The following is a 144,179-nucleotide window of genomic DNA, read 5'->3' on the forward strand; positions in this document are numbered from 1 at the left end:
CTGGATGATTTGGGTTGTATACATATTTGCTAATGGTTCTTGGATTATCAAGAAGGTAAATCTGGTCATGCTTAAAGGCAAGAAGTTTGGCTCATTGTACTCAATTTATGTCTCTTCTGTGAAAGAGAATTCTATTTGTGTAGTTGAGCTACGGCTGCTGTCTACAGAGTTGTGGCATAGCCGGCTAGGACATATGAGTCAGAAGGGAATGAAAATCTTACAACATTCTGGTTATATCCCTGCGTTAGATTACTCTAACTTCTCTTTATGTAAGCATTGCATCTATGGAGAACAAACTAGGTTGACATCAGCACCTTTAGACAAGATCTCATTCATAGCGAACTTGTGTGGACCTATGATAGTCAAGTCTTTAGGGGGAACATTATACTTTCTGACATTCATAGATGACTCTACTAGAAAGGTGTGGGTTTATCTCTTGAAGTAAAAGAGTGACATATTTAGTGTCTTTCAGAAGTTCTTAGCCTTGGTAGAGAACCAATCGGGTAGAAAGCTTAAAGCTTTGCGAAGTGACAATGGAGGCGAGTACATCTCCTCCGAGTTCAAGGATTTTTACAATAAACAAGGCATTAGAAGATAGTTTACCATGCCTTACACACCCACCCAAAATGGTGTGGCTAAGAGGAGGATGAACAGAACCATTCAAGAACGAGTCACTTCTGTGTTGTCTACGGCCAACTTACCTCAAGAATTTTGGGGAGAAGCTGTGACAATGACTGCTTATTTGATCAATCAGTCACCTAGTACACCATTGAAGTACAAGGTTCCATAGGAGATGTGGACAGGAAAACAACCCAATTATGACAGATTATGTGTATTTGGGTGTGAGACATTCTCACATGTGTCAAAAGCGCTTAAACAAAAGCTAAACCCCAAATCACACAAGTGCATCTTCATTGGATATGGTGTGGACGGAGAGATGGGATATCGTCTCTAGCACCCAAAATCTAAGAAGGTTATACGCATCTCACATGTGATATTTAATGAGTCTAGGATGCCTAGATAGCCAGTAGAAGACATTGAGTATCGCAGAGTACGGTTTGAGGATGTTGCCTCACCACCGATTACACAGAATGTTGGACGTGCTAGTGATGCACCTTCCACTAGTACACACACACATGTTGCTCTAGAGAGAGTAGAATCCAGCAGTCGTCCACTTCAGAGATCTACTTGTACATCTCGTGCACCTTAGTGTTTAGAGCCATGATTGGACTATTTGCTAGCCATTGACTGTGGTTAGCCCACTTGCTACAAAGAGGCCATTCAAATGGACGATAGCGTGAAGTGGGAAGAGGCTATGCAATTTGAGTTTAACTCAATCTTAGCAAATGAAACTTGGTAATTAAAAGAGTTACCAGTAGGTAAACAGGCATTGCCATGCAAATGGGTGTACAAGAAGAAGTATGGCACAGATGATCCTGAGCCTAAGTATAAGGCTAGATCGGTTGCTAAAGGGTTTGAGCAAACGAAAGGCGTGGATTTTGATGAAATATTTTCTCCAGTGATCAAGACGACTACAATGCTTCTTGTGCTTGATCTAGTAGCCATCGAGGACATGGACTTGGTCCAAATGGATGTGAAGACAACGGTTCTTCATGGGGATCTTGAAGAGGATGTCTACATGAAACAGCCAAAAGATTTTGCGATAAAGCCTAAGAATCCAACACGGATAGAACTGGTGTGCAGACTCAAGAAAACTTCGTATGGTTTAAAGCAAGGCTCGAGAAATGGTACATCAAGTTTGATAAGTACATTCAGTCCCAGGGTTACGTACGGAGCCAAGAGGATCTCTGCTTGTACACAAGGAGGTTGAACAATGGTTCCCTCATCATTATGACTTTGTACATGGATTATATGCTCATAGCCGGGAAGTCAAAAGATGAGATTGCACTTCTCAAGGATGACTTAAGCAAACAGTCTGCTATGAAATATTTGGGTGATGCACATCACTTTCTAGGTATGCTTATCAAGAGAGATCGCAAGCGTGGTATACTTGAACTTTTGCAGGAAGAGTATGTTCACAAGGTCTTGCAACGTTTTAATATTCAAGGGGGGAAAGCATTGACTACCCCAATGGCTGCATACAGAAAACTTAGCAAGCATGATTGTCCCAAATCGGATGTTGAAAAGGCAGAGATGGCAAAGGTATCGTATTCTTCGGCAATTGACAGTCTCATGTTCTCCATGGTTAGCACACGACCAGACATTCCATATGCAGTGAGAGTAGTTCCAATAAGGAAGTTGTGTTGTTATCTTGTCTAGTGGGAGACCTTGGTATACACTAGACTCTAGTGCTACATTGCGATAGTCAGAGTACGATTGTGTTAGCAAAGAATCTCGTGTTTCACTCCAAGTCGAAACACATGAAGGTCAGGTATCATGTGGTACACGATATTTTGGCTAGCAAACGCATTGAGTTAGTCAAAGTTCACACGGATGAAAACCCAGCAAATGCTCTAACAAAGAGCTTAGCCTCAGAGCGGGTTCGCACATTGCATAGAGATGATGGGCATAGGGTGAAGCTGCAGCTACACTTCACATTTTTATATTTGTACATACTAACCCCTACATTCTTTAGCCACTTGGGCCACATCGGCCTACAAGTGGGAGATTGTTAGGTTTGGTGGCCAATGGCCCATGGGCGGTTTAGTCGGGCGCCTGCCCACTTACATTTCTCTTGCACTCACCGATCCTTCCTCACAGAAAACATAGGTCTCCTCTTCTTCTCTCTTCTCCATTTCCACACACACACACACACACACACACACACGCTCTTGCTCGTGTACTTCAACTCGTATCAGAGCTTGAGGATTGGAGAGCTCCATTGGAGCTCAGCAGGGAAGGAGGCTGGAAAGCAGCAAAAACTTCAGCAGGTTTTTGCATATTTGTTTTGGTCTATCGAAAGGTTTTTGCTTAGGCCGATTGCCGAAACTCCTAATTGATTTTTTGTGCTGCTCAACTTTGCAAAAGAGATAGGCAGCAAATTTGCAGATCAAATTCCTCCTGGTCAGAATCAACATTTTAGTTCAATTTCCTCATATCATAACCATTTTTGCGTGCTCTTCAACTTTGCAGAAGGAAATTTCTTCAAATTTTGCACGGTTTGGGAGTTATTTACTTCAAACAGCAGGGTGGTCTACTTTTGTAGGTTCTTTTGCATACAGGTCATTTGCATTGCACGGGTTTTTGGGCGTGTGTATATGTACGCATACACAGACGTACACTTGCTAATTAATATGCACATGATGTATGCGTATGGCCAAAAACAGAACCTAGGACGACCTTCTTTGTATTCTATGATGTATGGGTGGCTCCCTGTAAAGTCAAACGTTTCTAGTAAGATAGTTGGTGCTTGAGGCACTATCTACGTTCGGGTTTATTGTAAGATCGTCTTTTTGTGAAGTAATTTTGGTCGTTCACTTAATGTGAGCATTGCAAAAAAACAAAAACCTAGGAAGGTAAATTAACAATAGTCTACTTAAATGGAAGAAGGATTCTTGTTGTTTTCTCTCTCTCTCTCTCTCTCTCTCTCTCTCTCTCTCTCTCTCTCTCTCTCTCTCTCTCTCTCTCTCTCTCTCTCTCTCTCTCTCTCTCTCTCTCTCTCTCTCAACGGTGGTTGGACATGATTCCGGTGTGCTGGCTTGGTGGTCAAGGGGTGTGCTGTGGTAGGGCTATCTCCTTGGTGGCAACCTTAATCCAATCTTAGTTCCCTTTTTTTTAACGGTTGCAGGGTGGCACCCTCTATAATGCTTAATGTGTAACACTGGGTAACTATGGCTATAATGGTTGAGAGGGGGCAATGGGAGTCTCTCAATGAAATGCAAGGGCAAAGCAGCAAACTCAAGATATTGGAGCAACATGGATAAGGATCATACACCTCAATGCAAGTGTGAGCTATCGTAAAATCTTACTTGATAGACACGAGGGCTCTCTCTCTATCTTTCTCTCAAATCGTTACATCATTATTATTATTCTATATGGTTGATACTTGAGCACAATGTGTTGTCTTTGTGTATCTATAATGCTAAGCACATTATTTAGGCCGACACAATAAGGGCAGTTAAAAGATGATGGTCCAATAAGAGTATCCAAACATGTGGCCATTTAGGCCCTTGGCTTATGGGCACCATAGTTGCCAAGCTAGAGTGCAATTGTCAATAGTTTGCACATCATTGATGTGTAGCTAGCATAATCAACCTATCTTCCCCTCTATTTTCCAACTGGCTGCAACATAACCATCAACAGCCATGCACTCTTGGCAGTCGACTAGACGTCACGTTACTAAGGCATTTTTACGCTACTTGTCGTGCTAAGTTGGCCCAGCAACACAGCAATCATTGCCCTTGAAGTAGTACAAAGAAATTTCTCTCCTATTGTGTATAATGTATACAGGTAAAAAATTTGAGTTTGTTTTACTTTAGGTTTCAAAAGCTATGTAAATAATGATAGTGTAGTGTTCCTCTCCCTCATCTCTCCATTTGCGTTTCTCGTAGAGCACAATAGTAGCGGCTTTGTCAACATGTTTTTTTCTCTATTTGTCAACAAAGCCATGAGATGGAATCTCTATGTTGTTTACTAACATGATATTGCCACATGCACTAAAGTAATGGGAAAATGTATGTTCGAGTGGTTGTTTGTTGACATATGCAAAGTAGAAATTTGGGTATTGCACAATGGTTCACATCTAATCATGGTCAGGGACAGATCACAGCTAAGCCAAAGGTGAGCATCTTCAATGTGGTTCTTTCTTATTTCTTAAGTACATCATGCAGCCTATTGATTGTGGTTCATGCTGCTCTTCTTGCTCTCTCTCTCTCTCCATCCCACATCTTGTGTATGCTTGTAGGTTGGAGATAATTGCATTATGTGTACCTGTAACACCAATGCAAAGGAAGATCAAGGCCACATGGGTGGAAGGGGCCGAAGATTGATGTGATTTTTGAGGGCTTGCAAGATCAAGGGTTGGTGAATGAAGTGAAAACAAGATGTGGCTAAGGTGGTGTGGAAAGCTAGGGTCCTAGCTAGGCAGAGGACTGCAGCCTACTACAACCAAAAGCAAGGATCCATGAGGCTTGTCATCAAAAGCAAGATGGAGGGACCAAACCATTGAGAGATGTCTGTAACGACAAGCTAATGGCCATATGAACTATAATGTAAGGGTAGATGTGGTGATGGAGCTCATACAACAGTGAGCAGTAAAGAGGCTGAAGCCAAAAGTGATGGGACAAACCAACCAGTAGGCTAGCTTGGAGTGCTATTGGGGAGCATGGGCAAAGGTTGAACTGGCGGACAAGGGTTGTCAGATGCATGCACTGCATAGGCAGTGTAACAAAGAGAGAATTTCTAGCATATAGCCGATTGCGCAAGGCATACTCTCCCTCTTCCCCTCCCTCTCCTACCATACAAGTTGGGAGCTTGCACACAATATATAGCTTTATTTACATGACTTTAATCACTATGTGAAAATCACATAAATAGCTTTAAGGATCGAGCCTAAGCCTTTTTTTTTAAGTACATAAATTACATGATATGTGCATCAAGTCATTGGGATGACATACTTTCAATCTGAGGGGTCATTTCTTAGACTACATCATTTGGGAGTATGCATAAGACAAGCAAGGAAAAACCTCAAGGATGTTTTTACCTTGATTGTGTAATATCGGTTTAGGGAATGTTGGCTAAAGAGCTATGCCACTTGGCATTGGTTGATTAGAGGGGGAATGGTAAAAAGTAGAAGAGGTGGTCTAAATTGAGCGAGCGTCATGCAAAAAACAACACTATTGTGCATCTATACTACACGAATGCATTTGGCATAAGGAGACAGAAGGAGCACTGCTGCCAAAAGATTTGCAAGGTTGTGGGTTTCAAGAGTGGCATCCTGATACCAAAGCATGGTAAAGAAGCTCTTGGCTATTTTTAGCAGATGCAACTATTTTTAGCAGATGCAAAGATCCTATGCCATCACCTATGCTTGCTCCTTGGATGCAAAGTAATGCATCTTCTATTTTCCCAAGTGCCATCACCTATGCTTGCTCCTTGGATGCAAAGTAATGCATCTTCTATCTTTTGTGCCCTTCACAATATTAACTTGGGTACCATATGAATATGAAGGAAATTTGGGTTGGTCTCCATCAATATATGTAATAGGAGATGTTAATTGAGGTATCGATGTAAAGAATTCTACCATTGGGTTGTTTTTGGCATTAATCTAAAGAGACCATGAGAGAAGGTATGAAAGATGAAGAGATCATGCCAAAGAGGAGAAGTTTAGAAGGGATTGTAGACACAAAGATGGTGATCAAAGGACTCTCAAAGAGCATGATGAGTGTAAGGATGGATACAATGGGTGTGGATATGCTGGTTTGAAATAAGTCAAGTGGAGGAAATCTCCGTGTGAAATTTGCCTACACCATGAAGCATGGTAGTGGTAGAAGGTATGAAAGATGAAGAGACAATGCCAAAGAGAAGAAATATACAATCATAGACACAAGGATGGTGATCAAAGGACTCTCAAAAAGCATGATTAGTATAGGGATGGATACAATGGATGTGGATATGCTGGTCTGAAATAAGTCAAGCGGAGGCAATCTCCGTTTGAATTTTGCATGCATCATGAAGCGTGGTAGTGGGCCAGTCACATTGAGGAATGCTCAATAAAACTATCCAAATTAGAGGAATTTGGTGAGTGCCATCTACTCCATATCAATATCCACTACACAAGCAAACATGGAAGAGAATGAGTCTTTCTTCTCTGAGCTCACTTAAAGAAAGTGCTTAGAACAAGGATTTATACCAAGGTAGTAGGATACATGTTGATACTTACTTAGCCAACACATTGATCAGTATGTATATCAAGCCTGGTGTACTTGATAACACATCTCATCCAGCACATTAGTCAATATGTATATCAAGCGTGGTGTACTTGTCTAAGTGCAACAGGTCCGTGACAAGCTGTTGTGCTTGGCAATGCTTGAATGTATGCCAAATGTGGTGCACTTCAAAAGCATCTTGAGAAGGTTACTGTTTGAAAATGTGTCTCTTGGAATGCATTGATTGTGGGGTACCCACAACAGGAGCAAGGACAAAAATCTCAAGGATGTTTTTAGCGGATGCAAAGTGATGACCTTTGTCCATATGAAATCACCCACACGTGCATCTTGAAGGCATCCAGGGCCATGTAGCTTTGGGCTATTTTTAGTAGATGCAAAGAGAGGGCATCTCTCCAAATGCAATTACCTACATGTGCGGCTTGAAGGCATCTGGCATCATGCAAGATGTTGGTATCAGCAAAAGAGTTTAGGATGATATTGTTAGTTAAGGGCTATTAACAGAAAACGTCATGCTTGGCACTGCCTTGGTCAACATGTATGCCAAAGGTGGTGTACTTCATAAATCACAAAAAGTGCTTGCTCTCTAGAATGTATTCTATTGGAATGCAGTGATCGTGGGATATGCCCAACAGAGGCAGGGCTAGGAAGCTATGCACTATTTTCAGTAGCTTCAAAGAGAGGATAGCTATCCAAATGCAATCACATACACTTTTATCTTGAAGGCATGTGGCATTATGCAAGATGCTGATATGGGCAAAAGAATTCACGATGATATTGTTAGATAGGGGATGTAGAAAAGAGGCATTTTACTTAGCACTGCCTTGGTTGACATGTATGCCAGATGTGGTGTACTTCATCAAGCACTCTTTGTATGTGCATAGACACTTACACACACACACACACACACACTCTCAATTCTCTCCATGCAGTAGTGGTTTTGTTTTCACAAGGCAAAGGAATATCCACTACACAAGCAAACATGGAGAGGAAGAGATGAGTCTTTCTTTTCTGAGCTCACTTAAATATTGTGCTAAGAACAAGGATTTGTACAAAGGCAGCATGATACATGCTGATATTTGTGATAGTGGGCTACTTGAAAATAACACATACTTAGCCAACATGTTAGTCAGTATGTAGTATGTCAAACCTGGTGTACTTGTCCGACTTCCACACCGTCTTGACGAGCTTTGGGTTGTTTTTAGTAGATGCAACATGAGGGCCTTTCTCCAAACACTATCACCTACACGTGCATCTTAAAGGCATGTGGCTCTATGCAAGATGCTATTGAAAAGAGAAATCGTGCTTGGCATTGCCATGGTCGATATGTATGCCAAATGTGGTGCACTTCAAAAAGCACAAAAAGGCTAGAGGAGCTTAATTTTCGGTATGGTGTGCATTGATTGTGGGATACGGATAACAGGAGCAGCAGGGCCTGAATGCTCTAGGCAAATTTCAGCAAATGCAAGGTGACATCCTCTATCCAAATTCAGTCACCTATGCATGTATCTTGAAGGCATGTGACTCTACGCAAGATGCCGATATGGGCTTAAAATTTCATTCTGATATTGTTAGTGAGGGGTTGTTGTCGTGCTTGGCAATGCCTTTGTCGATATGTATGCCAAATATGGTGCACTTCAAAAAGCACAAAAAGTGCTTGAAAAGCTTCCTATTTGGAATGTCGTCTCTTGGAGTCCATTGACTGCGAGATATGCACAATAAGAGCAAGGCCAGAAAGCTCCAAGCTGTTTTCAGCAGATGCAAAGCAAGGGATTTTCTCCAGGTGCAATCACATACGCATGCATCTTGACGGCATGTGGCTCTATGCAAGATACTGATATGGGCATAAATATTCAAGCTGATGTTGTTAGTCAAGGAATGTTTAAAAAAGATGTCGTGCTTGGCAATGCCTTGGTTGACATGTTCGTTATGTGGTGCCCTTAAGAGAGCACCAAAAGTGTTTGAGCAGCTTGCTGTCCAAAGTGTTGACTCTTGGAATGCACTGATTGCAAAATTTGCCCCACAAGGGCAGGGCCAGAAAGCTCTAGTCTATTTCTAGCAGATGCAAAGTGAGGGCCTCTCTCCAGATGCAATCACCTATGCATGCATCTTGAAGGGGCACAAAAATTTACAATTATATTGTTAGTCAGAGGCTCTTGAAAAACAAGGTCGTGCTTGGCACTACCTTGGTCGATATGTATGCCAAATGTGGTACGCTTCAGAAAGCCCAATAAGTGATTGAGGAGCTTCTTGTCCGGAATGTCGTCTCTTGGAACGCACTGATTATGGGATACGCGCAACAAGAGCACGGACAAAAAGATCTAGGGTGTTTTTCACAGATGCAAGTGAGTGTATCTCTCCAAATTCAGTCAACTATGCTTCCGCCTTGAAGTCATGGAGCATTACGCAAGATGATGACGTTTGTGATGGGATGGGATGTCCCAAATACTACAAGTTTGTGTGTGCGCACATGTGCGCCCACAGATGGACACTATGGTAGATTCAAGAGACTAAGAACATCAAAAGTAGTGCATGTAATGGTAGGCATGATAGCAAAAGTGAACGTGACAGTTGACATGTTTGCACAAGTCGGAGAATGGATGATGATGGCAAAACGTATACTGGTGGGAAGGTGGCAGAACAATGTACAAAAGATCTAAGAACGGATCCATCCAAGATTGTGCGTTGATACACACGACCAATACCAAAGTTGAATCTTTTACTCAAACCACCTTCCTTGAACAATAAATAATCGTAAATCAAAGAGAAAATTTGAACCTATTTAATCTCTATGGTAGATCAATTTTATGCTTTAACTTTTAATATGGAAACGAAATTAAAATGTCCATAGTTCCTAGGGAGATGTTTGGAAATTGTGCCAAAGGAACAACTACTGCTTTTTGTCGTCCTAGTAAAGGATATTAAAACACCCTTGAATCACTCAATAATTAAAGAAGATTTGCTTATGTGCTAAAATTTATTCATTCCTTAAAGGATTGTTCAAGAAAAGTGTGTTTATGCTTATAATTATTCCACTTGAGAACTTGAAATTGCCTTTTGAGATAGAAAGGAAAAGGAAAAGTTTGAGAAATATAGTTTGAATATATAAAATATCTCAAATTCCAACATTCTCTTTAAAAGATCATAGAAAGCAACTGTGCATGATAAGCCAATGATTTTTCCTAAGGCTATTACAAAGAGGAAAAGTTAGCCACCCCCTTCCAGTCGGGTGATGTCAATTGTTCACTTTACCTTCTTTCAGTTTTTAAAAAGATTATGATAGTTTTAGTACTACCCTTTTAAAGATTAAAAAGTTAACGGCGGAGAGAAAATTGCATAGAGCAATAAAGCTAATAAAAATTGACAAAGCCATAGCTAACCGGTCACACAAAACGAAGTAGGCGGAATGGTAAAAGTCTCAAAAAAGATTGCCCTTTTGTCGAAACGACTAACCACCTCTTGATCTAGAGCGATTGAACTATTTTCAACACTCCCCAAAAAATTGAGAAAGCAATTCAATTATTTAAAGTCTTGAGAAAGTCTACCTTAGAATTGGAAACAAATCGAATCTACAAATTTTGTAAAATGTAATTTTTTCGTTGACAATTTATTTGACCTAACTATAGCAATTTTTTTAAGTTTTTTATAAATAAAGTTCTAATCAAGGCAAAAAGGCAAAGTAACACTATGGTCTTGCCTTTGGGTAGGGGAAAAAAAACTGTTTTTGGGCTTTAATTTTGACACCAAGTAATGAAACAGCTCAAGGTTTTAGTTATTTTACTGGAAATTATAACTGCATGCCCAAGTTGTATTTATGAAAATGAATGTGAAAAGAAGTTATAGTAACCAAGAAGTTTACACTACAAAACCCCTTGATCGAGAAGTTACGGTCTTTTAGGATGGTTATGATCTTGATGTTCTCGTTGTAATGGGTACGAGCTCCTTGTAAAAACCATGCAATGTGCTTTCTAACCCCTTGTAATTCTTGTCGATATGGACTCCATGGCTCACGTTGAGCATGGTGGTCTTGTATGGGTTGGCTTTTGCTAGTTTAAATTAAAGGAAAATACCCCTCTAATTTGTGGAAATTTCCCAAATACCCCTCAACTTTCAAAAATTCCCAAAACACATTGTATCTATTTGGTTGGATTCTTCAAGATTTTCCTAATCTTACCAATTGAGATCCATTTTTGAGTGTTTAGGATGTAATCTGGTACAAATTACCTCGCAAAAAAAATTCAAATATTTCTAAAAATAATGAAACAATTCATCTCCAAAGCGTACATTCTAGTTTTAGCATCTTGTGTGACAGATCAATCTTCTTATAAAAAGCTACAAAATTTTATATTTTTCAAGAGATTTACTCTCACAACCAGGGGTATTTTGGGAACTTTGGAAAATTTGAAGGGCATTTTGGGAATGTATGACGAAATAGTGGGGATATTTTGGGAATTTCCACAAATTAGAGGTGTATTTTGGTAGTTTTCTTTTAAATTTACTCTCTCCATTTGGAGAGAATACTGCTAAGAAAAAAAGAAGAAGTTTTAGTAATCAAGAAGTTCCGACCATACAATTTGTTTGTAATGGCCCTATTCTGCCTTGGCCTTAGTGGCTCTTTTGTGGACACCCTTAGCGTGCCTCTTTCCTACCCCCCATGGGATTATTATTATAATTCATACCTTTTAATTCATTGATGCTTCCATTAAAAAACAAGGTGAAGAGTCGCAAAGGCCTACTAAAGGTAAGACCCGTCATCAAGGAGATGGTGAGAGTTATGGGGAGCGGGTATGAATGAGTACTTACAATCACTTATCATTTTTTTGTATTTTAATATAGAATTTTATTGTCCATTATAAACCTAATTACAAATGGCGTATATATTATGGAGGGCCCCACTTAAACAACAAATTGAAAGGCTCACATTGGCATTTTTAAAACAAAATAAAATGAAAGGGAAGTAAAATAAATAAAGGGACCCATTACCAAATTAAAACAAAAACAAATTTTAATGTTTTTATAGGAAAAATTTGAAGGGCATTTTGGGAATTTATGACAAAATAGTGGGGGTATTTTGAGAATTTCCATAAATTAGAGGGGTATTTTGGTAGTTTTCCTTTAAATTAACTCTCTCCATTGGGAGACAATACTCTCAAGAAAAAAAGAAGAAGTTCTGACCGTACAATTGGTTTGTAGTGGCCTTATTATGCCTTGGCCTTAGTGGCTCTTTTGTGAAAACCCTAAGTGGGCCTCTTTCCTGCCCTTGATGGGAATTATTATGATAATTTATACCTTTTATTTCATTGAAAAGCAAGGTGAAGAGTCACAAAGGCCTGCTAAAGGTAAGATTCGTCATCAAGGAGGATGATGAGAGTTATGCGAAGCGGGTATGAATGAGTGCTTACAATCACATATCATTTGTTTGTATTCTTATATAGAATTTTATTGTCCATTATAAACATAATTACAAATGGCTTATATGTTATGGAGGGCCCCACTTAAACAACAAATTGAAAGGCTCACATTGGCACTTCTAAAACAAAATAAAATGAAAAGGAATGAAAATAAATAAAGAGATCCATTACCAAATTAAAACAAAAACAAATTTTAATGTTTTTATAGGAAAATGTAGGTCTTCTAAGCATAAGATAGGTATAAAATAAGGTATTCAAGGGATCCATTACCAAATTAAAACAAAAACAAATTTTAATGTTTTTATAGGAAAATGTAGGTCTTCTAGACATAAGATAAGGTAAAATTAAATAACAAATATTGATAATTCTCATATTTTATGAAAAAAATTATATGCAATAAAAACATTAAAGGGTCCATTGCCAAATTAAAAGAAACAAAAATTTTAACGTTTTCATAAAAAAAGTAGACATAGGATATAATGAAATAATTTTTTTGGTAATTATCATATTTTGTGAAAAATTTATATGTAAGAAAAACAAAAAGATAAAAAGAAGCTTAAATTTTTAAACAAAAAGATATTGTAATTTTTTTTATAAGAAAGATAGATTTAATAAGCATAAAAATTAATAAAACAATTTAGTGGGATCAATTTTTTTGAAATCCTTAAATGAAAGGACCCTTTATCCATTCCTCACATCATGGGATCAAACTTGCTCTTTATACTCTCATTAGATCAAATCTTCGTAGATCCCACTTCAACTTAGCAATTCAAACTCGGCACATCTCAAATAAGCATTATGCAATGAGCGACCTCGACCTCACAACCTCACGACCTCACCAAGTGAAAGAAAAATATTTGGGTTGAGCCACTCCACGTGCGAGCTCTTCGTTGTGCACAACGTGAGTGCAAATATTTAAAAAAAGACAATCTTCTTCTCTTAACTCTATGACGTAATCTCTCATGCCAACCCTCAGGTCACTCTCTCGCCTCCAACTGACTGGTTGTCCACCATTTTTTATCTCCCTCTAACTTTGCTTGCTATTTCCTCCCTTCGACAAAGTGATATCTCACTCAGATTCTCACTAAAATTGTGTCCACATATTCTTATCTTTTATTCTCTACTTTTTCAAGCATGCCCAAAAAGTGAATGTAGTCTTAAGAGAATAGCATTTGAAAGGCTAAGACTTTTGAAGCTCTTAGGGACACTTGTCTACCAAAGAAATTTGAACGACCTTAGTCCTTGGGGTACTAAGGCCTTTAGGAGAAAAACAAGCGATAAAATCACAAGGCCTGCCAGGCATGATAAAAATTTCTTTTTGACATGCAATTTTTCAAGCCCCCTTTCATATGCTTTGTGTAATGCAATCAACTTATATAATTTTTCATATATAACGTTAACTTAAAGATATAAATACAAAAAATGACAGGCAATTTTGAGATTGTTTTGATAGGAAAAATAGCCTTGACAAAAAAAAATAGGCGTCAATTTTACGCCTTGATCTGAGGCTAGATCCCACTTTAAAATCACTACATCTTTAAGATTTTAAAAAAAAACATAAGCACATAAAATTGAATTAAAAAAGCACCCTTAAGCTCTACACCCTAAGCTTTAGATCCCTATGTTGTACACCCCACTTTAAAAATTCTACATTTTTAAGCTCTAGAGCTTTTTTTACAAATGTAAAATTATAGATCCGTAGGTTGTAAATCCCACTTTAAAAGCTTTAAAGTTCTAAAACTTAAAACTCTAGCATCTCGGGGTGACCCTCCCCCTACTTGGGATCCATGTAACATTTTCAATATCTTTAATTCAAAGTTTTACCTTCTAATTAAAAAAAAACTCTACGTTCTCATTGGATCAATGGAGACTTTACTTTAAAAGTTCTACATCTTTAAGTTCTAAACTTAGCTTTAAAATCTCTAAAAATAAAAATAAAAATCTTTAAAGGTTAAAGCCCTAAAATGATAAATTCCTTCCATAAAGTTTTAAGTAACAAAAATGACAAATTTAGTCTATTAAAGGGGTGAACCAAATTCTCAAAATGAAAAGGTGGGTAAAAGAAGTTCTCATATTTCAAAATGAAAAGGTGACTCTTGGGATTTGGGAAACCTCTAAGGTTTTATCACTTAAGATGTAAGGCGGTTTTATCACTTAAGATGTAAAGCTGTCAACATTGCATGCTTCCAAAGGCAGTGGGCAACCCAAAATCTTTTCCTTGATATACGAGAGCTCATTTCATATTTCAAAACTCATGATATGTCCATCATTAGATTTATATAATTCATTTCAATGAGTGTCCACTATTTTATTTCAACCAATCAACATTTTTGACTTATCAAAAAATACTTAAAAATATAACTCAATTTTTTTCCTATTTTAGTCAGCAAAAAGAGAAGGCAACGCTATAGCCTTGCCCTTTGGGCAAGCCAAAAAAAAAAGGTTATAAAGAGGCAAGAATAGCTAGAGCAGGGCTTTGGATGAAGAGGGACACAAAGTTCAAATTTGTAAAAGTTACTTGTGAAAGTTGAGACTTGTCACATTCTTAAGCTGGTGGTGGATAACATTTGCTTGTGAAGTGAATGTATCTGAATGTTTAAAGTTTAGTCCCTTTCAAGATTGTTCTCTTCAAGACATGAACTCCGTAGGCAGTGTTGCTTGAAACTTCCCTCCCCCTCATGCACCCGTGGTCCTCTCGATTTGCTTTATTGGCTTAAAAAGATTGGCAATTTTTGCATTCTTTTGTTTCTAAGCCTAGCTACATATTTCATTATATGCGCCCACCTTTTAGGAAAGTGATTCTAGGATACATCGGCTATCAGGAAGCGAGCCCACAAAGTATAAACTTGACTCGGCTTGTTGAGCAGGGCTTGTTACCATTTATTTTTTTGGTTTGATTTAATTAATCCACTCACTATTATAAGTAAATAACAGCCAGAAGGGGGGGGGGGGGGGGGGTGTTGTGGGGTTTAAGTTCTAGGGTTTAATATTCAAGTTTTTTCATGCTCTTCCTCTCTCCGTCACTTTCTCCACATACATATACGCATGCATGCATAGTATCTCTCTTCTTGCCTTATTGTCTCTCAAAACCGGTATGGTGTATACAATATGAAAATAGTCATGCGAAGAAAAAATGAAAGTATATAAAAATACACTTAAATATTTTTTTTCATACACGTGAAAATATGTACGTCTAAACATACATGTGTATGTTTAATGTTTGCACATGCATACATATGCATATATTTCCATGTGTATATATAGTGCATAATAAATGCATGAATATCTAAATACAATTCAAGTGTACATATAAACATGACAACATGTATACATGCATAACTTTGTAGTATGTGTGTGTGTGTAAGTGTGTTTGTGTGCATGCATAGGTATGTACAAACACATAAAAACTTGCCTTTTGTCAAGTTTCAAGAGAAAAATGAAAATCACCTCTCTCTCTCTCTCACTCACTCTCTCTCTCTCTCTCACACACACACACACATATTTTGTGTGTGTGTGTGTGAGAGAGAGAGAGAGAGAGAAAGAGAGAGAGATTTTGTGTTGTGTTGTGTATGGTATATTTATCTATATATAAGCCTTCTCCACATGCACTAGGTGTAGAGAGCTTGTCAATCACATGGGCATAGAAATATGCACATGCATGCGGGCCTATATATATTTGATATCTAGCCTATATGTTGATTTGATGGCAGGCAACAAGAGAATGTCCACTCGATGCTACTCTAGAATTCTCCATTGAACCATTTTGACAAGGTTAATAAATAATGCTTGAACCCCTAGACAAGGCCCAAGTAGGATTGGGGGCACCACATAATCTAGGCCACAAATTATGGAGGGAGAGAGAGAGAGAGAGAGAGAGAGAGAGAGAGAGAGAGAGGGAGGGAGAGAGGTCGATCAATTCTGCTACTACTAGGGCACGGTTTGGTGGATATTTGTTGGCTCATGCGCTCTCTATCAAGTGCTTCATCACTTTAGACATTCCCTCATCAAAAATAGCACGACAAGAGGTGGGTGGTCGAGCCTATTTTTAGATAATGTGCAAAAATTGCTTATGTAAGGAGTAAGAATCAAAGGTTATCCAAGAGGAGGATGTTATGGATACATTCCTTGCAAAATTTGAATATCTCAATGAGCAATATTATTCTCTTGAGGATTCACTCTCTATATTAAAAAAAAAAGGGCATGCCATAGGAGAGAAAATTTGGCATAGATCCGTATTTATGACTTGTATACAGTAGATGCTGGATAAAGACCATTATTCTTGTGGTTGGACATGGCAAACCACTCATAACTAATTTTACTCTCGCTCACTTATCCTTTATCGAAAGATATATAAGAAACAAGGACCTAAGCTTGTTGTTATTGCTCCAACTCACCTCTAAGGGCCCTTCTACTTTGCTCTCTTCCTCACTCTCACTTCCACTCTTCCTCTCACGAGTAGTATCGCAGTGATGATAGCTCAAGCATTGGAAAAGAGAGATGCAAGCAGCAAATGAGCTCCAAAAAAATGTAGGCCTATTTTTAGAAAATTTTTCTCCTTGTACAAAAGTATTTATGAGGAAATTTTCTGCAAACCCACCCATGTGTTGTGGTCTACAACTTTTGAGACACAAACCTTTTAGAAATTTGTGCAATTTTGCACACATTACATGTAGGTTCTAGGTTACATAGTTGCTTTTTTTTAGCTTGTGGTGGCGAGTTTGTCTCCAAAATCTTTTAGGATCATTGTGGCCCTGAGTCCCTAAAAGAATGTTGAGAACTCCTTAAGATCCTCAACAAATTGGTGCAGCACTAAGAATGAATTGCACTAAACAAGAAAAAGTGTGTTGTAGATTGTCCAATTTTGAGTCGCCTAAGCGATAAGTACTACAATTCATCTCACTAATCAACAAGGCTACACATGAGAAGGGTCATGAAGAGATTTGGTACATAAAGACGCAATCTTTTAAGCATATAAGAGTTTTAGGATGTGAAGCATGTTGTCACATATCAAAGAGGTGCGCAATAAGCTTTACCTTAATGTGAGAAAGTACAAGTTTCTTGGCTATGGTGAGTCTGTAGAAAAAAGGGATACTATCCTTGTTATCCAGAAGCCAAGAAGAGTGTGGTAAGTAATGAAGTTACATCAATGAATGTGAGATACATAAAAAGGCTATTCGTACTGATCTGACACATAGAGTGATGCTTGAGCGGTGATACAAGAAGATGGGATTGCTTCATAAACAATAAGGTCAAGAGATGCAAACTCAAAATCCTCATGTTATGCAAGGTAATGGAGTGTAACAGCCAAGACAGAATCCACAACCTATTTTATGGAGGCGTACAAGGGTGTCACATCCTCCTGAGAGATCTGTTCTATATCTTTTTTATGTCATGTTGATGATTGTTGTAGTGCAAAATGAGATGTATTTCCAATATGCCAAAGGTTTCAATTAGTAAAGGGTGTTGATTTTGATCACATTTTTTCTCTAGTCGAAAAAATGAGCTCTTCTAAGTGTGTTTTTTCTTTGGTTGCAAAAGTTTACATGAAGCTTGTCCAAATGGATGCTAAGATACCTTCTTATATCATGAACTTCAAGAAGAGATCTATAGGTAGTAGTCAGAGGCATTGTAGAGTAGTTTGACACATTCCATGAAGTCACAAGGTTATAGCAAGAGCATCATGGACCACTTTGTCTATACCAAAAATGCTATAAATAGAAACCTTTTGATTTTGTTCCTTTTTATAGATGATATTCTTATAAATTTTGAAGTCAAAATTGCATGATAACTTTGTTATGAAAGATTTGGGAGAAGCTCGTTATACTATTGGCATGCGTATTACAAGAGACGAGAGTAGTAGGAATTCATTGCATGCATCAAAAACTAAGTATCTCAATAGAGCACTCAATCATTCTAAAGGGTGAAGGAAATTAGTAATGCATTTGCCTCCGTATGTGAATTGGTAGCATGATTTGTTCCCTGTCCACAAATTGATTTTATAATGGGAGTTTCTAGTAGTCCAATCATTCACTAAGACAACATATAGCATTTAAGAAAATATTCCCTTTCAAAAATCTAGGTTGGCACATTCTTATTGAAGTTATCTTAGTACCATCAATGTCACAACAACGGCCATTTCGGTGTTTAAGCCAAAATTCCTCCAAAGATATATGCACTAATGGCATCTCCCATAATGGGGTCCTCTCAAATGTGAAACATACAACAAAGTGAGATGCATAATTAAGAGGGGGGCTTTGAGTATATACTAATAAGGCAAAGATGATACTAATGTAATTGGCTTTACAAATGTAGACTATGCAAGGAATGTGGACAAGGGAAAATTTACTTTGGGCTATGTCTTTACATTCACTTGTCGTGTAGTTTCATGAAGTGTATTACTCAATACACCATAGATGTTGAGTATGTTGTAGTGTCAAAACCTAGTAAGGAAGCAAATGACATACTCATCTTGTTGTAGCTTCAATGCTGCATTGTATCCAGAGTGCTATCTAGTTGGCATGAAATCCGGTGTTTCATGCAAACAGAAGGGACATTGATGTGACTTTTCACCATGAAGCGCTTGAGGGTTAGTGCATCCATCTTGTGAAGATTTAGAAAGATGAAAACCCTCTTCTCTTTGAGTGGTTTGAAAATTTTTGAGTGCTTATGGACATTAGGTAGAGGAAGTCTCCCTCTACGTTCATTGTGCATATTTTAAAGGCACTTTGGTCTTTGAGTTTGGAAGTTGGTGTATAAAGGCCATTGCTCTTTTGGGGCTGTCATTTGTTCTTTATCAAAATATACACAAGCAATAATTACCTAGTACGTGCTCTTCTTCCCCGCTCTCTCTCTCACTCTTGGTACCACTCCTATTCTTACAATATAAATGACCCTCTTTTAAAATGTGTATAATTTGCAATGGAAAACTGCTTTAAATCTCTATCTCATATTTAATGTTTGCAAAGGTTGCCATTACATGAACTATTGTAACCTTTGAAGATCTATTTTTGCTCTATAATAAAGTAGTTAGATGAACAATGTCAAAAATTTATAGTGTATGTTACTTGCCCTAAAAGATGATGGACTTCCATTTGTTTCTAGGCCTTAAGTGGTCCTTACACACAAAAAGGATTAAACATCAAATACCCTAAAAGATTATGCACTTCTCATTGTTTCTAGGCCTTAAATGGTCCTTGCACATGAAAAGAACTAAAAAACAAATACCATAGCCAATGGCCTGCATAGGTTGTGAATTGAACTCAGCTGGCCGCGTGGAGGTCACATCCTCTAAGCTAACCATCCCACCTTGCTGAACTTGTTGTCAACAACCCAATGCCTTCAATATTAAAAAAGACTCCCTCAATCCCCGCCCTCCCCAATGTGTTCCTTCGGTTTTGTGTGCCACCTCCCCCATGGGTCCCTTTCATGCTTCATCACGTGGTGATTCAAACATCTACTTTCAACATGTTGGCCCACATGTTTTGTTTAGCTCTCTCACTAACTCACCATCATTGTCGTCTTCCTTCCATTTTAAAAAGGGTATCTCTTTAGATACCACCCTTTAATGAAACCCAAAAAAACATGGTATAGTTGAACAGCTCTAAATCTCCTATATTGAACCATAAGATGCTAACCCCAGCTTATATGCATCAAAAGTTTCCTTACAATCATTCCAAGCATACAAAAACTATACATTACTACCTAGTATGTCTCTCAAATTTTAGAAAACATTTTCTCTTTACATGGACCTCTAATGGTAATTGCATGTATTTCACTAGCAATGTTGGCAGCTTACGTATTTATATCAATCTCTATTTGTAAGTCAAGATAGGAACAAACTGGTGAGTAGTTACAATGCTCTTCCCATTCACGGATAGATACACTAAGATTGGAGGAGTTGTGACTAGGAACAAAAAGAGCTTACAAAGGGAGTTACAACTTGGGCTTTTACAAACTTGGCTTGCATAACTAGGTAGGTTGCCAAAACTTCAAGCAGCAGCAACATTCTGGATAAGCGCATGGATATAGTTGATGAAGGGTGTGGCATCTTCTATCTTCCTGGCTAGTTGTTGCGCTTCTTCAAAAAGTTCTTCACAGCCCAGACTCAAGTAGAGTCTATAAGTCCTCAAAGTTTCCCAATGTACCAGTCCTGATATACGTAAAGGGAGCATGGACAGTAGCATCCATCATATTTCCAGGTCTCTCGTGATGGAGCAATAGCTTCTGGAAGTTTGCATCTCGAACCTAGGGAAAAAAATTAGCAAACAGAGTTCTCAGGCAGGGTGCTTGTAAGCCCCAAAGTAAATCCAGTAATTTCTATGTCTCCAAATGGCCCACAGTACTACAGACCTTATCTTATTTCATGCTTCAAACAAAAAAAACCAACGTAATCACCTAGTAAACTGGTAACCAGAGAGAATAGTTGAGACATGAATAATTGGGGAAGGGTTTCAAGTTCCTTCTTGCATCTGTCACACACTCCTGAGGAGATATGGGCTTTGGCAATTTTTTCACCTGTCCAAATGGCCTTATGCAAGATCATCCAGAGCAGCACTGACTTCTTGAGGGTGAAAATAGGACTTCATAGTTTTTTAGATTTAAAGTTTCGTCGCTGCTTAGAATAATTGACATTCCATTTTTGGTTCAGTCTCAAGTAGGGGGGGGGGGGGGGGGGGGGGGGGAGAGAGAGGGGAGAGCAGGGAAACGAGGTGCTTAAGCTTATACGCCCCTCTCCATAACAAACCTTCTATCCTGAAGTGTTAGTTGAGGTGAACAATCCACAAGAGGTCTATAGGAAATCCAAGGATCCTTTCTAACAAAGGGCCAGTGTCCCACGTCATGAGGTCGTACTAGGCTGATATTTCATCTATTGAAAAGAACCGTTGATTGTACCAATCCGAGAGATCATTCCAACATGAAATGCCTTTCTTGATTAGTTTCATTATGGCAGGATAGAGGTTCTCTGAGGAGGGGGGCATATAGCCGAGAAGCCACCATATGGAATCCCTCAATACACAATAAAACCATTCCTTTCCTTGAAGGTTAAGCGCGATCTTATCCTTATGCATGCACCAGGCTTTAAAAATGGATTGAAAAAGATCAGACCCCTAGATTTTAATCTCATTGGAGCTAAATAGCAATGTAGAGAGAGGCACATTCACTTTTAGTTCTTTCAATTGGCATTTAGACAGGTGACAAAGCAAGAGGGATGCACATTCCTTCTCCGGAAAGGTGAGAGCTCTTATTAAAAGTTTGATAGCTACCTAATCGGCTTTGAGTGGCAGGTTGATGATGCCTAGACCCCCTTGGTCCTTAGGAAGAATGACCACCTCCCACTTGACTTTGGCTGCTTTGTTTCCCTGAATATCCCCACACCACAAGAATCTTGCATATACTTTTGTGACGCTCTGAAATTGAGTGTCAGAAGGCCTCCAGCGGCTGAGGAAGTATAACAAGTATGCTGAAAGAAAGTGGTTAATAACCAGGATTCTCCCAGATAATGAGTCTTGGAGGCCTGTCCATCTCTAGATTTTTTGAGAGAATTGTTGAAGAGCCCACTCCCACCATCTTTGTTGGAGAGAGACATTGAACCCCATGGGAATACCAAGAAGTTTGAAGATTGTACCTTCTGGAATGACTTTATAGTCCCGATTAATCAACCAATGCGGGGGGGGGGGGGGAGACAAGAGAGTTTTTATACCTGTTTTAGAGTGGTTTATATGAGACCGTGATGTGCAGCAGAAGGTATCTAGTACCTTGCAAAATTCTTCAATTGATAGAGGATCATTGGCCACAACAGCATTAGTGTCATCAACGAATTGAGAGAGACATTGTTGTTTACTTGAGGGAAGCATGATGCCTTTTATAAGACCCTCTTCCATTTTACTTTTAACAAGGCAGTTAAGGCCATCGACCGCAATCGTGTAGAGGAGGGGGGCAATGGGGCAACCCTGCCTTACAGATCTTTCAAGGGGGAAGGGCTCACATAAGCATCCGTTGATACAGATTTTGGCTCTAGCATTACCAAACAACGTGTTGATGATGAACTAGATAAGGTTGGGACCAAAACCCATGTAATGAAGATATTTTAGTATAAAGTCCCACTCTACCCTATAAGCCTTGTCGAAATCAATTTTGAAGAATATAAAATCTTGTAAGGATTCCTTTGCCCATTCTATGCCTTCTCAGAGAGAAATGATTGCCTCGAGAATTCTTCTTCCTTTGATGAAGCCTTTTTGTTCCGTGTTCAGCCATTCGGCCAGAACATGTGTTATTCTGAGATCTATGACTTTAGCAAATATCTTGTAGGCCAAAGTGAGCATTGTGAGAGGATGCCAATTTGTGATAATCTCCTTAGGGCCACGTTTGTGGAGAAGTTTGAGAATCCCTATGTTGATTGTGATGGGAAGAGCATTATACTTAAGAGGTTCTTCCCATATTGCAAGGAGGAAGGGGGCAAGGGTACCTTTGAAAGTATGAAAAGAATCGTGGGGGAGGCCATCTATACTAGGGGCTTTGTTGTGCTTAAGGGAGTCAATGGCCCTCTCAATATCTGCTATAGAGAGGGGTTGGTCAGTGAGGTTGCTTGCTGAAGAGGGTATTACCTTGTGCCTAGCAGCCCACACTAGGTTCTGGCATTCAATTTTCCTAGGGTGGGAAGGGGTAATTGGAAGAGAGTTTGGAAATGGGCTTTGGCTAGTTGTAGATTATCCTCTAGGAGGAAGCCACGGAGGTACCATCTGAGAGAAAAGGAATGAAGTCTCCGGTAGACTTTTTCCTGAGGATTTTTAAACATTTCTTTAGACGGGTGATCAATCTTACCAGCCTACCATTCCCTAAAGAAAGGTTTGACGTGTTGAAGTTCCAGTTTTTCTTCCTCTCGAATGTCTATTCGAAGGGCTGAGATTTGGCTCTGTGTCTCAACGCAGGGGTTTGGCGTAGCCTCTAGAGAAGCCAGAATAGAGTAGCTGATTTTCCTTCTCCTCTATTTGATGGCTACAACCTTCTTTCTAAATGCAATATGACATTTTTTAGTTTCTTGCACTGCTTTGGATCAGGCTTTGGTCAGAGAAGGGAATCTTGAGAAGGCCCCTTCCCAAATGGATTTTATTGAGTCTTGTACCAAAGGGAGCTGAAATAAGGAGACATCCGTATGAAACCATTGGTTCCTCACCTTAGAAGATTTGTCGCGTATGGTACACACCAGAGGATAGTGGTCAGAGATACAAGAGGTGGCTGACGGAGAAGCTTGGATTCAACAGAAGGATGCAACATTTGAAAGGGAAGCATACATTCGATCCAAACGAACTTTTCTAGCAAGATTCCAGAGAGTGTGGGCTTTGAATGAGCTGTTGCCAAATGGATGCTTTCTTGGATATAGACCCAGCAGCATAAACAGAGATAAAATAGCACTTGAAAGGGGCGGGCGCATAAATAGCACACCAGTGTTCTCCTTAAAGGGTAGGCTTGGTTGGAGGGAGCCAGTCGGGTGGCACACCTAGAGAGGCCCCCCCCAGAGCCCCTAGAGTGGGATGAAATAAACCATTTGTGATTTTGAGAAACTTTCTCCAGCATAGCTTGGAGGCTCGCACCTTCAATCTTATCTTGAAGTGCTATCAAATCAGAGGCTTTTGAAGATCTGGAGGAGTGGCGGGACAATCCTGTTTAATGTTGTCCATTTGATTGACCCGAGTTTCCAGAATGGAATCGACTTCGTCTTTGTAGGAAGAAAGCTTGGAGTCTTCCACCATCAAGTCCTCCCAATCATTGAGGGGAGCAAGCACTACATACCTATTCAGAAGGGGTTTTAATGTTCTGTTGGGTTCGCCTTTTTTCGTGGGGAGGGAGAGTTTGGAAGAGGCAAGGGACTTCAATGGCTGCTTGCAATTTTCATTCTGTTTCTTGGGTTGCGTGTAGGATGAGGACGGGGGTTCAAGGAGTCTGGTTTGGGATTGGGGCCTTTTTGTTTTCTTGATGAGCTTGTTTTTTGGGGTGACTAGCAATGAAAGGGTCCTTCTTCGTTGAGGGGGGTTACTTGATAGGGCAGTCTTTGATGAAGTGGCCTTTCTGAGCACAATGGAAACAAGCCGAGGGAAGATATTGGTAGAATAGGGGTTGCTCAAATTGTTCCCCATAATCCTTGCATGTATCCATGGTAGAGGGTTAGAAATATCCATTTCAATGAGGGCTTGAGGATGCCAAGAGGGGTTATACTCCCTTAGGGGAATCCACCTAGCACTCTACCTAATCGAGAACCAATGACCTTGAGATGATCCCTCTATTCTAGGGCGAGATTTGGAAACTCCACCCATACCGAAAAGTGAAGCAAAGAATATTTCTCTGGGCAGAAGTGTTTATGCCACTTAAAGACACAGTGGTGTGGCCCCTCAACCAAGACCCAATACTGAGAGCATGAAAAGCCATTTTAGAACTTTTGAAAACAAACAGACAATGATTTTTTGGTAAGCACTACACACTTTCGATTTCAATGCCAAGAGGAAGCTAGTTATTCTTAATCCACTGTTTTAGGGTGTCAAAAGGGGGGCGAGGGCCAGCTAGAATGCCAATAAGAGCTTTCGTTTCACGTAGCTTTCCCTGAGTTTTAATCTGAGCAGCAGGAAGGACTACTCGGGGCTTACCTCCTTCAGTGCCGCCTTGGCTTGATGGAGGATAACCAGGGCCTTCTCCATGGAGAAGATCTTCGGGCAGCCGTGGTCGTCAAGATGGGCGGGAATTGACCCAGTAGTTTCCTGACGCAAGGTTTCAAGGGCTTGGGCAGGGGCAGTGTATTTCCCATAGAGGATGGAGTCATGGAATGACTTTGCAACAAGAAGGCGCTCCGCTTGGTCAGGAGGGAGCTTGCCTTGATGCCAGGAGAAGGATGAACATGGGCGAGAGGAGTGACTTCTTCTCTTGGCCCAAGGGGGAGGGACAGGGTACCTGGCTTTGCACAAGAGAGAGGGGTGAGGGGACATTCCAGGCGGGTGGGACGAGAGCAGTCATGGCGGGGGAGGGAGAGGTGCGGCACCCCCCTCGAGCGAGCTGAATTCTCAACCCTCAGAGCGCCATCGCTTCAGAGAAAACTTCTGCGGAGCAACCCCCTTATTCTTTTATCCATATTTTTTTTATATAGCATTTATAAAGTCCTTCCAATCCATCTTATCTCTTACAATGTCCCCCTTTTCCCTCAACACCATCCCCCCCGCCCCCCCCCCCCCCCCCCCCCCCCCGCCCCCCGCCAACAACACACGCAATTAGTGTGTACCCTATCCTTGTCCTTACCATTAAATATAAAGGAGGAAGTTATTGAAGGTCTACACTTCACTGATATGCTCAATATGTACATGTTCAAAAGACCCCCCCTCCCTTACCCTTATGTGGTACAACTAGTTTCCCATGATCCATCCCGTGGGTTATTATTTTGACTAGATTGTATCAAACTTTTTACTCCACTTGGAGATTTGGGACAAAAAAGAGATTTGATGATGTAAGGTGGTCTCTATATTGATGCAAGAGGCAAACTCTAGGGAAAATAAGGCTAAATGGCATGCTATTGAACAAGTATTTTCTGTTCTCAAAAGAGAGAATTAATGTTGCCGCCTCCAATGCTCTTTAGGTGCATCCATGGCCACCAGCAATTGCATGGGCTATTGGGACTACAAGAAGGAGTGTGTGTGAGAGAGAGAGTTGTTGGATAGCTTGAGGGAGAGAGGGAAATATTGAGAGAAAGTGATAGAAGTACCAAATTGGCCAATGGAAGGAATCAGGGAGAAAGAGCGTATGTGTGATTGTGCTAGCTCCATATGGATTCTCAATCAAGGGGAGAGAGACCATGCCCATCTATTTCCATGTAAGAGGGAGAGAGACCATGCCCATCTATTTCCATGTAAGAGGGAGAGAAATGTGATCCTACTTGACCATTCTAAGATCAATTTTTTATTTGTAATTGATAGAATTCGAGCCAAGGTGCTCTTTGGTAGTTTTGACATGGCCATAAATTCTTATTTTTTTAGCTAGATGTTTTTTACCATCTTTATGCTCATCATAGGCTTCCTACAAGCTTTGGCTTAGTGAAGCCCAATCAAAAGTCCTTTAAGCATGGGAAAAAGAGACGGTTCCCTTGTTTTGATGTGCATCGGTGCCTAACGCAAGTGACCTCTTCCCCTTGATGAGTTCTTGTTCCTTATCTCTTCTCCTTGCAAGGCATACCCTTATCGGTCCATGTACATGATAGAGTTACATGCATTGGAAAATATTTGTACTCCTATGGCGTGTGTTTTGCCTTCAGCATAAAATATTAAGAATTTACACCTATGTGATGTAGCTTCAAACAATAACACCCTCTACCCAAAAGAAGCATATATACATGTCCACACCTAACTTACGCATGCCATTGACATATGGCAACGATTTGGTTGGATGATGAAAACCTAGGAATAGATACCTAATGGCTACCACTAATATTTTGGATTGCATGCTCCCCCCCAATTGATCAAAATTGAATTGAGTTATCTGGGCTGATATTGAGGATTGAAATGGAGAGGACATGGATCCATTGCCACTCCCTTTAAGGTCAAAGATGAGTTGTACCGGAGTCATTTTCTAGACATTCTTCAGGATGGGTTTATTGCTCAACCACAATATAATAACAATATTCATATGTCTTTGAATCGAGTTATTAGGATTGACATTTTGAGGATTGAGATGAACTGGGGACATGGATCCAATTGAGACTTGCTTTAGGTTCAAAGATGTGACCATACCGTCCTAATTTTCTACACATTCTTGGGGATGGGTTTATTGCTCAACTATAATATATATATATATGGATATGCATCTCTATTGGCATGTGAGTTTCCATTAGATGAATTCACATTTCTTCTCACAAGTTAAGAATAGAGCCATGCAGATGGCCAAACACTTCAGTACATGACATAATATGTGAGCTTTGTGGCTATGAGCCTAAGAGAGAAGAGCATTACATATGCAGATGTACAACATACTATGATACATGGGGGGAGGTATCGTTGGGCTTTGAATGTCTAGGTTGTGTCATGGAGTATGCCTCTTGGAATCTTCCTTTTAGAAGTCCACTAATACTCTTTTGGGATGAGAGAAAATTCCATCTTGAAGAACCTATATAAAGAGAAATGCAAGTGTCTAGAGGGGTGTTAAGTATGGAGCTTGATTTACCCTTGTAATTTTCTGTGGTAAAAGCGCACATTTGTAAGGCCCCCATTATGAGGAGAAGCCATCGTGCGTGAAGGAAAATCACTCACTGGAAACCAAAATTTTCACAGACAAGAATTAGGGGCAACTTTAGAGGCCTTGGGGGCGGAGGCCCCTGAGACTTTTTTTTCGCCGGAATATTCCTTTTCGCCGAAATATTATGGCCGGACGGCGGCCGGAAAGTGGTTGAAAAACAACCGGTCTGTTGGCCGGTGGCCTGTAGTCAACGACCGATGGCCGGTGGTCGGAAGTCAATGGCCGGTGGCCGGTGGCCGAATTCAAAAGCGGACTTGTCTTCTCAAGGGCGGCCACACATGGGCGGATTGGAGGGTCCGATTTGGTCTTATTCGCACAAGGGCGGCTACACATGGCTGTCTCTCATAAGAGAGGGCAGCCCTTTTGGCCTATAAAAGGAGGCCATTTCTACACACATTTCATAGTGTGAAGCTGATGCAACAAGGTGAGTGTGAGGTGGTGAGAGTGAAGCAATGCGGGAGCTCTATTAAGGGTTTAATCCCTTTGTAAACTACTTTTTTCTTTTGAAGTGCTAAAGCCATTGAGTGGCTGCTTTCCCGTGGACGTAGCCCACATTGGGTGAACCACGTATATCGTGTGTACTCTCTCTCTCTCTCTACTCTATAATCTCTTGTGTGTGAAATCTATCTCTCTCCATTAAGTAATCTACTCAAAAATCTATTTAGCTACGCCTTATTTCCTAACAACTGGTATTAGAGCAAGGTTTGCTCGTAGTTAAATTATCTCAAGGAAAGGATTCCTTGAATTGAGTGGGAGTTATGGCGGAGGAAGGGAAGCTCAAGATTGAGAAGTTCAACGGCAAAAACTACCAACATTGGAAGATGCAGATTGAAGACTATCTCTATCAGAAGGACCTCTATTTGCCACTGGGCGGTCTTGCGAAGAAGCCCACAACAATGGCAGATGAAGCATGGATTGTCCTTGATCGAAAGGCACTGGGAACAATCCGGTTAAGCTTGGCGTCAACCGTGGCCTTCAATGTTTCGGAGATGAAGACCACGGAGGACTTGATGAAGTCACTTGATGACTTCTACGAAAAACCATCGGCATCCAATAAGGTATTTCTTATGAAGCGCTTGTTCAATCTAAAGATGGCAGAGAATGGTTCAGTTGCAGAACACCTAAATGACTTTAACACAAACATAAGTCAACTTCGATCGGTGAAAATCAATTTTGATGACGAAGTGCGAGCTCTCCTTATACTATCATCTCTATCGGATAGTTGGGACAGCCTTCTGATGGTTGTAAGTAATTCTATTTCTGGCACAAATACTCTTAAGTTTGATGATGTTGTGGGTGTTCTCCTAAGCGAGGAAATACGAAGGAGAAGCACATGAGAATCATCAAGTGCTGCACTGTCAGTGGAAACAAGAGGAAGGCCTAAGGAGAGGTTCAAAAACCAAAAGGGTCGTGATCGCTCAAGGTGGAGCAAGTCACGCACAAAGTCAGTTCTTGAATGTTGGAACTGCGGCAAGAAGGGCCACGTCAAGAAGGATTGCTGGTCCAAGAAGAAGAAGGAGACAGAGTCTCAAGAAAACAAGCCAACATCGGAGGCCAATGTGGCAGGTAAAGTAGAGCAAGATGCTCTAATTCTCTCATTAGACAATGTGTCTAATTCCTGGATAGTAGATTCCGGGGCTTCATTCCATGCGACACCACACAAGCAACATTTCCAAGACTACACCAAAGGTAATTTTGGGTATGTATAATTGGGAGATGATGAAGCTTGTGAGATTGTCGGCAAAGGTACAGTTTCTGTCAAAATTGCTAACGGAAATGAATGGAAGCTTAAAGATGTTAGGCATGTTCCTTCTCTTCGCAAAAATTTGATCTCTATAGGACAATTAGACGATGAAGGTCACAACATTGCATTCGAAAACAAACGGTGAAAGATCTCAAAGGGATCTTTGGTGGTTGCCAAGGGAGAAAAAGTCAGTACACTTTACTTGTGTACTGTTAGCACGCAACCTTCAACTTGTGCAACAACTACAGAAGTTGACAGTGCGGTGTGGCACTACCGACTTGGGCATATGAGTGCCAAAGGAATGCAAATCCTTCAAACAAAGAAGCTTCTACCAGGTTTGAAAGAAGTGGACCTAGAGTTCTGTGAAGATTGTGTTTATGGTAAACAAAAGAGGGTAAAATTTCAAAAATCAGGAAATGAAAGAAAAAATAAAAAAACTTTGAGTTGGTTCATTCTGATGTTTGGGGTCCTGCAAGTACACCATCACTTGTGGCTCATTTGTACTATGTAACATTCATAGACGATGCGACTAGAAAAACATGGGTTTATGTCATGAAGAATAAATCCGATGTATTTTTCCATATTTCAAAGGTGGAAAGCCTTTGTGGAGAAATGAAACAGGTACCAAGGTTAAATGCCTCAGATCCGACAATGGAGGCGAATATTGCAGCCAAGCTTTTGAAAGCTTTTGTGCTAGCAACGGCATTCGGAGGCAAAGGACAACCCCAAGGGACACCTCAACAAAATGGGATTTCGGAAAGGATGAACAGGACAATCATGGAACGAGCACAAAGTGCATGCGGCTACATGCAGGCCTACCCTTGAGCTTTGGGCGGAAGCTGAAGTACGTCTGTGTACTTAATCAATCGGTCACCCTCAAGGCGGATGGATGGGGGTGAGTTCCAGAAGAGGCATGGACAGGCAAACCGGTGAATTATGCATTCTCAAAGTGTTTGGGTGTGAGGCTTTCATGCACATAGATAGAAGCCTAAGATCAAAGCTAGATGTCAAAGACGAAAAATGTTAATTCATTGGTGCTATGGAGAGAGGGGAGAATTTGGGTATCGCCTATGGAATCCTGAAGAAGTAAAATCTTAGGAGTAGGAGTGTGAAGTAATTTTTAATGAACAAAATTGTACAAAGATTACTTGGAAAGAAAACAAACAAAAGAAACAGGTGATGAGTACATGGAGCTTGAGGACGGTGAGTGAAAGAACTCAAGGACTGCAAACGGTGACATGTGCAACAGAGCGTCAACCAAATGAGGAGCACAACCTATTCCCCGAAGATCTACAAGAGCAAGTAGAACTCCAGAAAGGTTTGTTCCTTCCTTCAACCATCTCTTGATCTCAGATTCTGGGTGAGAGCCGGAATCATACGAAGAAGCTATGCAACATGAATCCAAAGAAGAATGGACGAGAGAGCATGCAAGAGTGAGATGGACTCACTACAACATCGCAACCAAACATGGGAGTTGGTTGAGTTGCCTAAAGGTAACGGGCACTTCAAAACAAATGGGTGTACAAGCTGGAAGGAGAAGAAGGTGGGTGGGAGAAAAGGTACAAGTCTAGGCTTGTGGTAAAAGTTTTTTCTTCAAAATAAGGTATTGACATCAATGAAATATATTTTCTCCTGTTGAAAAAATGAACTCAATTAGGCTTGTCTTAAGCCTTGTGGATGCTCATGATCTAAACTCGAGCAAATGGATGAAATAGGCGCGGTTCCCTCACAGGTGACAGAGGAGGAGGAGGAAAACTACATGCTTCAACCAAAGGGGAGATGAAGTAAAAGGTAAGGAGAGAAAATGGTTTGCAGATTAAAGAAGAGCTTGAGGAAGTGTAATTAAAGGAAGCATCAAGACAATGGTACTTGAAGTTTGATCGATGGATGTTGGATCATGATTCACAAGATGCAACTCGGATCACTGCGTCTACACGAAGAATTTGGGAAGATGGGAAATTCATCATGCTAATGTTGTATGTTGATGACATGTTGATTGCAAGTGCTAACATGCAGGACATCAAAGACCTAAAAGAGGAGCTGTCCAAATCTTTTTTCAATGAAAGATTTAGGTGCTGCAAAGAGGATACCTGGTATGTAAAATATCAAGGGACAGGACGAAGAGAAGACAATAAATCTATCTCAAGAAGATTCATCAATAGAAGGTACTAGTATGAGGAGTTTGTAATGCAAAATGCAAAACCAGTTTCTAACAACCTTTGGCTGTTCATTTTAAACTAACTAAGGATATGGTGTCCCCGAGTACACAAGAGGAGATAGCCTATATGTCTAAAGTTCCATATGCGGCTGTCGGCGTCAGCGCTGCAATGTGTATGTATGGTCTGGACAAGCCAGACATTGCACAGTGCAGGGAGTTGTGAGTAGTGTTCATTGGACAACCCAGTGTTAAAGAGCATTGTGCAAGCTGTGAAGTGGATACTTAGGTAGGTATCTAAAAGAGACAACAACAAAGCTTTGTATTTTGGAGGAACTAATATTTTTCTAGAAGGGTATGCTGATGCAAATATGGCAAGTGACAAAGATACTCGAAGGAGCACTACTGGCTATGTGTTCACGGTTGGAGGCACAACAGTAAGCTGGGCTTCAAAGCTACAGAAAGTGGTTTCACTTTCTACCACGGAAGCAGAGTATGTAGCAATGACGGAGGCAAGCAAAGAAATTCTGTGGCTTCACAGATTCTTAGAAGAACTTGGATTCAAACAAGACAATTGTGTCTTGTACAGTGATAGCCAAAGCGCTATCCATCTTGCGAAGAACTCAACCTTTCATTCAAGGACAAAGCACATTGAGGTGAGATATCACTTCATACGCACTCTTTTGGAAGAGGGACAGCTAAAGCTAGGAAAGGTGCATACAAGTGAAAATCCTGCAGACATGTTTACAAAGGTGGTCAACAAGGAGAAGTTGAGCTTTTGCTCATCTTCAATCGGCATTCAAGAATAAGAAGCCAGATTGGAAAGCAGTCATAGGTTTGGTTTGGAGATCAGTCTCCCAAGTGGGAGATTGTTAATATGGAGCCATGATATACCCTGAATTTTCTTTGGTAAAACGCACATTTGTAAGGCCTCCCATTATGAAGAAGCCATCGGCATGAGGAATATCACCTCACTGTGAAACCAAAATTTTCACGGACAAGAATCAGGGACAACTTTAGAGGCCTCGGGGCGGAGGCCCCCGAGACTTTTTTTTTCGTCAGAATGTTCCTTTTCGCCGGAATATTATGGCCGGACGGCGGCCGGAAAGTGGTTGAAAAACAACCGGTCGGTTGGCCGGTGGCCGGTGGTCGGAAGTCAATGGCCGGTGGCCGGTGGCCGAATTCAAAAGCGGATTTGTCTTCTCAAGGGCGGCCACACATGGGCGGATTGGAGGGTCCGATTTGGACTTATTCGCACAAGGGCGGCTACACATGGCTGTCTCTCATAAGAGAGGGCAGCTCTTTTGGCCTATAAAAGGAGGCTATTTCTACACACATTTCATAGAGTGAAGTTGATGCAACAAGGTGAGTGTGAGGTGGTGAGAGTGAAGCAAGGCGGGAGCTCTATTAAGGGTTTAATCCCTTTGTAAACTACTTCTTCTTTTGAAGTGCTAAAGCCATTGTGTGGCTGCTTTCCCGTGAACGTAGCCCACATTGGGTGTACAACGTATATCGTGTGTACTCTCTCTCTCTCTCTCTCTCTACTCTATAATCTCTTGTGTGTGAAATCTATCTCTCTCCATTAAGTAATCTACTCAAAAATCTATTTAGCTACGCCTTATTTCCTAACAAGGGGTACCCATAATGAGCCCACAAAACTTGACAAAGACTTTCCTTTATATCTCTATCATCTTGAAGAACCCATATAAAGAGAAATCCAAGTGTCTAGAGTGGTACCCATAATGAGCCCACAAAACTTGACAAAGACTTTCCTTTATATCTCTATCATCTATGGTACTCATGCCATTTGAGCACTCGATAGCACTGATAAGGTTTGAGTCTTTTTTAGCATTAAGAGATTCAATGAACACTTGATTAGGAGTGTCCCTCCTTTTAGCCAATAGAGACCAATTTAAGTGCTAGCTAATTCTTACCTTCTTGGACTTTGATTTGCTTGTCCACATTGTGCAGTGAGTCTATGTATGCATAGTCCAAGCAACGAAGGACATACTCCATGCCACTTCCATACTCCTCTTTGTTCTCTGCACTTTTCGCCTTCCCTCTTGGCCAAAGAGGTTATTGCTTGGACAACAACCTCCCCCTGCCTATAGAGGGCCAAACTTTCAACATGCCCTTCTATTGATGGACTCATGAATTTTTTGACCTTATACAATAGAAAAAATGCCTCAAGAAGGGAATATGGGTGCCAAATCCTATCATAAATTTAAAAGACCCTAAATTCTAGTAGGAAAGAATTAGACTTAACTACCTTCTTTTGGCTTCCTAGAAATCTTTCATAGATGCTATGTTTGTCACCACCTTGCCATGATGTCGTGAATCGTTAGAGGGCACATCTTTAGGACTATCATGTTCTTGCACACATTGCCATTGGCAATCATCAAGGAGTAGAACTTACAATGGCCATTCATTCAAATCCACATCTTTGCTTTCCCTTAAAAAGCATGGACAATGCCAACAACAATAAGAAAAAAAGTGTCTCTAGGGGCATTTAGCAAACCTCACTTTTTTGGAAAACATTTCTAGCTATCAGAATGCTCTTGCAATCTAGAAGGACCTGTGTGAAATGTGAAGAAAGGTTGAATTCACAAACGCATAACAAATCAAACTTGGTAAGCTTTCAAACACACATGGCATATAGCTACACACTATAAAAAAGATTGTAATCTAGAAGGACCTGCGTGAAATGTGAAGAAAGGTTGAATTCACAAACGCATAACAAATCAAACTTGGTTAGCTTTCAAACACACATGGCATATAGCTACACACTATCAAAGAGAGTGTGGTACTCGATAGTCTCTAGTGGTTAAACAATTTGTCTCTTGTTAATAGCACAAAGGATTCTTCGAGAAATTTGTGGGCCATGTTATGAAAGGAGAACTCCCTTGTTTGACTATGTGGTTGTAACTCACATGAGGGCTCAACGTCCACAAGCTTGTCCATGGAAGTTCGTGAATCTGCCCCACTAAGCTATGCACACATTGGCATAAGAGCATACATGTGACATGGCGATAATGCAAAAGAACAAGGAAACTTGAAGTAAATAAATCTAGTGTGAAATCACTCTTAATGTCTCTCGTAGCAAGTCTTGGGATTGCTTCTCTAGGTCTCTCGTCACACGTCTTGAGTTCAAGTCTGACCTTGGCCATTGGTTCCCACTTGAGTACGTCTTGAGTTCAAACCTCGTCTGTTCAAAAACTCCCTTTTCTTCTCTCCTCTCTCTCTCTCTCTCTCTGACTCTATAAGGAGTCTAGTCTAGTCAGGCGTCTTTCTTGTGCCACGGGTTCCAGACTCCCATCAAAGCTAACCTACCAAGAGAGCTTTCTGTTATACAAAATTTCTTACTGGAGAGGGAGACAGACAGACAGAGAGAGAGAGAGAGAGAGAGAGAGAGAGAGAGAGAGAGAGGGGGAGAGCGCGCGTGTGTGTGTGAGAGAGAGAAAGAGAGACTCGTTGGGAGAGTAGCCCAAGTCGCCTACCTGTAGTTTGCAGCCTGCTGCCCACATTTTCGTAAGTGGAGAAAACAGAGGAGGAAGAGAAGAACCTCATGTGTGCGAGATAGTGGGTGTCCTTGCACGCAGGCTTGATGAGAGCTCGCTTGCCATGCCCTGCATAACGCTGCGGCCTGGCCGAGTGTTTTTTTTTGGTGCTCGTAAAGCATTGGCTAAGACTTCTCTGCTCCCTCCACTCGTGCTAAGCCAAGCATGCGCTCTGACATCTGACACAGAAACCCTCACTCACACACACACACACACACACACACGCACACACTAATATTCCCAAGCTCCCTGTCCCAATGCAGGATGGAAGCCTGAGGCCTGTAGGTCAATGTAGGCTTGCCTGCTTCTTCCATGTCCAATTAGCTCCCCACTCCTAGCTACCCTTGGCTAATAATACGCCACACACATATACACAAAGCTTTGTAGATCTTCCTAACTGATCAATGTGTGGTGGCCTTGCCTGTCTACACTTTAGGTCCTCTCACACATACCTTGCTCGCACCAGTTCATCTTTAAGAGCGTTCGGCTCTCTCTGCACATAGCAACCCCCTAGAGCAAAAGCTTATTTCTGCACCGCACCATGCACGCACGCACGGCTTGCTCCCTTTGGCTACTCTTGCTCTGTCTCTTGCCATGGAGCTGCCATGGGAGCGTCAACTCCGAAGTGAACTCCCTCATCAGCTTCAAGGATGAGCTCAGAGAGGCGCGCTTCTTGTCTGATTGGACGGCAAATGCAGAATCGCCATGTGGATGGACAGGTGTGGAGTGCACTCAAGGCAAAGTGACCTCCCTATCACTGCCCATGATGAATTTAGAAGGCAACATTTCAGTCCAACTATGGGATTTGGTAAATTTGCAGCATCTGGACCTCAGCTCCAACAGATTCTCAGGTGAAATTCCTTCCCAAATTGCAAAGGTGGCCCAGCTGAAGGAGCTTATACTACATAACAATCTCTTGTCAGGTACTCTACCTCCTGAGTTTGGCTCTCTTCCTCGTTTGCTGATCTTAGACCTTGGGTTTAATCATTTTATGGGTACCATTCCTTCTACACTTGGGAATTTGGCCTCTATTACCTATCTTTACCTGAATGCAAATGCCCTGCTGGGCTCCATACCACCTCAGTTGGGTAAGCTCAAAAACCTTCTTTCTCTGGACCTCTCCACCAACAAGCTCTCGGGCCACTTGCCTCCTGAGCTCGGCAGCCTCTCAAGCTTGCAGTACGTGGATCTTAGCAATAATGCTCTAACAGGCCCCCTTCCCCCTGAAATAGGCCAACTCAAGAGCCTTGTTGATCTCTCACTTGGCAAAAATGCCTTCAGTGGGCCTCTACCGACAGAGATAGGCAACATGGTTAACCTCACAAACCTCTACATGGCGTCGTGCCAGATCTCAGGCGCTTTGCCAGCAGAAGTCGGACGTTTGCAGTCATTGAGCAAGATAGACCTTACCCAGAATTTGCTAACAGGGCCCATTCCAGAGTCTATTGGTGATCTTCAAAGCCTTACCTCCATAATCATGCCCTACAACCGCCTCAATGGCTCCATCCCTGAGTTACTTGGCAAATGCAACAGGCTGAGATTTATTGAGCTTTCTTTCAACCAACTTTCAGGAGGGCTCCCTGACGCCATGGCAGAGATGGAGTTTGTAACCTTCTTGTCGCTAGAGGGCAATCTCTTAAGTGGCCCTCTCCCGTCGTGGCTCGGACAGTGGCAACATGTGGTTTCTCTCCTTTTAGCTACGAATCTCTTCACAGGGGGCATTCCTAAGGAATTAGGCAATTGCTCCTCTTTGTCTACCCTCAGTCTCAATGGGAATCGTCTGTCGGGCTCCTTACCGGCTGAAATTTGCAAGGCACCCCGCCTTTCTCAGCTGTTTTTGAACAAAAACCTCTTCAATGGGAGTATAGATGAGACATTTCAAAATTGCTCGGTGTTGACAGACCTAGAGCTCAATGGGAATCAGCTCTCTGGGGGGATACCAGGGTACTTTGCTCAGTTGGATTTGCTAGTTGCACTTAGCATTGATGGCAACAATTTTTCTGGGCCTATACCAGAGAGGATATGGGAATCCAAGTCTCTTATGGAGATTTCTGCCCGAAGCAATTATCTCACGAGCATTCTTTCGCCTGGTGTTGGAAATTTAAAGATTTTGCGCCAGCTCTCTCTGGACAACAATCGTCTAGAGGGTCCCCTCCCAGCTGAGCTTGGCTTGCTTGAGAATCTGACTACTATTACTCTGGGCTTCAATGCATTTAGTGGAAAAATCCCTCCCGAGTTGGGAACGTGTGTGCAGCTTGCTACACTTGAGTTGGGCAACAACCACCTAAGTGGAGAGATACCCTTGGAAATTGGACGCCTGCCTGTGCTTGATTGTCTTGTCTTGTCGCACAACCAGCTTTCTGGGCATATCCCAGAGAGAATATGCTCTGTTTTTAAGGAGTTCAATATGCCTGATTCCATGTTTACCCAACATTTTGGTGTGCTGGACCTCTCCTACAACAACTTCATCGGCAGCATACCTCCCGGTATTGGGAAATGCTCTGTTCTTGTCAATCTCCTACTTCAAGGCAATCAGCTTAACGGTTCGATCCCTGAAGAATTATCTGGGCTGTATAACCTCACAACACTCGATCTTTCAAGCAATGCCTTGACAGGTAGCATCCCTCCCCAATTAGGGGATCTGAGCAGGTTGCAAGGGCTCAATCTGGGCCACAACAATCTGAATGGTGAAATCCCTTCCGAGCTCGGGAAGGTGTCAAGCTTGGTCAAGCTAAATGTCACTCATAATGAGCTTTCAGGTCCTCTTCCACCATCACTGGGACAGCTCTCTGGGTTGACTCACATAGATGCTAGCTATAATCAGCTCGGCGGCGAAATTCCAATAGAGTATTCACAGATGTTTTCCATCGTTGGCTTTTACCTCGGCAACAATCTGCTCACAGGGGGCATCTCCGCGTTGCTTTCAGAGAGCGTGGATTGGCATCAGGTGCAAGCTCTGGATTTGAGCTGTAATTTCTTCAGTGAGACAATCCCGAAGAGCTTGGGCAATCTTTCTAGCTTGTCTTACCTCAACCTTCGTGGCAACAAGTTTACAGGGTCTATCCCTGTGGAGCTTAGCAGCCTCACGCAGTTGTCATACCTTGATCTGTCTGACAATCTTCTATCAGGCGAAATTCCACCTAAGATATGTGACCTTGAAGTGCTTTCTTTCTTGAATTTTTCCAGGAACGACTTACAAGGGAGGGTACCAGACTCCGGTAAGTGTGGTAACTTTTCTGCAAGTTCATATCTCATGAATGATGCCCTCTGTGGTCATATGTTGCCCATACAATGTGCATCAATGGATGGGCATGTGACTTTATTGCTTAAGCCTGGGGCAGTCTTGGCCATTACAGCCGGTGTTCTTATTGCTTGCTTTTGCATCATCGTCACATTTTTGAGAAGAAAGATGCTCAAGCAAGCTGCTCCAACCAAGGATGTGGAAGATGACAAGCTCGACCATCTGGCTTTTGAGAAAAATGCTCTGTATTTTCCAGAGAAAGTGAGAGAGCCTTTGAGCATCAACGTTGCTATGTTTGAAAGGCCTTTGCTCCGGCTCACCTTAGCTGACCTCTTGAAGGCAACTAATAATTTCAGCAAAACCAACATCATAGGGGACGGTGGCTTTGGGACAGTATACAAGGCGGAGCTCCCCGATGGAAAGATAGTGGCAGTGAAGAAGTTGGGCCTGTCAAGGGCTCAAGGGCAGAGAGAGTTCTTAGCAGAGATGGAAACCTTGGGCAAAGTGAAGCACAGAAACCTTGTTCCACTGTTGGGCTACTGTTCTTTTGGTGAAGAAAAGCTTTTAGTATATGATTACATGCCCAATGGTAGTTTGGACATTTGGCTTAGGAACAGGGCGGATGCCCTTGAGGTTTTGGATTGGGAAAAGCGGTTCAAGATAGCTTCTGGTGTTGCTCGGGGTCTTGCATTTTTACATCATGCTCTCATCCCTCATATTATTCACAGAGATATGAAGGCAAGCAACATACTTTTGGATGAGAATTTTGAACCAAGGGTCGCAGATTTTGGGCTGGCGAGGCTCATCAGTGCATGTGAGACACATGTGAGTACTGGTATAGCGGGCACATTTGGGTATATACCTCCAGAATATGGCCAGTGTTGGAGGTGCAGTACAAAGGGGGATGTCTATAGTTACGGTGTCATATTGATGGAACTACTAACAGGAAGGGAGCCGACGGGTGTCGAATTCAAGGATGTTGAGGGTGGAAATCTTGTGGGGTGGGTTAAGCACATGGTGAAGATAGAGCAAGCTGCTGAGGCCCTTGATGCCGTAAATTGTGATGGGTCATGGAAAGGGAGGCTTGTGAAACTCTTGCAACTTGCTTGCTTGTGCACTGCAGAGGACCCTGCAAAGCGACCGACCATGCAGCTGGTTTTGAAGCTACTCAAAGAACTGGAAGCTTGACCGTACTCTTTCAATTAAAAGTACAAGGCATGTAGCCACCCTGTAAATAGGTCTCTGCAGTTTGAAATTTTGGTTCCCTTGCCTGTGATTTTGTGTTTTTCTCGAGTCTTTGTGGGTGTCGTAGTATTGCTGCTTCTGTTATCCATGCATTGATACCTTGCCAACATTGGGCTCTTGAATGGCTACTTGCTTCCTTTATACGTGAAATTTGTTCATAATTATCAGATCTAGCTTACCATCTCTTAGCCTTTGGTCCTAGAGTGCAGTACAAATCAACAACCATCAGGCTCGCAAATATGCTTATAACCTGAGGTTTTTGAAGTCCCATAATAACTTAGGTTCTTGAATTGTGAATGTTTGCATTTGTATCCATTCTTAGAGCGGCCCATTGTGAAGGAGTTGAAAGGAAAGTATGTTGTAGCTCGGTTGGTTGAGCCTTTGTGGGTTCGAGCCTCATGCCTTGTGCTCAATGGGTGTTACCAAATTCTTCCAATGGGGAAGTTGCTCCCATGGAATGTTCCTTTCTGGGTGTGGCAAGTCCACTTGTAAATACACAGCTATGTACAAGGTTCTCTGTATTGATGTGCAGGGGAAAATTTTGTTGACAATATTGCCATTGTCGGGCTCTAGTGCTCGAAAAAAACATTTGGAAAAATTACCACAATACCCCTCTAATTTGTGGAAATTCCCAAGATACCTTTCAAATTTCAAAATTACCAAACTACCCTAATTTGTGGAAATTCCCAAAATACCCTGATTTGAATTCCCACCAGTATATTTTGTTAAAAATTCCCATAATGCCCTTCAAATTTTCCAAAATTCCCAAAATACCCTTGGTTGTGAGTAAATTTATCCAAAAATTTAAAAAAATTATAGCTTTTCATAAGAAAAGATTGATTGCCTATGAATACAAGATACTAAAACTAGAATTTGAGTAGGTTATGTATGCTTTGGAGATGAATTGCTTCATTATGATTGCCTATGAATACAAGATACTAAAACTAGAATTTGAGCTGGTTATGTAGGCTTTGGAGATGAATTGCTTCATTATTTTTAGACAATCGTTTTTTTTTGGGAGGTAATTTGTGACAAATCGTTTTTTTTTGGGAGGTAATTTGTGACAAATTACAGGCTACTAAGCACTAAAAAACAGATATACATTGTCAAAAAAGAATGAAGATTAGGATTTTTGGGAGGTAATTTGTGACAAATTACATGCTAAGCACTAAAAAACAGATATACATTGTCAAAAAAGAATGAAGATTAGGAAATCGTACACAATCCAGCTAAATATATAAAAGGGTATTTTGGGAATTTTTGAAATTTGAGAGGTATTTTGGGAATTTCCACAAATTAAAGGGGTATTTTGGTAATTTTCCCAAAAACTTGGCAAACCTACATATGTGAAACAACAGAGGTAAATTGACACACCTAATTACACTAATTTTTTCAACATTTTGTAGGCCTACGTTGTTTAGCACCAATGTCAAGCCATAAAATAGTTAAAAGTCCACTTGTAAACAGTTATGTACAAGGTTCTCCGTACTACCTTCCCCATGCTGATGCGTAGGGGAAAAGGAAAAGTGTTGACAAATATTGCCATTGTCAGCCATAAAATGGTAAAAAGCAACTTTTTTCCTTACGTTCTGTAACTGACCATGTGTTAGCAGGGGTAAATATCAACTATAGTATTTGCCTGCAAGGTGAAATTCACAAGCTCTACATAGGACTTGAGCAACATTTGCCCCCCGCCCCCCCCCCCCCCCCACCCAAAACCTTTCATAGTAGGCTTGATGCAACAGCTTATGCCAGTTGGAGCTGTGTACATTTGTTCATGACATGGAATCAACTGAACTGTAAACTTCTACTTAACCGTTGGCTTCTTGCACATCAAGACATTCATGGATGCAGCCAAGAGAGTAGGCATTGATTTCCAGTCCTTGGACTCTAATTTCTCTTAATGCAAGACATCCAAAGCACCTCTACACACCTTGGATAACCAACCACCCTAAAACCCTTTCTAGATGCCTTAGATAACCAACCTTTTTAAAACCCTTTGGTATTACAGTCCTTGGACTCCTAAAATTTCTCTTAATGCAAGACATCCAAAGCACCTCTTACTGCCTTAGATAACCAACCACCCTAACACCCTTTGGTAAAGCAAGTTATACCTTTATGAGTTCATATGGAGTGTTGCTTTGACCCTAGTAAAGCTGTGCTATATTCTAAAGAACACCTCAAAACTATATAAGGACCAGAGAGGGGAGCTTGCAAACTCTCTCTCTCTCTCAAGGTCTGTCATGATTTTTCCTACAATATTATAACTTGCCCCTCTTGATCTTTGAGGTCTCTTGGGGTTGTTCTTACAGCATTAGAGATCCTCTCCTCTCTTAGGATGGTTTTCTATGACGTTAAAATTCTCTTCTTCTTCTTCTTCTTCTTCTTCTTCTTCTCTCACACACACACACACACACACACACAATTTCTCTCTAGGGACAGCTTCAGACCATGGTCATTCGTGTACAAAAAGGTTTGACCTTATTGGAGCCAATGATCAAATTATATTTACCAATCAACAAGGCTCCCTGGCTGTTCATATACTCTTGGCACAAAATAAAGCGGATCCTTTGTTGCAAATCACCCAATGATGTAAGTAAGTCAGGCTTGATCAAGGCACTCAGAAAGTGTGAAGGCAGTTGCTTTAACAAACATGAAGCGCAAACATATCCAATCTTTAGCCCTTACTGACCGATGCTCGAGAGGTTTAGCCTGATCAGAAACATGCAAAGAACGACCATTTCACATGTAAAAAAACTGAGGATCCATGATTGGGTGGCAGTTGATGTGGAAGCTGGAAACCAGGCGGCTGAGCATACTCAAAACCGGGATTTACTGGTGTAGAAAGCAACGGTCCTGAGAAGGACTGTGAGGGAGGATTTCCCCAAGGACTATATCCAGGCGGCGGTAAAACACCGCTTGGAGACAATGCTACTTGTGTGACTCCATACAAGGAATTGGGCACCTGTCCACTAACCATAGGTGCATTTGACATAATCCCTGCAACTTCCCCAGTTTGTTGTGTCAAATCTCCAATTGTAGTGTTGGTAACACCAGCTGATGGCATGAGTCCCGACGGCTGTGGACCTAACAGTGATGGCTGCATGTTAAGTACTCCAGCATCTTGAATTGTATAGTCTCTGCTACGATCACAGTTTGCCTGGCCCACAAAACCAGAGTAAAGTTGAGTTTTGCAATTCCACAGCATTAGCTAAAAACATGACGCTCCGACTTCTACAACAGACCTTCACGCTCAAATCAGTGTGACGAGAATATGCAAGATGGAGCTTACAAAAGCCGCCATCATAAATGCAGTGGCCCTCCAATGCCTCCTTGGCAGAAACAGCAGCTGCAACATCTATGCTTGAGAAAGTACAAGCCATTTAGCATTACATACACCACATGTTTGTGAACAAATACCAGTAAAAAAGCCAAATGCAAATATCCCAACACCTTGGAATTGAATCAATGCTTGTAATCCAGTATTTTTTTCAAACATAGCGATTTTCTGAACAAAGCCAAAGGCCGAAAATATCTGCGAAGAGCAGAGTGTACCCAAACAAAACAGAAGTTTACAGTTAGGCAAAAGCCAAGCACCCAGGAATTATGGACAAATTACAACTCTGATAACATCTTTTGAGTAATTCTGAGTTGTGCTTCATAAGAATGTCAAGCACTATGTTCACTGCCTACCTGGTGCAGCACCTCAATAGTCACATCATACTGCATATTCTCAATGGACGCATGTAGCACATTGCTTTCTGGCTCTTTTCTTTTCCCATCTGCTCCTACAGCAAACTAAAAATAGGAATGTAATCTCAGTAAGGCTACATAATGCTGGACACACATCACATGCACTTGAAAGAACAACAATGTCACCTGTCCAGTGGCATCAACGGCCGATGGAGCAACAGGTAGATTAAGGTTTGTGTAATCCCTGCACCGTGGCACATTGGAACGAATTTTCTTTAGAAAAGTTCTACCTGACATACTACAAGATACATGGCCTTCTAGCCATATGCACACCCAAGAAGCAGTCCATCAGCACACACAAGTTACCTGCTTCGATGACTCTCATACTTAACAGTTAAATCCAAATGGGCTGAGAAAGAGATGTGTAGGTGGCAAATGCCCACATGGTCAGGCAACAAATACCTGAAAAGAAATAAACATAGAGATTACAAAAGAAAAACATGGTCAAATAATTTTTAATTGACTCCTTGTGTGTGTGTGTGCGTGCATGCGGGCGTGCGATCATTACTTTGTACATATTATGGCACGCACGTACATGACCTATGAACACTGAACAGACATAGTGTTAGCAGGGTTGTCCGGTGCTAGTGACATATGATGTTAGTATGGGACGGAATGAACTAAGCTGAAGCTAGTACAACACGTACAAGCGGAAAAAAAAAAAACATGATACAAAGAAGAAAAGCACTCTGCATTTTTTTTCAGTTCGAAGTCTAGAATTTACAAAAATTAATCTCTGCACACACACACACACATCAACTTTACAAGGTATACACTCATGGTAGTCATCCACAAGACAATATAACCATCAGCTCCATCACAATTTGTATTGACTATGACACGCTAACGTCGTCGATGCCCAATAGTGGGTGAAGAACTATGTACCAATATAAGCTCCCACACCCACACGAGCATACATCAATACACATATCCGTGTACTGAGTTTCTATCATAACTCTAGAAATGCAGCGAACACTCAGCCAAAATGAAGCCTAGCACTAAAAGAAGCACTAGATAGGAAAAATTAGCTCACAAATAAGCAGTTGATAGGGACAGAAGTGTCACAAAAGTGATGACATGGCACTAGGACCTGCCGGCCAGAGTCAGAGAAGAGAGGAAGAGAGATTGCACATTGATAATGTGGCAAACTTCAGCACAAAATGTGGTGCAAATTACAGCTGCTGTCATGGCAGCCCTTCCGCATTGAAAAGCAGGAGAAGAGGTGCCAGTTTTTAGCAATTGCTTTTAAAAACCTAGCGTCAGCTTTTATATCCGTGCTTTTCACCAAAGCCTTTAAATATAAGCCTTGGGAGTCAACTCTGGCGGCAGATCAGAGCATGATTTGTTATAGGCTTGGACACTCCAAGCGAGAAATCAATAACAACACACGAACAAAAACTGCAAAATCACTGAACTTGACTAGAGAGAGGGGGAGAGTCGACATGGTGTCACAAATTGATGACGTGGCAGTGCCCGGACACACACCCAGATGACGTGGCAGCTGTACGGAATTCCGTAATTCACGCTGGCAGTACTGATGGCCGGATTATGCGCTGACTGACTGACATGGCAGCGTATGGACGCCCGGATTTTCCGCTGACTGACAGTACAGATTTCTGCAGGCTACGCTGTTTTGTTGATGTGGCAGTCCGTACGGATTTCCGCAATTGCCGCTGAGCACCTGCGGGTCAGTTGTACTTTGCTCAAAGATTAATATAAAAGAAATAAAAGGGGCGCCGGTCTTTGGGGCTAGTATCTCTTGCCACGGAACTATGCCGGGCCGTGTCGACTCTCTTTTGATCTGTGAAGTATTTTGAAGTGAATCTCTGCTGTGTCGGGTAGAATCTTGACTTGGGGTGTCCAAGTTTGTTACAGATATCAGAGCACGGCCGATTTTTCTTCTACCGGGAAATCTGATCCCTTTTTTTTTCACGCGGCACTTACGGATTCCGAAAAAAATCATTCGACCTCTTCTGCAACCGCTGAGGCGGGAGGAGACAACTCTACTTAGCACAAGATGAGTACGGGCCACCTCGGCCTACACAGTATGAACTTTTGGAGATGCAACGTCGACAATAGTATGTTTTATGCAAAGAAGAAGCACTTCTACAGAGCCAACCAATACGCCTTCCTCAAAGATAAGAGCAAGAAGACAAAAGAATTTAAAAAAGGTGGACAATTGATAAAATTTGAATCCTTTTCTAGATTCCGAGATGCTCTGAGGGCTTTGGCCTTCATCCAGCAGTTTGACATAGCCTTCTCTGGAGGGCATTACTCAAAGCACTCCAAGATTAGGAGGGCTGCATCTTTTCTAAAAGGAAATGCTCGAACATGGTGGTCACTCTTCTTCTGAGGAAAGAAGCTCCGGTGGTTGAAATTCAAACGGCTCTTTATTTCTTCTTGGCTGACCTGGGAGTACGAACGGGATGTAAGAACCGCTTGGAACCATCTTTGGATGACCAAGGGAGATTCTTTGGACGCATATTGCGAGAGGCTTTGACACTCTTTTCCACCAACCTCTTCATTTAAGAAGGTCACCTTTAAGGAACAAATTGAGCGGTTTTGCTGTGGACTCCCTACCGAGATCCGAGATTACTGCCTCGAACAAAAGTCGGATCCTATTCAAGAATTAAAGGGTCATGCGAAATGGGGTTTCTCGATACATTCGGGGAATTTGACTTACCCCACCGATGAGATCTTGACTCAAAGGACCAAACAGACCTCCAACAATGAAAGTAGAAAGAAAAAGAGTTCTTAGGAAAAGAAGGATACACAACCCCGACTGACTCTTAGAGAAAGGGCTAACTATCTCAAAGAGGGGAAGTGTTTTGATTGCGGGGAACAAGGCCACATCTCCGCAAAGTGCCCCAAAAAGGCACAGTAAGGACCGACTAAAGACAGGCTAGAGAGTTCTAGAGTAGCAGAGGAATGTGGCAGAAAAGGAAAGATGAAAGCAAGACTGGTACCAGATTGCATGGGAACCGACCCAAGCCAGATAGATGGAAGTACAGAACTTTGTCGAGCTTCGAGCTAAGTGAAAGATCAGGAATCCCTTACCTTTTTCGATGGAGAAGCCAAGGCCAACTTCATTTCACCTGAATTGGCGGCGCGGGTCGAGAGTACGCTTGACAGGATGAGGCCACCAGCAGAGGCAGTTCTAGCGGCTCCTGGACGGGATATAGCCATTACTCCTGGACGGGATATAGCCATTACGCCTGTCATTGGCAAACTTCGTTTGCATTGTCAAGGGTATTTAGGGCACGAGGACTTTTACATCATGCCTTTGAAAGGGTGTGACGTCCTCCTGGGAGTCCCTTGGTACCATAAGAACAACGTCGTGGTCGACTATCGGGCTAAGAAAGCGACTTTGACAAATGAAAAGGGCAAAAAATTATACTTGATGTAAAACTGAAGGACGAGTCTGTCCCTATTGATCGGCTTCGGCCATTCCAAATTAATGAAATCCAGTCTTTTTGTTTCCTCAATCTATTTGAAAGAGTTCAATGATGAACACAGAACGAACATGTCTGAACTTGACAAAGAACACCAAGATATTCTCCACACACATGTTGATTGGTTCTTTGAAGGCCTGCCAAGCGAGTTACTGTCATCTCGCCCTGAGGATCATACTAATACTAATGATCTGATTCTTGGAAGCACACCACCGAACCAGCCAGCTTACCGTGTTAGCCAAGCCCAGTATGAAGAGATCATGAACCAAGTGAAAGACCTGCTTGAAAAGGGTCTTATCCAATCGAGTACTTCACCCTACTGCTCTCCGGTTTTGTTGGTATTAAAGAAAGACGGATCTTGGAGAATGTGCATTGATTATAGAGCTCTCAATAAAATCACTATCAAGAACAAATTTCCGATTCCAAGGATCGATAATATTCTTGACCGACTTCAGGGATCCTCTTGTTTAAGCAGGATTGATTTAAAAACCGGATATCATCAGATCAGAATCGCTCCAAGAGATCTCTACAAGACAGCCTTTCAGACAAGTTTCGGTTTATATGAATTTTTGGTGATGCCTTTTGGACTTATGAATGCTCTAGCAATTTTCAATCGAATGATGGATAGGATTTTCCGAGAGCATCGATCTTTTGTAGACACTTTCTTTAATGATATTATAGTTTTCTCCAAGGATGAATCAGAACATCGACGCCATCTGCTACAGGTCTCTCAAGCATTGCGTGATCACAAATTAGTTATCAATGCTAAAAAGAGTGAACTTTTCTTGCTGGGGATACACTTTCTGGGACACATCGTCTCAACAGCTGGAGTACAGATGGACCCGGCCAAGATTGAGACTATCCGCGATTGGCCAGATTTGGAGAATGTTCATGAAGTTAGAAGCTTCTTGGGCTTGTGTTCTTACTACCAGCGGTTCATTCGGAAGTTTGTAGAGGTAGCTTCCCCTTTGCACACATTGACTCATAAATGACTCCCTTTCTCATGGGGACCGACGGAGGTGACTGCCTTTCAGACACTTAAAGAAAAACTCACTACTGAACCAGTGTTGGCTTTGCCAGACTTGCAAAAGTCATTAGAAGTATATGTGATGCTTGTGGTTGTAGTCTGAGAGAAGGCCATGTGATTGCCTATTTAAGCCGACTGTTTTCGAGGCCAGAATTGACAGCACAGATTTATGCACAGATTTATGAGAAAGAGCTATTGGCAGTGATCCATGCTCTTACTCAGTGGCGACATTACCCAATTTCACGGTCTTTACTGATCATCAAAGTTTACACTGCAGCTTTCGGAAAAGCAATGCGGTGGGCTAACATCTTGTCACAATTTCACTTCCAGATTGTCCATGCTCAGGAACAGAAAAACTTGGTGGCAGATGCATTGTCTCGGAAGCCCCTAGTCTTGGCTATTTCCGCGATTCATCATAGAAGCTTCGAGGATATGGTTGATCAGTACACCACCGATCTGAATTTTTCCAATGTATTCACTCGAATACGGAATGGGGAGGTAGTGGCGGGATATTCCATACGGAATGGCTACTTGATGAAAAAAATGATGTGTGCGTCACACAGCCGTTGAGGAAAAAGGTTTTGATTGAGTGCCATTGTCCACCTTTTACGGGTCACCGCGGCATCGACACCACCTTGAAAGGTGTAGAGCGTTATTTCTTTGGCCGAGACTCAAGAAGGATGTGAATGACTTTGTTCGCAGTTAGTTAGTATGCCAAGAGGTCAAGTTTGACAAGCATAAGGCACAAGAATTACTACAGCCTTTACCCATTCCCACCCGCTCCTGGGAAAGTATTGCAATGGATTTCATTTTTGATCTCCCGAAGACACAGGGCGAGCACGATGGCATTTGGACTATCATCGATAGATTTAGCAAGCAAGCTCACTTCATTCCAGTGAAGAAAACAGTCAAGCCGGATCATTTAGTGAGACTGTTCATTGCACAAATTTTTCGATTACATGGCAAGTCTGAGACGATAGTCTCAGTCAAAGATCCCCGATTCACGAGTTTGTTTTGGAGGGCTAGTTGGGAGAACATTGGCACACGGTTGCAGTTCTCGTCATCATTCCACCCGTAGACAGATGGGCAATCTAAGATTGCAAATTCAGTTATTCTAGATTTATTGAAGTCTTACATCTCTGATCAGAAGACTTAATGGGAAAAATATTTGCCTTTGGTGGAATTTGCCTACAACAACACGGTTCACTCTTCAATGGGGAATGCGCCATTTGAGATAATTGAAGGTGCTTCGAAGGTTCCACCCTTTCTTAGCACTAAAGACAAGATTATTGAAGCCGACCAGTACACGAGGGACTTGGACACTGCTTTGCCAAGGTCCGGGAGGCTTTAGCGAAATCTCAAGAACGACATAAGAAGCCAACACATCCATGTCAACGAGATTTGAAATTAAAGAAAGACGATTGGGTGCTCTTACGTTTTGAGAAGGCAAGCCTAAGAAAACAGAAGGGAAAGAAGCGGCTTTCTCCAAAGCTTAGCATGAGGTATTATGGCCCTTTCCAGATAAATGATGTCTCCTTTCGACTCAAGCTGCCCAATACTTGGAAGATTCACAATGCATTCCATGTGAATCTATTGAAGCCTTTTAGAGGTGATGTGCTAGTTGATGGGGAGCCTGACGAGCAACCCGAAGTGGAGGAAAGCCACGAGATACTCGTTCCAGAATAGATTTTGACACACAAGGAAAGAAAGATGAAAGGTAAAGTGATTCAACGATTCTTGGTTAAATTCAAGAACTATCCTGCATTGGATGCGAAGTGGATGGAGGAGGAAGACCTAGCAGATACTCCTCAGATTTTGGAACTTTACCTTGAAGCATTCGGTTTAGTATAGTCTACTCCGACAGAACCCCGAATTCAGCAAGGGTGAATCTAGTGCTGCGGGTTTGCACAAGAGGGGAGTTACAGTCATGATTGTGACTATGTTGCAGTATTACATCTACTCCTAGTTGCGGATACGCGAAGTGCCATGCTAAGGAGGACCCCTACGCTTGGATGGTTGTGACCCTTCGCCCAAAAGACGTGCCTCTTCGCCAAAAGCCACACTCCTTCGACGATTGGTCACACCCCTTTGCTCTACGGGTGCGACTCTGCCCAATGGTTGCAGCTCTTTGCCGAAAGGATGTGTCTTTACATCTTAAGTCATGTCTCTTCACCGGGAGACGTGTCTTTTCATTTGTGTCTCTTCGTCTCCTATATAAGGAGCCTACTGTACTCAGTTTCAAGCAATCAAACAAAGAGTCTTTTGAGTCTTGTTTCTGAGTTCAGTTAAAGTTTCTTCAGTCTCAATCATGAGTTTAAGTCCTTAATTAAGGATTAGCACCTAGAATCCTTACAATGGTATCAGAGCAAAAAACATTCTGGGACCCAAAGGTTATGAGCCTCTCACCCTTGCCGCTACACTCTACCCTCTCCCGGCGTTGTATGGAAGCAGCAGAAAGATGGTACACACCCATACGACAGCATGAGGTAATCTAAATTTACTTCTGTTCTAATGCTATAAATTAAACAAAAGACAAGGGGCAGCAGCATGGCCATGTGGGGACGTATTGGTCGTGCTCGTGTTTCTGTATGGGGCTCTATGAAGGGATGTGCCTTTTCGAGCTTCAAGTTTATACACTTTCATCTGAGTACCCATTTATAAGATCGTACCCCTTTGTATGAAAAGCCCTTCCTTCCCGAGGCTACCCCTTGTGCACCCCCTTCGCTGCCTTTGCGCACCCCTTTCCCTGCTGCTTATGTTGGGCTGAAACGTCATGCTGGCTGCTCACGTTTCGCTGGGTTTTTTTTTAATGCACCAACAAGCAGGGTGGTCTCGTACGGTCACGTACGTTTTGTCCACGTACAAAGACGTACGGTACTCATCGAACTAGAAAATTTTATGTCGTACGACATGGTTACGTACGTTCAAAAATAAAAACACGCAATTCTTAACCCTAGATTTTACACTTAGGACAAATAGACAATTGATTATCACATTGGACAAGAATGCAACTTGCAAGTGCCAAGTGCCAACACTCAAGAGTTGAGAATCAAGACAATGAGACACAATGGGTATGAACTGCGATTCGCATTACATTTATAATAATTAAAAAAGCTAAGTTGAGATTTGATAATCGAGATGATACAAAAAAGTAAGCCTTTTAAGCCTCAATCGTGCAAAAAGTGGAAGTAGGGTCAAAAAAGATATGAGAGACACTAAAGTCTAAGAGCTTTCTCCGCTCTCATCATCATCATCATCTTCCTCTTGTGAGCTATGCTGATCGATGTCATCTTCATCCTCACATGAATCGGATTGTGGAGATTTCCCTCCTCGTCATGTAAATTCCTTGCAGTCAAAAGCGCAATCAACGTTTTTTAAGCCAATCAAACGGACTTTATAAAAAAAAAAACAAAAAAAAACAGGCTGGACAGAATGGACGGGATGGGACGAGCCGTACGACGGACGAGAACAACCCTGCTCATGCATACCATTTGTACCAGATTGGGCAATCATAAGTAGACCACTCTCGCTGACGAGAGTGGGGCCTTCGGAGGAGGGTTTTACGACGTCTCTGGTGTCGTATTCTCTTCTCTCTCTATCTCTCAGTCTCATACACTTGCACGCACAGTGTGCATTCACTTTGTTTGTGATCATAGCATTCTCTCATTAAGAACGAAAGGCTCTCCCTTCCATAAGAACAAAAGGAACCTTGAGCACAGTTCGGAGCACTCATCTTGAGCAAAGCGCAAACATTCATTCCGCTGCACCTTACATTGGTATCAGAGCTTTGGCAGTGTTCTGTATCATTCAAGGAAAGAACCACAAGAATTTTTTTTGCTTGATGCAGTCGCACAAACTTGTGTCGTGTCGATTCCTAATCGTGTTTTTGAAGAGTGACAGGAATCCCAAGAAAGAAGGGCTTGTCCAGCCTCCCCTTGTGTCTCTTTTCACTTATTAAGAGCGGACCGTGCACTTAGCGGCCGGCCAATCGACGTGAGGTGGGAAAAAGCAACCTTGGTGTGAGCGCAAGGCCGCCAAGGGGTGTGCCCGCAGAAGGGAGTAGAACTCGGGTGAAGAGAAGATCCTTCTCAAACGCGGTTTGCAAGCAAAAGAAAACGTCAAGAACCTCAAGAACCCAAGAACCCAAGACCCCAAGTTCCTCGTGAACTTAAGAACCCAAGACCACAAGAACCCACGACTTCAGTGGATGGTCATCACTCGAAGCGGAATGGATACTTCACTTGGAGGTGGTGAGCATGAGAGAGGCGAAGAAGAATTTTCCCCACCATGAGGTTTTTCCGACCCTCCCCCTTTCCCATCTACGACAAGGATTGCACTAACTCCTATGGAGGAGTTGGAGTCATAGTTACCGGGGAACGCGTTCCGCAGGCCCTAGAAGGCCGGAACGCCGTTCCCTCCCCCTCTGCCAAGCTGGAACGCCCCGGAACATTTTGTCGTTCCGAGTGACCACCTGATACCGGAACGGCCGGCCGGAAGGGCCTCGGAACGGCCCGGAACGGCCCGGAACGGCCAACTCTCAAAAATGGGAAGAAATAGGCAGTTTTTTGCAAATTTGCAATGAACATTAGGTGTTTTTTTAGTGTGCAAGGACTCAAAAATTAAAATGCACCCCCTCACACCCATTCCCTTCTCAAGCATTATTTGGGTGTTTTTTATGCCTCCCGTTCCGCGCCGTTCCCGTTCCGGACCCCTAGCCGTTCTCCCGTTCCGCGAGGGTCCCCGTCGCCGTTCCCGTTCCGCGTTCTGGGTAACTCTGGTTGGAGTTGATGTTTATCGAAAGGAACTTAGAATGCGAAGCAAGAAATGCAAAAAGAATAGCAGAAATGAATTGCAGACACGCAGAAATAAAAGCAAAAATAAATCGCAGGCACGCAGAAGACAAAGCAGAAAGAGAAGCAGAAAGAGAGGCAAGACAAGAACAGCGCGACCAACACATGCAAGAGTTCTTGCGACTCTTTTCTCAAGTGCCGGCACAGATGCAAGAGACTCAGGAGACAGAGACTCTCTCAGTCTCTTCTTCTCCCAACCATGACACACAAGATTTCCATGATTGTGTGAAGCATGATGATGAATTGAATGACAATGATTTGCATGATGATTTGGATGATTATGAGAAGCATGATGATTTGATTGACAATGATAAGCATGATGATTTGCATGATCAAGATCTCATTTCGCACAAGCATGATGATTTGCATGATCAAGATGTGATTTCCCACAAGCATGAAGAATTGCAGGAAGATGATGTGATTGTTCACAAGGATGATGTGTTAGTTGATATTGTCTCTAGTGAAGCTAACCTCATTGTAGATTTGATCAGTCACGAAGGATCGATCTTGGCTCTCGAGCCTAGGTCCAAAGAACCCCTTCAGGAAGAACCGATCTTGACTCTCGAGCCTAGGTCCAAAGAACCCTCACAGGAAGTATTATGTGTTCGCATGATTCATACGCACGCATTGTTCGAGTGTTTCATTCGTGATCGTTTCCTATATTTTAGTCAACGTCTTTATGTGATCCCTTTTCCTAGGCATGACATATTGTATGTTGAGCACGTTTCACTCATGAATGAGCACGAATGTATGCGGATTGTTCATGAAAAGCTGAAAAGTATGCATTCAAGGAAGTCACATTCCATGTCTCTTCTGTGGCACGACACAGTTGTAGAAAGAGCACATGAAAGTATGAGCACCACGCATGCGCATTTCCGTTGTGAATTGCCAAAGTTGATTGCTCTAGATCAAAAGAGAAAGATTCGATCTCATTGTTTGCGTGTGTGTGTGCTAAACAGTTTGGCACTCCGTCTATTGGTTCATCTACATTGCATGCATAGTCTTTGAGGAAGACAAGATTTTTTCCACTCACTTTACATGGAATAGGTATGTTCATGGTTTTGTGTTGGAAGTGGGTTCAGGAATTTTCAGCCATGGAGATTCTTGAAAAAGAAAGAAGCATGACTCTTGACAAAGTTGAAGCATCGAAGGAGCCACAAAAGACTTTGTGTCGCTTTCGGCGTGGCCCAAAGAAGCAAGCGTTGCAGACCTTTATGAAGTTCAAGTACCGCACGACCAACACATCAGAGTGGGCCGGCGAAGAGTCCCTTCCAGGATTCTGGGTGCTATTGGCGATCTCCCTCGATGCCATACAGTTCGGTACCAGTACCTCACTTTGAAAAGGAGGAGATGTCACGTGACACATCCAACCCTATGTGTCTGTGGACAAGCTACAACACGACAAGGGTTCAGTCAGTCCTGTCAGTCTAGATTAGAAGTGATCTGGCACTTTTGTGAGTCTATTCGTAGACCGTGCATGCCCAGTCACTTAGTGTAGATGCATATCCTCTGGTTGCACACAGTATGATCATCAGTATTCCCATCAGAATCCATCAGATTCCATCAAGGGAATTTTCCAGTGCATTTAGCCTATTTTACCTATTTTTGACATTTTTCACTTGTTATTTTTAAGTAACTTTTGTTGGAAAGTAGGTATAGCATTTTTGCTAAGTTTGTATATAAGCAAACTAGAGCTAGCACTATTTGGCAGAAGAGGCAACAGGAGCCAAGCTCAGCAGGCCACTTCTCAGCAAGACTAAGCCTTGGTGGTTCCCTCCAAGCAGCAGATCCCCCCCATTGCCTAGCGTTTTCAACAAGAACCATCGCCAGCCATCCTCAGCATTGGCGTTTTTGCATCAGCAGGTCATCGCCAGAAGACCACAGCAGATAGCGTTTTTGCATCAGATCTCCCAGCAGCATCCCATAATTGCTAGCGTTTTGAAGAAGCAAACAACCTGGCGTTTTTGTCATCAGCATATGCAGCGTTTTCCATAGCGATTTTCAGCATTAGAAGACCTGCAAGATCAGGCCAAAGAAGTAGCAGATTCATCCCGGATAGACCTCAATTTTCAGCCCTAAACCTGCAGATTTTCAGCGTCAAAGACCCACAGAAAACAGGCCCAAAACCAACGTTTTTGGCTCAGTCACTGATTTCAGCCCATAGCGTTTTTGGACAGCAGTAGGAAGATTGCAGATTTCAGCCCTTAGGTCGACTTCGTCATCACCGTCGTCATCGTCGACATAGCCTAGACTTGCATCAGTCTCATGCATACCATTTGTACCAGATTGTGTAATCATAAGTAGACCACTCTCGCCGACGAGAGTGGGGCCTTCAGAGGAGGGTTTTACAACGTCTCTGGTGTCGTATTCTCTTCTCTCTCTATCTCTCAGTCTCATACACTTGCACGCACAGTGTCCATTCACTTTGTTTGTGATCATAGCATTCTCTCATTAAGAACGGAAGGCTCTCCCTTCCATAAGAACAAAAGGAACCTTGAGCACAGTTCGGAGCACTCATCTTGAGCAAAGCGCAAACATTCATTCCACTGCACCTAACAACGATGCAATGCCTCTTCTGGAACAATGGAATTCCCCAGGCAGATGCGAGAGATGGTCCTTCAAACAATGCCAAGACTCCAAAGCTAATAGGCTGATCTGGATGGCACCTTCCTTTGTTGTCATAGGCCGTTAACAAATCCTGATACTCGCAATCAACATGTTCATGTTTCCAATGCATGTCTTCAATGATGGGATCTGTCATGTCAAAGGTATGACTACAAACAACATGCTAGGAATTCTTTATGTCGAGGTGGTCCAACGTGCACACCAAGTCCACTACCCTCTCGCAAGCGCACCGCAACCGTAACCTCCGGTACACAGTGTTCGCATTTCCTAAGCTCAAGGCGTACGGTCCTACGTGCAATGGCAGGTCCTGCAGTTCCCTCAGTGAGAGAGGCGTACTTGGGTAAAATGCTACAACACACTCAAATACGAGAGAGAGAAAAAAATTCCAAAGATTAGCGGATTAGTGCAAAAATCTTCAAATCTCTCACACCACTATCAGGTGAATTGAAATGGTGAAGATCTAGTTTTACACTTCAACTTCTTTCCTTGCGTTAGGGAATGCTTTGTGCTTCAACGAATGTTCCTTTTACTTTCCCCTGAAGAGAGGCAATAGAGATGTGTAAAGGGAGAGAGAAAGAGAGAGAGAATGTCACAAAGTGATGACGTGGCGGACAACAAAAACCCTAATTTTTGCCAAAAACCCTAAAATTCCTGCAAACCCTAAATTTTGCCAAAAACCCTAATTTCTGGAAATCGCGGAGGCGGATTATTAAAAAAAAATTAATTTTTTTGTTTTGGAAAATGATGAGCGACGCGAATTTTGCTTTTGCTTTTTTTTTTTAAAAAAAAAAAAGAGAAAAGACTCTAAGAGAGAGAGAGAACTGATGCTTTTGATTTTAAAAGCTTTTGGGGCTCTGCTTTTGGGCATCCTTTGTAACCTTTAAATTAGTGGTGAGGGCCTCACTTCTCAGAGGATCTGGACGCAGAGTCTGAGAGTGAAACCCTAACCGCTCTCTTGTACTTTGATGATTGATTAATACAAAAAGAAATACCGAAAGGGGCGCCAGTCTTTGGGGCCAATATCTCTAGGCACGGAACTCCGCCGGGCCAGTGCAAATCTATTGTGATCTGTGAATTGTTTTGAAGTGGTTATTTGGTGCTGTCGCGGTTGATTCTTGACTTGGAGTGTCCAAGTCTGTTACAGTGGTATCAGAGCACGGCCGATTTCTCTTCTACGGGAAATCCGATCCCCGAATTTTTTTTCCACAACACCTATGGCTTCAGGCAATGATCAGTCGACTCCCTCTGCATCTGGAGATGCGGGCTGGGATCACAACGAAGATTCAGGCAGAGAGTATGGCCTGCCTTGGCCTACTTAGGCGGAGCAGCGAGAGATAGAGCGTCGCCAGTTGATCAGCGATGCAACAATGATGATGCTCAATTTTGCCAAGGACCCGAAGATGGCAAAATATATGAACCAGACCTCTTTGGAAGAGGTACAGATGGAGTGGCAGAGAACCACAACACCACTCCCGAAACCCGCTCTCAAGAAACCTTCTGCCTCCAAGAAATATACGGAGAAGGAACTGGAGAACGTGGTTGATGCACGGATTGCTCAGCTTTTTGACACGCAAAAGAAAGCCAAAAAGCACGGCAAAAAGCAGAAGAAAGGCACTGATTTCCCGGGATATTTAGGTCGTCGGTCGACATTTGACAAGGCAAAGAAATTGAAGAAGCGCGTCAAGTTTGAAGACCTACCCAGTTCTTCTTCTTCTTCTTCTGACAGTTCTTCTAGCTCCTCGGATTCGAGCGAAGAAGACAGAAAAGGTAAAAAGCGAAGCAAGAAGCAACGCTTTGGAAAGGGCAAGAGAAAGGCAAAGAAGGCTAAATCTCGCCCAGAGACTCACAGTTCTACTGAGGACTCGTCTACAGACAGCTCAGATTCCGATGACGGAAAGTTTTATGCGAACAAGAAGAATTTTTACAAAGCCAACCAGTATGACTTTCTCGAAGATAAAAGCAAGAAAGTCCGAGAGTTTAAGGAAGGTGGCTACTCGATCAAGTTTGATACTTTTCAGGATACTCAGATGCTTCGAAGGCTTTGTCTTTTATACAGCAGTTTGACATCGCTTTCGCGGGAGGACGCTATTCAGAGCACTCCAAGATTCGGAGAGCTGCCTCTTACTTTAAGGGGAATGCTCGTACTTGGTGGTCCACGCTTCTATTAAGCAAGACTGTGCCAGTTACACGGCTGAAATTCAAGAGGCTTTTTATTTCTTCTTGGTTGACTCAAGAGTTTGAGCGAGATATACGAGCTGCTTGGAACCATCTCCGGATGACCAAGAGCGATACAGTGAATTCTTATTGTGAAAGATTCTGGAGCTCTTCATTCAAGAAGATCTCGTTCAGAGAACAGATTGAGCGGTTTACCTTGGGTCTACCTACAGAGATCCGAGATCACTGCTTGGAACAGAAGTCAGCTTCTATTCAGGAGTTGATGAGTCATGCGAAGCGGGGCTTTGCCATTCACTCTGGCAGTCTGACCTACCCCACAGATGAGGCCATGACACAACGAGCCGAACAGACTTCTGGGAATGAAAGTAGAATGAAAAAGAGCAACCCAAAGAAAAAAAAGGATGCACGACCCAAGCTTACTCCTGAGGAGAGAGCTCGCTTCATCAGAGAGGGGAAGTGCTTTGGATGCGGGGAACATGGACATATTTCCGCAAAGTGCCCTGATAAGGCACAGAAAGAACAGAATGATAAAGACGACGACAGGTCTGAGAGTTCGAGAGCAACTGAGGAATGTGGCAGAAAAGGCAGATAGAAAAGCAGAACTGGTACCACATGGCGTGGGACCTGCACCGAATCTAATGAATGAAAGTACAAACTTTGCCGCTTTCGGGGCAAAGCGAAGGATCAGGAAGCTCTTTTGAAGGAGCCAAGGCCAACTTCTTTTCACTTGGAATTGGCGGCTCGATTTGGAACTACGCCCGACAGACTGACGCCACAGGCGGAGGTAGTTCGACTAGCACCCGGATGGGATGTTGCCATTACACCGAGCATTGGCAAACTTCGTTTGCAATGACAGGGGTGTTCAGGGCACGTGAGTGACGTTCTACTCGGGATCCCTTGGTACCACAAGAACTACGCCGTGGTTGACTACCGGGCCGAGAAAGCGACTTTGATAAATGAAGGGCTTAGAGATTGTACTTGATGAACTTCAGTTTTCTTACTCATTCTTTTGGGAGAACTGAACGATGGATAAAGGTTGAATATGTTTTGACCTGAAGAAAAGAACGCCAAGATTTTTTTTTTTCTCCACGCTCATGCCGATTGCTTTTGAGAGGGCTTGAAGATCATACCATTGATCTGATATCTGGAAGCACGCCACCGAATCGGCCACCTTATCGTGTGAGCCGAGTACAGAATGAAAAGATTATGAACTCAGTGAAAGACCTCTTGGAAAAGGGTCTTGTCCAGCCTAGTACTTCACCGTATTGCTCTCCAGTGTTGTTGGTTTTGAAGAAAGACGGATCTTGGAGAATGTGCATCGATTATAGCACTCTCAACGAAATCACCATCAAGAACAGATTTCCGATTCCTAGGATCGATGATATACTCGACAGGTTACAGGGATCCTCGTGCTTTAGCACGATTGACTTGAAGAGTGGATATCATCAGATCAGGATAGCGCCAGGAGATGTCTACAAGACAGCTTTTCGGACGACTTTTGGGTTATTTGAGTTTTTGGTGATGCCTTTTGGCTTAACCAATGCTCCTGCGACATTTAACCGGATGATGGATAGGATTTTTCGAGAGTACAGGCTATTTTTTTTTTGGCACTTTCTTTGACGACATCATTGTTTTCTCCAAGAATGAGGCAGAACACAGAGATCATCTGCTTCAAGTCTTTTAGGCATTACGAGATCACACGCTAGTGATTAATGCAAAGAAAAGTGAATTTTTCCTACCATGGATACACTTTTTGGGACACATTGTGTCAGCAGCAGGAGTGCAAATGGACCCGGCCAAGATAGAGACTATCCGTGATTGGCCCGATTTGAGGAATGTCCATGAAGTTAGAAGCTTCTTGGGACTGTGTTCGTACTACAGGCGGTTCATACGAAAGTTTGCAGAGGTTGCTTCCCCTTTGCATACCTTGACACAGAAAGGAGTACCTTTTTCGTGGGGACCCACAGAGGTGACTGCCTTTCAGACATTGAAAGAGAAATTCACTACAGGACCAGATTTGACTTTGCCGGACTTGCAGAAGTCATTTGAAGTATTTTGTGATGCTTGTGGTCGTAGTCTGGGTGCGGTCTTGATGCAAGAAGGCCATGTCATAGCTTACGAGAGTCGTTTGTTCTCTAGGCCAGAGATGACAGCACAGATTTATGAGAAAGAGCTTTTGGCGGTTATCCATGCTCTTACTCAGTGGCGGCATTTTACCTAATCGGAGCGGATTTTACTGTCTTTACAGACCATCAGAGTTTGCGCTACTTCTTGTCACAGAAGCAGCTTTCGGAAAAGGAGATGCGGTGGGTGAACATCTTGTCACAGTTCCACTTCCAGATTGTCCATGTGCAGGGTCAGAAGAATGTGGTGGCAGATGCTTTGTCTCGGAAACCGTTGGTTCTGGCTATTTCCGCGATACATCATAGGAGCTTCGAGGATATGGTCGATTAGTGTGCCACAGATACAGATTTTGCAGATATTTTCACACGGATACAGGATGGGGAGACAGTAGCTGGATACTCCCTTCGGGAAGGCTACTTGATGAAAAAGACTATGTTGTGCGTTACACAGCCGTTGAGGGAAAAGGTTATGACTGATTGCCACTGTCCACCTTTTACGGGTCACCGCGGCATTGCTACCACCATGAAAGGGGTAGAGAGAGATTTCTTTTGGCGGAGACTGAAGAAGGATGTGGAAGAGTTTGTACGCAATTGCTTGGTATGCCAGAAGGTCAAGTTTGACAGGCATAAGGCACAGGGATTGTTACAGCCTTTACCCATACCCACCCGCCCCTGGGAAAATATTGAAATGGATTTCATTTTTTTTTATCTCCCGCGAATACAGAATGATCACAATGATTTTCCGATTACATGGCACGTCTGAGACGATTGTCTCCGACACAGACCCCAGATTTATGAGTTTGTTTTGGAAGGCAATTTGGAAGAACATTGGCACGCGGTTGCAGTTCTCGTCATCGTTCCACTTGCAGACTGACGGGCAATCTGAGATTGCCAATTCAGTGATTTTAGATTTATTGAAGTCTTCTATCTCGCATCAGAAGACTCAATGGGAAAAGAACTTACCTTTGGTGGAATTTGCCTATAGTAACACGATACACTCTTCGACGGGGAAGACGTCATGTGAGATTGTTGAAACTGCTGCGAAGGTTCCATCCTTCCTGAGCACGAAAGATTAGAAATTTGAAGCGGATGAATATTTGCGATATTTGGATACGGCTTTTGCCAAGGTTCGCGAGACTTTGCAGAAGTCTCAAGAACGATAGAAAAAGGCAGCGGATCGCCATCGTCGCGACTGGAAACTGAAGGAGGATGATTGGGTGCTCTTACTTTTGAGAAGGCACGCCTAAGAAAGAAACAGGGAAAGGAGAGGCTTTTTCCAAAGCTTAGTATGTGATACTACGGACCTTTCCAGATTACTGACAAGATAAATGATGTCTCCTTTCGATTGAAACTGCCAGATACTTGGAGGATTCACAATGCATTGCATGTGAGTCTCTTGAACCCTGTTAAGGGTGATGTGCCTGATGATGGGGAGCCTGATGAGCAACCCAAAGTGGAAGAAAACGAGGAGATCCTTGTTCCTGGACAGATTTTGGCACATAATGATACGAAGAAAGGTAAAGTCTGAAGGCGGTTCTTGGTTAAGTTCAAGAACTTTCCTGCATTTGATGCGAAGTGGATGGAGGAGGAGGACCTAGCAGATACTCCTCGGATTGTGAAACTTTACCTCGATGTTTTGGTTTAGCATAGTCTACTCCAAACGGAACCCAGAAACTCAGCTTGGCCGAAGATCTCGTGCAGTGGGATGCACAAGAGGGGAGTTACTCTTCTTTGTCAACAGATGCCTCGATTTTGATACTAAAGTCACTGATGTCTCTTTGAGCTTCAGGGATACTGAGAGCTGACAGTATTCTACTAGATGACTTTATGAAATGGAATTCCTGATTATGATACTGATTTGTTCTTGACTTCTTGTGAGTGCAAGAACTGATAGCCGAAATGACTGCAGCATTTTGGTCTGATTGATCTCGAATAGACATGGTTGCAATAGGGGTTAGTCAATCGGACATCGATGAGGTCCGGATTGGACCTAGAAGTGATTGCTAGCTACATTGCCGATAAATCATGGTCTAAGATCCGAATGAATGTTGAATGTCATGTGATGTCCTGTGATGTCGTGTGATGTGACTGTCGATTTTTGTACATGTGCTAGATGTGTGTTCCTAGTACGTAGGTACTAGCAGTCAGTGTCTGCTAAGACGGTTTATGGCTTTTGTCGGTTTTGAGGCGTAATCGCGGTCGATTACAATGCTTTCAAGAGGGGGGTATGTCACAAAGTGATGACGTGGCGGACAGCAGAAACCCTAATTTCTGCCAGAAACCCTAAAATTCCTGCAAACCCTAAATTTTGCCAAAAACCCTAATTTTTGGAAATCGCGGAGGCGGCTTTTTTTTTTTTTTTTTAAATAAAAAAATTTTGGAAAATGATGAGCGACGCGAATTTTGCTTTTGCTTTTTTTTTTAAATAAAAAAAAGAGAAAAGACTCTCTAAGAGAGAGAGAGAACTGATGCTTTTGATTTTAAAAGCTTTTGGGGCTCTGCTTTTGGGCATCCTTTGTAACCTTTAAATTAGTGGTGAGGGCCTCACTTCTCAGAGGATCTGAACGCAGAGTCTGAGAGTGAAACCCTAACCGCTCTCTTGTACTTTGATGATTGATTAATACAAAAAGAAATACCGAAAGGGGCGCCAGTCTTTGGGGCCAATATCTCTAGGCACGGAACTCCGCCGGGCCAGTGCAAATCTATTGTGATCTGTGAATTGTTTTGAAGTGGTTATTTGGTGCTGTCGCGGTTGATTCTTGACTTGGAGTGTCCAAGTCTGTTACAGAGAAGAGGAGCGACTCCTGATGGGGCCCCAACCAACCCTCTCAAGGGCCCCCCACACTGTTGCCGATGGTATGTGCTTCAGATCGCGTAAATGGAATGTATACACAATGCAATACCTCAATGCAGACTCTACTCACTCGAATGATGACAATCACCTTGGTAACTCCTCTAGACAAAGCACCTCCGGGGCTGATTTGATGCACCTTGGGATCCTTCTTGATGTGGGATTGTGGATGGCCACCAAGGGTAGATTTGGGGCTGACTTGCGCTCCCAATGTGAGAGGAATGAAGGGCTGAAAGCTGGCTGCAAAAACGCAGCAGATCTCTCGCGTAAAGCAGGGCTGAAAACGCAGAACTCGATGACGGCAATGATGGGCAGTAATGTGAGCACTCAATGCCAGTGAGGAAATGGCCGAGGTGAGGCTTGATGGGTGTTGAACTTTGAAGTACTGGACCGCAACAGGAATAAGCAGCGTTAGCAGATCTTGCACCGCCTCGCCGGCGATGGGCTGAAAACTGAAAACGCTGGCCGGTGTTTTCAGCTTGCAAGAGCAGCCAGCGTTTTCAGATCCATGCCCTAGCGCTACTTCTTGGCAGCAGAGCAAGCCAGCGTTTTCAATTTTCAGCAGAGCAGCAACTGCCTCTGCAACTTACTTGAAAATGGGAGCTCTCCTACTCCCTTTGTAGGTAAGGTATAGGCCTTATAAATTTTTTAGGCCTGGGTAGGGCAAGTGTCCACCAGGTTTTCCAACAAATAAATCAATAAATTGATTTATTTAAAAATTGGTCCAGGTGTCTAGATTTCGATAAAACTGTTGTACATTTGCCGACCCAAGAATCCGATCGACGCGGGGAATGGCTTGTTGGATTCCTCTAACCTAGAACTACATGCAAGTCATGCCAGATGCCCACCGTAGTGTAATAACATCTGTCAAAACGCGTATACAAACCATTTATGCAAGAGGGTTCCAAAACTGGAAAACCTAATCCGATGGAATTGTCCGGACATGCAGGTCATGCGAGCAGGCTCACAAAATTGCCAGTACTAATCCTCCTAGGATTCTAGACATCCCTATCTAGGAAGAAGGGGAAAACTGGCTCTAAAAGTCGATGAAGCATGTCCACGTGGCACACAGAGCCATGTGCACATGACACTGCATTTACACACGCTGGTCCCCACACACAATCATGCACTCTCCCATTTTCGTTCCACACCCACATAGATTCGTCTATGCTTCCTTCGGTGCTATGCATAGTCACAAGGGACGAGTCCCAAGGAGTGGGGACGGGGGGCGGGGCTCAAATGGATTGTGTAAAAAAGAGGGTGGGACGGCAAGTGGGGACGGGAAGCCCAAAAATGGGCATCCCCTGTGACTATGGTGCTATGCCCCTTGCTCCCAGTAGCACCTCATGGGGATGGAGGGAGACTCGGATGAGACCCCCTAAACTGACCCCGTAGAGTCCATCATTCGATTCTTTCTTTTGCAGAAGGAGAAAATAGGTAAGTAGGTGCGCAGACATTGAAATTTATTTCAATATTTGTCAAGTGTCCATGTCTTCAATAGGTATGTGTATAGATGAAACTTCAAATTGAGAGAGGATTGTGCTCACCTGGGAATACTTCTGCCATCTAAAGCTGACCTTGCTGAAGAAGCAGTATCAACATCACTAAATTGCACAAGAGCCTGCAAAAAGTGTTGAATTGACATGAACAAATCACAATTTATAGATAAGTGCACAATAAAAGAGAATAGGAGATACAAGAAACATAAACAACCTGAAATCCTGCTGTCTTTTCAAATGTTGCGATCTTTTGAACAAAGCCAAAAGCAGAGAATACCTGCACCAAAGCAAGTCACCTTACAGCGCATGTATGCATGAGATAGTAAAACATATAAAACAACTTGAAACACTCTTGCAATGCAAGGTGATTATGAATCAAACTTTGAAATTATCTCTGGAAAATCAATTGTGACAAAAAAACATCAAAATCAAGTCAAAATACTCCCTATGCTCAAGGTAGAAAGGCCCAACAGAGCAAAAGCTAAATCAAGTATGAGACAGGCAGGCTTTCTGTAGTTCAATAAGAGCAGAAGTCTAGCCAGATACAGTCAAAAAGAGTGTCAACAATACTGTTAACAACAAAAGAAATCGCCCTAATACATAAAATCACACAATACAAGGAAAGAAGCTAGAAACAAAAAAAGGGTCAGCAAAGCACTACAAATTTATACTAACTCCAATGATCGACAGGACTAAACAAAAAAGTAAGCAAGAGTGTGATACGAATGGTCCAAATAACGCAAGGCTTCCATCAGACTTACAGTCAGGAGGGCTTTTTGCAAAGATATCCACCTGAAGCTATTAATAAAAAGAATTACTCTCATCATGAAGAAAGGGTTGAGAGAAGGAAAAGGTTGAGAAGAGAGTTTAAGCAGAAAGGGAATGAAACAAACACACATGCGCTTCCTTCCATGGAGGAGTCTGCCAATCGAAGATGTGTCCGAAACATGGACCTGCTGATGCATGCAGCGGATTGTTAAACAAAAGCCAAACATGATATACAGTCATTGCTTAAATAACTGAAAAGCACAAGACAAACCCAGTTAAAAAGCTTCCAGCTGCAATTAATATGTTTTGATGTACAATCAGATGGATACCACTCAAGGTCTCATTTCAAAGACACAATCATCTTGTAGCCTCTATGTTTACTACAGAACATATCAAAACAACTTCATCAATGACTTACCAAGTGCAGAACATCAATGCTAACATCACCCGCCTCTACACCCTCAAATGTCACCAACAGAACATTGCTGGGGACATCTCCAGAACTTTTATTATTGACAATCTCTTGCCTGTTCGAGTATTGCACGTATACTGTCTTGCTTCTGATTTGAGCTGGTTCAGAAGAGGATGCATAATAAGAAACCATTGATATAGCCTGGTTCAAGTCCGCCTACACTCAAACACACGGACAACGTAAGTGTGTAATAAGAGCCAGAGGACTGTCATAAAGAACCGGACCTAATAGCTGTATAGATTTCAATTGTATAATGATCAAAACTTTCCTCCTTCATACCCAACAAAATTTTGATTCTCTCTCTCTCTCTCTCTCTCTCTCTCTCTCTCTCTCTCTCTCTCTATATATATATATATATATATATATATATATATAATTTTTTTAATTTAATTAATTAATTAATTAATTATCTATTTATTTATTTTTATTTACTTATTTATTTATTTATTTATTGCTCTCTATGGAGGATGCCATTCAAAAATGCCAGGAAGAAATGAGCGAGTACATCAACAAGATTAATCGCCACCTTCTAGGTACTATATAGGTGCTCGACGAGCTCCTATCAGCCCAGGAAAGCACGATACATACACTTGAGGACCGTGTGAAAGCCCAAGATGAGGAGATCGCACTACTCAAGAAAGAGCTTGCAGAGGTGCGATCGCAAAATGTCCTCGAAGAGGGAGAGCTACAACCCTCAGTAGCTGAAGAGCTCAACACGATTAAAGAACAAGTGCGGGCCATCAAAGAAGGTGAGGAGCAACAAAAAGAAACGACAACCTCATGGGTAGATGTCACACAAAGACCCAACAAAAAGCAGACGAGGCCGAGAAATGGATAGAGATTGTCAAGAAAGGAAAGGGCAAGGAAATAACCCCCACACCAACCATCATTAACCTGACACTAGAAGAGGAGCAAAGGAGACGTGTGCAGGCCTTGCACGTAAGGATATGTGGCCTCAAAGACCAAAATAATGTGGATGAAGAGGTGAAAGAACTCATGACTATGGTGGGGGTTAATGAGCAAACACATATGAGGGCTTGGAGAGTGTTGCTAAATTGGCTTTATCTGACAGAAAAATAATTCTAAATGAATTATTGGAATTTTAAGTGAGAGGGTTTTTCTCACTGGAGACATCCGAGTACAGAGTATTCCTACTGCGTCATTCAAAGTAATGACAGGAGCACTGTGAACAGGAATATCTGTAAGTCCACCAGGAACGTGTACTTTTGATGCGTCTGTAACAAACTGTTGACGTGTCAAAGCCTACAGAATGGAGCCAACTTACACATGTGGCCGAGGGGCCTAAACCCTAAGAAGAACAAGTAACAGAAGAAGTCCTACCAACTTATGGAGACCCCGTCCGATGGGACCCCAAGTGACAAAAATTACAATAAAGCAGGACCTGTACACACACGCGCAAAAATTGATGACGTGGCAGATTTTCGAAAATTGAGCTGGCATGATGACATGGCAGGCTGTACGGATTTCCGCGTTTTGCGTTGGCTCATGACGTGGCAGGTTGTACGGATTTCCATAAATTACACTCGCAGCTTTTGGCATTGCTTTTTGGACCGCTTTTCAAGCCAAGGGCCTTTAAATATGAGGCTAGGGCTCATTCTCTGGCATGCTTCCTGAAGAAGGTGCTGAATCTGGAGTACCGGCTTGTACTGTGTTGATGCAATATAAAGAAATACCGAAAGGGGTGCCAAGGTTTGGGGCCACACTCTCTGGGATGGAATTCCGCCACTCCGTGTCACGTGTCGTCTCTCTCTCTCTCTCTCTCTCTCTCTCTCTCTCTCTCTCTCTCTCTCTCTCTCTCTCTCTCTCTCTCTCTCTCTCTCTCTCTCTCTCTCTCAATTCAGTTGTTATTGAAGTGCTAAAACTCTATTTAGTCTGTTCTTTTCTATTGGCACGTGGTGCCTGCCTTGTGACAGCGTCACATCGGATGGGTGACAGGGAGCATTGGGAAGAAGTATTCGACCATCCGGGAACGGACATCTCTGATGCGTCATAGGATGGGTGACATAGAGCATCATGAAGGAGATTGTACCGTAAGTTCGGTAGAAAAGGACTAGGTGATGGGTATTCCTAATGCGTCACAAGGTGGGTGACGGGTGCATTGGAAAGGGGATATCCATAGTCGAGAGGAAATTCCGAACTGTGTTGGAATTGTGCACAAGGAAAAGCAAGCACTTGAATGAAGATGGGTTCAGAGAAAACTTTGAGGAAAAACAGATGCTTTCTGAGAAAGCGGGATTGCTTTTTGGGGAAAGCAGATGCTTTCCTGCGAAGAAGTCTATGTTTGCATTGCAACTGTGCACGTGATTGAATCCAGGGACGCCTGGGAAGTGCTGTGAAAGCATTGTTTTTAACTTGTAAGGTTTTATTGAGTTTTTGGACAGATTCATACCATTTTTAAAGGTGACCGACCGCCCACTTATTAGCCTATGATTAAAGAAAGCAGTACAAACCAGCCAGCGATTTTTCTCTCTTTTTTTGGCAGAGCAACGCACCACCCAAAAAAAAAAAGAAAAAAAACCGGCCGCGATCTCTACGCGAGCAACCAATGCTCTGCTATCTTTGCCGTGGCCAGGGAGCTATAAAAGCATCACACACTCTCTTCGAGAGAGGAGATCAGTTCTTGCAAGAAGAAGATGCTACTGCAGATTTCATCTGCAAAGAAGACGTTGCTGGTGATGCCCATGGCTGCCCCAAGTGTACCAGATGTCGCCAAGACCCAGTGCGCGAGTTCCCTCGCGAAGAAGTGCCTACGGAGTGTGTTTCCATCGCGACAAGTTGCTGTTTTTCTCTGTTTTCAGCCCATAAACGTCGTAGACGGGACTGATTTACGAGAAGGAACTTGAGAACGCACCTCTTTTGTGTGTAGAATTGGAAGAGAGGATTTCTATGTAGAGATCTCTTCAGAGGAATTGCTTTTCGAGAACCAAGTTGCATTTCGACCGTCGAGCTTTGAAGGTAACGATTTTCATGTTATGATCTCTAAGCATTTGTTGCAGGTGTACTTCCTCTTAGTGAGGGAGGAGGCGCAGAGGAAGGCATGAGCCTCTGCAAGATAAAAGCGCTCTGAGGAACTAGAGCCAGATCAGCCCAAGGGTTTCGTTGTAACAAACTGCTGACGTGTCAGCCTAAAGAATGGAGCCAACTTACAGATGTGGCCGAGGGGCCTAAACCCTAAGAAGAACAAGTAACAGAAGAAGTCCTACCAAGTTATGGGGACCCCGTTCGATGGGGCCCCAAGTGACAGAAAGGAAGAAAATAAAGCAGGATCCGGACACACTCAAAAACTGATGACGTGGCAGATTTTCGAAAATTGCGCTGGCATCATGACGTGGCAGGCTATACAGATTTCCGTGTTTTGCGTTGGCTGATACATGATAGGCTATACGGATTTTCGTAAATTACGTTGGCAGCTTTTGGCATTGCTTTTTGGACCAGAAGCTTTTGAGTTTTAAAGGCTTTTTACTATAACTGCTTTTCAGGCCAAGGGCCTTTAAATATGAGGCTAGGGCTCATTCTCTGGCATGCTTCCTAGAGAAGGTGCAGAGTCTGGAGTACCGGCTTGTACTGTGTTGATGTAATATAAAGAAATACCGAAAGGGGCGCCAAGGTTTGGGGCCAATACTCTCTAGGGTGGAATTCCGCCACTCCGTGTTGCGTGTTGTCTCTCTCTCTCTCTCAGTTCAGTTGTTATTTGAAGTGCTTAAAGTTGTTCAGTCTGTTCTTTTCTATTGGCACGTGGTGCCCATCTTGTGACATTCGTACCCAAGTTGGAAGTAGATCCACAGATCCGAGAGTGGTAGACTCTCAAGATGTGATCTGGAAGTTAAAATTCTCAAGGGAAGGACTTCGTGTCCAAGAAAGCAGAGTTATTCTGCAAGAAGAGGACTTTGGAAATAGAGTCAGAAAAGAGTTGTAGGGATGCCATGCCCTGAGTCTAGAAGGCGAGATCCCGAGGAGAGAACCTTGATTCTCGAGGAATTGGAATAAGGAACGGAAGTTCCTTGGAATAGGGTTTTGCCCTAGGAATAGGAAGCCGAGGCTTCCGAGAACCATCAAGTTTTATTCTAGAACGAATGTGGTAATACGTTCGATTCAAGTGCTTGTATAGACTTCTCCTCAGTAATAAAGATACTATTATAGGAGGGGGACTAGCCCATCTTCTAGTCCCCAGTACAGTGTCGATCTTCTCACTCTCTCTATCTATTTTTCTCTATATCCTCTGGCTTCAGTAATAAGTGATAAATCCTATTTATTCGAATGTATTTTATATTGATATGCGCTTCCGCTTGTGGACAGAGAGTGGGCAATAAGAAAAGTGGGAGCAAGGGGGAAACCTCGACGGAAAGGGCACTCATCCTCCGTTTCCCCTCCATGGAAGCGAAGGACTTCTTGAAGAAGAGACCGACTTTAAAGACAAGCATCTTTCTTGGAGATGACCTCACCCTCTCGCAGATTCCTCATATGCAAGAGGTAATGCCGGAAATTAGAGCGGCAAGGGACAAAGGAAAGATTACTTTTTACCGTGATGGAAGGGTGGTGATATTGGAGCGACGCTCCACATGACGGTGCGAGACCTATGGGACCACACTAAAGATGGCAGCCTGGAATTGTAATGGGTCACTCCGTCTTGATGTAGGTGCCTTTGAGAATAGTTTCACTGGGGGAGACATCATTTTCTATTCTGAGACACATCAAGCCCCTGGGCAGTCCATGCCATAGGTGAGCGGATATAGATGGGAGACCGCTTGCAGACAGGAGACTAGATCAGAGCATCGAGGACGAGGCTCAGGGGGAGTGGCAGTTTTATTCGAGGCGTTGCAGCCATTGATATATATAGCGCACAGGGATGAGCGGGCTAGATACATGTGGGTGAGGCTAAGGGCAGAGATAGGCAAATACCTCTACATTGCTATTTGTTATTTTCCTCCTAGTACATCAGTATATGCACCACGTAGAGGACAGTCCCCCTTTGCTATTTTGGATAATGACATGGGAGTTTTCCAGGGATGGCGATATCATTATACAAGGGGACTTCAATGCTAGGACTGCCCATCACCAGACAGTATTCTATGATACTTCTGAGGAGATGCTTAGGGAGTTGGATGCTTAGGAAGATGCTTAGGACTTCAATGCTAGGACTGCCCATCACCAGACAGTATTCTATGATACTTCTGAGGAGATGCTTAGGGAGTTGGATGTTACAGAGATGGGCTTATCCAGACTATCACAGGATGAGGAGTACACTGAGTATAGCAGATACTTGATAGATATGGGAACTACACATGGATTGGCCATTTTGAATGGCATATAGAGATTTTCTACATCTGGAGGTTTTACATGCTTTCCACATCGGCATGGTGCTAGTACAGTGGATTATGTTATGGCCCAATCAGGTCTCATCCCATTCTTTCAAGATTTCATGGTGGGCAATAGGCCAGTTGGAGTAGCAATTGATCATGCTATATTTCTTTCACTCTTACGTTTCAGTTAAGCACGGCTCCTTTAGGAGAGGTCCCCACACACACTCGGTATACCTTCGTGAGGGAGACGGATTCTGTGTATATGGATGAGATATATAGGCAGCTATGCACTCCAGAGCCGGGACGGCCACTAGATGAACTCACTCACATATTGATAGAGAAGCTCCATGATACAGCATCAAAGGCATACCCCCACAACCAGCCTACACGGAGACGATCTGGGAGAGCATGCCCCAGAACAGTTGGTATAATGAGGAGTGTAGAGAGACGAGGATCAAACTACAAAGGAAAGTGCTCATGGATATTACCACACAGACAGTCACGGATTATCTTTCGTCTGTTAGGTGCAGCAGAATGAATGTTTGCGCTTTGCTCAAGATGAGTACTTTGAACCATACTCAAGGTTCCTTTTGTTCTTATGGAAGAAGGTAGAGCCTTCCCTTCTTAATGAGAGAATGCTATGATCACAAACAAAGTGAATGGACATTGTACGTGCAAGTGTATGAGACTGAGAGATAAGGAGAGAAGAGAATACGACACCAGAGACGTAAAACCCTCCTCCAAAGGCTTTGAAGGCCCCACTCTCGTCGGCGAGAGTGGGGCCGCATGTGACTGATGCAAGTCTAGGCTATGTTGGTGATGACGACGGGGATGACGACACCGACACTAGGGCTGAAATCTGCAATCTTTTATCTACTGTCCAAAAACGCTATGGGCTGAAATCTGCGGCTAGTCCAAAAACGCTGATTTTGGGGGCTGTTTCTATAGGTCTTTGTCGCTGAAAATCTGCAGGTTTAGGGCTGAAAACTGAGGTTCTTAAGGGCTGAAACTGAGGGTCTTTCCGGGCTGAATCTACTACTCTTTAGGGGCTGAACTTGGTCTTTCTACTGCTGAAAATCGCCAGGGCTGAAGACTGCAAAGGCTGAAATCTGCAAACGCTAGGGTTGGAGCTCTGCAAAAGCGCTAACTGATGGAATGTCTGTGGCAATGATGCTGAGGCAAAAACGCCACGCTGTGGAAGGCTAGGGATGGTCTTTGCTTGGAGGAAATCCACCAAGTTCTTGCTTGAGAAGTTGCCTGCTGAGCTTGGCTCCTGTTGCCTCTTCTGCCATTTAGTGCTAGTCTAGGTTTGCTTATACAAACTTACTCAATTTGTCACTTAAAAGTAATAAGTGAAAAATGTCAAAAATAGGGAAAATAGACTAAATGCACTGAAAAATTCCCCTGAAGGATTCTGATGGATTCTGATGGGAATGCTTATGATCATGCTGTGTGCAACCAGAGGATATGCATCTACACTAAGTGACTGGGCATGCACGGTCTACGAATAGACTCACAAAAGTGCCAGATCACTTCTAATCTAGACTGACTGGACTGACTGAACCCTTGTCATGTTGTAGCTTGTCCACGGACACATAGGGTTGGATGTGTCACGTGACATCCCCTCCTTTTCAAAGTGAGGTGCTGGTACCGAACTTTATGGCGTCGAGGGAGATCGCCAATAACATCCGGAATCCTGAAAGGGACTCTTCGCCGACCCACTCTGATGTGTGGGTCATGCGGTACTTGAACTTCATAAAGGTCTGCAAAGTCTTCTTCTTTGGGCCGCGCCGAAAGCGACACAAAGTCTTGTGTGGCTCCTTCAATGCTTCAACTTCGTCGAGTGTCATGCTTCTTTCTTCTTCAAGAATCTCCATGGCTGAAAATTCCAAACCATTTCCAACACAAAACCATGAACATACCTATTCCATGTAAAGTGAGTGGAAAAAATCTCGGCTTCCGAAAAGACTGTGCATGCAATGTAGATGAACAAATAGACGGAGTGCTAAACCGTTCACCACACACACGCAAACAATGAGATCGAATCTTTCTCTTATGATCGAAAGCAATCAACTGTGGCAAAACACAATGGAAATGCCGATGCTTGGTGCTCATACTTTCATGTGTTCGTTCTATGTCTATGTCATGCCAAGGAAGAGACATGGGATGTGACTTCCTTGAATGCATACTTTTCAGCTTTTCATGAATAATCCGCATACAACTGTGCTCATTCATGAGTGAAACGTGCTCAACGTACAATATGTCATGCCTTGGAAAAGGGATCACATAAAGACGCTGACTAAAATACAGGAAACGATCATGAATGAAACACTCGTACAATGCGTGCGTATCAATCATGCGAACACATAATACTTCCTGTCGGTTCTTCCTGAAGGGGTTCTTGGGACCTAGGCTCGAAAGCCAAGATCGGGTCTTCGTGATTGATCGTCTCTGCAATGAGGTTAGCTTCACTAGAGAAAGTATCAACTAACACATCATCCTTGTGAACAATCACATCATCTTCATGCAATTCATCATGCTTGTGAGACATCACATCTTGATCATGCAAATCATCATGCTCGTGAGAAATCACATCTTGATCATGCAAATCATCATGCTTATCATTATCATTCAAATCATCATCATGCTCATCCTTATCATCCAAATCATCATGCGTCTCATTGTCATTCAAATCATCATGTTTATCATCATCAATCAAATCATCATGCTTCTCATAATCATGCAAATCCTGTGTGTCGTGCTTTTGAGAAGAACAGACTGAGAGAGTCTCCGTCTCCTGAATCTCTTGCATCTGTGCCGGCACTTGAGAAAAGAGTTGCAAGAACTCTTGCAAGTGTCGGTCGCGCTGTTCTTGTCTTGCCTTTCTTATGCTTTGCTTTCTGCGTGTCTGCGTTCCATTTCTGCTTTTCTTTCTGCGTGTCTGCGATTCATTTCTGCCATTCTTCCTGCATTTCTTGCTTCACGTTCTAACTTCCTTTCCAGAAACATCTGATCCAAAGCCTCCATAGGAGTTAGTGCAATTATTGATGTAGATGGGGAAGGGGAAGGGTCGGAAAAACCTCCTGGTGGGGAAAATTCTTCTTCGCCTCTCTCATGCTCATCACCTCCAAGCGAAGTATCCATTCCACTTCGAGTGATGACCATTCTGAAGTCGTGGGTTCTTGTGGGTTCTTGTGGTCTTGGGTTCTTAAGTTCACGAGGAACTTGGGTTCTTGCGGGTCTTGAGGTTCTTGAGGCTTTCTTTCACTTGCAAACCGTGTTTGAGAAGGATCTTCTCTTCACCCGAGTTCTACTCCTTTCCGTGGACGCACCCCTTGGCGGCCTTGCGCTCACACCAAGGTTGCTTTTTCCCACCTCACGTCGATTGGCCAGCCGCTAAGTGCACGATCCACTCTCAATGAGTGAAAAGAGGACAAGAGGAGGCTGGACAAGCCCTTCTTTCCTGGGATTCATGTCACTCTTCAAAAACACGATTAGGAATCGACACGCCCAAGCAAACTTAGGTTCGTGCGACCTCAACAAGCAAAAAAAAATAAAAAATTCTTGTGATTCTAGTGGTTCTTTCCTTGAGTGATACAGAACACTGCCAAAGCTCTGATACCAATGTTAGGTGCAGCGGAATGAATGTTTGTGCTTTGCTCAAGATGAGTGCTCCGAACTGTGCTCAAGGTTCTTTTTGTTCTTATGGAAGGTAGAGCCTTCCGTTCTTAATGAGAGAATGCTATGATCACAAACAAAGTAAATGGACATTGTGAATGCAAGTGTATAAGACTGAGAGATAAGGAGAGAAGAGAATACGACACCAGAGACGTAAAACCCTCCTCCAAAGGCTCTGAAGGCCCCACTCTCGTCGGCGAGAGTGGTCTACTTTTGAGTGCACAAACTGGTACATGTGACTGATGCAAGTCTAGGCTATGTCGGTGATGACGACGAGGATGACGACACCGACACAAGGGCTGAAATCTGCAATCTTTTATCTGCTATCCAAAAACGCTATGGGCTGAAATCTGCGGCTAGTCCAAAAACGCTGATTTTGGGGGCTGTTTCTGTAGGTCTTTGTCGCTGAAAATCTGCAGGTATAGGGCTGAAAACTGAGGTTCTTAAGGGCTGAAACTGAGGGTCTTTCCGAGCTGAATCTGCTACTCTTTAGGGGCTGAACTTGATGGTCTTTCTACTGCTGAAAATCGCCAGGGCTGAAGACTACAAAGTTTGAAATCTGCAAACGCTGGGATCCAAAAACGCTAGGGTTGGAGCTCTGCAAAAACGCTAGCTGATGGGGTTTCTGTGGCGATGATGCTGAGGCAAAAACGCAAGGCTGTGGTAGGCTAGGGATGGTCTTTGCTTGGAGGAAATCCACCAAGTTCTTGCTTGAGAAGTTGCCTGCTGAGCTTGGCTCTTGTTGCCTCTTCTGCCATTTAGTGCTAGTCTAGGTTTGCTTATATACAAACTTACTCAATTTGCCCTACCTACTTTCCAACAAAAGTCACTTAAAAATAATAAGTGAAAATGTCAAAAATAGGGAAACTAGGCTAAATGCACTGGAAAATTCCCTTGAAGGATTCTGATGGGAATGCTTATGATCATGCTGTGTGCAACCAAAGGATATTACACTAAGTGATTGGGCATGCACGGTCTACGAATAGACTCACAAAAGTGCCAGATCACTTCTAATCTAGACTGACTGGACTCACTGAACCCTTGTTGTGTTGTAGCTTGTCCACGGACACAAGGTTGGATGTGTCACGTGACATCGTCGCCTAGTGCAACGAAAGAAAAGGGCTTATCTATCTCAGCTAGAGGGGGATCTGTATCAGCTATTTATGAGTCAAGACTTAGGCGAAGCATGGAAGCTATTCCATGAGCATTCACCACCACCAGCCGTCACCTCCACAGAGACATGGGGGGAATGTGTCACGTGCACATCTAACCCTATGTGTACGTGACAAGCTACTTCGTGAACTAGGGTTCAGTTCAATTCAATTAGCTTAGGAAGTGTTCTGGCACTTTTGTGAGTGTTCGCAGACCGTGCATGTCCAAGCACTTAGAGTGGATGCATATCCTCTGGTAGCACACAGCATGACCATCAGATTTCCGTCAAAACCCACGTGACACATCCAACCCTATGTGTCCGTGGACAAGGTATAGCATGATCAGGGTTCAGTCAATCCAGTCAAGTCTAGATTAGAAGTGATCTGGCACTTTTGTGAGTCTATTCGTAGATCGTGCATGCCCAGTCACTTAGTGTTTTGGTTGCACACAGCATGATCATCAGTATTCCCTTCAGAATCCATCAGATTTAGTCAGGGGAATTTTCCAATGCATTTAGCCTATTTTTGGTATTTTCACTTATTATTTTTAAGTGACTTTCCAACAAAAGTAGGTAGGGCAATGTTGCTAAGTTAATATATAAGCAAACCCAAGTTAGCACTTTCTGGCAGAAGAGGCAACAGGAGCATATGCTCAATAAGCACCTTCTCAGCAGAACCCCAGCAGTAGCCTTATTCCCCATCCTCGCCACACAGATTCCCCAGCGTTTTTAGCTTGCATCATCGTCGGAAGTCCTCTCAGCCCTGGCGTTTGCAGATCGCTGGCAACAGCACTAGATTCCCTAGCGTTTTCAAGTTGCCATCACCGGAGCTTCCCCAATTAGCCAACGTTTTTACTAACGCTCAGCCAACAGGTGAGCGTTTTTGGTTTTTAGTCTGTTTTGCAGCAGAAGACTCAGCATTTTCAGTATGCATAGGAGGTAGCATATTCAGCCCCATTGGTTGCAGAAGAACCCCCATTTTCAGCCATAAAAACGTGGCCAAAACAGTCATTTTCAACCACCCAAAACAGCCCAAAGATTTGCAAAACTTCAGTAGTTAGAAGACCACAGGTTTCAGCCTTAAAGTCGTCGTCGTCATCACCGTCATCGTCATCGGCATAGTCCAAGTTGCATCAGTCCATTGCATACGCATTGTACCACTTTGTGCAATCAATAAGTAGACCACTCTCGCCGACGAGAGTGGGGCCTTCCGAGGAGGGTTTTACAACGTCTCTGGTGTTGTATCTCTCTTCTCTCTTTCTCTCAGTCTCATACACTTGCACGCACAATATCCACTCATTTTGTTCGTGATCATAGCACTCTCCATAAGGAACGGAAGGCTCTACCTTCCATAAGAACTAAAAGGAACCTTGAGCACAGTTCGGAGCACTCATCTTGAGCAAAGCGCAAACAATCATTCCGCTGCACCTAACATTGGTATCAGAGCTTTGGTAGTGTTCTGTATCACTCAAGGAAAGAACCAGAAGATTTTTTTTTTTGCTTGTTGAGGTCACACGAACCCAAGTTCGCTTGGGCGTGTCGATTCCTAATCGTGTTTTGTTGAAGAGTGACAGGAATCCCAAGAAAGAAGGGCTTGTCCAGCCTCCCCTTGTGTCTCTTTTCACTCATTGAGAGCGGACCGTGCACTTAGCGGCCGGCCAATCAACGTGAGGTGGGAAAAAGCAACCTTGGTGTGAGCGCAAGGCCGTCAAGGGGTGCGCCCGCGGAAAAGAGTAGAACTCGGGTGAAGAGAAGATCCTTCTCAAACGCGATTTGCAAGCGAAAGAAAACCTCAAGAACCTCAAGAACCCAGACCCTCAAGAACCCAAGTTCCTCGTGAACTTAAGAACCAAAGATCATAGTGCATGGTCGTCACCCGAAGCGGGATGGATACTTCGCATACAGGTGATGAGCATGAGAGAGGCGCCGAAGATTTTTCCCCACCAGGAGACTTTTTCGACCCTCCCCCTTCGCCATCTACGCCACGAGTTGTACTAACTCCTATTGAGATGATGGTCAAGTCGATGTTGGACATGATGGCACAACAACAAGAAACGAATCGAGTTGCGTTGGCACAACTCGCAAGCAAAGCAGAACAACAAGAAGCTAAGGACCATGAACAAGCAGCTAAGGACCGCGAGCGTGACGAAAGAAATGCAAGATTTTCCGCACAACAAGAAGAAAATCGCCTTGCTTTAGAACGCAAACGCAACGCACGAAAAGAACGAAAAGAACTAAGAAAGGAGAAAGCGACAGCACGAAGCGTGGCCTTGGAGACCGAGCGTGAAGCTCAAAGAGAGCTACGCACTCAAGAATTGCTTCGACAAGTGCTAGCCTCGAAAACCGAACCACCCAAAGATCGTGGGAGTTTCTCAAGTGGTGCAAGCCACGACGCAGATTCCAACCATCCAGTCACAGAGAAGTTGACTTTCAATAACTATGATGGTAAGATGGATGCTACGGTTATTCATTCTTGGTTGCATCAATTTAATGCTTATTTTGCGACAACTAAGAAGACAGGAAATAGCAAAGTTTTGACGGCAGCTATGTACCTTGCCGGTGATGTCATCAATTGGTACCACGCATGGCAAGAGGCACAGTTAGCCGCGCACCTAGAGGAAGCCGACGGATTCACGTCCCTTTCCTTCAATTGGGTTGATTTCCAAGACAAGCTCAAGGCACGGTTTATGCCACCTCAGTACCTCACACGATTGAAGGACGATTGGCGCTCTCTCAAGCAAAATGGTATGCCACTCATGTCTTTGTGTTTTGCAGCTAGGCACTCAATTACGAAAATCGGATGATGAGCGCAAAGAGGCTTTTCTCTTTGGATTGGACGAGTATATCAAGTACGATGTCGAGGTTCTCGATCCAATCGATCTCAACAAGGCGGTAGCGATTGCTCTCGCACAAGAAATGAAGCACAACAAGGGAAAGCCCAAGGAGAACAAGACTTCCACAAGTACCTCGCAGACTTCTCAAAACCCTCAGAACGGTAAGAATGGTAACTCTTCTAACCAATCTTCCAACAGTCTCTCAGAATAGAATTCTCCCAATGAGTCTGAGGGTAAGGCTAACACAATTTCTAAACCTAAGCTTACTCCAGATGAAAAGGTAGCACAAGGAATTGTAGGAGGATACATCACGTCGGAAGAGCAAAGCACTTATTCTAAGGAAGGTCGTTGTTTTCATTGTCACATTAGGGGTCACATAAAAAGAACATGTCCTAAGCTTGAATCGAATGAATCTAAAGAATCCACAGAACTCACTTCCTCTGTCAATGCAATGAATGATAACACGAGTATGCCCCAAGTTTCTCAGGACCCTCCCATTGATGATTCCCTCATTAAATGTTATGGTCATACGTCCGGGCACCGTTCGGCGTTTTGTCATATTGTTTGACCCACGTAGTATGCATGATGTGATCAGTTCCTCTCTTGTTGAGAAAGCCCGCCTCGAAGTTAGTCCGAGATCTCCTATCGAGGTCTCTGGCTTTCGTCCCGGTATGCACGCGCTCATCACGGAGGAGTGCCTTGATGTGTTGTTTGCAATTCAACGGACTGCCTTCACTAGAAGATTTGTTGTTTCTCCTCTCTCCGGATGTGATATGATTTTGGGCATTCGATGGTTTCGTGATAATGAAGCTCTCATGGATTTTATGACTAACACTATAACTCTCAATGCCACAAGTGGTTCTCCTATTGTCATTCATGGAGAGGACATTGCTCATTCTCCATCTCTCATTGCTAATATGCAAGACAAGATTGAAAGGATTCAAGAAAAGGGGACTCTCTCAGTCTCTTTTTCTCCACACCATGACACACAGAATTTGCATGATTATGAGAAGCATGATGATTTGAATGATAATGATTTGCATGATGATTTGGATGACAATGACAAGTATGATGATTTGCATGATTCTTAGGTGCAGCGGAATGAATGTTGTATTTTCTCAAGATTAGTGATCTTTATTGCTCAAGGTTCCTTTTAGTTCTTACGGAAAGAGAGAGCTTTCCGTCTTATGGAGAGTGCTGTGATCACGAACAAAGTGAGTGGATTGTGCGTGCAAGTGAATGAGACTGAGAGAAGGAGAGAGAAGAGATATGACACCGAGAGCAGTGTGACATGAAACGTTTCGTGGTTTCGGCCGTTTCGGGGTTTCGAGGTTTTGAAACGTTTCGTTTCATAGCTCAAAAACATGAAACGGGTTTCATAAACGACATTAAATGATATATTAATAAAATATGATAAATATGTATACAATGTAGCACACATGACTCTAGACTTTAATGTTCACAAAAGAGAGAGAGACGTGCTCACTGCTTAGAAGCGACTTCAAGCGAGCACGATCAAAAAGATGTTCAGTATTGATGAAAGTTAAAACACAGCCACTAGTTTCATGAATCGTAACTGATGCATCATTGATTCATTTAGCAAAGCATTTCTATTGAACAAAGTTTCTGGAAAAAAAGCCCCAATTTTAAACGTTTCATAAAAAATGCCTGTCCGTTTCATGCGTTTCGGCAAAACGTTTCATAGGTTTCGGGGTTTCAAGGTTTCACCTGCATGAAACGCATTTTTATGTCACACTGACCGAGAGGTTGTAAAACCCTCGTCCAAAGGCCCCACTCTCGTCGGCGAGAGTGGTCTACTTTGATTGCACAAAGGTGTACAATGCGTATGCAATGGACTGATGCAATGGGACTATGCCGATGACGACGACTTGATGGCTGAAATCTGTGATCTCCTAATCGCTGAATTCGGGACTGTTTCGGTGGCTGAAAATGACTGTTTTGGCTGCGTTTTCTTGGGCTAAAGATGGGGGAACTTCTGCAACCAATCTGGGATGTATCTGCTACCTTGCTAAAGGCTGAAAATGCTGTGTATCTGCGGCAGGTTGGGGCTGAAAGTCAAAACGCTGCAGCAATGCAAAAACGCCAGCAAAAACGCTAGCTTGGCTGAAATTGCTGTCAAAACGCTGATTCTGCTGATGCTTTGCAATCCCAAAAACGACGGGCTTTGGAGGCTGCCTGAAGGGGGAACAAACGCTAGAAAGGGTTTGACTTGATGGCGATGGGCTGATGCTAAGAAAACGCTGAGGATGGGAACTGCTGAGAAGTTGCCTCTTGAGCGGGAAGCTCCTGCTGCCTCTTTTGCCAGAAAGTGCTAATTTGGGTTTGCTTATATATTAACTTCGCAAAATTGCCCTGCCTACTTTTGTTGGAAAGTCACTTAAAAATAATAAGTAAAAATAACCAATAAATAGGAAAATAGGCTAAATGCACTGGAAAATTCCCCTAACTGATGCTAATGGATTCTGATGGGAATTCCAATGATCATGCTGTGTGCAACCGGAGGATATGCATCTATGCTAAGTGACTGGGCATGCACGGTCTACAAATAGACTCACAAAAGTGCCAGATCATTGCTAGTCTAGACTTGACTGAACTGACTGAACCCTACTGTGGTGTAGCTTGTCCACGGACACATAGGGTTGGGATGTGTCACGTGACATCCCCTCCTTTTCAAATTGAGGTACTGGTACCGAACTGTATGGCGTCGAGGGAGATCGCCAACAACATCCGGAATCTTGGAAGGGACTTTCGCCGGCCCACTCTACTGTGTGGGTCAAGCGGTACTTGAACTTCATAACTGTCTGCAACGCTTGCTTCTTTGGGCCGCGCCGAAAGCAACACAAAGTCGTTTGAATCTCCTTTCTTGCATCAACTTCGTCTAGAGTCCTGCTTCTTTCGTCTTCAAGAATCTCCATGGCTGAAAATTCCTGAAACAAACCATTTCCAACACAAAACCATGAACATACCCATTCCATGTAAAGTGAAGAAAAAAAACTTCTCTAAAGACTGTGTATGCAATGTAGATGAACATAGAGACGGAGTGACAACCCATTCATCAAACACATGCAAACAATGAGATCGAATCTTTTCTGTTTGATCGAAATCAATCAACTGTGGAAAATCACAATGGAAATGCCCATGCTTGGTGCTCATAATGTCATGTGCTCTTTCGGAAACTGTGTCATGCCAAGGAAGAGACATAGAATGTGACTTACTTACATACAAACTTTTCAGCTTTTCATGAACAATCCGCATACATTCGTGCTCATCCATGATAGAAACGTGCTCAACATACAATATGTCATGCCTAGGAAAAGGGATCACATAACGATGCTGACTAAAATACAGGAAACCGTCACGAATGAAACACTCGAACAATGCGTGCGTATCAATTATGTGAACACATAATACTTCCTGTGAGGGTTCCTTGGACCAAGGCTCGAGAGCCAAGATCGGTTCTTCAAGAGCTAGAACATCTTCTTGCGGGGGATCTGTGGACCTTGACTCGAAAGCCAAGATCGATTCTTGGTGATTGATCGAATCTACAACGTGGTTAGCTTCGCTAGAAAAAGCATCAACTAACATATCATCCTTGTGAACAATCACATCTTGTTCAGGCAATTCATCATGCTTGTCTTTTTCATCCAAATCATTATCATTCAAATCATCATGCTTCTCATAATCATGCAAATCATGTGTATCATGCTGTGGAGAAAAAGAGATTGAGAGAATCTCCTTATCCCGAATCCTTTCAACCTGGTCCTGCATAGTAGCAATGAGAGATGGAGAAGAAGCAATGTCCTCTCCATGAATGACAATAGGAGAATCACTTTTGACATTGAGAGTTATAGTGTTGGTCAGAAAATCCATGAGAGCGTCATTATCACAAAACCATCGAATGCCCAAAATCATATCACATCCTGAGAGAGAAGAAACAACAAATCTTCTAGTGAAGGCAGTCTGTCTAATTGCAAATAACACATCAAAGCATTCCTCGGTGATGAGAGCGTCCATACCACGACGAAAGCCAGAGACCTCGATAGGAGATCTCGGACTAACTTCGAGGCGGGCTCTCTCAACAAGAGAGTAACTGACATCATGCATACTACCTGGGTCAAACAATATGACAAAACGGTGCCCCGACGTACGACCATAACATTTAATGAGAGAATCATCAATGGGAGGGTCCTGAGAAACTTTGGACACAATTGTGTTATCATTCATTGCATTGACAGATGTAGTGGGTGCTGTGGGTTCTTTAGATTCATTCGATTCAAGCTTAGGACATGTTCTTTTTATGTGACCCTTAATGTGACAATGAAAACAACGACCTTCTTTAGAATAAGTGCTTTGTTCTTGCGAAGTGATGTAACCTCCTACAATTCCTTGTGCTACCTTTTCATCTGGAGTAAGCTTAGGTTTAGCAATTGTGTTAGCCTTACCCTTAGATTCATTGGAAGAATTCTTTGATGAGATACTGTTGGTAGATTGGTTAGAAGAGTGATCATTCTTACCATTCTTACCGTTCTGAGGGTTCTGAGAAGTCTGCGAGGTACTTGTGGACGTCTTGTTCTCCTTAGGCTTTCCCTTGTTGTGCTTCATCTCCTGTGCGAGAGCAATCGCTACCGCCTTGTTGAGATCGATTGGATCGAATACCTCGACATCGTACTTGATATACTCGTCCAATCCAAAGAGAAAGGCCTCTTTGCGCTCATCATCCGACATGCGTAATTGGGTACCTAGCTGCAAAACACGATTAGAAAAAGACATAACCGGCGTACCATTTTGCTTGAGAGCGCGCCAATCGTTCTTCATCCGTGCGAGGTACTGAGGTGGCATAAACCGCGCCTTGAGCTTGTCTTGGAAATCAACCCAACTAAAAAAGAGGGGCATGAAATCGTCGGCTGCCTCTAGGTGCGCAGCTAGCTGTGCCTCTTGCCATGCGTGGTACCAATTAATGGCATCACCGGCAAGGTACATAGCTGTCGTCAAAACTTTGCTATTGCTTGTCTTCTTAGTTGTCGCAAAATAAGCATTAAATTGATGCAACCAAGAATGAATAACAGTAGCATCCATCTTACCGTCATACTTACTGAAAATCAACTTTTCTACAACTGGATGGTTGGAATCCGCGTCGTGGCTTACGCCACTTGACGAACTCCCCCAATCTTTGGTTGGTTCAGTCTTCGAGGTTAGGACTTGGGCAATCAATTCTTGAGTGCGTAGCTCTCGTCGAGCTTCACGCTCGGCCTCCAAAGCCAATCTACGAGCGGCACGATCGGCCTCCAATGCCGCGTTTCTTGCTGCCGCTTCCTCCTTCCTTAGTTCTTTTCTTTCTTTTCTTGCGTCGCGCTCGCGTTCTAAAGCAAGGCGCTTGTCTTCCTGTCTATCCATCATGGCCATCATCTGCTTCATCATTGCCTCCATAGGGTCTGGCGTAGATGGCGAAGGGGGAGGGTTAGAAAAACCTCTTGGTGGGGAGAATCCTTCGTCGTCTCTCTCATGCTCATCACCTCCAAGCGAAGTATCCATTCTGCTTCGAGTGATAATATCTGAAGTCGTGGGTTCTTGTAGGTTCGTGTGGGTTCTTGTGTTCTTAAGTTCACGAGGAACTTGGGTTCTTGGGGGTCTTGGTTCTTGAGGTTCTTGAGGTTTTCTTTCGCTTGCAAATCGTGTTGGAGAAGGATCTCTTAAATCTTGTGGTTCTTGTGGTTCTTTCCTTGAGTAATGCAGAACACTTCCAAAGCTCTGATACCAATGTAAGGTGCACGGAATGAATGTTGTATTTTCTCAAGATTAGTGATCTTTATTGCTCAAGGTTCCTTTTAGTTCTTAGGGAAAGAGAGAGCTTTTCGTCTTATGGAGAGTGTTGTGATCACGAACAAAGTGAGTGGATTGTGCGTGCAAGTGAATGAGACTGAGAGAAGGAGAGAGAAGAGATACGACACCGAGAGGTTGTAAAACCCTCCTCCGAAGGCCCCACTCTCGTCGACGAGAGTGGTCTACTTCGATTGCACAAAGGTGTACAATGCGTATGCAATGGACTGATGCAATGGGACTATGCCGAAGACGACGACGGTGATGATGACGACAACTTGATGGCTGAAATCTGTGATCTCCTAATCGCTGAATTCGGGACTGTTTCGGTGGCTGAAAATGACTGTTTTGGCTGCGTTTCCTTGGGCTAAAGATGGGGGAACTTCTGCAACCACTCTGGGATGTATCTGCTACCTTGCTAAAGGCTGAAAATGCTGTGTATCTAACGCTGCAGCAATGCAAAAACGCCAGCAAAAACGCTAGCTTGGCTAAAATTGTTGATGTCAAAACACTGATTCTGCTGATGCTTTGCAACCCCAAAAACGTTGGGCTTTGGGGGCTGCCTGAAGGGGGAACAAACGCTAGAAAGGGTTGGACTTGATGGCGGTGGCTGATGCTGAGAAAATGCTGAGGATGGGAACTACTGAGAAGTTGCATGTTGAGCGGGAAGCTCCTACTGCCTCTTCTGCCAGAAAGTGCTAACCTAACTTGGGTTTGCTTATATATTAACTTAGCAAAATTGCCCTACCTACTTTTGTTGGAAAGTCGCTAAAGTGAAAATAACCAATAAATAGGAAAATAGGCTAAATGCACTGGAAAATTCCCCTAACTGATGCTAATGGATTCTGATGGGAATTCCAATGATCATGCTGTGTGCAACCGGAGGATATGCATCTATGCTAAGTGACTGGGACTCACAAAAGTGCCAAATCACTGCTAATCTAGACTTGACTGAACTGACTGAACCCTGCTGTGGTGTAGCTTGTCCACGGACACATAGGGTCGGGATGTGTCACGTGAAAATGATCAAGATGTGATTTCTCACAAGCATGATGAGTTGCTTGAATATGGTGTGATTGTTCACAACGATGACGAGTGGTTGCAGATTCTCTTTTTCTTGCACTATAACCTTGTTGCAGATTCGATCAATCACGAAGGATCGATCTTGGCTCTTGAGCCTAGGTCCAAAGAACCCTCACAGGAAGTATTATGTGTTCGCATGATTGATATCGCATTGTTCGAGTGTTTCATTCGTGGCCGTTTCCTGTATTTTAGTCAACATCTTTATGTGATCCCTTTTCCAAGGCATGACATATTGTATGTTGAGCACATTTCTCTCATGGATGAGCACGAATGTATGTGGATTTTTTGTGAAAAGCTGAAAAGTATGCATGTCAGGAAGTCACATTCCATGTCTCTTCCTTGGTATGACACAGTTTCCAAACGAGCACATGATAGTATGAGCACCAAGCATGGGCATTTCCGTTGTGAATTGCCACAGTTGATTGCTTTAAATCATCAAGACAAGATTCGATCTCATTGTTTGCATGTGTTTGATGAACGGTTTGTCACTCAGTCTCTATGTTCATCTACATTGCATACACAGTCTTTAGCGAAGACAAGATTTTTTCCACTCACTTTACATGGAATGGGTATGTTCATGGTTTTGTGTTGGAAGTGGTTTCAGGAATTTTCAGCCATGGAGATTCTTGAAAACGAAAGAAGCATGACTCTAGACGAAGTTGAAGCATCGAAGGAGCCACAAGAGACTTTGTGTCGCTTTCGGCGCGGCCCAAAGAAGCAAGCGTTGCAGACCTTTATGAAGTTCAAGTACCGCACGATCCACACAGCAGAGTGGACCGGCGAAGAGTCCCTTCCAGGATTCCGGATGCTATTGGCGATCTCCCTCGACGCCATACAGTTCGGTACCAATACCTCACTTTGAAAAGGAGGGGATGTCACGCGGCACATCCAACCCTATGTGTCCGTGGACAAGTGTCACAAGACGGGCACCACGTTCCAATAGAAAAGAACAGACTGAACAGACTTTTAGCACTTCAATAACAACCGAACTGAGAGAGAGAGAGAGAGAGAGACGGCACGCGACACGGAGTGGCGGAATTCCACCCCAGAGAGTATTGGCCCCAAACCTTGGCGCCCCTTTCGGTATTTCTTTATATTACTCATGATTCGCAAAGTACAGCAGCCGGGGAGCAACTGCTCTGCAATCTCGCGCTGAAGAGTGCCAGAGAGGCCCCCAAGGCTCATATTTAAAGTCCCAAAGCTTAAAAGCATCAAATATGAAAAGCTGACCCCAAAAATCACTTTCCTAAAATTTCGGGATTTCTCTAAAAATCCGCTGCGAATTCCGAAACGTCCGTACAGGTGCCACGTCATCATATTCTGATGTGCAAAGTCATTTGAATGTTTTCTGCTTTATTTTTAATGCCTTTATGTCACTTGGGGCCCCATCGGACGGGGTCCCCTAAGTTGGTAGGACTTCTTCTTCTGTTACTTGTTCTTCTTAGGGTTTCTAGAATTAGGGTTTGCACGTTTTAGGGTGAGGTTTTCCAGAATTAGGGTTTGCAAGTTTTAGGGTTAGGGTTTCAATAGTTAGGGTTTTTGGCAAAAATTAGGGTTAGGGTTTCTGCTCTCGCGCAGCCACGTCATCTGTAAGTTGGCTCCATTCTTTAGGCTTTGACACGTCAACAGTTTGTTACATCTCCCCTTCTTGAAAGAGAGTAATCGTCCGCGATTACAACATATCTGCAAAACAACTCAAGTTTGCTCAAAAATTTCCGAGGCACATTTCGAGGGACAATCAGTTTGCTCTTTTTATTAAGGAGTTAGCTTCTCCTTTCTGCTCTTTTGATGAAGGAGTTAGCTTCTCCTTTCGGCTGTTTTGATCAAGGAGTTAGCTTCTCTTTTCGGCTGTTTTGATCAAGGAGTTAGCTTCTCCTTTCGGCTTTTTTGATCAAGGAGTTAGCTTCTCCTTTCTACTCTTTTGATCAAGGAGTTAGCTTCTCCTTTCGGCTGTTTTGATCAAGGAGTTAGCTTCTCCTTTCGTCCAGATCGGAACTCTTGATATTCCAACGTAGTAAAATTAGCCATCACACCCAAACCGTACTGATCTTCCACGGGTGTCTTGATGCACTAAAATTACATACCCAGGCAATCTCATCCAATTAGGAATATTCAGTAATTGGCACATCACAATGCAACACAAATGCTTACATATGCATGTTACAAGACACAACAAACAGCGCCGTTGAGCACTCCCCCGAGGCAAACGGTCTACGGTATGAAGCTACTCAATGACTACCTCGTCACTCCCCCCGCAAATAACCTAAAAAGGTCCGGGCCATGAGCTCAGAGGACTGTACAACCAAACGCTCCCAAGACCGCAATCTGTGTCGCTTGGAGGTTCAAGCATACAACCAAACGCTCCCCAGGTATCGGCCTGCGTTGTTCGAAGGTTTTCTAGCATACAACGAAACGCTCCCCAGGCATCGGCCTACGTCGTTCCGAAGTTTTCAAACATACAACGAAACGCTCCCCAGGCATCGGCCTGCGTCGTTCCAAGGTTCAAACAATACCAAAACAGTATTTCTCACTTCTCCACCCGAGAGTAAAGTCACCAATCATTGAAACCAGTATCAAACCAGAGTCAAACAATTCAAATCGGCACCAAAATAGGTTCAAAACAGATACCATCCATTTCAAACAAATTTCAAACAGGATCACCAAACAAGTTCTCAAACAGATTTCAAACTTAAAAAGCAATCTCGACATCAGTCGAGCTCGAAAAGTCGACTGACTTTCCATCCTTAAACCTGCACCAAAATTAGGGTTAGGTTCATTCCATAAGGTCGTAGCCGAGCACAACATGGTCCATCAGCTCTTGGACAAACAGTGTTTCTTTGACGGTGATGGTAGTCCCAAGATAGCAATCGCACTGGACCTCCAAGGTCATCTGCTCGTGAAGAGACATCTATTGAGAGATGTCGAGAAATTTCAAGATATAATCTACTAGGGTTTCCATGGCAAGCATTTCAGGATACCCACTTTGCCAGAAGTTGCACTCCGAAGGAAGATGTCAGAAACCATATAACTTCGGGGGCAAAAATTTTCTTGAAAGCTTGCCAAGTACTTGAAGTATGTTGCTTGGTAGATGTAGACATCAACATCTACATGGCATTGCTTCTGAGAAAAAAAACAGTGACTTGAAACAAATCTGGATCCTTCTCTTGCAAGTGATCTTAATTGGCTTATGCCCTATAAGACACTGCGGTGAAGACGGGAGCGCGCCCGATGCGCGATGAAGTAAAGGTGGGAGTCGCTAATAAGCCCGGGTTGGAGGGCGAAGATACCTTGAATAAAATTCCAATAGCTTTGTCTGCTCTTTTGTAGGACCGGTATGCTTTCAGAAAAGCACACGACTGATGCTCTGATACCACTGTCACAAGACGCGCACCACGTGCCAATAGAAAAGAACAGATTGAACAGACTTTTAGCACTTCAATAACAACTGAACTAAGAGAGAGAGAGAGAGAGAGACGACACGCGATACGAAGTGGCGGAATTCCACCCCAGAGAGTATTGGCCCCAAACCTTGGCGCCCCTTTCGGTATTTCTTTATATTACTGCTGATTCGCAAAGTACAACCGTCGGGGAGCACCTACTCTGCAATCTCGCACTGAAGAGTACTAAAGAGGGCCCCCAAGGCTCATATTTAAAGTCCCAAAGCTTAAAAGCATCAAATATGAAAAGCTGACCCCAAAAATCACTTTCCTTAAATTTCGGGATTTCTCTAAAAATCCGCCGCGAATTCCGAAACATCCGTACAGGTGCCACGTCATCATATTTTGATGTGCAAAGTCATTTGAATGTTTTCTGCTTTATTTTTAATGCCTTTATGTCACTTGGGGCCCCATCAGACGGGGTCCCCCTAAGTTGGTAGGACTTCTTCTTCTGTTACTTGTTCTTCTTAGGGTTTCTAGAATTAGAGTTTGCACGTTTTAGGGTTAGGTTTTCCAAAATTAGGGTTTGCAAGTTTTAGGGTTAGGGTTTCTAAAATTAGGGTTTCAACAGTTAGGGTTTTTGGCAGAAATCAGGGTTAGGGTTTCTGCTCTCGCACAGCCACGTCATCTGTAAGTTGGCTCCATTCTTTAGGCTTTGACACGTCAGCAGTTTGTTACAACAAGCTACAGCATGATCACGGTTCAATCAATCCAATCAAGTGTAGATTAGAAGTGATCTGGCACTTTTGTGAGTCTATTCGTAGACTGTGCATGCCCAGTCACTTAGTGTAGATGCATATCCTCTGGTTGCACACAGCATGATCATCAGTATTCCCTTCAGAATCCATCAGATTCAGTCAGGGGAATTTTCCAGTGCATTTAGCCTATTTTCCCTATTTTTGGTATTTTCACTTATTATTTTTAAGTGACTTTCCAACAAAAGTAGGTAGGGCAATTTTGCTAAGTTAATATATAAGCAAACCCAAGTTAGCACTTTCTGGCAGAAGAGGCAGCGGGAGCACATGCTCAACAGGCACCTTCTCCACAAAACCCCAGCAGTAGCCTTGGCGTTTTTGATCCCCATCCTCGCCACACAGATTCCCCAGCGTATTTAGCTTGCATCATCCTCCGAAGTCCTCCAAGCCCTTGCGTTTGTAGATTGCTGGCAGCAGCACCAGATTCCCTAGCGTTTTCAAGTTGCCATCACCGGAGCTTCCCCAATTAGCCAGCGTTTTTACTAACGCTCAGCCAGCAGGTCAGCGTTTTTGGTTTTCAGCCTGTTTTGCAGCAGAAGACTCCGCGTTTCAGCATGCATATGAGATAGCAGATTCAGCCCCATTGGTTGCAGAAGAACCCCCATTTTCAGCCATAAAAACGCAGCCAAAACAGTCATTTTCAGCCACCCAAAACAGCCCAAATATTTGCAGAATTTCAGCAGTTAGAAGACCACAGATTTCAGCCTTAAAGTCGTCGTCGTCATCGGCATAGTCCAAGTTGCATCAGTCCATTGCATACGCATTGTACCACTTTGTGCAATCAATAAGTAGACCAATCTCGCCGACGAGAGCGGGGCCTTCGGAGGAGGGTTTTACAACGTCTCTGGTGTCGTGTCTCTCCTCTCTCTTTCTCTCAGTCTCATACACTTGCACGCACAATATCCACTCATTTTGGTCGTGATCATAGCACTCTCCATAAGGAACAAAAGGCTCTACCTTCCATAAGAACTAAAAGGAACCTTGAGCACAGTTCGGAGCACTCATCTTGAGCAAAGCGCAAACAATCATTCCGCTGCACCTAACACACCTTCTCAACAGGGACCCCACAGGACAACTAGCTTTTTTTAAACTTTAGCGAGCCGGGGGGTCGGGCATCTACTCTCGCAAGGCAAGGTGAAGCTTTTGTCACTAATTTCAATCTCAATTTGAGACCTTAGACACCGCCTCGGGAATGGAGAGCCTGTTCAATCTTTTAGAATTTGCACCCTTGTTAGTTTATCCAAGGGATCCCTGGCGGACCCCGTAGGGGCATGACAGTGCCCAAGAGTCCCGTAGGGCTCCAGATACTGTGAGACTTGGTTTCCCTCACTCGCCAAAACCTTGCGTTTTTGGAGCAGATGACCCATAACGTTTCTGCATCAACACAGCTAGCGTTTTCAGCAGAACAAGCCCAGCGTTTTGCATTGCAGAGCCTGGCGACATAAGACCACAGATCAGCCCCAGCATTAGCAGATTTGCATCAGCAAGACAGAATTCAGTCTAGCGTTTTTGGATCAGCAGAGCAACTCAATGTTTTGCAGATTCATCGCCACAGAATGTAACAAACTGATGACGTGGCAGATTTTCAAAAATTACGCTGACATGATGACGTGGCAGGCTGTACCGATTTTTGTATTTTGCGCTGGCTAATGACGTGGCAAGCTGTACGGATTTCCGTGATTTACGCTGGCAGCTTTTTGGCTTTGCTTTTGGACCAGATGCTTTTGAGTTTGAAGGCTTTTTACTGTAAATTGCTTTAGGGACCTAGGGCCTTCAAATATGAGGTTAGGGCTCATTCTCTGGCATGCTTCCTGGCAAAGGTGCAGAGTCTGAAGTACCTGCTTGTACTGTGTTGATGCAATATAAAGAAATACCGAAAGGGGCGCCAAGGTTTGGGGCCAATACTCTCTGGGGTGGAATTCCGCCACTTTGTGTCACGTGTCGTCTCTCTTTCATTTCAGTTGTTATTAAAGTGCTAAAAGTTTGTTCAGTCTGTTCTTTTCTATTGGCACGCGGTGCCCGTCTTGTGACACAGAACCTCAATTAGCACCAGTGTTTTCGATTTTCAGCATCAAGACTCCGCGGTAGAACCCCCGAACCTTGCAAATCTCACCTTCTCGCAACAGATCCTCGCCCCACGGTCAGATCCAGCGTAGTTTGCAGTTTCAGCTCAAAAAACACAAATTTCAGCATCTGCGTTTTCAGCGCGTCGTCGTGCATCGTCGTCATCGACATAGAGTCAGAATTCAGCAAATAAAGATTGGCAGATTTCAGCCACTAGCATTTTTAGATTTCAGCTCGTCTCATCGTCGTCGACATTGTCCACAAGTCCAAAGCATTGTAGAGATTTGTGCAATCAATAGTAGACCGCTCTCGCCATAGAGAGTGGGGCCTTCGGAGGAGGGTTTGACAACATTCTGGCGTCGTATTCTTCTCTCTCTATCTCTTAGTCTCAGCACCTTCATTCACAGTGTTTATCCACTTTGTTTGTGATCATTTGCACTCTCTCACTAAAGGAACGGAAGGCTCTCCCTTCCGTAAGTAAAAGGAACCCTTGAGCACAGTTCGGAGCACTCATGTCACGTTTGTGACTTAACTACATTATAATACTTACTCATTGATGCAGATACGCAAAGTGCCATGCCAAGGAGGACCCCTGCGCTTCACGTTTGTGACTTAACTACATTACAATACTTACTCATTGATGCAGATACGCGAAGTGCCATGCCAAGGAGGACCCCTGCGCTTGGATGGTCACACCCCTTCGCCCAAAAGACGTGTCTCTTCACCAAAGGCCACACTCCTTCGACGACTGGTCACACCCCTTCGCTCTAAGAATGCGACTCTTCGCCCAATGGTTGCAGCTCTTCGCCGAAAGGATGTGTCTTTACGTCTAAAGTAGCGTCTCTTCACCATGAAACGTGTCTTTTCATTTATGTCTCTTCATCTCCTATATAAGGAGCCCTTGTAAGTTGTATCACACAGTCAATCAATCAATCAAACACAGAGTCTTCTAAGTCTTGTCTTGAGTACAGTTCAAGTTTCTTGAGTCTTAATCATGAGTTTAAGTACTTAATTAAGGATTAGCACCTAGAATCGTCACAGTGGTATCAGAGCAAATTTTTTCCCGGGACCTGAAGGTTGTGAGCCTCTCACCCTCGCCGCTACCCTCTCCCCCTCTTCCCGGAGTTGCATGGAAGCAGAAGAAAGATAGATTGCAGTTTGCGATGCAGGTGTTTAAACCCCCTGACGTAAACCTCTCCGCAACCTCATCCAGACATGCACGTGCCCTTTGGTGGCTGATTTGCGAGCAATTGCTTACCCGGGTTGAGATGGAGTGGTGGCCGCAGATTCTCCCTTGCATGCTCCCGTGCCCTTTGGGGTCGATCCAAGCTGGCTGAAATGCACACTTTTGCATCTTTTCCCAAGCATTGCAACCTTCAAGCGGTAGCAATTTTGCATCTTTTCCCAAGTGTTGCAAGCTTCAAGCGGCAGAATTTTCCCACGCGACCCAAGCAGCAACAAATTCCGTACGCTGGCTGGGTTTTTTTTTCTACGCATTGGCTGGCCTTTATTCTTACGGTGGGCAGATTTTAACGATGGCAGCTTTCTTTTACACTCGGCAAATTTAACTATTCTAAAGTTAAGGTGGCCGGCCAAATCCCATAATTAAAAGGCCCATGTGAAAGCACCTTATCACATTAAATTTGCCAAATCAACATGCATAGCCACAGATTTCCACGCTGCCCCCTCTCTCCTCTAGCGCTTGTTCTTTGCTGCTCCTCTATAGTCTACGTGCCGTTGGAACACAGTTAAATACTTTTTCCGTATTTAGATGAAGTTCCGACAGAGATTTCGCCCGCTACCAGCAACCCCTCTTGCACACGAAGTGCTCATTATATCGGATACTCGAGCTCCAAAGTCATCATAATTCCAGATTCGCCAGAGCCGGAACCCATTTGGAAGAGAGTTTTCGCTCAGAGCACCCGTCCCAGAACCTGTTCACAAAACTTGCACGTATTCGAGTTCTTTTTGAGACGTAACCATGCCGAATTCTCAGGACGGAGGTGGTCCATCTGACGATGCCCTTACTCTTATCAAGGAGCAGATGGCCACACTTTCCATAAGCCTCGCATCACTTCACACTCGCTTGGAAGAGATGCATACGGAAAACACTTCTTGAAGTCGACCTGTTGTTTCTCGAACTTAGCAAGGCTCTTCGTCAAATGGATCTTCGACTTCAAAGAAGGAGGAATTATGTACAATTTGCGGTGTGACCATAGATGGTATCAATGTCCAAAGAGACCAAATCCGTCTAATTCAAAAAGAAATTCCAACGCGGAAACATCATCAAATTTTGAACAACCAGATTCTGCTAAGGTTAAAGGAAAATATGTGGTCAATACGATTCGTGTCTCAGAGGATACGACTATTCTTATGAAGCATGCTCAGTGCAATTCTTCAATTTTGGAGCCTCTCTCAAAGCAAGCCTTGAGCCTTTTTGGAACACTCAATGGTCGTTCCATCAATATTTTGGTGGACAGCGGATGCTCGAATAATTTCGTCAACACTCAGATGGTTCAACAGCTTGGCTTACCAACTCAGAAGACATCTCACTTATATGATGTGGAATTAGCAGATGGATCAATTTTGACTTGTGATCAGACAGTTCGACAATTGCAGTTCGAGATTCAAACTTATGCAGATCAACTGGATTTTGAAGTCATGCCTTTATCTTATTACGACATGATTCTTGGTCAACATTGGTTATTCCAATATGATCCAGCAATTAGCTTTCGTGGACATACTATCAATTTGTTAAAAGATGGACGTAAATTGACTTTACACGGGCTTTCTCATGCGGAAAGAGTGATTCAAGCCTCACGTATACTAGTCAAGCGACATGATATAGTGGATTATGAAGAGAATATGATTTCCGATACAGATGTAGATATTATTACGGATGAATTTGGGAGTTCATTAACTTCTCCTGAATCAATTGATGAAGACAAAGATAAGAAGATAGTTGCAAATTCAGAGTCTGAAGACGAATATGCTTTCTTTGATTCTTTACTGGACGATGGTATGCCAATTGCAAATCGTGAAGTGACAGTTCCTGAAGATGATTCTGAAGAATTTTGGGATTCATTCTTGAAAGATGATTCAGTCTCAAGCCAAAGTCCTCTCCAGTGATTACTAAAGTTGAAGTTACCCCATCTGAAGAGTACCTTGAGAAGATTTCCTCTTCCCTAAATATTTCGCAATTACTGGAAGATTTTGAACCAGAAATCTTACATCGCATGAAGAATTTTGAAGATCAATCTCTTGTTGCAATCAACCTGATTATGCTAGATTCCTTTAAAAAGTCTTTGAATAATGCAATGACATGGGATTTAGCAGTCAAAGCAAAAAGGTTTCACGAGAAGCAAAGGTTCAAGACAAAGGTTTTCGATAACTCAAAATTTGAAGATTTTGGAAGATTCAATGCTTTTCCAGAGTTCTATCAACATCAGAAGTCATTTCTTTGACACGGATGACTTCTTTGACACGGGCTCTCATTTTAAATGGGAGGGAATGTCACGTTTGTGACTTAACTACATTACAATACTTACTCATCGATGCAGATGCGCGAAGTGCCATACCAAGGAGGACCCCTGCGCTTCATGTTTGTGACTTAACTACATTGCAATACTTATATACCTTCATAAGTTCAGAATAGTCTTAACTCACGAATTATAAGAGGGAATAAAGCACTCATAAAACTATAAAAGCAAGGGACACACGAAAAGAAGAGAAAAACAAAAACAAACAAACAAACAAACTAAATCACTTTGTTTGCTTCGAAACAAAACTAGATAAAACAAAACATTATTAACTTAAAAATGTTTTTAGAAAAGGCATGTGTAAAATAAGTTGACGCAACTTACTTGGCTTAAAACAAGTACTCAACTTTAAGCGAAAAAAGGATAAGACATCTTAAAAACTTAATCCTAGAAATCAAACTTCACACAACTTATAACGGAACACATTCTTAAGTCCTCAAGTAAGCTAAATATGAAATCGAAAAATGAATACTACTACAAACCTACGAAGAGCAAAGAACCAAACTTGACAATATGTGATTTCAACTTCACTGCTTGTCCAAACAGAAAGCATAAGATTATCACCTTTATCATGCATAGCTTGGACAACAGCTATAACATCCCTACTCACGTCGTCACTGCCCAATAGTAGGTGCAGGTTTATATAGAGGTCATTCATGCTTTGAACGTACTCTACAAAACCAACGAGCTGAGTTTCTATCACCCTCCGGAGGTGATGGGCATACTCAGCCATGATAAAGGCTAGCAATTGTCAAGCTATAGTGAAAATACTAGAAGCGCTAAAGATCAAAACAACAACATAAGGTGTTATTAAGTCAAACAATAAGTGGGCTTTTTAGCTCCCCACTTCTATTGAATTTACTACTGATTATCTTGAACATTCCAAAGGAAGAAACACTAAAAATAAACTTACTACGATGCAAAAATGAACGAACTTTTTTCATGATTCTTTTGAATGAGTATCCTTTTTCAACTAGTAAAGAAATAAGATGGCAAGATTGAACAACAAAAGTAGATTTACTAGAACAAAGACGAGAAAATCTAAATAGTTGAGAGCAAATGACACCGTACTTAGCTAAAAGAGAAATGTTCGAAGAAATGTGAGGCATGAGGATGATTTTTAGATTGGCATATTCTAGTTCAAGGCGCTTATCATAGATATCTACTTCTAATCCCAAGGGAGTCTGAAAAATCTTAAGGTCTAAAAAGGCACAACAATCACTATTTGTGGTACAGTTAAGTTCACAACACTCCTTGGGATAAATTCCTCCGCCTACAGAACTCGAATTCAAGTACATAAAATCTTGAAAAGAAGGAACGTCAGGGACAAAAAGATCATCTACAAAGCGTCTTACATTGCACAACTTATGCAAAAATATTGGGCAAGTGTTAGCAAGGACAAGACGCTCCATAAAATCAAACTCATAAGTAAAAACATAGAAATTAGCAAGAAAAACAGCACAATTGGTGCCCATAGAGATACCAATTGTTTGCTTGAAAAGAGAGTCGCCGATGGTTATATATAAATTGTCCAAAAGAAAATCTAACCAAGATATGATGTCAATGTCATCTACAATCCTGGTGAATCTCTTTCTTCCTTTGTCTACATCTACATTCTTATTTTTCAGCCATAAGAAGTCAAAGTTCAAGGCTTACTTTTCTACTAGCAATGCCTTGTACCTATCCTTCTCAAGCTTGTACGCAAAAACTTTTGAAATAAGAGACTTGACTCTAAATTTAAGGTCCTCCAAATTTAGCTTCGTGTATAGCGTTGTAAAGTCAAAAGTTTGGAGACATAAAGGAGAAGATTTCTCCTTAAGGCTTCTTGAAGAGTTCAAAAACTTTAAAACAGGAATCACACCTAGTGAATCATTTAAAATCCAACTTGAATTGGTAGGTACGTCTGCTTCCTTAAGCATATTATTCCACAATTCATTTACGCTAGGTAAAATGGCTTTGAAACAATAACTAAGCCATTTTGAAACCTCGGTCAAAGAGGTGTTCCAAGAAGCAACTATAAATCTAGGCTTTATAGGGTTCTTGTGGAACTTCCAAACGGTATATAAAAAAGGTAATTTAGGCTAGCACTTGAAACCAAAAGACTTACAAAAGTCTTGATGTTTCAAGATAACCTCTTGCACTGAAAGATCACAATCACTATAAGTCTGAGAGTTTACTTCACCTAACAAGCATTCTAAATAGAACTTTTTGCACGTAACAACAAAGTTATTAGAGCACTTATCTAAATAAGAGATTACAAAATCAAGATGAAATTTCCTAAGAGCATCACGATCATAAGAAGATAAGTTGTTCCTTCCTGAAGAAACGTTCCGAGAGCAAGATGCTAATTTCAAAGAAGCTTTCTTGAGGATTACAGACTTCCAATGGGTAAAAATACCTTGAACTCCTAAAGACTCCTCAAACTTTACTACGAAACTAGAAATTCCTTTTTCTATGGCTTTGAGAAGGCAAGAGTCGTTTGAGGAAGGGAGCCTATATTTAGTACCTCTTGAGAAAAGGTCTTTCAAGGAATCCGAAGGAAGGATAGAACAATCGGCAATAACTATATGACCCAAAGCTCCATTTACATAAGAAGAAAAGGCAGTTTTACTACAAGGGCAATCAATACTTGAGATTGCAAGCCTCTCTTGCTTTTTAAGATTACGTCCTATGTCACTATAGTTGAAAGCTTTTTGTCCTAAAGTTTTCACATATTTGAAAGCTACAACAGGATGGTTCCATACCTTTCTCACACAAGGAGGGAGAGCATCCAAAGCTTCTTGAGATCTCAAAATAGAGCTTAATCCAATCTTGTCTAAGTCAGGGGAGGTAAAGATAGTTATCAACAAATCTTTCTTTCCAACCAAGGGATTTTTCAGACTAGGACATTTGGACTTCAGAAATTTGCCTAACAGTACTTGAAGTTGAGTACTATGAGACTCTCTTAGCTCCAAATCTTCATAAGAGTAGTTCTCAAGGATATACAAGAGCTTAAATAGGATCCTTATATTATACCTTTCAAATATTTTATAAGAAAAAGAACCCAAATCCATGGCTCTAGATAGGTAAATCAATCTCCGTTTGAAATCTCTATAAGCAAAAATTCTATGGTTAGAAGGGTCATCACTCTCAATTCTAAAGATTGAAGCCCTAGGGAGACCTTGTACTCTACTAGAAATAGTGTTGTGCAAAACAACTGGATTGATTTCAGGGATAGAAGGCGGATCTGAACGAGAACCTTTAGGAATCCAAGTTCTTTTAAACTGACTTGAAGGGAGAACTAACTCGGGTTTGGGATGCCTTCGCCAAAGCATAGGTTTCTTATGGTAAATTGTCTTATTTTTACGTAAAGAAGACTTTCCTCCCAAGTTGAAACCTTTAGGGAAAAAAGTATGCAAAGTTCTCATCCAAAACAACTCTCGAGGCCACGCTGATTTATAGAACTCTTTAGAGTTTCTAAAATTACCTTCTATGTGCTCAATGGGAAAACAACGGAAAGACTCAAACCCATGTTTTGCTATTGCCGCATACAAGGGTTTCACACTTTCGCGTACGGTGCTCTTACTTTGAACTTTTCTCGCTTCTCTTACATGTTTCTGAACGAACAAAAGCTGTTCGAAAGGTTTGGCCAAGGAGGACCCCATGCGCTTGGATGATCACACCCCTTCGCCCATAAGACGTGTCTCTTCACCAAAAGCCACTCCTTCGACGACTGGTCACACCCTGCTCTACGGGTGCGACTCTTCACCCAATGGTTGCAACTCTTCGCCTAAAGGATGTCTTTACGTCTAAAGTCGCGTCTCTACACCATGAGACGTGTCTTTTCATTTATGTCTTTCGTCTCCTATATAAGGAGCCCTTGTATCACACAGTCAATCAATCAATCAAACACATAGTCTTCTAAGTCTTGTCTTGAGTACAGTTCAAGTTTCTTAAGTCTTAATCATGAGTTTAAGTACTTAATTAAGGATTAGCACCTAGAATCCTCACAACTCATCTTGAGCAAAGTTCAACATTCACTTCCGCCGCACCTTATAATATGCCACGTCTCTCTACACAGCATCAGGGCAGCCACCTTTGTCGGACCCACTAGAGACATGCCCTGAGACATGTACTTTCTTTATTACCGAGAGGATAAGGAAATCCATTGAAAAAGATGAAGACAGAGAGAGCACATGATCATGATGGTCTAGTAGCAGAGCACTTCATCCATGCCAGAGATATGCTTGCAGAGCTTCTTGCTATGATGTTTAATCGAGCCATGTATGAAGGCTTCCCTGAGACTTGGAGTATGTCCACGATTGTGCCTATTTTCAAGTCGGGAGATCCCATGATTCCCGAGAATTACCGCACCATCATGGTTGGTCACACATTGGCTAGGTTGTATGCATCCGTTCTTGAGCAGGAGCTGAATAGATGGGCAGAGCGAGACGGCATACGAGCACCACAGCAGGCAAGATTCAGGAGAGGTTTCTCCACTTGACCAGATTCTGACACTCAGAGCCATTATTGAGGAGGGTAGACACCATGGCAAGAGGATCTATTGTAGCTTTCTGGATTTCTGCAAAGCTTTTGACACAGTGCCAAGAGCCAGACTTAGGCATGTGTCACACTGGGACAGGCACCCACACCACTTTTTGGAAGGTGGCCAGGCAAACACAGTCACACCGGGTTATCAATGACCAAGGTCTCCAACAAATAGGGTGTAGCCAAGTGGTAGAGCGTCCGTGTATCAGGCTGACGAGCAGAGCTCAAAACCTCTAAGCTTCGTTCGCGCGCGCACTTTTTGCAGCTGGCCGCTTCCCTCACAAGTTGGCCGGGCTCTCTTGCCCGCCCCTCTGGCAAAAGCTGCAGGCCATCCTTTCCTTTTTCCTTCGCAAATGAGAGTCGGCCACCTAGGCATGGCCAACATTTGCCTGCCCCAGTGTGACACAGGCCTTATACGCAGATTACAGGACATGGGTGTGCCTATAGAGCTAATATGGGGTATTTTGGCTTTTATACAAGACAGTGATGGGGCGGGTACGCACTACTGAGGGAATGCCTGCAATGGTCCACTCCACTATTGGAGGGATGCCCCCTATCTCCGACTCTTTTTGGGATATATGTGGATGAGTTTTGAGACTATGTAGAGCGACAAGGAGACAGAGGGGCTCAGCTAGCAGGGACATTTGTTCCCTTGTTACTATATGCTGATGATATTGTGTTGATTTCTGACTCTCCAGAGGGGATGCAGCGTCATTTAAATGCTTTGCACACATTAGCTCGTGACAGTGGATTATCTATCAACCTTGGGAAACCCAAAGTTATGGTTTTCAACACCACACCACAGTGGGTCAAGAGGTCAGCACCCACATTTACGTATGGCCAAAAGACTGTGGAGTACACAGATGCATACACCTATCTTGGGGTAGTGTCACAAACTGCTGACGTGTCAAAGCCTTGAAGAAGGGAGCCAACTTGCAGATGTCGGCCGAGGGGCCTAAACCCTAAGAAGAACAAGTAACTGAAGAAGAAGTCCTACCAACTTATGGGGATCCCGTTCGATGGGGCCCTAGTGACATAAGAAACTAAAATAAAGCAGGATCTACACGCAAAAATTGATGACGTGGCAGACCACGTGGCAAGCTGTACGGATTTCTGCGTTTTGCGTTGGCTGATGACGTGGCAGCTGTACGGATTTCCGTAAATTACAATAGCAGCTTTTTGGCTTTGCTTTTGGACCAGAAGCTTTTGACTTTGAAGGCTTTTTACTGTAAACTGCTTTTGGGGCCTAGGGCCTTTAAATATGAGGTTAGGGCTCATTCTCTGCATGCTTCCTGGCGAAGGTGCAGAGTCTGGAGTACCGGCGTGTATTGTGTTGATGCAATATAAAGAAATACCGAAAAGGGCGCCAAGGTTTGGGCCAATACTCTCTGGGGTAAAATTCCGCCAGTCCGTGTCGCGTGTCATCTCTCTCAGTTCTATATTAATTGAAGTGCTAAAAGCCTGTTCAGTCTGTTCTTTTCTATTGGCATGTGGTGCCCGTCTTGTGACAAGTAGTCTTCAATGGACCGGTGTTTTCACTGAGGAGAGCATCAGAGACTAGATTGACGAGAGCCTATGCAGCCTTGGGAGGATTGGAGAAGATATGTTCGCAGATTCAGTTTCAGGAACCGCGAATAAAGCTCTGGCTTTTTGACACTCTAGTGACCTCAGCTATGCTCTACGGAGTTCAGGTATGGGGACCCTCAATAGATCATCATGGGAGATCTCGCAGCACAGATGGATGGAGATATATGGAGAGGCCTCTGGTCTCTATGATTGCTCGAATGATTCGAGCTAAGGCCTCAGTGCCGCAAGAGATTATCCGAGCCGAGCTAGCTGTCCCCCCCCCCCATGGTCGAGGCATTGACTAGATCAGTATCCTTTATACACAATTTATGGGACATCCCCAGAGACAGATATGCTCAGCTTGCCCTAGAGTCATCTCGACAACTAGCGCTACAAGGCGATACACCATGTTGGTATGGACAGATGACAGCATGGTTTCACTCACATGGTTTCAGCATGGATAGATTGCCTCCATTTCAGTACTCCCTAGAGGCACCTTGCCTGTCTCTCACACGAACAAAGATCACCATACTCATACGTCAGGATCTGATTCAGCTAGATACCAGGAGCACACGGATACAACCGACAAAGGATTTGGGCACGAAGATGGCCTTCTACAGAGAGCATCTTCTCCAACTCACGGAGGACGGTTTTGTGACTAGGCCTGCATACATGGATACGCACTTATCTCGTGGGATACGATGCGCTATTAGGTAGATACGCACATCTTCACATCAGCCCCACATTGAGACTGGCTGATTTCAAGGAGTACTAGCAGGGGCCAAGATATGTCACTTATGTCGCTTAGAGCTAGAGACAGAGCTCTGAGCTGCACTACACGTCATTGCCCGGCGTACTGTGAGATACGAGACCGCTTCCATTGTCTGTTCAGAGTAGGTTTTGGACCATTTTCTAGAGTCATGAAATACGAGGATCAGAGATGTCTCGAATTGTTTCTACTAGAGCTGCGCAGACTTAGGGAGAGCCTGCACAGAACATCAAGGGAGAGACAATCTCAGAGACAGATCACAGATTTCTTTACACCAGCCAGGGGAGAACGAGAGGAGAAGTCATCACAGCAGATCTCAGAGCCCACCCACACTAGAGGTACGTTGATTGATCGAGCTATTGAACTAGGCAGATCCAGACGCCACGACTCCGGGGGGCCTCCCACCATCGACGAAGGCTGCAACAAAAGATCCAGATCACTCTAGCTCGACATGCAAGACGCCCGGTCGGAGTACTGACCATGGAGGATATTGATGAGATTCGACAACGACCGATGAATGATTTCATTTGAACCAACCACCCCCCTCCCTCTATCTAGTTTCAATTCCAGGTCAGCTTCAGATTCATTTCCTTAGTGTTTTAGTGTTTTAGTTTTACTTTTGAATTCTTCGTATTTTCCGTACTCAGCCATGGTATCAGATTCACCAATTGTAACTTTCTGGTCTCATAGGTCATTTTGGCCTTTCGAATACGTTCATATAACATTTCATTTCATTTCATCTCCATCCATCTCTCTCTCTCTCTCTCTCTCTCTCTCTCTCTCTCTCTCTCTCTCTCTCTCTCTCTCTCTCTCTCTCTCTCTCTCTCTCTCTCTCTCTCTCTCTCTCTCTCTCTCTCTCTCTCTCTCTCTCTCTCTCTCTCTCTCTCTCTCTCTCTCTCTCTCTCTCTCTCTCTCTCTCTCTCTATATATATATATATATATCTATCTATCCATCTATCGGCCCTTCTCTGCAGTTGCTCACAAAAATCCTTTAACAGACTCAAATAACACAACCACTATTTGATCACAACACACACATAGGAGGAAAACAAATTTAAAATCAGACAAGACAAGCTTTCAAGCTCCTAAATAGTAGAAACTACATAAAATAAGAGATTCAAAAGAAGTCTAACCATTATCCCACATCTTCGGCAAATATAATCATATGACTCTCACCAGAAACATTTAAACCAATGTAATGCTACCATCTATAAGAGTGAATCCAAGTTTGAAATATTTGCAAGAGCTTTGCATGTCCACATGGTAGATTTACAACACTGTTAATAAATCTGGTTGGAGCTCCAATTTTGTTGTTCAAACAGAGAAATCGATAGTTTTGCAAAAACTTAATTTGCACCATAATCAAAACCATATCCTGCCAAATAATATTTTAAAACATTTCAAGATCCTAGATAAGTGTCATTACCAACAGTCTAAGCTTATATGTTTGTGTTTTGCACGAGCAAATGATGATGTTCCCTAACCCCAAGTGCGTTCATCAAGTGCAGGAATACTCTGATTGAACAATCGCATGACAAAAGGAAAACAAGAAAATCTTTCAACTGAAAGCTTAACGACACTGTCCAACGATTTATACAATCCATGCTGAAACTTAGAGCTTTTAAAAGCAGAAGGATACATACAAACGGTTGCGGTTGGCACCCACGTTGCATTTGATGTTGACGATTTTGCCGAAGGGCTTGCAGAGCTGAATGAGCTCCTCCTCGCTACACTCCCAGGGAAGGTTGCGCAGGTGAAGCACCTTGGAAGGGGGCTGCGTATACCGAAATTGCGGCTGTTGCGCAGTCGAATTCATGTTCTGACCAGATCAATCGATCAAGCTCTCGCGCGATCTCTCTTCTCTTCTTCGTCTCTCTCCCTCCGTCAAAACGTGCGATTCACCAACACTAACCCGAAAAAATTAAAATAAGCTGGAATAAGTTTTAGTGGCCGTAAAGGGTTGATTTTTGACGGCCCTTCATATTCTTTTAATCTGCTTTTAATAAACGAAAAAATTTTACAAATTTGAAGATTTTAAGGATTTTTATGGTTGCAGCTAGGTTTGGCGGGGCGCAAGGCCTACTGCTGCAGTGCATTCTTCGCAGCTTGCGAGATGCTACGAGCGGGGAGGTTGAGGGGGAAGTATGCGATAGGGAGCAGAGGTTCCGAGTCAACAGCGGGGTGTTTCGATGGAGACGGCTGGGCTAGAGGCCTAGAGGCCAAGCCCAGCCTTGGTGGCGCCTTGCCTTTTCTCCCTCAACCTCATTTTTGTGCTTATGGGGGCTGCCTTCCCTCTCGCCTCTTCTATGAGTGGCACAATGGAGGCAAAGAGCTTGTTTGTGACCTTTCGGCATGCAATCGGGATGTGGCAGCTCTCGGTGGTATGATGGCACCGGTGGACTCCTTTTGAAGGAGCTAGGCTCCCCAAAAGCCTAATGGGGCTCGGTCTAGATCGAAGGTTGAATCTTGGTTGTTGGTCCATCTCTTCTCAGAGATATTCTCATGTGGTTCATGAGGGTAATGCATTGTAGTGTGGTTTCAGTTTTTGTTGTTGCTATATCAAGTTGTTTTGTGATTGGGAATGGTTTGAGGTCATGTGTGTCTCATGGAGGGGTGGCAATCCCCCTAAGGAGGTGGCTCACATGGCTTGATTTCCGCCCAAGATGTATGAATTTATGATGTTGAAATTATGTTGTATGCAATTATAGGCTTCCATGTAAAAATCTCCAACCTATGGACTTATAAATGTGCCAATATGTATTGTGTATCTCTATATGTAATCCATGGCTTTGTTGAGCATGGAGGTGTTGTATATGTTTTTTTGCTATTATGCTCATACATGTACTCTACTCACATTTGTGAGTATGGCTTTTTTTTTTCTTCTTTTTTCTTGGCATTTTAGCGTATTATTGGAAGGGTAGCTTACACTTTTTTTTATATATTTTTTCATTTGGCTTTTCTTGGCATTTCAACATATTTTTGGAATGGTAGCTTTCCAAGTGCTGGAAGTCTCCAACTATGGATGCATGTGGCCACATCAATGGCCCACACTAGCTTGCGTAGTGCATGGTTGGGCATAGTTCTCCACTATTGATAGCTATGTCTCGTGTGGCCATGCCCTAACCAAGCAAAACTAAGCCCGCATCATTTATAAGGAAGCAATGGAGATCATCTACATGGTCATGCACAGGTTTATGTTTACAGTTTACAGGCACATGGCGATCGCTTGTTCCAAGATGTGTGCTCAATGAAAGGGAGAGAGGCTACACAGTGGGGCCTGCACGCAGTAAGACAACTAGATGATGGAGTTGGCCAATCCCAACAACTCGCACTAATGGAAGCAACCCACTTCTCGTAAAGCCTACAACATGCTCATATTAAATTAGTGCTTTCTTTCCGGATAACTTGGGTAATTATGGCATAGTTGCAAAGCCCATGTACAATACTACTATGCTTGAGATATCCCCTTGCTTGTCCACAACAAAGACATAGTTATCTCAAAACCTAACTAATAACAAAGCCTCGTGTGACCACCCCCTAAGTGGTTGTGTGGCTATAAGCTTTACTTATTGGCAAACGCTAATGTCAAGGTGCATTTAGAGTGCACTAGGCCACAAATCGAGACACGGCTCATTCAAAGAATGTTGCAGGCCTACCAAAGTGCAAGAGAAATTGTGGTTAGCTCTTTAGCTCCATGCTAATGTGTCGAATGTTTGAACCCTTGTGTGCATTTTGCGCTGAAAAGCCATAATTTTGATGATGAAGATCATCCGTTTCCATGGTGCGTGGGTCCCAAAACAATGCCTTTTCTTTTTTGTGAATAGCTTTATTGAATGACCGTGGGCTATAGTGTGCTCAACTCCACCCTTCCATACTCCCTTTATAGGCCCTTGGCCCTCCTACACGAGTCCCCTTGACCTCACTCTTAGCTTGGGTCTTGCCCGTGGTCCTACCATTGACCGAACGTTACTCCCCCCTTGGAGAATCATCTTCATCCTCAAAAGCAAAAATGGAGATGTCTCCTTAGAGTAATGTCATAATAATCAATATCGAATTCTCTTAAATGATTTTCTCATGTTAAACTGATCATTTAATATGGGGAAGTGCCAGGGGAGAAAAAGTTAGAATATTGGTTAAGCTAGCAGATCGGGCCATAGTAGGGATCAAAAGGAGGGAAAATAGGGATCCAAAGGGGGGGGCATCTGCAAAAGAGCAATGTGCAAGAATGGGCTTAAAAGACCCTAAGGTTCAGCCCATTAAGACTTCCAAAATGCTAAGGTTCCAAAATTCAAAGGTTGTGTCCAAAGGCCAAACACGAGGGAAATCGGATGCTTAGTGTGTGTCACAAAAAGTCTTTGTCAATCCCTACATAGGAGGGGGTGAGCCTTGCAAGTAGGGGATGAGAGAGAAACTCACACACACACACGCACACAAGCTCCCTTTACACAAAGGTAATGAGGGACACATGTCAGCTCCCTAGCCCAGATGCCCACAAGGTGTACTCAAATCCTATTGGATGGCCTTGGAGGTGGACCAATGAGAATTAGGCTAGAGTAAATCTAGTTTAATTAATTTAAAAACACTTAATAAAAGAACCAATAAGAATTAAGCTCTCTAGAAGACTATTGGACAGTCTCCCAAGGGGACCAATGAGCATTCAGCAGCCGAATGGCTTGCCTGATTCCTATTGGCCAGAAGGCAAAGGGGTCCAATGAGAGTTTAGTTGAATTAAATGACTACCTAAAACTCTCACAAAAGGGGAAAGGGGGACATATGTCAAAAGGCTATCACTTATGCTGCTTAATTACCATTGGCTAAGCCTGGGGAGGTCCAATAGGATGCTAGTAAGAGCAAAAAGCAAGAGGGGTCGACCAAGAGAGAGAGGGGGCTGATTTTTGCAAGGCATTATCACACACACACACACACACACACACACACACACACAATCTCATATGTGAAGTAAAGAAGACTCTCTCTCCTTCTCAAGCTTTAATGGAAAGCTTATCACTTACTCCACGCTTGTGAGAAGGAATGCCTACACCAACAACTCTTGGCTTTGTGATGCAAATCCAACCAAGAGCCAAACTTCAATGCATGTTCATCTCCTCTACCATGCTAATTACTAAGCTAAGCTATGCTAATATGAGTGATTATGTGAGGAGATGTACATCTTTATTGTAAGAATACTCCTTCTTCCTCTCAATTCTACTCTCATACCCCGCTAGCTCTCACCATCTTCGAAGGTGTGTGAGGTCTTGGGTATGAGACCGTGAGGGAATTGATGTTGTGTTTGATAAGTGGGGTTTGCGTAGTGCATGAAGTTTCCATTTTCATTGCACTAGCTAGTATTGAAGGAACACAAGAAATTGTATTGTAAAACATCTCTCTTGATGGGAGAAACCATAATACAAAGCCTTTTGGAGGGGGGACCGGCTCCATGCAAATCCGGTCCTCAACTGTTGTCAATTGCTTAATTTCTCTCTCTTTTGAAGTATTGTTCATGCTATCTGTAACATTAAATGGCCTAATAACTTATGTGTAGCGGAAATTAGCATGAACATAGTGGGCATTTCATTAGAATAGATTCCTAATGAGAATTACAAGAGTGCTTGGGTGGAGAGAGCAACAAAAAGCATAACACCTAGTTAGATAGCATCCACAATACTTTCAAAAGAGAGAGAAATTAAGCTATTGACAACAGTTGAGGACCGGATTTGCATGGAGCCGGTCCCCCCTCCAAAAGGCTTTGTATTATGGTTTCTCCCATCAAGAGAGACATTGTACAATACAATTCTTTGTGTTCCTTCAAGACTAGCTAGTGCAATGAAGATGGAAGCTTCATGCACTAAGCAAAACACTTAATCAAACACAACTTGAATTATCCCCGTTCTCAGACCCAAGACCTCACACACCTTCGAAGATGGTGAGAGCTAGCAGGGTATGAGAGTAGATTGAGAGGAAGAAGGAGTATCTTACGAGAAAGATGTACATCTCCTCACATAATCACTCATATTAGCATAGCTTAGCTTAGTAATTAGCTTGGTAGAGAAGATGAGCATGCATTGAAGCTTGGCTCTTGGTTGGATTTGCATCCACATGCCAAGAGAGTGTTGATGTAGGCTTCTATCTCACAAGCTTGGAGTAGGTGATGAGCTCTCCATTAAAGCTTGGGAGGAGATAGAGTATTCTTTCTTCACACATGGTCAAGTGTGTGTGTGTGTGTCAATACCAAGCAAAAATCAGCCCCCCCCTCTCTTGGGCGAGCCCTTCCTGCTAAATTGGTCTGGCTTTTGCCTCTTTGGACCTCCCCAAGTCAAGCCAATGGGTGTTAAGCAGCATAAGTGATAGCCTTCTGACATGTGTCCCCCTTTCCCCTTTTGTGAGAGCTTTAGGTAATTAAATAATTAAACTAAACTCTCATTGGACCCCTTTGCCTCCTGGCCAATAGGAATCAGGCAAGCCATTGGGCTCTTGAATGCTCATTGGACCCCTTGGGAGACTGCCCAATAGTCTTCTAGGAGACTTAATTCTCATTGGTTTCTTTTATTAAATGTTTTTAAATTAATTAAACTAGATTTACTCTAGCTTAATTCTCATTGGTCCACTTCAAGGGTCTTCCAATAGGAATTGGGCACCCCTTGTGGGCATCTGGCCTAGGGAGCTGACATGTGTCCCTAATTCCCTTTGTGTAAAGGGAGCCTGTGTGTGTGTGTGTGGCTTTCTCTCTCATCCCCTACTAAATGGGCTCGCCCCCTCCTTTGTAGGCTTTGAAGAAGACTTTTGTACACACACTAAGCATCCAATTTTCCCTAGGGTTGACCTTTTGGACACAACCTTTGAATTTTGGAACCTTAGCATTTTGGAAGTCTTAATGGGCTGAACCTTAGGGTCTTTTTAGCCCATTGTTGCACATGGCTCTTTTGCAGATGGCCCCCCCTTTGGATCCCTATTTTCCCTCCTTTGGATCCCTACTGTGGCCGGTCTGCTAGCTTAACCAATATTCTAGCTTTTTCTCCCCTGGCCTTCCCCACATTAAATGATCAGTTTAATATGAGAAAATCATTTAGGAGAATTAGATATTGATTATTATGACATTACCTCTCTCTTGAAATCATAGTCGTCCTCGACTATGGTGTAGAGAAGATAAAGCATGTTTATGAGTCCTTTTCTTAGCGGGTAGAGGATCCCTATGTTACCCTACGACATCATTCCATAATGGATGACTAGTCCATTTGGCGCTTGAGAGCCTGAGGCTGCCGCAAGCATGTCTGCACATCAGTCCTATCAGTCTTCCATAGTAGAGTGACAAGGTCTACTTGGTGCTTGGGAGACGTCGTCTCCACAAACTTGATCTAAGCATGCATACTACTTCATTTTTGTGCACAAATAAAAAAAAGAGAGTCTTACAAGACAAAAATTTTGTTCATTTTTAACATTTTGTACATTTGCTTACTCTTGGGAAGCATTGTAAGCATTGACAAGGTTTAGGTTATCCTTTAATTGTATGCCTTGCATCCATCTAGCATCTTCAAAAGGATAATTCTTAAATTTAATAAGATATCGTCGGATAGTCTTACCGCCTCTTAATACCTTGTCTTCATGTCGGAGAATGGACTCGGGCTCCAGCACCTCCTCTTGGTCCTCGATCTCCGGTGGGTCTTCAATAGTTGGTTCTTGAGGTGGCTCTCCTTTGTAAGGCTTTAATAGGCTCACATGAAACGCATTGTGTATGAGCCAATGATTGGGCAACTTAAGTTGATAGGCCATGTCATTGATTGGCCTAAGAATCTGGAAGGGACCATAATACCTTTTTGCTAGTTTAGCATAGTACTTTTGGTGGCCCGTAGGATTCTTGCCCGTCGTGTGCCTTAATCGAGCCTTGGGAAACTTTAACAAGACCCAATCATTTTCTTTAAAGGCTTGGGCTCTTCTGTGCTTGTCAGCAGCAACCTTTTGCCTTTGCTGTGAGATAGAGATAGCATCTTTAATCTTTTGAAAAGATTCTTGTAGGTCTCGGCTATACTCATCTGCAGCGAAGATCTTCCCATGTACCTTAAGTAGCAAGGGACTTTTTGATCGTCCCTCAATTACCTCGAAAGGTGCTTTTCCCATGGAAGTATGTACAGTGTTATTGTAAGCATACTCCACTAAGGGTAAGTACTTCTCCCATTGGGATCTTTGATCTACTTCCGTTACATAGGCTTTTAGTAGATTGAGAATTGTTAGGTTAGCTATTTCACTTTGGCCATCCGTTTGTGGATGATAGGCCGAAGAGAAATTTAGCCTTGTCCCTAAATTCTCAAAGAGACCCTTCCAGAAATTACTGGTCATTCTAGGATCTCTATCCGACACTATGGACATTGGCAAGCCATGGGATTTAAAAATTTGTGAAATGAAGAGGGTTGCCATTTGATGGGCTTTGATAGTCTTTTTGACAAGTATAAAATGAGCTTGTTTACTGAACCTGTCTACTATCGTCCATATTCCCGTATTCCCATGGATAGACTTAGGCAATCCAAAGATAAAATCCATGGATATGCTCTCCCATGGTGAATTAGGGATTGGCAAGGGTTGAAGCAATCCAGGTTGCTTCCCTCTATCAAATTTTGTCTTTTGACATACCACACATTTGGAAACATACTCTTGTATGTTCACTTTCATGGTAGGCCAATAGAAATATGTTTCAATTCCCTTTAAGGTAGACTGAATCCCTCTATGCCCCGCATACGGGGGAGCATGAGATTCATATATTACTTTCTCACGCAGGGAGTTAGTAACGCATAGTCTATTGCCATAGAGAAGATAACCATCTTGTAAAGTAAATGGTTCTTCTTTCTTCCCTAATGTAAGGGTTGAAATCACATCTCTAAAATCGGGATCAATAGCATACTCATCTATCATTGAAGATAGATCATTGTGAGTTGCTATGGAAACCGCATTCACTCTCAGCCGTCTTGAGAGTGCATCGGCTACTTGATTATGCTTGCCAGCAATGTGAGCAAAATGAAAATGAAATTGCGAAACGAAATTTGCCCACCTCATTTGTTTGTCGGAGAGCTTGGTCTGCGTCATGAAGTACTTAAGACTTTGGTGATCCGTTCGCAGAATGAAAGGAGTCCCCAATAAATAGTGCTTCCATGAGTCTAAGGCATGTAGAACTGCAAGGAGTTCCTTTTCGTATATGCCTAGAGCTTGCTCAACAGGGTCGAGCCTTCGGCTCTCATAGCCTATGGCGTGCCCTTCTTGGAGCAAAACAGCTCCAAGGCAATCACCACAAGCATCACATTGGACCTCAAATCGTTTTGAGAGATCCGGTAGTGTAAGCACAGGTTGAGAGATAAGATTTTCTTTAAGCTTTTCGAAAGCATTGTTCTCCTTAGCAGACCATGTATACCTAACGCTTTTCTTTGTTAGGTCATGTAATGGTCCCGCAATTTGTGAGAACTTTTCTATGAAGCGTCTATAGTATGCGCACATACCTATAAAGCTTCTTAGTTCATGAAGATTCCTTGGTTTAGGCCATCCTTTTATTACCTCTAACTTGGATGGATCCATTTGGATGCCATCTTGAGAGATAATGTGACCTAAATACTGAATCTCTTGCAAGAAAAATTCACTTTTCTTTCGATTAACATAAAGTTTATTCTCTCTTAAAACTTGAAATATTACCTGGAGGTGTTGCTTGTGTTCCTCCAATGAATTAGAGTAGATGATAATATCATCAAAGAACACTCCAGTGAAGGTTCGATGAGGCCTGAACAGCTTCTCCATCAAGCGGTTGAATGTGGCTGGTGCATTGGTCAAGCCAAAAGGCATGACAATGTATTCGTAAAGACCAAATGTAGTGCGAAACGCGGTCTTTACAATGTCTTGATCAACTATCCTTATTTGATGATAGCCACTCTTTAGGTCAACCCTACTGAAGTAGGTCGATCCTTGTAGCTTATCAAATAGGTCTTCTACCCGTGGAACGGGAAACCTATTCTTGATAGTGATCCTATTTAGTGCTCTATAGTCGACACACATACGATATGTGCCGTCTTTCTTTTGCACTAATAGCACAGGTGAGCAAAATGGAGATGAGCTAGGCCTAACCATGCCCTTCTCAACTAACTCATGCACTTGCCGCATAATCTCCTTTTGTTGAGCTTGAGAAACTCTATAAGGAGGTTTATTAGGCGGTGAACTTCCTGGAAGAAGTTCAATTGCATGGTCATCATTACCTCGTTTAGGAGGTAGCTCACAAGGGATGTCGTCAATAAAAACATCTTGAAACCCCTTGAGAAAATTGGATAACTCTAATTCCTTTTGGTTGCTTTTATTTTCGTTTGTTAAAACATTAGGTTCATTTTGAGAATCTTTAACAAAAATCATGTACACGGAAATAGAGCTCTTTATTGACTTGTTGAAAGCTGGTGTATGTACAATGGGGATGGTGTTACCCATTTCCTTAGCATCTATATACATGTCTTTTTCCTGAACTTAAAGGAGATTCTCCTTTCAGGAAATTTAACATCGGCAGCCAGGCGGTCAAACCATGGTGCCCCTAGGATTACATCCTCATGCTTGAGAGGAGAGATAAAGAAGTCCTCTTTGTCCACATAGCCTTGGACATGAAGCCTCAATTTCCCAATTAAGGGAGTGACTGAAGCTTCTTGCCCCTTGAAGGCACTGTCTGCGGGTAGGACATCTCCCATCTCGTAGGATTGTATGCCTAGCTTGGTGGCTAACTCCATAGATATAAAATTGTGAGTAGAACCAGGGTCAAAGAGAATAAAAGCATCATGTTCTCTTACCTTTCCCCAAGCATGGCATAGAGGAGATCCTTTGTGGTGAGTTTGGTGAGTCTCCTCCTCTTGGATTTCAACCAAGGAAGCCCTAGGAGGATCTTGGCGGTTGTTCTTTTGGGGACAAGCGTGGTACGCATGCCCTTATTCGCCGCACTTGAAACACCGGTTATCCTTACGATAACGCTCAAGCTCTTCAGGAGAGAGTTTATTCTTACCTTTGTAAACTCCCTTCTCTTTAGCTTTGTTGGAGTTGCCCTTAGGAGACTTTTGGACATTGTCCTTCCCCTTAGGCTCATTGGAACCCTTGTTTTCCGGGGGCTTATTATTTCTTTTTGCCCCCGTTTGGAAATTGATTCGAGAGGTGACCATAGTGTGGTGTATTACCGCCGATATGGTACGTGGTCTTTGGGAGTTGACATACTCCGCCATTTCTTCGGTTAAGCCCGCACAAAATTGTTGCTTTTGCTCTCCAAAATCCAACCTTTTGAAGACAGTGGCTTTGAGTTGTAGGTCCCAAAACTTGTCTACATATTTGTGGATGGATTCATTGGGAGAGAGCTTTAAGCTTCGCCATTCGGTGAGTACTTTGTCTTTGGCATCGGTGGCCAAAAATTGCTTCATAATGGAAGCTCTTAAAGCCTTCCATGTTCGTGGAGCTTCACCATTGGCTCGTAGGCTAGACCACCATTGTCTGGCGGACTTTTGAAAGTGCATAGCTACATGGTGTAGCTTAGAGGACTCCGTGAAGCCCTCATCTCCAAACGCCGCATCGAATTGCTGGATAAAGGCCAAGACTTTGTCCGTAGCACCAAAGGTACCATCATAGGTAAGGAAAGAGATGCTCTTCCCTCCCTCTTTGAATTTCTTCAACTTGGACGACCTCTTCCATGCGGCATAGGATTGCCTATGGCCTCTTCTTTTTGATGGTTCAAAGGTTGCACCATCACTTTCTTCAGAGGGTGAAGAATTTGAAGAAGGTGGAGAAGAGGGTGACCTCTTTCTCGCCTTTTTCTTGTCTTGATCTTTGTCATCTTCACCATAGTTTTCATAAGAGGAAGAGGATGAAGAAGATGGAGAAGAGGGTGTCCTCTTTCTCGCCTTTTTCTTCTCTTGCTTTTTATCATCCCTCTTTGAATTGTGGTGGGGAGAAGAATATGATGGTCTTCTCCGCTTTGGTGGTGATGGAGAGCGTTTAGCCCGCCGTCTTCGTGGAGCCATCTCCGTCGAGGTGGCGGGAGATTCGCTTCTTTCTCGTTCCTTCAGTGGAGGCTCTTGAGTTCTCCTTTGGGAAGGAGATACATCATCAAGAAGTAAATTCTTGAGCCCTTCATAAGGATTCTCTTCTTCTTCCCGAATCGGAGAGAGACCTCTTTTGGGAGTCTCACAAGGAGGCTTCCTAGGTGTTCTCTCGTCATGGTGATTAGCTTGGAGAATCCCGTGAGCACGGAGCTGCCGTTGCACTTCACTTTGGAGAGATGGATTGCCCATGGCTTGTTGAAGCCTAGAAACAAGATAGTTAACAAGCATTGAAGCATCATTAGTAGCTTGCTCATGAGCAAAATCAAAGTTATCAACATTAATTTCACTCTCTTTACTATTGTCAGCCATTCTAACAACTTTTAGGTGTACTTTGGCACTTCAAGCCCTAGTTGCTACTCCTCTTTACCCCTTTAGAAAAAGCACTCAAGCTCCTGTACCCGCGGCTCGAATACCATTAATTGCAAGGAATAGAAGAGAGGGTCTTTCGACACCAAAATAGCACCAACTCCTATCAAGCTTCTAATAGCTCAATAGTGGTTAAAAGCCCCGTAGGACTCCACTATTAAGACCATAGCTCTCGACGGTGATGCCCCGTTAACTGCACGAAGGCAGGCACACTGCAAGGCTGAAAAATCCCTATTCTACTTACTCACAGGCAATTAATAATACCAACCATTTGTAGCTAGCTTGAGGACCTCCCTTCTTGAGCAAGAAAAGAGAAACCTTGAGCTCTGATACCAATGCAACATTAAATGGCCTAATAACTTATGTGTAGCGGAAATTAGCATGAACATAGTGGGCATTTCATTAGAATAGATTCCTAATGAGAATTACAAGAGTGCTTGGGTGGAGAGAGCAACAAAAAGCATAACACCTAGTTAGATAGCATCAACAATACTTTCAAAAGAGAGAGAAATTAAGCTATTGACAACAGTTGAGGACCGGATTTGCATGGAGCCGGTCCCCCCTCAAAAGGCTTTGTATTATGGTTTCTCCCATCAAGAGAGACATTGTACAATACAATTCTTTGTGTTCCTTCAAGACTAGCTAGTGCAATGAAGATGGAAGCTTCATGCACTAAGCAAAACACTTAATCAAACACAACTTGAATTATCCCCGTTCTCAGACCCAAGACCTCACACACCTTCGAAGATGGTGAGAGCTAGCAGGGTATGAGAGTAGATTGAGAGGAAGAAGGAGTATCTTACGAGAAAGATGTACATCTCCTCACATAATCACTCATATTAGCATAGCTTAGCTTAGTAATTAGCTTGGTAGAGAAGATGAGCATGCATTGAAGCTTGGCTCTTGGTTGGATTTGCATCCACATGCCAAGAGAGTGTTGATGTAGGCTTCTATCTCACAAGCTTGGAGTAGGTGATGAGCTCTCCATTAAAGCTTGGGAGGAGATAGAGTATTCTTTCTTCACACATGGTCAAGTGTGTGTGTGTGTGTGTCAATACCAAGCAAAAATCAGCCCCCCCCCTCTCTTGGGCGAGCCCTTCCTGCTAAATTGGTCTGGATTTTGCCTTGGAGAAGGAGATGGGAGTTCTTCTACTTTCACCAAGTGAGAATGTGTGAAAAATGAGTGTGTGAGAGGGTGTATATCCCCAAGCACACCCCTTGCTTGCCTTGGTCGACCCCTCCTTGTAGCTCAATCTTGAAGCTCATTGGACCCCCTCTAAGCCTACCCAATCACATGCACAATGAATTTCAAGCAACATGGGTAGCCTTTGGACAAGTGTCCTCCTTACCCCTTTGAGAGAGATATCTTTAAAATATCTAGATATTTTCTGAATTGAACTAGAATCTCATTGGACCCCTCTTTAGCCTAGCCAATAGGATTCAAGCACACCATGTGGCTAAGCATAGAGAGAGCTTGACATGTGTCCATGTGCCCCCTTGAGAAAGGGGATGCCCTTTGGGTGAGTGGGAGGTTAAATCAAAGATTCCCCTAACTTTGGGGCTTTCTCTCTCTTTTGTAGGGTCGCTTTTCGACTCAAGCACCTTACTCCCCATTCATGGGAAGCTTTTGAAGCACCTTACTCAACAAGCATGACAAACACCTTAAGCACCTTAGTCAGCAAGCACGACAAGCACCTCAGGCAACTTAGTCAGAAAGCATGACAAGCACATCAAGCACCTTACTCATCAAGCATGACAAGCACCTCAAGCACTTTAGTCAACAAGCACGACAAGCACCTCAAGTTTGGGTCGGGTTCCCACATCAAGCTTGTCTAAGGTCCTAGGTCAAGTACTTTTAACATTAACCTTTGGAGGTATTTAATGAAGCTAACCCTAAGGTCTTTTAAGCGTCATTAGATACACGTTGCTCTTTGATAGACTATCTCCTTTTGGATCCCTATTGAGATGTATCCATCTATCCTCTTAGTCCCATGCTAAGATAAGTGTAGAAGCACTTATTACACATTGCTCTTTGGTAGACAATCTCCTTTTGGACCCCTATTGATATGTAACCATCTCTCCTTTTGGTCCCCTACTGAGATAGGTCTAGAAGCAAATGTCTCTATTCTAACTCTTGTTCCCGTTTTTTCTCCCACATGAAATGATCAGTTTAATATGAGAAAATCATTTGGGTTAGCTAGATATTATATTTTATGACATTACATCTCTTTTGAAATCATAGTCATCCTCGACTATGAGGTAGAGGAAATAAAGCCTAGTCATTAGTCCATGTTTCTTGGCGGGTAGAGGATCCCTTTTACCCTACGACATCATTCAAGAATGGATGACTTATCCATTTGGTGCTTGAGAGACTTAGTTGCCGCCGCAAGCATGTCTGTTCTTAAGTCCATATCATACTTCCAAAGTAGAGTGACAAGTTCTACTTTGTGTTTGGGAGAAGTCGTCACCACAAACATGATCCTAAGCATACATACTTCTTAAATTTGTGCACAATAAAAAGAGAACTAGTCTTACAAAACAAAAACATTGTTTATTTAAAATGCATTTTCATTTGCTTACTCTAGTGTAGCATTGTAAGTATTCACAAGGTTCATATTATCCTTAAACTAGGTTCCTTGCATCCATCTAGTATCTTTAAAAGGATAATCCTTAAACGTAACAAGATATCATTAGTTAATCTTATTGTATCTTAATACCTTGTCTTCATGTCGTAGGATGGACTCAGATTGAAGTACTTCTTCTTGATCTTCGACTTTTGGACGGTCTGCAAACAACTATTGCTTCTTTTGGTAGCACTCCTCTGTAAGGCTTACGTAGGCTCTCATGGAAAACATTGTGCATGAGCCAATGGTTGGGAAACTTTAACTAATAAGACATCTCATTGATCGGCTTAAGAATTTAAAAGGGACCATAGTATCTTTTTGCTAGTTTAACATAATACTCTTGGTGGCCCGTAGAATTCTTGCCCGTAGTATGCCTTAGACGAGCCTTGAGAAACTTTAGCAAGACCTAATCAGTTTCCTTAAAGGCTAAGGCTTTTTTGTTCTTATTAGCAGCAACCCTTTTTGCCTTTGCTGTGAGATGGATATAACTTCTTTAATCTTTGATAAAGATTCTTTTGAGTCTCGGCTATATTCATCAGCAACGCAAAGATCTTTCCATGTACTTTAAGTAGTAAGGGACTTTTGGATCTTCCCTCATTAACCTCAAAAGGTGCTTTCCCCATAGAAGTATGTACAATGTCATTGTACGCATACTTTATAAGAGTTAGGTACTTCTCTCATCGAGAACATTAATCTACTTCTATGACATAGGCTTTTAGTAGATTAAGAATCATTAGATTAGTTATTTCACTTTGGTCATGCGTTTGTGGATGATAGGTCAAAAGAGAAATTTAATCTAATTCCTAGATTCTCAAAGAGACCCTTCCAAAAATTATTGTGGTTATTCTAGGATCTATGCTCGACATTGTGGATGTTGACAAGCCATGATACTTTAAAATTTGAGATCTGAAGAGGGTTGCCATTTGATGTGCCTTAATAATATTTTTAACGGACATAAAGTGTGTTTTCTTGCTAAGCCTGTCAATTGAAACAATCCAAGTTGCTTCCCTTGGTCAAATTTTGACTTTTGGCATACCAGACATTTTGCTACATACTCATTCTGGTATGTTTACTTTTCATGGTAGGCCTATAGAAATACATTTTTACTCCTCAAAGAGTAGATTATGGAATCCTTCTTTGCCCCGCATAATGAGAAGAATGGGATGCATACATGACTTTCTTATTGTATGGGTGAGTAACACATAGCCTATTGGCCTTTGGAAGATAACCATCCTCCAAGGTGAATGGTTCTTTTTTCTTCCTTGATGCAAAGGTTGTAATTACGTACTTAAACTCTTGGTCAGTAGCATACTCATCTATCATTGAAGATAGATCATTGTGAGTTGCTATAGACACCACATTTACCCTTGGCCGTCGTGAAATTGCATCGACCACTTGATTGTGCTTGCAAGCAATGTGAGCAATATGAAATTTAAATTTGCGAAAGAAAATTTTCCCACCTCATTTTTTTGTTGAAGAGCTTGGTTTGCGTCATGAAGTTCTTGAGGCTTTGTGATCCATTCGTAGGATAAATGGTGTTAATTATGGAGCCTGATTTACCCCTTGTAATTTTCTGTGGTAAAAAAGCACATTTGTAAGGCCCCCATTATGAGGAGAAGCCATCGTGCATGAAGAAAAATAACTCGCCAAAAAATAAAATCACTTGTCAGAAACCAAAATTTTCACGATCAAAATATTCCTTTTCGCCGGAATATTATGGCCGGATGGTTGCCAGAAAGTGGTCGGAAAACGATTGATCTATTGGCTGGTTGGCCAGTGGTCGGAAGTCAATAGCCGGTGGCCAGTGGCCGAATTCAATGGCCGGTGTGGCCAAATTCAAAAGTGGAATTGTCTTCTCGAGGGCGGTCACACATGGGCGGTTTGGAGGGTCCGATTTGGACTTATCTACACAAGGGTGGCTACACATGGCTGCCTCTCATGAGAGAGGGAAGCTCTTTTGGTATATAAAAGGAGGCCATTTCTACACACATTTCATAGTGTGAAGTTGATGCAACAAGGTGGGTGTGAGGTGGTGAGAGTGAAGCAAGGCGGGAGCTCCAAAAGGGTATAATCCGTTTGTAACCTACTTCTTGTTTTGGAATACTAAAGTCATTGAGTGGTTGCTTTCCCGTGGACGTAGCCCACATTGGGTGAACCACGTATATCGTGTGTACTCTCTCTCTCTCTCTCTCTCTCTCTCTCTCTCTCTCTCTACTCTATGATCTCTTGTGTGTGAAATCTATCTCTCACCATTAAGTAATCTACTCAAATATCTATTTAGTTATGTCATATTTCCTAACAAATGGAGCCCCCAAGAGATATTGTATCCACGTGTCTAGGGCGTATAGAATAGCTAGTAGCTCTTTTTTGTATTTGCCCAACACTCGCTTATTGGAGTTGAGTCTTTGACTCTCATATGCTATGGCATGCCCTTCTTGAAGTAAAATAGATCCAAGGCAATCACCACATTGGACCTCAAATGGCTTTGAGAGATCTAGTAGTGTGAGCACAAGTTGAGAGATAAGCTTGTCCTTAAGCTTCTCAAAATCTTCTTGCACTTTTGCAGTCCATGATACTTAACATTATTTTTTGTTAAGTCATGTTTTGGTCCTGCTATTAGCTAGAATTTTTGTATGAAGCATCTATAGTATGCAACCTAGCCCATAGCTTGTTGCAACCTAGTAACAAGATAATTAACAAACATGGGGGCATCATCATTAGCACCTTCATGTGCAAAATCAAAGTTATCAATGTTCATTCTACTCTCTTGGTAATTGTCAGCCATGCTAATTAAAATTATGTATAAAGTTACTTTGTGCTTTGGTACCCTCATAAACCTTAGTCGCTACTCTTCTTTACCTTTGAAAATTAGTTCTCAAGCAGCCACACCCGTGGTTTAGGCACTGTTTATTGCAAAGACTCGTGGAGAGGGTCTAACATTGCTCGGTTGATTATAGTTTGTGTTGAGCTTGCTAGTAGCTCAATAATGGTTAAGCCAAAGGCAAGCCCCGAGAGACTCCATTATTAAGACTATAGTTCCCAATGGTGTACCTTGAACTAAGTCCTTCTCAACTAAGATAATAGATCCCTATCCCACTTACCCTATTGCAATAAGCAGGCCCAACCTTTCATGGACAAATTAAGGACCTCTCTTCTTAAGCAAGAAAAGAGAAACCAATAGCTTTGATACAAATGTAATGGAAATGGCCCATGAAATTTGAAAATCGCGAAATTAAGAGAATTAGAGTGAGCATTTTTATGAGACTACTTTGAGAACATAGAGGGTGAATTTAATTAGCGGTAGCAACATAACCATTATACTTAATTAACTTGGCATGAATAATACTTTTGAGAGAGAGAGAGAGAGAGAGAGAGAGAGAGAGAGAATTAGTAAACTTGACAACTGTTGAGGACCAGATTTATGTGGAGCCGGTCCCCCCTCCAATAGGCTTTTGTATTATAGATTATCTCATAAAGAGAGACTTGGTGTAATACAATCTTTGTGTTCCTTGTGACCTTGGTGATGCTATGAAGATGGAAAGATTCATTCATCACGAGCATAACATAAACTTTGTAAAATCATTAACCATCTCGGGCCTCAGTCCCAAGGCCTCAAACACCTTCGAAGGTGGAGAGAGCTAGCGGGGAATGAGGGTAGGGAAGAGGAATAAGAAACATTCATAGGAGAAAGAAATAGTTCTTTACTTATCATCACTCTTCTTGCTAGCTTACACAATAGCATAGTAATGAAGATGGCAAGCTTAAGCATTGAAGAATGGCTGTTGGTTGGATTTTCATACGATAGCCAAGAGTGTTGACTCTCAACTTCTCAACAAGCTTGGAGAAGGAGATAGAGTTCTTACACTTTCACCAAGTGAGAATTTGTGAATATTGAGTGTGTGAGAGGATGTATACCCTCAAGCACACCCCTTGCTTGCCTTGGTGGACCCCTCCTTGTAGCTCAAGCTTGAAGCTCATTGGACCCCTCTAAGCCTAGCAAATCACATGCACAATGCATTTCAAGCAGCATGGGTAGCCTTTGGACAAGTGTCCTCCTTACCCCTTTGAGAGAGAGATCTTGAAAATATCTAGATATTTGTTGAATTGAACTAGAAGCTCATTGGACCCCTCTTTAGCCCAACCAATAGGATTCAAGCACACCATGTGGCTAAGCATAGGGAGGGCTTGACATGTGTCCATGTGCCCCTTGAGAAAGGGGGAGCCTTTGGGTGAGTGGGAGGTTAAGTCAAAGATTTCCCTAACTTTGGGGCTTTTCCTCACCTTTGTAGGGTCTCTTTTTGATTCAAGAACCTTACCCCCCATGCATGGGAAGCTTTTGAAGCACCTTACTAAACAAGCATGACAAGCACCTCAAGCACCTCAGTCAGCAAGCACGACAAGCACCTCAAGCACCTTACTCATCAAGCATGACAAGCACCTCAAGCACCTTAGTCAGCAAGCACGACAAGCACCTCAAGCTTGGGCTGGGTTCCCACCTCAAGCTCAGGCCTAGCTTGCCTAAGGTCCTAGGTCTAAGGACTTTTAACACTAACCTTTGGAGGTCTTTAATGAAGCTAACCTTAAGGTCTTTTAAGCTCCATTAGATGCACATTGCTCTTTGATAGACTATCTCCTTTTGGACCCCTAATGAGATGTAACCATCTCTCCTCTTAGTCTTCTGCTGAGATAAGTGTAGAGGCACTTATTATACATTGCTCTTTGGTAGACAATCTCTTTTTGGACCCCTATTGAGATGTAACCATCTCTCCTTTTGGTTCCCTGCTGAGATAGGTCTAGAAGCACATGTTTCTATTCTAACTCTTGTTCTCGTTTATTCTCCCACATTAAATGATCACTTTAATATGAGAAAATCATTTGGGTTAGCTAGATATTAGATTTTATGACACTCCCTCTATCCCACCATTCTCTCTCTCTCTCTCTCTCTCTCTATCTATATATATATATATATATATATATATATATATATATATATATATATATATATATATATATATATATATATATATATATATATATATATATATATATATATATATATATACACACACACACACATATGTATGTATATATCCAAAAGGTATGTCAAGGTATTCTATATTTTTAAGGCTTCCATATTGGAAGGACTTAAAAATACAACACCTCTTGGATACCATGCACATATTCATTGGGGGACAAGGGAGGATTTGAGGGTCTTGAAATGTCTCCCCACCTCTACTACTCCTGCTATGCCCCCAATGGGAAGATCGCGCTTCTTAAAGATCCATGGATGCTAGCCAAAGAAGAGTTGGACCAAGTGAAGGGTACCATTGTGTCTATTTGCACACCAATAGGATACATGAGGTCACTAAAGAGAGATTTCACAAAAGCAAAGAAATGTGGAAGCGTTCAATTGTATGGGTTGAAGTCCCATGATTGGCACAAGATGATTCAGGTAACTCTCTCTCTCTCTCTATTGTTTATTTCTTAGGATACATATGATTTGTGTGTATGACTTTCTATCATTTTTCCTTTGTAAGAACTAGGGAAACTAGACTGGAGATCCTCCTCCCAACCTCCCATTATATAGGCGGGCTCCTAGCCCCTTGCCCTAGACGGATCCCCTGTCCACACTATCTAGTCCGGCCCTTGGCTGTAGTCCATGACCATCCTAGTCCTTAGGTTACAGGACCCTTATAAGAACCCCAGGAGCTAGAGACCTGGATCCTCCACCCAATCGCCCATACTTATAGGCTCTTAGCCCTAGGATCCCCTATCCACACTGCTAGCTGGCCCATGGCCGGGGTCCGTGACCCCCCCTTAGGGTAGGGCCCTGCCCATAGGACCCGTGTCCTGACATTACTCCCCCCTTTGGAAGAGTTTTCTTCCTCGAAAATAGAAGTGGTGGTATCTTCATAAGAACACTAATGTTTTCCACCGTGGCATCCCTCATGGATCCAACGGTTTCTTGAATCATAACCCGGTTCATTGGGAGGTTCAATGAAATCAAGAATAACATCTTGATTTTCCACATTGTTGTGCCTGTACAACCGTCTTGGTTAACCGACCCATAACCAACATAATGTGAAGACTCCATTTAAAACTCACTTGAGTATGTCAAACGAGTTATCCTAACTAAGAGGTGTCTAAATGCATACCTAGGTTTCAGACTTTCTGAAGGTACTTGAATGTGCAATATAACCTTGGCTCATCTTTCCATGAAAGTACGATGCTGACATACTCATCAGCAGTAACCAAGTCCTTGACTTGCTATGGTTTCTTGCCAGTAGCCAACCTCATCAAATTGATGATTAAGGTTGATAACTTGAGAATAACAGGCAGAGACTAAAACTAGCCGTAACATGCCTTTCATCGTATGAAGCAAACTCCAAACCAGAAAGGTAACCGATCTAGTTGTTTCACTTCTTGCTAATGTATGCACTTAGCATATCCTTTAGCATGGTTTACTAACGTATGCACTTTGCATATCCTTTAGCACTAAATAGAATGCTTGTAAGCTGCCCATCCTACGCGGGATGAATAACAGCAGTAAGGGTGAGGTACTTCCCCCAACCACTTACAGATAGTCTTCCACGACTGATGATAAACCATGACTCAAACATTGAGTAGCCAGCCATATACTCGATATGGAATGGAGACAACCAACTAGGTTGAAAGCAGATTGGAGTTTCAAGCATCCAATCACAAACACCCATACTTGGCCATCACCTTGTATGGCAGGGTGTAAACTCATACTAAATCTGCAAGAGAAACTGCACTGACAGTGCAAAAAATTACAGAAACAATAAAGTCCATGAATTTGCATGCCGCTCCAAATAAATTTGTGCTAAACACTAGGGCCCATAACACCTAGTGTGCATGCATTTAACACAAACATATCCGAACCGCAATTCCATGACGAGACTTTCCACTATACTTACGTGAAAATATTTGCAACAAAAGTTGGACCATAATAGAATGTGACAACCCGGTCACACCTAGGAACCAACCATGAGACCTTCTCATGAACGTAGCATACTTTGCTATATGTAGAAACAACCCTCCGTTAAGGTGGTTTCACAGCACTTGTAATCACAACAAGTCTGTACTTAGTACCCGATAATTTTTGGCCATTGAAATTGTATCTGATACTATGTGCTTCGAATGGTCTAGTGAACGGATGCGACCAGCACCTAGGGACTTCGTCGCGACACATCATTAAGAATTGGGCGCCAGTGTCAGTCCCAGAGACTCATATTCTTCACATGTGGAATATGTCTCAAGTAAGGATGTCAGGAAAAGTGACATCCATCAAGTACGAGCTGTACTTGTGTGTGGAGGTAACTGATAACACTCTGCGACAAGAGTGAGAGGGACCCTCATCATCATGCTCCACATTGGCTAAACCGAACTCCTTGAGTTCTTAGACCATGTTCTATCCCATGTGACAACATGTGCCAAATCGAACCCTACAAGTAGGTTCGTAACATCATAAGGCAGAAAGGTAGATTGAACCCTTGGTCCAAAATACTTTGTGCCGACATGCCCTTGGCATGGCTCTGTAACATTCAAGCGTGCTTATACGTCTTGAAAAAAAAACCAAGCAAAGCATACAAAAAATGGAATAACACCAAATCAATAGATGCGTACCTGGAGATTTGAACGTAATGTTCACTTACTCGTATGCAAACGGAGAGGAGCACATCTCCTAGCTGAACAAACAAACAATATTGCACTAGGAACCGTGGGTATTGCCTTCACAATCCAACCCCTTTGGTTAAAATCTATGTAGTCAAACCCCTTGGTAAGACCCTTCGTAGAAACTGCTCAAGTAGCAGTTAACGGTAACCAACATAGTGAACCGTGTAGGTTGATTGGAATCAACTTGAAAACTGTGTTTGTCTGCTACCGTGTGGTAGATTGCAGAATTCTTTCCCTGAAAGTATAACTGGGAGAGATCAATTGTGATCCTCAATGCAGATCGAACTGTGATCCTTAATGCCTATGGGGTGATGTAGCACTCACCTGTCGGGTCTTACCCCAAAACAGTATGTCCATAGACACTCTGTAGTGCTATAGAGAGAGAAGGAGACCCACACAAGTGAACTACCGATCTCTTATGGACAGCCATGCTATCACAAATGATTGCTGCGTCTATACTCCGTGGTAGAGAGCAGTTGGTGTGAGTTTAAGATTATAAAAAACTCAACTTGAGTGGCGCACTGAAAACATGTAGTGCAAAAATGACACCCTAAACCTCCGTAATGACAAGACTCTTGCTTGTCCATTAACGCCGATGTGTACTTCCGTGGGTATATCTTGAGAACAATCACCCAAAGAATGCCAATAGTTGGGTCTTACCCTTATCCTAACATCGGCTCTTAGCCCTTATGCAAAATAGTGTTCAATCAACGAACCGATGAAGACTAATTTGAGTAGCATCTTAGCCACGTGTTAGCTGAGAGTTAGAGCACCTTGGCTCAGGCTTACTCACGAGCAAAACATGTATCAAAAGCTTCTTAGAAGATTTTCATTTTTCCCTTAAAGAGCGAGAGAGAGAGAAGAAGAACATGCTGGGCTGAGGAACTTTCCTTAAGGTTTAGAGTGGGCACCCAAGCTGTGTGCTCTTACGCATCATATGCCTGACTTGCAGCTTATCATATAAGCATTCCACAAGTGTCCGGTATGACTCGCTCATTGAGAGAGGTATCACATCTTGATCTACCTCGGAAGCATTTTTTCGGCGGTGGTAGAATGGAATCCACCTAGCTAGCATGCCATGCATACATGTGAGAGCCATAACCATAAGGGCCTTGCATAGTTTAAACTGGTAGGGATTGCGTGAGCGAATATTCCCTAATTTGCTAGTTTCCCAAACTTGTGTGCCAATGCCCTTGACTCCAAGTCATTGGGTAGTACCTTGGCACAAGGGAGAAGCCTTGCTTCATGGATAATTGCCAAAGCACGTTGCTATGCACAATGACAGTCATTGCCAAGCAAAGTGTAAACATGGAAAAAATAAGAAGAACTTAACTTGGCTAATCTGGTAGTTGTTGCTGCAACCAGTTGTCATCAGATTCCAAAGGGAAAGCTCGCGTGAAGATGGCGCATAGCCAAATCTGCCGTGAGAGAGAAACTTGTCGCATATGGGTATACGCCCTCTTGTATCATATACATCCGTTGTATACAAAATGAAATAATCTGTAAACAGTTTGCGAAAGCCTTCCCAAGTTTGTATGCTCGTAGCATATGCCAAACGTGGCCAGCCTCAATGCAAGATGTATAAATACTAAAGAGACTCGACCTTGATCTCCTACATACTTGAGTTGATGAATGAGTTTCACGATTATCTTAGACGCCCATTGCATACCATAGTTATCACGCCATGTGCAATAAACAATACCAACTGCGTACCTTATGAAGTACACCTACCGATGAAGTGGCCGTCGTAAGAATCGAACGAGTTGAAATCAAGGTTCCTCCGTCAGTACTGTGTGTTAAGCCTCCTCCGTTAGCGTGTAAAAATTGTGACAAAGAGTCGTCCATGCCAAGGAACTTGCTTCCTTTTTCAAGTCTAGAGAGAGGCCATGCATGTCTCCTTTGATGTATGTTAGATATATGCAATAGAGATGATGCATGTTCCATCGAGGTCAAATGCTTCATAAGCAATTGACAGCCCGCATTAAGAACTCCTGCCGACCAAGCTTGTCCACCCGAAAATTGAACGTGTTACTGAGGGGAAACTGCAAATAGTACGAAAGCAGTAACCCAACATTGGACTACACCGGCTGTGCTCATGAGCACCCATGCACGGAGTCTTGCTAATGGCAATAGCAGTCATAGGCTTAGTGACCATTACTGCTAGGCAACGTTGCCGCCCTGCATAAACCATGAGGGAATCAACTTGATTAAAACAAAATTGAAAGAGGTTACCTTGTTTCTGGTCTTGTATTCAAAGCCGTGTGTCGCAATCATGTGATGATGTTGGCCTACTTTGGCCAGTCGTAATTCATACCGAGGTCCAACGTTGTCATACGTGAGACAGGTAAAGGAAAAGTAACCGTGAGTTTCACCCTGCGCTTGGCATGCAGTCATTGCCAATTACTTTAGAAAACGCATTGGATCACATTCACAGGCCTTGCCTGTACCAATAGTGCACAAGCCTTGCCTGAACCGTAGGATCTAACATTGCCGACGGAACCATGTCCGAGCAGAATTTCCTCTTCGAGCGGTGGAACCATGTTGTCGAATTTTGGATGGCTGTGTTAGCAACATCTGACACGGTGTATGATCACGTAGAGTGGCACTTTTGGAACACACCTGCAAGCTGTTGTCATCGCAAAGAGAGCCGAGACCAAGGCCATGTCGTTACATAATGTCGAACTGTAGACAACAAGCCTTCATGGCCGGTAAAATTTTTCCTTGGAATTCTCCATGCTGAAATCCGATTGCCTACCCGAGAGTGAGGAGCGGGCATTGTTCATCTGATTATGAGCCCAGTGCGGGGCCCTTGCATGCTTATGCATGTTGATGCATGCGACGGTCCTGTGGGAAACCTCCTTGCAAAGCAAAAACCTAAAAAAAAATTTGTTTTTTTTATAAAAAATATGCATGTCTGCAGCGATGGAGTTCTCCGTCTGCTGCACAGGAAGATCACCCCGAACCACTGGCCATATTGCTCCCCATGCCTTCGTCCCATGACGAGGATTGCCTAGCAAGCCACTGTGATCAGGCCTCATCATTCGACATTGGTCGATTTGCACCCTCCTCCTCGATTCCGTGCAGGTCTACGATGGTGGATGGTACTTGGCGCTGAGTTGGTGACGTCCGTGGGCAAAGGTTGGCGTTGCTAGGCGGTTCTGCGGGCCCCCAAGTAGAGGATGACATGGCGTGTCCAAGCGACTTGTCCCATGCCTCCTACGTGCAGGTCTGCCAGTGGCTCCTTGTGCGCATGCAGCCATTCCCATGGCCCTCCTCGTCTTCTCCACTGTCTAATACTTCGTGCTTCGAATCAAAGGACCATGCCCATGCTGCATCACCTTAGGTTTTCTGCCCATGACTTCAGCTTGCCATGAACGTCTTGCCAAGAGAGTTGCAATATCATGCACGCCTTTTTGCTGAAAACGAGGGAGAGAGAGAAGACTCCCAAGCGAGAAAGAGGCCATGCCTCATACCGAATCTGAGAGAGAGACCTAAAGAGAGAGAGATCTTCCTCCTCCTCCATAGCTCTCCTCCTCTGCCATGCCTCATACCGAATCTGAGAGAGACCTAAAGAGAGAGAGATCTTCCTCCTCCTCCATAGCTCTCCCCTCCCCTGAGCTCTGATACCAATATAAGAACCCCAGGAGCTAGAGACCTGGATCCTCCACCCAACCGCCCATACTTATAGGCTCTTAGCCCTAGGATCCCCTGTCCACACTGCTAGCTGGCCCGTGGCCGGGGTCCGTGACCCCCCCTTAGGGTAGGGCCTTGCCCGTAGGACCCGTGTCCTGACATTACTCCCCCCTTAAGAAGAGTTTTCGTCCTCGAAAACAAAAGTGGGAAACTTCTTCTTAAGAACACTAATGTTTTACCAAGTGGAACCTTCTTCAGGTCGGTCTTTCCACTTGATTAAGGCTTGTTGTCATACGTGATTTCGTGTACGCAACTCATGATAATCCATAACACGTTCAGGTTCATGCGGTAAGGTAGGAGGTTCAATGTAATCAACCAAAACCTATTGCTCAATGACGTTGTCATCCCCATGTAACCGTTTTCGTAGACGGCTTACATGAAACACCGGATGAATGCGAGAATGTGATGGTAGTAATAGTTTGTAGGCACGATCACCGACTTGCTTGAGTATTTTGAAAGGCCGACAAAATATCGGGGAGATAATTTAGGTGTCGGTCCAGTTTTCAGACTTTCTGAATGTTCTCGCACACGTAAAAATACTTCCTCCCCTTTTTTGAAGGTAACTTGCCGACGTTTCTCATCAGTGTATTTCTTATACCAATCCTGTGCTTACCGGACATTTTGACGAGAAAGTTTCAGCATATCCATGTGGTCTTGGAGAAAATCCTTAACCTGTTGGAGTTTTTCGGTTGCCAACCCCACCGTAACTGGTGACCTAGGTTGAAACCCGTACATGAGCATGAAAGGACTAAAACCTGTTGTGACATGCTTAGAACTGTTGTAGGCAAACTCGAGAATAGGTAAGTATTCTTCCCAGTCTGACTGTTTTTTGTTGACGTATGCTCTTAGCATATCCTCTAGCACCTAGTTAACCCGTTCCGTTTGACCATCCGTTTCTGGATGATCAGCTGTACTGAGGTTTAGTTGTGTACCCAATCGTTTACATACAGCTCTCCAAAAGTGGCTGTTAAACTTGGGATCACGGTCACTAACAATGTTACTTGGCAAACCATACAATTTGTATAGATTGTCCACAAATAACTTGGCTAGTTCCGGTGTCTTAACCGTTGATTTGGTCGGAATAAACTTACATAGTTTAGTCAACCTGTCTACGGCCACCCATACTGAGTCATGACCTCGTATTGTGGTTGGTAAACCTATAATAAAATCCATAGAGATACTTTCCCATTTTCCATTGGGAATCTCCAAAGGATGTAAGAGTCCTCCTGCTTTTAGGCGTCCTGCCTTGTTAACTTGACATTTTTGGCAATGCAAGACATAAGCTTGAACAAAGCCATGTAGACCTGGCCAGTAAAACTGTCATCGTACGAGAGAATAAGTTTTTCTAATCCCCGGTTGCCCTACACTTGGACTATCATGACATTCATAAAGAATTTGGCGCCGAATGTCTGTGTTCGTCAGTACACAAACTCTCCCCTTGTGGAGTAGGTACCCATTGTCGATGGTAAAATGCTTCCATCGTTGTAGTTCATCACTTGAGAAAGGAGAACTAGGTGTGGAAGTTAACTGTACACTACCTGCATTGGAGTGAGAAGGATCCCTCTTTTGAACATGGCTCCACACTTTGGAATATGTTTCATCTTGCTCATATTTGCCCTTGAGAGAATTTAAAAATTCACTACGAAGTTCCATGAACAAGAGCGAATTGATCTCTGGCATTCGACTTAGAGCGTCTGCCACTACATTGTATCGGCCTTTGCGATACCTTAATTTGGCGTCATATTCTTGAAGGATCTCGACCCACCTGAATTTTTGACCCTTTAAATCTGTTTGTTGTGTAAACCATTTGATGCTTTCATGGTCAAACACAATCTCGAACTGAGCACCATATAGGTAATGCCGCCATGTCTCTAAGGCAGACACTATTGCATAGAGTTCGCGTTCGTAAGCAGAATAGTTCTGCTGAGTTGTATCCAGCTTCTTACTTTCAAATGCAATCAGTCGTCCGTCTTGTAACAGGACTGCTCCAATAGCACGATCACTGGCATTCGTTTCCAAAGGAATGGTTTCAAAGGATTTACAATAGCTAGTATAGGAGCTGTAGCTAATGCATCCTTGAGCGTATCGAAACTGTGCTGTTGAGCGGATCCCCACTGAAAAGCTTTACCTTTTCCTTTTAGTTGATCCGTCATAGAAACAGCAATGTGAGCATAGTTTTTAACGAACCTTCGGTAAAAACCTGCAAATCCTAAAAAGATCTGTAATTCTTCCAGATTAGGAGGTGGCCATTTCCTGATGGTATCCACTTTGGATTGATCCATGTATAGGCCATTAACTGAAATAACATGCCCTAATAATGAATTTCATCTTTGAGAAAATCACATTTAGATTCCTTGGCATATAAGTTGTTTGTGTGTAACAACTCAAATACCTGCCTGAGATGTTGTAAGTCTTCTTCTTCAGAAGCACTATAACTAGAATGTCATCGAGGAAAACAATGACAAATTTGCCCAAATATGGCTTCAAGACACTATCCATAAGTGTCATGAATGCTGCAGGTGCATTGGTTAACCCAAAGGGCATCACCAAAAACTCATAGTGTCCAAACCGTGTTCGGAATATAGTCTTAGGTATATCGGCAAGCCAAATACGGACTTGGTGATATCCTGACCGCAAGTCAATTTTCGTGAAAATGCGAGCATGAGTTAGCTTATCAAATAACTCATCTAATTTTGGCAAAGGGTATTTGTTCTTAACTGTAACCGCATTTAAGCCCCGGTAGTCTATGCACATGCGCATGTTGCCGTCCTTTTCTTCACTAAAAGGATAGGCGAAGCGCATGGTGAAGAACTGGGTCGTATAAACCCTTTGCTAAGGTAGTCAGCAAGCTGACATTCTACCTCAGCAGCCTCTGAGTAACTCATACGGTAAGGTGGTTTACTAACAGGTTTACAACCTGTAGCCACGTCAATGCCATGTTGTACTGAGCGTGTCGACGGTAATCCTGATGGCAAATCGTTAGGAAAGACATCTTGAAATTCCTTTAATAATTTTTGTAATTGATTAGCAACGTTTGCTTGTGTAGAATTAGCAATTGGTGGAATAGAGGAGAGAGAAGCATGCGGCATTGAGGAATGTTCAATAGACTCAATGTTAGAAAGAAAATGAGATAGTGAGTAACACAAGAAAACCTGTTCTATTTCATTATCAGAAACGAGCTGCATAAGCTCAACAATACAAATCAGTGGTGATGAAGGTATATCCTTTTCTCCTAACAACAACACATGTGTGCCATGGGATTCAAACATCAAGCTGTTGTGCTCATAGCTACGCATCAGTGATGGTCCTAGGCTATACAACCACTCCCTACCAAGAACCACATCAGCCCTTTCCATGTTCATAACCTGAAAATCCAAACAAGTAGAGTACCCTTGTACTTTCAATGAAACAGCTCGGCATTGAGTATCCCATATTTCACTATCATGTCCATTCATCATTGCTACCTTGTAGCGGTGGGTACTCGGAGTTTGAGGCAGTTTGAGCTTTTTCACCAATCCATAATTGATGAAATTGTGAGTAGCACCATCGTCTACCAAGATGCACACCTGTTAACCCTCATGGCACACGGACACCCATCACCTACGACGGACGTGTATTATGTATTTGGTAGAGTCAGGTACCGGGCTTGTCGGACCAATAGGGAAAGGTAGAGTGATCGCCGATGAGAGGCGCACTTTAACTTGGACATTCAAGGGATTAGTTGGTTAAGCATGGGCGCCCAAGTGTGAATGGGGTGAGCTCCTATAAAAGCCAACTAAACCTAATTTTTACTCATTCTCTCATTTGTGCAATTGAAGAGTGCTCTTGCTCCATCTCCATCTTCTTCTTCTTCACCTCCTTGTGTGTGTGTGTGAGAGAGAGAGAGAGAGGGAGAGTGTGTGTGCGATCGAGCATTACGAAGGCACGACGGCGGCGAAGCGGTTGAGCGCGGCACGACTGCAGCTTCTTCTTCATCGCGGCGAGGAATCCACCACGAAGGCGAGCGTAGAGCGGTGAGTGACACACCCTTTGTTTTCTTGAGCTTGCTAGTTTAAGCTTGTTGTGTGCTTGGAGCCGTTTGTGGCTCGCATACGGTGTATTGGCAAGTCCCTTGCTTCGACAGTGCGGCAAGGAGCGCACATTTTTGGCGCCGCTGCCGGGGATATGCCCTACACTAAGCTCGGTTAGCACTTTACGCTTCCTTGTGGTGCAATCTCTATCATAGGAAAGGCAGGGAAGGAGTGTGTGGAAGGTTTCTGTTTTTTGCGTTTTCTGCAATTGCTGTCAAGTTTCAATTTCTGCTATTGTCTGTGTTTTTTCAATTTCTGCAATTTCTGCATTTTCAAGTTCGGCGTTTTCAATTTCTGCAATTTTCTGCAATTTCTGCGTTTTTTTTGCATTTTCTGTCAATTTCTGCAGTTTTCTGCATTTCTGTCAATTTGCTGCAATTTCTGCGTTTTTCTGCAATTTCTGCAATTTCTGCGTTTTTCTGCATTTTTTTCAATTTCTGTGTTTTTCTGCATCAAAAAAAAATAATAATAAAAAAATTTGAAAAAAAAAAGTTTTTTGAGAAAAAAAAAAAATAATTTGGAAATTTTTTTTTTTTTTCTAAAAGGAAAAAAATTCGGAAATTAAAAACGCGAGCGAGCGGGCGGCGAAATTTTTTCGAAAATAAAAAACGTGTCTCTTAAAACGGACGGGTTGGTTTGTATAAAAGGTAGATCGGGATCATTTTCCCAAGCCCAAGCCCAAGCCCAAGCCCAAGCCCAAGCCCAGGCCTCAGTCCTCAGTCTCATGATATATACTAGACTCACTCTTATATATATACCCTACTCCCTCAAGAGAGAATGAGGGCATGTGGGACAAGTCCTCCACTCTCCTCCTTTCTCTTCCCACTTGCACCCTTAGACTTTCTAGTTTGGGCCTAGTTCCCTACTGGAAATTGACAGTTTTAGAGATTCCGAGGGCATAGAGTGACCAAACGGAGGGCTGTAAAGCACGGCACGACCCTCTGACCGATACGCTCGTTTTGAGCTATCACACGGCCCATTCCACGACACGCTCTAAAAAATCTAGCAAAAAAACAAACAAAAAACATGCTAAAAACTAGTCACAAGGCCTCCTAGAGCAGCTTTTTGACACCTTAGGGTATCAAAAGCACATGCACTTACGCTCTGGGCGGGTGCTAGAACACGAGTATATTGAGGGTGCCTCTGTTCATACGGACACCCATTACCCATCCACGATAAGCTCTAGACCCTCAGCGGGGACACAAGGTAGCACCACCCAAGACCCTAAAATAGCCGCTAGTGATTCCTCCTCCGACTCAGAAATCATGGAAGCATACCCTAACCAAAACACTGAGAGAGAAGGCCATGCACCTCCCGAAGCTCCACAGCCTAGTACTAGTATGTTTAGCCGTTTCATGGAAACATTAGGTAGAGCTACTCGCTCGGAACCTGATGCAGATGAAGCACGCGAAGGGGGTGGGGAAGTGGACTCTCCTTTCACATCGCACGTGGACCCCACACCCCCAAAGAGTGTCCATGTGGATATCCTGCCAACTTCTTACCAAGAAGGCCCTGTTGAGCTGCCTCCTTCAGAAGTTCCCTCTAGAGTACCGTTGGTGGCAAGTAAAACCACGGGGAGCAACATTGCTTCTACCTCACAAGAAACCGTTAACACGTCGACTCTAGAAGGATTGTTCATTAATGATCATTGGACATACGACCTCCACACTGAGGTGTTGACGGATCTACACTCTGGCCACGCCTACCATGTAGGATGGATAGAGATTGTACAATCCACCTCTAGTGCCACGAGCATCGAAGATCAGCAGAAAATGATCTGTAATGTTATCCATGGCATTATTCAATCAGAAAGGCAAAACCGAGGGGTAAATATACTCTCAACTGGCCCCATGAGATTTCTGGATACGAGCAAGGCTCAACAGTCTACTCTATCACAAATGGAGACTCCTCTAATGAGCCCCATGGACCCATCTTACGTCATTTCACCTGGGGTCTCTATGCAATCTGAGCCTCCGAGCGAAAACTTTAGCTTCCCTAACTTGGCTCAACCCTCTATCAAGGAAAACACAGTGCTCACTCCAGGGATAAGCCTGACAGAGAATGTACTGATGACATCTACGGTTAGCGCAGTGCCACTACCTAGTGTCGTAGTACCTAATATGGGGCCTCGACCATATGTGCCTCTAGCCCCTTATGCACACATGGCCCCCACACCTCCAATTGTACCACTTGCTTATGCTCCTCGAGTGCCGCTCCCTAGCTCTTATCCGAGTGGACCTATGCCCGGTTATGTTCCATATCCTGCATCATCCACACATATGCCAAGACCGGTACCCGTCCCTCTCCCACATATGATTCCAAGAGTACCTCCACCGGCCCTGCCTCCTCACATAGGTGACTTGGCAGCGTTTGCTCAAACCATAGGTCGATCTATCGCGGAAAATATGCATCATGCATCTGATAGAGAGCCTAGAAGTAAGGCAGTACAAATTGCCAAACTCACGCAAAAATTCAATGGGGACGAAGATGCTAGAAAACACATTGAAGTGTTTGAACAAGTATGTGATTCCTTAGGGGAACGCAACGAACTACATAAGTGCAATGCCTTAAGCTTGACATTAAGTGGGAAGGCTGGAGATTGGTATAGGACCCTAAGGGTGGACGAGAAAACAATCTACCCTACCCTTCGAAGGTTGTTTCTAAAGGAGTACATACGAGAAGGTGTGCTTTGGGGTGTAGCATCTCAGCTACAGAAGGCCGAACGTAAGGAAGGAGAGTCAGTAAGGGACTTCATTAGTCGTCTAAAGCACTTAAACTCTCGCTGCCCTGTAAATGAGCGCTTCAACAATAACCAACTGCTTGATCGATTCATTCGAGGGTTGAGGAATGAAGGAATCTATAATGGACTAGTGATTAGAGGTATCACAACCTGGGAAGATGTCACTGCCAATGCAATCCAACTAGAGGACAACTTGATGATAGCAGGCATGAGGGTGTCTACTGACACGAGATCCACTAGCTCACAAGCCATTGAGTATGAACCCATGACTGCAAAGCCCATTGCCAATGAGCCAAAGGTATTTGAGACATTCTTGACAGACCTCACCAAGGCAATCCAAGAGTCTCTTAAGGATAATCGACCCCCTCAAAATAGTCACATGTATCCAAGAAGGGAGCAACAATGGTGTTCCATTTGCTTAGGTCCACATAGCACTAGTGAGTGCCCTACGTTTAGAGTAAAATTTAATGGAACTTGCAACGCATGTGGTAGGTATGGTCACCAAGCTAAGGATTGTTTAATGATCAAACGTATGATGGCAAATAGACCACCTGTAGCCTGGACGGATGCACCTCGAGCTCCTGTATTGATGCCTGCTCCACCTGTTGAGCAACTACCGCAACACATGGTCCCTAGATCTCAAAATGTTGTACAAGCTACACCGTTACCACCTCCTGTGCTAGGACCGCAGCCCCCGCATCCAAGAGTCGCCCCTATGAACCAAGTGGGTTGCGAGCCATCAAACGCTTATGCAGATGGTTGTGAGGAGGAAATAGACACTAGTATTGCCTACGGACTTGATACATTGGAAGAATGTCCTATATACTACATGGAAGATTGTTGGGGACAAGTCAAGCCGGTTTATCAAGCTGCTGCTCTCGCACCCAGAGGTCAAAATATCAACACCCAGGCTAGGAGGCCACCTCTTCAATGCTACGAGTGTGGTGGACCACATCGAGTAGCGGAGTGCCCTATTAGGCTGCAAAAGAATGCTGCACAGATGCAAATGAATCAAGGGAGCACGTCTGCAATGCCAATACTCACATGTAATCGTTGTGGCATAGATCACTTGATTGCCCAATGCCCCTATAACCCAAATGCGCCTAAAATCACACCCCTGAATTTGGTCGAAATTGCTAGTGTGACGTCACCAATACCACCCGTCGCACCCGCTTATGCGATTACACGGTCCATGCTTCAAGGGCCAGGACATATCCTCGAAGAGAGAGATACCGCGTCAGTTATCCAAGCAAAGAAAAAGAAGACACGAAGGAAGAAGTCGCAGAATACGGAAAATTCAAAGCCAAGTTCCAAAACAAACATAGGAACAGGAGATGACCCCGTGTATATGAATGACCTCGAGGATGATTCAGATTCAGTCGAGACAATGGAGACTAGAACCAATACCACAAAGGGAAAGACCGACAAAGAAAACCGTAACATGGAACCAAATGAAAACCGAATGAGAGAAAACCATAAAGAGCCTCTGAAAACACCACAAGTGTTTCCAAATCCAATCCAAGACCCCCAAGATAAACCGCAGGGGCAAAAAGGGAAGAATCGTAAAAAGAAGATTGGGACGTACCCAAACCCTGTAGACGAGATTAAGCAGGTGAAACATCTAAGAGGTTTAGTGGAGGAGACTCAAAGGAAACTAGAACCAGAACCCATGCATATCAAAATTCATGACACAGTGTTTCCCACGCAAGTTCATCCACCCCACATGAACCATAGACCGTTAGCCATATCTAGTATCATCCAAGAAGGGAGTGAGGACAGGACATCAGAAAGTGAGCATACACCCTTCTTGTTGGAAAGGATGTTTAACGAAGGAATACCTGATCCCATTGAGGAATATGAGATTCCATCCTCACTAGTTCCTAGTCAAGGACCTACACCCTGCAAAACGCCAATGAATGTTGCCAAACTAGTGGACTTCATGTCTTCTGAGGTCCGAACCACGATCATAGCAAAGCTATATGGAGATCCTGAGTTATTCCTTGCACTTCGAGCATTCCTTAACGGAGAGCTACGAACGGGATTACCGCAGTTTGCGCAACCAAATAGGCCTGACTCGATTATGATTGATGAGGAAAATCATGTGCAATCACTTGACTTAGATGGACACGAGTCTGTGATCGAGGTACCCATTAACGAATTAGGGCAGTATTTTGAAGGCGACGAGTCTAATGCGACCCTACCCATCACTACCAAGGGATTAACTATAAAGGGAATTCTTGATGGTGGTGCGGGAGTTAGCATCGTTACAAAAGATTGTTGGGAATCCATGGGAAAACCCCGCCTCAGTGTTACTAACATTGTGGTAAAGATGGCAAATGGTACCATAGCCAAACCTATGGGGATGCTCAAGGATCTTAAGATCAAAGTTCTAGGACACAAGGTACGACATACGTTCATTGTAATGGATTTCTCTAAACACCTTATGTCATATGAAATGATTTTAGGACGACCATTCATGAGGGAAGCACAAATGGTTCACGATTGGTCTAAAAATCATGTCTATTTGCAATTCCAAGACTCTTTCCTTAGAGTGGATTTGGTGACTGGTATGGTACACCCCTTAGGGAGTAAAACCATTATTGATCATCGCTCTGACACCACAGTTCACTCGGCCCCACTACAATATTGTTACACTTGTAAGAAGGATACAGACATTGGCCAAGATTCTCCTTACATGGATGTGTTACCGGGTATGACGGAATCAGACAATGTAGACTGGGTCCACCTAGCATCAACCATAGACACTTGGGGAAATAGGGGGACGACCTGGGTAACACCTGAGGGGGATGAAATGCCTATACCCTTAAATATGCTACAAGCAATGCATATCGCTTCTGACAAGACTCATCCTAATGTCACGAAGAAAACATACAAGTGGGTCTCTAAAGCTTCTTTAGTGACCATAGCTAGTGCTAAAAGACAGAAGCCTTGTAAGAAACGTACCACTCACTCCAAGAAATGTAAAGAAACGCTGCGTTGGATTCCTAAACGACTATTGGAAGCCCAAGGCTACTATCAAGGAAATGATCAAATCTGGGTGCCAAAACGTAGATTGTGCTCTTACCTGTCACCTGGCCCATGTAAACCCAATCCTGTGGCTCCAAAACAAATTGAAAATCGCGGAAAGGAAAAAATCATGGAATGTTACACACCCGTTCTAGAGCTAGTTTGGGTACCAAAGAAAGAACGATTTGTTCCACCTAGCTCAGGAACAGGGAAATCAAATGAAGCTTCTTGCTCTTCATGTAGTTCCTATATGCAAATAGAAGCTTCGACACAACCTCCACCTACCACTGTACATATCCATCCAAGCACGAAAGAGTTTGCACCTTCCGGGGTAAGTTCACCACCTACAACAACGTTGCAAATAAAATCCTGGGAGAGTACCTTACCACCCTTACAACTTGACGAGGCACCTAGGGTAATAGAAAACTACTGGCAAAAATCCTCACCTATTACCAACTGGAACAATTGGTTTCAAAGGGTGACAAGCTCATTTCAAACGGTATGATCTACCCAAGGAAGGGGGGAGTGTTTGTGGACATCCATCATTCACTTGCTTCCCTCTCAACCTTTTTCCCTGACCTCTCAATTCCAATCTTAGGGAATGTACATATAAAGCTTTATACTCACAAAATTTTAAAAAAAAAAAGAAAAAAAGAGCAAGAGCAATTAGCAAACGAGTATGCACATTAAAGTCAAAACATTGACTCAGACCTACACATGTCACATCTGGTACAGTGAAACAGAAACCTATGCCATGAAACACCTTTGATCCTCATCACTTGAGTGATGGAGGGTAGGTAAGATTAGTACGATAGGAGTGTTTCTGTTTTAGAGTTGAGTGATTAGAAAAGATCTCTTTTCCCACTAATGTGCCTCCTGGAGGTATTCCTTTTGTTTCCTAGTGTGTACAGGAGCGTGTTGCTATTAATAGGATTTGGACCTTCATGGAACCTTCAAATCAAGCGCGACCATCAACACAAACAGGTGTTTCTTGTCCATTAGCATTGCCCTTATCTTTTTGCATCCATGTTTGTCTGCTTTGATTGGGATTGGTAGCATAATATTCAGCGCATTGGCTTAGTATCCAACATTTAATTCAATGCAATCTTTTGTCATAATCACTTGTTTAAGGTGTAAAAATCAAGCAGTCCGACTAAGCTAGTTTGACCAAGTTAGGTGTTAGAAATCTTCTCTTAATACCATGGGGAATGCCTTCCTAATAAACAATGGTTACTTAGGTTCTTAATCCGATTTAGGCAGCATTGTATGAAATGTACTAGGGCCTTCTAGTGGGCTTAACCCTATTGACCTTTAGCTTAAGTATTATAAAGGGAGTTTACTAATGTGATGAGCCTGGGGAGTGTAACAGTGTTATATGACCCCCCAAAGTTACAAAATTTAAATGCTGAAAATGAACAAACAAAAAATCAAAGTGCCACAATGTAAAATTTTAAGCTGGAAAAGAAATCTCGGCTTGATTTGGTACTTCACTCACATGTATTGCCTATGGTACTAGAGCCCTAGAGGTTCCCAGTGTGGGCGCTTTTCCTTGAAAAGCAAAAAACCCAAGGCATACAAAATAAGCACACACATCATAATTGAATCACTGTGAAAAGACCTTGGGGGGTCAAAGAAAAAGTAATCAGTCAGGCGATGATTTCATGAGAAATTCCTTTTATGGTAGCTTAACTACAAGGTTTTCTAGATATAGCCTCTAGTCATCCCTCGAACATGAATACTTGGCTCTCGCGATTAAACAACTTAATTGACCACAGAAAATTAAGAAGCTTACCCATGGTATTAATACTTGATCTCTAGTGCCTTTCGACCGTCAAATTAGCGACCCCAGACTTGTTTAATTTTTTGCCTTTACATCTGTTTATGCATTTGATTACATTGCAATTTAATGTTCATTGCTATCAAATTGTTTGAAATTCTTTGACCAATCAATTTGTCTACCTAAAACTGCATATGCTTTTTAAGAGAATGCAATTACTGTGCCAATGTTGTTTGATTTTGCAGTGACTGAAGAAGGCTAAGGACATTCATCTCAAATGCTCTTCCACCTCGACGAACCAGCTTCAACTCAATAGCTTCCGAGGACGGAATCTACATCAGGAAGGGGGGCATGTTAACCCTCATGGCACACGGACACCCATCACCTACGACGGACGTGTATTATGTATTTGGTAGAGTCAGGTACCGGGCTTGTCGGACCAATAGGGAAAGGTAGAGTGATCGCCGATGAGAGGCGCACTTTAACTTGGACATTCAAGGGATTAGTTGGTTAAGCATGGGCGCCCAAGTGTGAATGGGGTGAGCTCCTATAAAAGCCAACTAAACCTAATTTTTACTCATTCTCTCATTTGTGCAATTGAAGAGTGCTCTTGCTCCATCTCCATCTTCTTCTTCTTCACCTCCTTGTGTGTGAGAGAGAGAGAGAGAGAGAGAGAGAGAGAGAGAGAGAGGGAGAGTGTGTGTGCGATCGAGCATTACGAAGGCACGACGGCGGCGAAGCGGTTGAGCGCGGCACGACTGCAGCTTCTTCTTCATCGCGGCGAGGAATCCACCACGAAGGCGAGCGTAGAGCGGTGAGTGACACACCCTTTGTTTTCTTGAGCTTGCTAGTTTAGGCTTGTTTGTGGCTCGCATACGGTGTATTGGCAAGTCCCTTGCTTCGACAGTGCGGCAAGGAGCGCACAACACCTTGTGCCCTTGCAGATATCCGTGCATACGTACTAACTCATGTGGTCCAAAGGTTTGTTGCCACATGGAAGCTGTGAGATAACATTCATGCACCACCTCAGTGTGTGTTACTTCCACTGTGGAGAATTTTGAGGAAGACTCAAGAGGCAGTAGTTGCATCGTGTGCACGGCTTTCTCCTTCCCCTGAGCAGCAGATTTCCCCTTGGGACAATCCTTTTTTCCATGGCCTCTTCCTAAACATTGAAAGCATAACTTCTCTTTCTTGGCTTTATCAAAATCCTCAGGAGAGAGAGGACCCCTTGGGTTTTTTAGATGCATCTGAATTAGCAACTAGAACTTTTCTTTTATTGTGCCCGTACTGAGTGCGTGTATTACCATGTAGACTAGCAGGCACATTACTATTATGTGTTTTCTTATCATCAGGGTCATCATGAATATGTGCTTTCACTATGGCTTCCTCAAGTGTTTTAGGGTCTTGGTTCTTGACATACTTATTAAGCTCTGGAGTCAGACTTCGTATGAACCCTCGTACTTGTTGAAAGGTATCCAAGCCTTCCAACTTGAGGATAACGTCCCGATAGTGAGAGATATATTCAAGGAGTGATGGGTATTGGCGCATGGAACATGTGTCCCAAGCCGTCCAATTCCGATTGGCCTCATTTGTAGGCAAAAATTCCTTGCTAAACATTGCTTCAAAGGGACCCCAACTATGTGATATGGTGTTCTTCTCCTTGAGAGACATCCACTATTTATAGGCCTTGCCTTCTAGAGTTAAGCTCGTTTGCAGAGCTCTGACTGCATCCGGAGTACGCCGTAAGGCGTGAATTCCATCCCATTTACTGAGAAAGATGTTCACTGCATCCTTATTGCGGTCTCGGTCTTCGCCCTTAAAAACTGGTGGTTTAAAGTTCTTTAACAAGTCATCCACCTCTTTGGCAGTGAGAGTATGCAACGTATCATTAATTGGGCCTTGCCCTTGTGTTCCAACGTGCTCATGCATGTGGGTGTCAGCAGGACTCTTAGACTGCTGATGCATTAATTGAATTACTAATGTGGAAAGTTTAGTAACATTTTCATTTAAAGCTTTTAAATTTTCATCCATGACTGTCATGCGTGTCTGAAGTGCACGAAATTCTTGAATATGGAGCAATTCGTAAGTATCTTCTCCTGTTGTAGCATCGCGGGTACTCTCCTTGAGAGGATCCGGCTGCGAGCCGTCATTGGTAGGATCAGGAGTACTTTGTTCAAAATCGAATGTCATATTGATATCCGAATCCATGGCTACACAGTGCGGTGAAAGAAGTACTCATAAAAAAATACTTGATGTTGAGAGCACTCGCCAAGTATAGGAGCTTTGCTAACTCCACTTGTGCATCGTAGCACCTGACCGTCGAAAAAGAAAGAACTTGCACAATTGACGTAGAAAACGAACTCCGAAAAATCGCCCGTGGCTCACAAGACGACTGAAATCTTGTAGTGGAGATGGTTGAATCGTCACCGTTTTGAAGACGCTTGATTGTTGAAAGCTTCCGTAATCGGCGAACGATTATGTTGCATGAACTCCAATCGATACTGTCACAATTGTAAAAATATGCAGAAATCTGGAATTTCTACAAGGACTGAGCGGAACGTCAAGCTCCGGTAAAAGCCGACATGGCTTGATGCTTGCACCGAGCACGGAGGTTGATGCTTGTGACTTGCCTTGCCTGTGGGAAAGACCACCAAGGAGAAGAAAGCCCAAAAAATCAAATTTTTTGGCCTTGCTATGTGAAAACGAAACCCAAATTTGACGGGTTCTATCCGCAGGCAGCGTGAGCAAAAGTCGTGAGCACAAGGGAAGGTGTGTGCGGCTTGCACGGCCACAATTAGGCCAAGTGCTCCTGGAAGCTCCCCATTGAAGCCATGGCACTCCTATCAAGCCAGAGCTCGCGCAATTTCATGCACCACACAGTCACGTCCAAAACAGGAAACGATATCCGATTTAGGAAAACAAACTGCTATTTTTGGAAAAATCCCTAAAAAGACCACGGTTCACACCTTAAAGCCCTCTTTTTAGGAGCCAAAAGTGAGAACGCCTAGAGAGAGAGTGGAAGAGAGACCTCATAGGCCACCTAAGCTCTGATACCAGTGTAAGAACTAGGGAAACTAGACTAGAGATCCTCCTCCCAACCTCCCATTATATAGGTGGGCTCCTAGCCCCTTGCCCTAGACAGATCCCCTGTCCACACTCTCTAGTCCGGCCCTTGGCCGTAGTCCATGACCATCCTAGTCCTTAGGTTAAAGGACCCTTGTCCTGACACCCTTCCTCTAATTTACATTGTAGTTCATTTTGCCGGTGAGTATGTGCATATTCCGGGACAAGAAAGTGAGGGATGCTATTTTGAAACTTGGGGAGCTAGTAAGGTACACCACAAGACTCCACTCAACTACACTTTTTTATGTATATAATAACCTCAACTAGCACTTAGTGTATTCTTGTGTGTTTTCTTGCAGATTTGTGAGTTCCAAGGAAATTGAAATAGATGCTATCCTTGCCGCTCAAACACTTGCAACGGCAACTGTGTGTGCAATTGAGGATGCATTTCCTTGATCGGTTCTTCTTAGTCAAATCCACCTCTTGGTTCACGTGGTTGAGGAGATCTTTATATGCGGAGTAGTGCACGCATGATGTATGTTCTTTTTAGAGAGGTTTTTAAAGACTCTCAAAGATTTTGTACGGCTACGGTTTCAACCAGAGGCATGTATGGACGAAGGGTGGATCGTGCAAGAGACATTTGTTTACATCTCATAGTATTTGGCACAAGTTGACCCCTCAATGCCTCGTATGTGGTTAGACAAGGAGGATGACTTTACACTTTCCAAGTGGAAAGGGAAGATTATTTAACATGGATATGAATCTATCTCGAGTGGTCAATAACTTAGTGTATTCTCAATGCAAAGGTTATGACCAAGTGGGTGGACTTGTGGAAAATGGCAAAGGCAAGGCATTTGTAGAAGAGAGAAGCATGGAAACAAGTACATGGAGGAAGGAGAAAAACTCCTGTGCCTAGACACTTTGCATGTTTCCCAGATCTCATTAGTGCGGAGTGGATTCATGAGAAAATGATCGAAGCAAAAGCACGTGGAGAATACATCACTGACAAAGAATGGGAGTATGCACGAGGTTGCATACCAAAGGTAGCATACTGATATACCTAAACCATATTGTATAGTTTTTTCTTGATTTTATCTTTGTAGTTGATAAAAGATATTTTCCTATTTTGTAGTGCCTTTCCTTTAACTCTATGTGGTCAAAGGGTCCTCACTTTTGTACGTGCCACATTGACGAGCGTAGAATCATTGTGGAGTGTGGCATTTTTGATTGGATATAATATGTTGAGTCGGATTTGAGTTGAGACAGATTCCTGTTGAGTCAGATTTTTGCTGAGTCAAATTATGATGAATTAAATACTATTGAATAAGATGTTGAGTTTGATGTCTGATGAGTCGGATTATTTACCGAGTCAGAATATTGATGGGTCGGAACATTTGCTGAGTCGGATTTCTAC

General features: G+C 43.0%; 2 protein-coding genes across 7 annotated transcripts; one reads left to right on the forward strand and one right to left on the reverse strand.

The window, feature by feature from the left end:
- The first annotated feature begins 34,713 nt into the window (after positions 1-34,713).
- LOC147420954 (uncharacterized) lies at positions 34,714-39,493 on the forward strand. The gene has a single exon (XM_086504004.1). It carries the CDS (start codon positions 35,518-35,520, stop codon positions 39,403-39,405), a length of 3,888 nt encoding a protein of 1,295 aa, XP_086360130.1. The 5' UTR covers positions 34,714-35,517; the 3' UTR covers positions 39,406-39,493.
- Positions 39,494-42,087: 2,594 nt separating this feature from the next.
- On the reverse strand, positions 42,088-103,534 carry LOC147420955 (polypyrimidine tract-binding protein homolog 1-like). 6 transcript variants are annotated; one of them, XM_086504383.1, is made up of 11 exons: positions 103,262-103,381; positions 103,045-103,133; positions 65,004-65,213; positions 64,032-64,094; positions 63,866-63,939; positions 43,522-43,617; positions 43,342-43,399; positions 43,156-43,260; positions 42,916-42,997; positions 42,708-42,820; positions 42,088-42,622 (listed from the first exon to the last, which is right to left on the reverse strand). In XM_086504383.1, the coding sequence occupies exons 3-11, from the start codon at positions 65,187-65,189 to the stop codon at positions 42,179-42,181; spliced, it is 1,221 nt and encodes a 406-aa protein (XP_086360509.1). In that variant the 5' UTR covers positions 65,190-65,213; positions 103,045-103,133; positions 103,262-103,381; the 3' UTR covers positions 42,088-42,178. The 6 variants fall into 6 exon arrangements, with proteins under 6 accessions (XP_086360509.1, XP_086360507.1, XP_086360508.1 ...); XM_086504381.1 differs by lacking the exon at positions 103,045-103,133 and having other exon boundaries at positions 103,285-103,534; XM_086504382.1 differs by lacking the exon at positions 103,045-103,133 and having other exon boundaries at positions 103,262-103,508.
- Between the last annotated feature and the right edge of the window lie 40,645 nt (positions 103,535-144,179).

This window comes from Adiantum capillus-veneris, chromosome 28 (assembly GCF_014529385.1).
Source record: "Adiantum capillus-veneris isolate H3 chromosome 28, ASM1452938v2, whole genome shotgun sequence".
In the NCBI taxonomy this organism is placed as follows: domain Eukaryota; kingdom Viridiplantae; phylum Streptophyta; class Polypodiopsida; order Polypodiales; family Pteridaceae; genus Adiantum; species Adiantum capillus-veneris.

Excerpts from the sequence above, each read along its gene's own strand:
- LOC147420954 (XM_086504004.1), top strand. The coding sequence starts at position 35,518 with ATGCACGCACGCACGGCTTGCTCCCTTTGGCTACTCTTGCTCTGTCTC.
- LOC147420955 (XM_086504381.1), bottom strand. The coding sequence starts at position 103,434 with ATGAATTCGACTGCGCAACAGCCGCAATTTCGGTATACGCAGCCCCCT. Across the intron at positions 65,214-103,284 it reads TCGTCAACATCAAATGCAAC|GCGGACTTGAACCAGGCTAT; the intron begins GTGGGTGCCAAC and ends GTTTGAGTGTAG. Across the intron at positions 42,623-42,707 it reads ACACTGATTTGAGCGTGAAG|GCAAACTGTGATCGTAGCAG; the intron begins GTCTGTTGTAGA and ends TTTGTGGGCCAG.